The sequence below is a fragment of the Sinohyriopsis cumingii genome, chromosome 16 (assembly GCF_028554795.1).
Source record: "Sinohyriopsis cumingii isolate HCF-2022 chromosome 16, ASM2855479v2, whole genome shotgun sequence".
Lineage (NCBI taxonomy): Eukaryota > Metazoa > Mollusca > Bivalvia > Unionida > Unionidae > Sinohyriopsis > Sinohyriopsis cumingii.
In genome coordinates this window covers 53,012,397-53,138,287 of record NC_142976.1, presented here as the reverse complement: position 1 = coordinate 53,138,287, position 125,891 = coordinate 53,012,397, and the positions used below count along the sequence as shown (strand labels likewise).

Sequence of the window (125,891 nt, the reverse complement as noted above, 5' to 3'; positions counted from 1 at the left end):
GGTATATCAACGCAACTATCAGCTGACGGTTCACTTAATTCCATGTCAAATGCAATTTAAGGGGTAATACAGTGTCTGATTCAATAGGGGTGGGAGGCTTGTTTGGCCGTGTAAGAAGTCATCCGAACTTCACACACTTTTTAGAGTCCCTTTACTTTATTTTCATTTATTTATGAGTATAAAAACGACTGGTAACGTGCACAAAACAAACAGTGTACACGAACAGTAAGTACATCGCGCCTTAATCGGTTTCACTCCTCTTAACTTTTTGTTTCACAAGCCAAAGGCTAAGAATACTGCACAACGTAACCGACCAAGTCACGTGTTGAATTTTTTTTACTAATCCCATCCTAATAAACACACATAGATTAGAAGATCCAGATAATTCCTTAAGTTATGAATTAAGGAATTAGAGAGGATCTATGTTATAAAACCAATTAATGCTAGCGTAAAGTCTCGTGAATACTGTACATTATGACGTCAGATCCTAGATATTTGCTAATTACTCTGTTGAGAAATATCTTCCCAGCACAGACTCTCCATCGTCAACAATTAATCACTAATATCGAATAAGCTTTCAACGGAGACCACAATACAAATATTAGATATTTTAGGTATATTAGACTATTTCACTAATGACTACTATTGACTGAAACTTTAGTTTGCTGTTTCTCAACGTATATTGGTACTTGAATGTAGGCAGACAACAAAGCACATGCCTTATTTTCGGCCAGCAATTTGCTCACGATGAGAAAATGTATTTTAATGTTTATCAATTAGTGAGATACACATGGTCTAAATAATTTCCTGACCAACATCCTAAAATATCACGATTTACTTTTACTCTGGTTTCTGGTTTGTTTTTAAGGGCGCGTAAAAAATAGTGCAGAAAAAAATAATATACATTTTACATTGAGTGACTTATTAATTGTGTAATATATATATATATATATATACTACTTGATGATTGTATAATAATTGGGTTTGTAAAGCTTAATTCCGTCCTAATACAAGTATTCCTAAATTATAACTGAATTTATGATGCATATATGAGATGAAATTATTATTTAAAGTTTAAATGAATGCCTAAATAATGTGTATTTATAATAGACACGTAACTTTAATTTATATATTCTAAAACAAAATAGCATTTCATAAGATTGTAAAATGTATTGGCGATATCTCAGGGAAATAATTGTGGCAATCTTCATATTCCTGTCCTTCAACACAACACTGGCTGCTATGTTGACAAAATATAATGTTAATTTTGAAAATAGCTCACTTTTTACCATCTAGGGTGGTGCCGGGTTTATACTGTCCTGTGGGGAAGGAACAGGCGACGTATTGAAAATGTCAGTTTTAATGCTTGCAACCTAAATATTTCAGCCATAAAGTCCAAACAAAATTATAACCATAATAAGGAATTAAAAGCTCATCGAGAAAAAGCCCTAAGATATATAAGATCTTTTCTAATTAGACAGTATGACCAGTAAGAAAATCCGGGGAAAATCTCTTTCTTTAAAAATCTAACCCTATGCAAAATTACGAAACTGTTGAGAACCACCTTAAACAACTTCTTTAATTCCTTGTTCCTCCTTCTGTCTGCCTCTCCTGATTGGCAACCTGACTTGCCATGACTAAAGGCATTACGAGCATTTATCAATCAACTTAGAAGCAAATCATAACAACAAATATACATCAAACATGATCGTTTATCGCAATGATGATGGATTGAACTTTTGTGAAGAATAAAGAAAGTATGTCTACTTTATGTGTCATCTCTAGGATTATTTCTGGCAGTCATTATTATTTGCCTAGATCGTTTATTGCAATAATGATGGATTGACCCTTTAAAGAATAAAGAAAGTGTGTCTCTTCCGTGCTTATCGGATCATTTTTGGTGGTCATTATGTGCCATCTTATATTTAGGAAGGGATGCAGTTTTACTCACGTCTTCCTATTTCGAGGTTAAATTTTAAAACAAAAGTATTTTCATAGTAATTTTCTAGAGAGATTATACCAAATTACTCTGTCCGAAACGTCTGCTATTCATGCAGTTAGGTGTAATCTTGTGCCCTTATAGTATCCAATGGTTTCAAGAACTATGTGGGATCGTTTGAATGGTAGAGTGCTTTTGGCGGAAATTACTGTCAGATCTTTTTTTGTAACGTCTTCATTTATAGGGGTATTGGGTGGCGCCGCTTGGGTCTTGGATTCGGCCAAAGTGAATATGTGAAAAATCTTGCAGTAGATCTCCTTGTAATTGTCGTTGTTACTTGGGTTCTGCCTCTACCAGTTATACTGCGTATCATTTGCTGAACTCACAATGAAAACAACAACTTAATTTGTAGAATATGTCTATGTAGCAATGCAAACTTAATTTGTAGAATATGTCTATGTAGCAATGTAAACTTAATTTGTAGAATATGTCTATGTAGCAATGTAAACTTGATTTGTAGAATATGTAATAGAAATGAAATATCCAAAGCAAATAAGAATTTGTACAATTCAAACCCGAGTATCGTGGTTCGAAAGCATTATGTTTCTTAATGATTCTACAATGGGATTAAAAGTGCTAGCTAAACACTAGAGTGATTTTTACAGGTTATATTCTAGGCTATAATTTCCGCTAAAAGCAGCTATCAATTTCACTAAGCATTACACCCAACTCTTTTCCAAAAATATTTGAATGCATTTTGAAAAGGAACGGCCCTGAATATTTACGACACAGTCATAAAGCTTCTTATCACATGTCCTTCAACTTACATTGCACCGATATTTAACCTACGTAAACAAACAGTTGATGTTCCCAGCACTTTCATGAGTGAGTTCGAGGCTAGATCTATTAGTGGTAGTTACGAAATATGCAAAACTCAGTTAATTAAGTAATAATGATTGTTATGTAAACCATATATTGGGTCAAGAAAGTGATCACTGACATTTTCAATCGTCACAGAAATAGGAGAGTTTGGAGAATGAAACCATTTTTGTCTCAAGATACATATGCAAACGGCAGCTGATAACATGATAAACACTGTTCTAATCATGATAATGTTGACTGCAACGAGAGGCTACAAGATGGTTTAAAATTTCTCGCTGACTATTGCCAGGAGTTATGAAATGGTATTAAATATTTTATCGCATTGAATAGAGACACCTGTGATGGTTTTACTCTTATCTCTTGTGTTAGAATGACGACATACATTTTGCTGTCATTCCTAGGGTGAAGGAAGTACGTTTAGGTTTCACATGGCATATATCAAACATCAATCCAGGCCATTCAAAAGATCGAGTTGTTCCTTTCTTTTTAGGGCAAAACGTATGGCATGGCCATGTGTCAACATCTGCTATTTTGAATCTAGTCTCAAATAGGACTTCTGACGAATTTAGCTGAGATCATCATATTATGAAAGGTTTTCAAGCTTGTTTACATAAATTATCCCAAGTGTCCGCGAAATATGGTCACCGATACAAAAACAGAAACAAAATAAATTTTTAACCACTTTTAAAAAAAAGCTAACAAGAATTTTTTGACACAAAACTGTACTGAGATATATAAACATAATTTAATTTTACAAGTGTTCATGATGTCTTTCCTCTTAGGTGATTCTGTGTACCCCTGGCAAAGTTATCTGTCTGTGTACCCCTGGCAAAGTTATTTGTCTGTGTACCCCTGGCAAAGTTATCTGACAACACTCGATTTTAACCGATTAACTCAGTCTGTCAAATACATCTCTGATGATGCCCTATTCGAAACCTCTAAATCGGAGTGTCAACGATATCTGAGGGCATCCGATGCGAACCCGTTCAATTAGACTGTCAAATATATCTGTTAACACTCGCTTTGTAACCATCTGATGACACCCTATTCAAAACCTCCAAATCGGTTAGTGAAATAAATATTATGATACCATATTCAACCCATTAAATCCGACTGTGATAGATATCTGATGACATCCGATTCTAAACAAATCAAATTGAATGTAATTTTATTAAAACCTATGTAACAGAAGAGAGCTTATTTGGCAAGCATTTTTGAATTTTGAAACAAAACTCCGTTGGTTAAAAGAGACTTCAGAATATCTCTTAAATTATGTGTATCTCTTAAATTACTGAAAAGGACGGACGGGCCAGAGAAGATAATGATACAGAGTTAGCAAACGGGGACAAGGTATGGTTTGCTGTGTACTACAGTCATCCAGAGCATACAAGAGGAGCAGTCCAATGGTTCGAAGTGTTTTCCAATTCCTATGGTAAAAGTGCTTATTATTGATATTCTTTTAACGTCAATTTTATTAAATGAAATAGTTATTCGATACCTTAAAGAAAGGAGTTCTTCATAATGAACTTCACCACTATTCAAACACAACGTACCACTACATTGTAAGAATATATCGATTAGAGACTGACTATTATCATCGGAATTGTTTGCCATATCCACCAGTTTTGGTAATAGTAAAAGCACTTGTACACAGCAAGGATACGTTTGATGAAATGTGGGTTTTACGAACTGTAACATATATATATATATATATATATATATATATATATATATATATATATATATATATATATATGACAAAGAAAACTTTAAATGTTATTTTTGTACAAGCATATCTCCAGTAGCATATTGCAGGAAGAAAGTGGTGGCTCAAAGCTGAACCGGGAGATGGTGCTGATGCAGCGCTTGTGTTACTCATGCTATCCAGAACAGACCGTAAATTTCAAGGTGAGCGGAGCCGAAGTTAGAGTCGCCCTTTCTGTCAATGAGCTCTGCTTTCGGCCAACGTCGTACAACTTCCTTGTGGTGCGAAAGAAGATCACTCAGCTTCGGAGATTTCATGCATATTATAGTTACAAATATGTTTCGTGCTCTCAGCCAAACTTTGATGGTGAGCGGGAGCTTCTGGGCAAATGGGATTAAGTTAAATGCAGGTGTGTTGGACACGACATTAAACTGCAAGCCGTATGTATTGTCTGGAGATGAAGCGATGTGAGTTTGAAGATCTATGTACGATCCCAACAAAATCTGTTGTTTATATTTGTCAGGGATTGAGGGTTTTGATGCCAACGGACGCCCTGACAAAATTAGATTGACCCTGGATATCAGGAGTATTAATCTGTATCAACAAATCTCCTCCAGTACTTATACATGTATCAATGGATCCCGTTAAAGTTGCGGTAGCCTGCCACTAGAGATTGCTTGTTGAGCATGGAATGGCTTTTGGACGTTGTGTTCAGGCTGGGTGACTGAAAAAGTAGATGGCACATACTTCGGCAGAAGAGATAATAGAATATATTGTTGATTAAGAGGAATCAAATGATTGGTCGAACTTACTGTGTAGAGGTGACTGGATTAATTTGCTGGACTGCTTTCTTTTGTGTCATGTCAGCAGCAGGGAAGTTGTACAGACCAGCGTGAACAGACAAAATAAACCTTCCTACGAGAGCTTTCTCCGTAGAAGCCTCAGATTTCATTTTTACGGCCTTCTACGGAAGCTAATTTTCGTGCATTTCAGACCGGATGCATCGGTTGGTCGCGCCGGTGTGTTAGTAAATATAGCGTCCAGGACAGGAAAAAAGAAATCCAGGGATAGTATTTTTGTGTTAATTTTTTTGTTGCAACGTTGGGCTGCTTTTCCCAATTTTACGTCACATTAAAATAATATACTTGAAAATAATATGAGTCAGAAAACTAGCACAGTTGGAGAGCCTCATTCTGCCAGATTAGCGCGAGAACAATTAGCGGCACTAAAGAAACTTATCCCGGCAAAACAATTATATAAGAAAAATGTCCGAGCACACGAAGACACAGAATACGGAATAGCCGAGGTATCGTCGAAATGGCTAAAGCCAGTTACTGAAACAACCGAGCGAGTCGTATATGGTGAGAAAAAAGATAAGGATATCATGAAAAGTGGAATTTATCCCATGTTGAAAGGTATCGAGGAACAATCACGAGTATTACCGGAACGATTAGCAATACTAGCACAACAACGCGGGCAACAACCTGCAATTGGTTTTAAAATAAGTAAAGAAAAACCTAGAGTAGGAAAACCTAGAGTAGGAAAACCTGGAGTAGGAAAAAAAGCGTTTAATATCGAGGATTTGAGAGAAAATTTCACCGAGGCGGGATGGGAAATAATATCACAGCCGCTCTCTACGCTGTAAAGTAATATAGATCAATTTGGTCAATTTGCGGAAAATTATTTTGATGGTCGAGGAGAATATCTGACTGATGAAGGAAAAAAAGATACGCAAACCGTAAAAATTGGTATAGTATGTTATATAAAGTTTACACTGGAAAACCACAGGCGAGAGAAACGGATCCATATTACAGAAGGTTTTTAACAGCCGCAAGGGGAACATATAATTATAATGTGCAACAAGCGAAAGAAGAAAAGCAACGAGCGAAGGAAGAAAAGCAACAAGCGAAAGAAAGAAGACGACAAGAGAAGGAAGAAAAAGCTAAATCTTCACGGAAGGGAAAAGCAAAATTAAAAGAAGATATTCAACCACAGGAGGAAGATATTCAACCACAAGAAGAAGATATTCAACCACAGGAGTTTGGATTTCGACCACAGGAATTGGAAGAAGATATTCAACCACAGGAATTAGGGGCCAGACCAAAAGAAAGAAGTCAACCTCAGGAAAAAAGGAAAAAACCCAGAAGTAAAAAAGATAAGAGCGACCAAAAACCAATAGTTCAACCAAGCGATTACAAAAGACCTGCGAGCGAGAGAGTTCGATTATTACCTGAGGAAGAAATTGAATCTCGTTTAAGAAAAAAAGTTGATTATAAAAGACCTGCCGATTTTTATTTGAGAGAAGACAATATCGATAAACTCAAAGATAGTGATGAAAGATTATTTGCCGCCGCAAATTATCATCCAGCGAATTTAAGAAAATATATGAACGAAGATCACATTGAATTAGTCACACCAGGAGATTGGCCGGCGTTAATTCATTTTGGTAATTTAAGAAAGCCAATAAATATATACGATCATGAATATTTAAAATTTGTAAAGGAGGTTAGTGACTACAAAAAAATAGTAGGGATAAGAAGTCCATCTCCACAACCTCCTAGCGGGATATCAGGAGATCCTTCCCCCCCCCCCCCCCAGGTACTCCATCATCACAAGATACTAAAATAGGAAGCGGATATACCATTTGCCCTGACAGCGTCGTTAACGATGTATCTCGCCTTGAAATATTAATCGGAGGAAAACGAGCCGGAAATAACTCTCGTGAAATAATCAACGAGGCCTCAGATATTTGTCAGCGATTATTTCGCGGTGGCGTCATCGACTCCTACATTTACAAGGAACTCGTCGATGAACTCATCGATTAAAACAACACAATTGAAATAACATGATTGTTCACAAACATCAGCGCAGACCTAGACAGGTCCGCATAGTTAACTCTCGATTGCCAGTATACAAATATATCCACGGCAATGGATTCGGCGACATCGTTAAAAGTTTCGTCACAAGAGTAGTCCCTAAAATCGGACCTGCAGCTAAGCAAATTGCGTCAAAGGCAATAGGAAAGATCGGCGAGACTGTTATTTCTGGCGTTGGCAATTTGGCCAGTAAAGGCTTCGATGCTGTCAAAAGCAAAATATCAAATTTAATGCGTAAAAAAAAACAGCCTGTCAAATTACCTAGCACCAGCGAAATGCCCCCCCCCCCCCGAAATCAGTAAAGCCATAAACGACGCGGCAAATAAAAAAATAAATGAGCTAGCACAGGAAGTTGCTAACACAAATCTAGCACAGGAAGTCGCGAATACAAGTTTCATATCAGGCAGCGGTCTTCGTTTTAGATGAAATTCTTATTAATAAATGTTCGCACAAGTGTCAAATGAAGTGTTCGACATGGACGAGCCTGTAGGTAGAGACACATCCGTGCGAGATTTTCAGTATTTCTCGTACGACGCAGTTGAACCAAATACACCTAATCGTTTGGAAATTCAAGTTCACGATACAACAAGATATTTTCTTCCATCTGAGGCGTATATCGAAGTTGTTGGGGAAGTTATTAAAACGGATAATACCGCCTATGGAGCAAATTTTAGAGTTGGATTTGTTAACAACGGTATTATGGCATTATTCAAGAACGCTACTTACATGATCGACGGAAGAGAGATTGAGTCAATTACCAATGATGTTGACTTAGGAACGACGATAATAGGCCTAGCTAGATACTCGGATGATTTTACTAGATCAGCTGGCTCTAGTATGATGTTTGCCAAAGATAATTCTGATCGTCCCGATAGTAGGCCGTTTATCATCAGACAACCCAACGATCGCACCGCTCCTAATGCTGCTCCCTTTCCAAATATCGAAGATATGATTATTAGTGCTAATAATGATCATAATATTGGATTTGCCACGCGAAAACTTATGCTAGAAGGAAATCGCAGAAGATTCTCTTGTGCTATTCCGTTATCCCATATATTCGGATTTTGCAGGCATTTCAGGAAAATTATCTACGGAGCGAAACATACCGTAACATTTGTCAGAAAAGGAAATAGCGATGATGCTATCTGGCGAGAAGGTGCTATCAATTACAATACTAACGTGATAGATGCCAATGCCGATCCCGCAAATGCCGGCCAGGTAAAATTACTTAAATTTACTTTGTGGATGCCAGCGATAACTCCATCAATAATCGAGGAAGAAAAATTATTATCGTTCATGAACCAAGGCGGTAAATCTGTCATGTCATGGCTGACAACAACAACAGATTCCATAAATACCGATATTGATGGTGATTTTACCTGGCGTATTGCATCGCAGCAAGGTACCTCTGCACCTAGGCATATCTTTATCGCTTTTTTGCACACAAGAAGGTATCATCAATTATACAGCCACATGATATTTGATAGTATCCACGCAACAAACATATCACTGAGAGTAAATGGCCAACAAGAACCATCAGAGGAAATATCAATTAATTTTGAAAATTATTCGACAGCTCGCGCGTATCATCGCTTGCTAAGTTTCATGGGTCGCGATCAAAATATCGATACCGGATTGCAAATATCGCAGCTGGATTTTAATAAATTTTATCCTATCTATTACTTTTCCCTGGAGCATCTCGATCTGGTAAAACAATCCGTCGTTGATATCCATTTCAAGGCTAGAATTCGCACAGGAAATAATTTATATAAAGCAGTTGCGGTGATTCTCAGCGATAGAACAATGATCTTGGAGGGAATCAGCGGAAGAATGAGAATTATAGACGCTCCTGTCGAGAAAATGTAACTTTGAAGATTTTCTAAATTTAGATTAAACGATTATTAATATGCCATACGAACACGTCAGCGTAACTCTGACCCCGGGTCAGATGAAAAAACTCCAAACAGCAACAGCAAAGCGATGCGGTACGAAATTAACCCTGAAAAATGATCAAATTCAGGGCGGTCCTAACAAACTGTCGCTAACTAAAAATCAACGTGAACGTTTCGCCAAAGCCAAATCAGCGAATTCTGGCGTTCATGTGAATCTTAGTATAGGCGCCATCAGGGATATGGTCAAAACGGGTGGAATTTTCCCTCTGCTAGCCGCTATTCCCGCGTTAATAGCAGGTGCAAAAGCGTTAGGGTTAGGTGCGGTTGGAGCCGCAGGTGCTAAATTAGCGCATAAAGTAATGGGAGGGCGATACGGTAAAAAAAAGGGAAACGGCCTAAGATTGGGACGACCTCCCATGTACGGATCAGGCCTTTATCTAAGACGACCCCCGTACGGATCCGGTCTGAAATTAGCCTACCAGCCTCAAATTTAGATTTATTCAACGAAGCAAAGAATAAAAAAATAAAATTTTTCAGAGGCGTATTTATGCGGGATCAACTATCAGAAAAACCAAACCCCACCGAGACAGGAATAATAAATCTCGATTCAAATACCGGCCCTGGCACACACTGGGTCGCCTACGCGATTAATCCACGCGAAGTTGTTTATTTTGACTCGTATGGACTAGCGCCACCAAACGAATTTATCAATTACGTGTCAAAGTTAAATATTCCAATTTGGTACTCGACACTTCCGACGCAGACGTTAATGGATCCACCGATATGCGGTCCTGAATCAATTGATGTCCTCGACGCAATTTCAAAATCATCCGATCCGTATCACAAGATCGTATTTAAATACGCCGTAGATAAATATCATGGTTGATATTTACGGTAGATTTATCTACAGGAAGAAGGAAGCAGAAGTGACTGACGTCGATCTATCAAAATTCGCAACCAGGGATGATATTAATAATCTTCTGTCGCTGTCAGAAGTGGATCCTGGCGAAGTTGCTGTTTTTCAGAGCCGCGAAGGAAGATTGCAAACCAGCAACGTGAAAATAACTGATATAATCAAGCGAGACGAATATAATGATCATATCGGTCAATTTACTCGCCAATCAGAATTGGTGTTAAAATCTATCTCTGATATTACCGATCTTTTGGCAACATTGCCCCTAAAGGCCAATATCACGGATATGGAAAAAAAAAGACAACGAACTATCAGCAATGTTGCTCCTAAAGGCTGATAAGACATTACACGACGATCTTCAGGATAGAGTGACAAAAAGACTTAACAGGCTAAATAACGATCTTAAAAAACTCGACGATACCTTAACTAAATTTAGTAAAAAAATCGAGGAAGATATAAAAACATCCAGCGATACTTCCTCCGCCGCAAACGAACTAGCAAAGAAAAAAGTCGATCAAGCATCGCATGACGATCTTAGCTATAAAGTAAGAAAAATCAACGAGGATATTACCAAAATAAATACTGTAATGAGTCAGAAAAGCGATCAAGCATCGCACGACGATCTCAGCGAGAAAACAAAAAAAATCAACGATGATATTATCAAAATTAACGATGAAATTTCCAAGATATACCAAATCACAAATGAAAAAGTCGATAAGACATTACACGGCGATCTCAGCGAAAGTGAGAAAAATCAACGAGGATATTGCTAAAATCAACGATGAAATTTCCAAGACGCGTGATTTGGCGCCTCAAAAGGTTGATGTATCGTCGTATGACGGAGAAATTCGAGATTTAAATGCGAAACTTCTCGACGCAACTACAAAAATTAGCGATATTAACACAAAAATATCGTCAGCGAATCTTCCAAAATTGGCGCGTTTTCACGTGCCAGATCAGGTGGTAACAAAAAATCTTCCTTGCCATATACCATTTGTGTTTAGGACACAGAATTTTATTTGGACACCCGTGTATGATGATTTTATTTTTGAAGTGCCAATTACTGGTATATATCGAATATATGTAATCTCCGAGATAAAATTCAATATAATAATAGAACGTGGCGATAAAATCCATGAATTTTACCCTGGATTTTTTATTATTTCGCTAAGTGAAGATAGCGACAAAATATTCATTCTGAAACCACCAGATAGATCCGTCACAGGACCAGTGAATTATTTTGTAATTTTCGAATTTTTATCGACATTGCATAATATTGGTCAATTCGAACCAACTGCAGTTGTTGAGATAGGTAATGTCCAACCGGTTGGATAATTGTTGAGATAATTAACTAATAAATGACCGCATCGGATTACCGTTACAATCAGGCGCGTTCATGGCAGGATTCGCTAAAAAACTCCTCGACGAGTATCAGGGAAAAATAAAGAAATACCAGCGCAGATTAATTGCCATCGATGTTGCCGTATACGCGGTAAGTGCAATAATTGCCGGTGCAGGTATAATCTTATCCGCGGTAACAACAATCGCGCCAATCGTAGCAACGATAATAATCTCATCGACAACGACAATTGCCGGTGTTCTCAATATCATCGCGAAAAAAATATCCTCGTGCACGAATGAGAAATTGTCTCTATACACGAGTAAACTATCCCAGGTCAACGAGGCGTATTCGAAATTATCGTCGTTGCTTTCTGAGAGTCTCAACGACGGCGTTATATCCGATCTAGAATTTTCTGTGATGGTAAATATCTACTCCGAGATTGAACAAATGAATATCAATAATGTCCGAACTAACTCAAATCGTGACAAACACGACACCGCCGATAACAACGCTGATATCGGCAAGCTCAACCAGGCCAGAATTTAGCATTGATTTTCTGACGCCAATTAGCGTCAAGGAAATTGCATTAACACAGTTGCGTGTCTATAATAGCTGGCCCAATATTAGATCGAAATCATTTGGTAGATTATCATCGAATAATTCGCTTGTTTTTGCCAATAAAAACCGCCCCGATGGAACTCCCGATTGGATCGTCGTTGGCATACCAACAGGCAGTTACGAAACTGAGCAACTAGATAAGGAACTTACCAGTAGAATATCAAATATAACCGGCGATGCTAATCCAGGAATAAAAATATCCTCGCACGATCCAACGTTGTCGTCGATAATCGAAGTAAAATCGCCATATGTCGTCGATATTTACCAGTCATCGATTAGGACAGTTCTAGGTTGGCCCGAAATCGCACCTCTGGCAAAACCAGAAAAACCAGATTTTATTATTCCAGGTTGGCACGAGGAAGCTCCTCCAGAACTACCGGAGCCAAAAAAATCAGATTTTACCACCGACGAAGGATGGTACGGAGATATCAAACACAAGCCTCTGATCCACAATGCCATCAATCTCATGAATAACCACAAATTTAACTTGGTAATGTTCGCTTTTACTTTTAGAGACGAAAGAATTCTCTCGTGGTTGCCTATTCCTAAAATTCCCCCCGGTGTGAAAATCTTCGACGCTACCAATATTAACAGGACAATATTCCCCATAGACGGTATCTTGGTAAGAAAAACCCTCGACGAATTTATTCAAGAACATAAATTACAATTAAATTTATTGCGGGAATCCTTTCATGAATGCATCTTAAATAAATCAGGTTCATGTAGAGAAATTATCGAACGCGTGAAGATTTTAAATCAACTCGCGAATGATGTTGAATATTATCATGGTATGTTCATTCGGGCGATAATCGACGATATATCAATTGCCGATTATGTTCTTCCTATTAGCAAATTCGAGTTGATCAAAAATTCAGGAGAAAAACAAAAATTCATGAGAGTATTTGGATTAACCGAGGAAACGCTACCAAATTTCAAATTTCCTGATTATGATGTTGATGAAATGAGAAAATCCGTCACTGATACCATCGATGATTTATTTCCGAAATTACATGCCGCGTGGACTAAAAAAATACAATCAGAATCGATTCTCAAACATAATAATGATCCTGCCGGGCAAGGGCGGCATATCTCGCCGGGTATCGTCAATATAACGGAGGTCATCGCGATTTATCTTCACGCGGATGTCGTTGAAGGTAGCTACAACGTGGATTCGTCTGTGTCAGAGCAGGCACAGCAGGGATTTATCTTATATTCGTTTTCACCTAGCGCATCTCCGGGTTTTTTGATAATAAAAGAGCCAGTAAATCCGTTTTATCTGCGATGTCACAATCGATTATTGTCGAAGATAAATTTCAAACTGACGGACCAGAATGGAAATTTACTTGATATACGCGGAGAAACGCTGAGTATCAACTTGCTGGTAAGATCGTGAAAATAGAATCGGAGATTCTAAAGATTTTTGAATCTATCCGCAAAGAAAAATGGCCAAAAAAATAATAAAACCCAAGGAAATTTTCAAAATTAGTAGATTTTTTTAATTTTGATGGGGTAAATACCCGTCAAATTGTGCAATTTATATAATTTCGTGAATCTGCTGGGGTAAATACCCGTCAAATTGCGCAATTTATATAATTTTGTAAATTTGATGGGGTAAATACCCGTCAAAATTAAGAAAATTGTGCAATTTCAGTAAATAAATTATTTCGGTAAATAATAAAAAAAAATAATAAAAATTAGAATCGGAGATTCTTGAAATTAAGAAATTTGTGTAATTTAGTAAATTTGATGGGGTAAATACCCGTTAAATTGTGCAATTTATATAATTTCGTGAATCTGCTGGGGTAAATACCCGTTAAATTGTGCAATTTATATAATTTCGTGAATCTGCTGGGGTAAATGGTAGTCAGAAATAAGAAAATTATACAATTTCAATAAAATAATAAAAAAATAATAATAAAATTTGTTTTTTTTTGTGATAAAATCTTCAGAATCTTCAAGAATCAGGAAATCGAAGATTCCTTGACTCTAGAATCTTCGATTCTGCTTTCATCAACCAGCTTTTTCAACTGCCTGACACGCGAGCTGGTAATTTTTCTTGACTCATACTCGTCTGATAAACTCGATCTAACTTTTTCTACCAGCGTCGATAATTTAACGAAATCCTCGATTTGATCATCGCTGACGGTCGCAAGTGATTGATACATCGCAATCTGGATTTTCTTTATAAACTTATATTCTGACGGTAGCGTGTATCTGTATTCGAGCTTCCCTTGAACAATCGTCTCAAATTCGGACCGGATTTTACCTGTGTCCAAATCTGAGGATAAATTTATGTTTTTGTTTTTCAGATCCTCGATGGCTTCGATGATGTTGTTTATATTATCCTCGTTCATTATATAAATTTGTAATATTCAATTAATTTTCAAAAATCTTCGATTTCACTTTCTGAATCTGAAATTATCGGAATATAGTAAAACTCAATCCACTCGCCAAATAGATATGAGAATGTTGCATTTTGAATTTTTTCTGCCGCTCGCCACACCGAGACTATATTAATACCGAAGTATCTTGCAGCGGCCCTCATCGATGTAAATGCAAGTTCCTCGCTTGTTTCTTTATTTATTGATTTAACCGCCTTAGCTATTCGCGGTCCGCCGGTATTGCCGGATCTGCAATTTTCACTCTGAGTTACCGCTCGAAGATTAAATAATTTATTATTAGCTTTATTTCCATCGATATGATCGATAACGAGACCGATTTCTATTGGTCCGTTGAAAACCTCGAATACAAATCTGTGATTACAATAGCTTGTACATCTTCGTTTTTTGTTTTTGTTGATGGTAAATCTGAGATATCCAAATCTATCAACTTTACCAACACGATTCTTTGTTTTAATATGCCTGACGATACCATCCGATGATGCCTCGTATCCCATGATCGTAGGATGAGATTTAAACTCGCATGTCATTGTTGTTTCTGGAGTTGCTGATTTTGGATTCATATATAATAATTATATGTCTAAATCGTTATTTGCCTTGAATCGATTAATATAATCTTCTTCACATGTTATAACCGACGAGGATCTTTTTTCATAATACCGACGCAATTCTCGATACTTTTTTCCTCCGCAGGCTAAACACAATCGAGTTTTTCCTCGCGTGCCAACTTGACAAATTAAGCAACGTTGTGGTCCCTTACTGCCACGTCGAATCGCATGTGTGTGAGCGCCGCAATAATCGCCTCTACAAGATTTATCACAGAATTTTGTTGAACCGATTAGTATCCATTTGCAATGCATTATTATAATTTAAACATTTGTCTAAAATATAATCATGGATGCATTTGATCTTGATGAGGCAGAATATATTATACCTGAAGTTGATCGGGCCAAGAGAGAATATTTCGACGATGGAGCGATTCACACTTGGTCGACTTGGAAAACGAATTCTGTCGATGCCACGATGAATCTGGAGCGAGCCAAGAAAATAATCGAGCACATAAAAACCGAGCATAAGGAAGAGCGATTTATCTTTGGAATAAAATTTATTGCACAAATGCCCGACGATACCTGGATTATTCGCGATAAACGAGATCCAGTGCGTGGCGGCAAGAAAAATGTTATTCTCGATAAAAACTCTAAGCATGGATTGTTACTGGGGATCGACGGTCCCTATTACGCTAGGGCATATCCATCTAGCGCAGTTGTTTATGGAATTTATCGGCTAAATAACAGCCCGGATGTGAAAAATCTACCTGCGATGAAAGAATCGCCGATGATAAACTGCGTGGCCGAGCGCGTAATCGAACATATGAAAAACGCTCGACGTGGATCTGGTTTGACCCAGTTGAGGCTGAATAAAATTAGCGCATGGGCAAAGACTGTCGCTGATGGTGCATCTGTGGACGATGTAGCTGCGTTGAGCAAGAAACTTAAGTTTCCAATTACCGTGAAAACGTTATCGGGAGAAATATTATATTCATCGCCGTATAGATCTCGAGGAGCGCCAATCGAGATTGTCGATCACAACTCCCACGCATGGTCGCAGTCGGTAATGATATTTCCACGAGATCGTGTGGTTAAATTTTATCCTGTAGATGCCGCGAAGGACAATTCCGATGCCATGTTCAGATTTATCAGAAAATTAAGCGCATCTGATCCAATATCGATATGGTTGTTTTCGAGTGAAGAAAAATACGATCAGTTTATTTTGCCATGCGGTGATATTTACCGGGATGAGATGTTACACGAGTCGATGAAAAAACTTGCGGTAAAATATTCATCGAATCCCGATCAGTTACTAACGAATTGCTTTACAGTTCCGTCTGTGGCCGCTCACGCCGCTAGAGAGAAAAATTCGTGGAAGCCTACGAGAAACGAATATCTTGCTGATATTCAACTTAGTTGTATCGAATACGGCCATGGCGGATTGTGGAATACCAAATATTATTTCGAAGATATGATTTCCGTTGACATGAGCGCGTGTTATCCTGGAAGTTTTCTTGGATATGGCGATTGTGCAGATTATTTTGCTAAATTCGGCCATCCTACCAGCGAGATGACAAGGGTAGCAATTAATGGACCGTTGCCTGATTTTGCCGTGACCGGATTCGCTTGTGTAACGTCATTCGAGTTTGCTGAAAATTTGCATAAAATTTGCTATATTTGGTTTGGTAGGCATTTCTCTCAGCGTCGCTGGGTCCCTACGGTGTTGTTGAGATATATGCTAGATTCATCGATGTTAGTATCGTTGACAGTGAGCGAGGCGATTATATCCTACAGAAAACAAACTAATGTGTGGTTGCCGACGGACTGTGACAACGCAAAAGATATAGGAAGAAAAATAATTGGTAAATTTACTCAAGGTGGATCCGTTGATCATAAACACCGGCACGCTAGATTATTTATCAACGACGCCGAGATGGATTTTATAATCGCCGATACGGTATCACGAGGAATATTCTGCAACAGAGAGAATATTATCATTGACAGAGCGAAGTTAGGTACCGTGATTAGCTAGCTTGACGGAGAATCGGCGCAATATACACATTTGCGGTCGTCGATGCTCGCTTATGTAAGTATAAATTTACTCTCGATGATAAATAAATTTTCTGATATCGCGGTAAGAGTCGCGACGGATTCATTTTATATCGATAAAAAATACCAGTGCAGGCTGGAAAATTTAATCACCGATGGTAGTTCATGGGGAACCTGGAGCATAAAAAACGAAGATATTCTAGATTATTGCGAAGATGCCGATGTTGAAGATTGTGATAAATTTCATCGAGATAAATTTGAAGATTTTTCCAAAGCCGCATCTGCATTTGACCCAATTTCACGCAGTAAATTCGTTTACCTAAATGGACCTGGCGGTAGCGGTAAAACAACGCGAGCAATAAACTTATTTGCAAATTCTGACATGATTGTGTTGACTCCGACTCACAGATTAGCGCGAGAAATAAAGCAGCGCGGAGTTGGTTCTTGCACATATCACAGTTATTTCAAGTACAGCGGTGGATCATGGGATTCGGCTCGCATGGGAAATAAATATATCAATAAGATTATAATATTTGATGAGATTTGCACAATGAATTTGGATATATTAAAATCGATCTTGGCTTGGCTGGAAGGGAAAAATACCGCCGTGATAATGTGCGGAGATCACGGCCAACCTGATCCTATCGATGGTGAATCGCCTCACGAATGGCTCAGAAACTTCGTTGATTATTATGAAGAAATCGACGCCGATTATAGATCGACTGATATTTTACTGACCGAATTTAAGAAATTGATTCGACTACAACCGAATAAGATTCAGTGTGACGTAATGAGAAGAATAATCGACGAGACTCCGATGAGCGATTTTCTAAATTTGTGGCGTCCCGATCATCTAATCGTTGCTAGTAGAAAAATTATTCGTGATATTATTCAGGAAATGTTATTCAAGCTGCATTGTGAGAAATTTCCAACACTGCAGGTACCGTTATGCTATAGGCCAGCTAATACTAGGCGACAAAATATTAATATTATTTTGCCATGCGGAGAGGAAAAGATTTTGGTCCTAAATGATATTATCTTTGTTGATATTAATCTTGTTAATGACGCGATAAATGCAGAAAAATCGCCATGGAAACTAGGATACGCAACAACGATACACTCGTCGCAGGGATTGACCGTAGATGGTCAAGTTTGGATCGTCGATGACAGAATATCTTGGTCAAATTTGGTATATTTAGCCGTGTCGAGAGTAAGAAAATTATCCCAACTAGGACGAATTCGAGCAAATTACATCAGTGATGCTGGCGGTAGTTGAGTATCTTCGGGTACTATTTGTAACTCTTCCTTGGTAAATCCGCGTTGTGGCGCTAACGAATCTAGAATATAAATCTCTGGTCTTCCTGACGATCTTGTTACGGCAGATATTTTATGTGTTGTAACGCTCCAGGTTGGGTCGGTTGCTCTTTTTCTGCTTCCCTCGGCCTCACCTTCTTTATACAAATATCTGACCGTGACACTACCTAGTACAGGTTGAATTGTGGAATCTCGCTTCAAAGGTATATTCGATTTTGTAATTGCAATTGCAGGTTTCATTGCTATTGTTCGAGTTACTTCGTTATTTAACGCGTTAATCACATGAGGCAATCTTGATACCCAATCGTGAGATCGATTATTCTGAATAAATTCACGCGCGTACTGGTATCCGAATAATCGTTCTGCAAGCGTTTTATTGAATCTTTCGACGATAGCTTGATTGTGATGAACACCTACAATACCGCGACGGATTTTGACATTATTCTTTTTCATCAATGAAGTAACCGCGCCAAGAAATTCTCGACCTGGATCAACCTGGAGAAGATTCGGCCATGTTAACGGGGATCGTGAATAAATTTCGTTAAATGCCTTGGCAATTTCTGTTGCTGTTTTATTCGATAATGGCTCGGCTTCTTTATACCTGTTGGCGATATCAACGACTGTCAAAACGTATTTGTATGTGACGCCGTCAACGGTATCGTGAGGAAGAAACATAAGATCCGCCTGATGAACTTCATTAGGGACACTGACAGTGAAACTTGCATATGGTATTTTCTTAGGCGGAGGAAGATATATTTGCCAAATTGCCTGTTTCGATAACCACGATTCAGCGACGGATTGTTTTACCTTAGCGGCTTTAGCGAGTTTGGCTATAGCTGATTTTCCTCGCCAGAATCCCCGCGGAGAATAATATATCTGCTCCATTATTATTTACCAGCGCCGAGTACTAATTTACCTTTCATTGCGCCTTTTATCAACCAGGATGCCAATTTCTCTTTGAAATTTTTATTAGGAATCGCGTCTAGTGCGTGAATTAGCTTGATATCAGCGAGATGTCTCTGTTGCAAATCCCCGCTGCGATATGCGAGATCGTGGTAGTAACAAGCGCTATCGATGGCGTTTACTGGATCTTCATTTTGTTTTGATTGGTTATTATCGTCGAGTCTGATATCGAGCCTCGTTCCGGGTCCACAGTAATTGTACCCTGGTAGATGCTTCTCTCCGGGATATTTCGCCCAGGGCAGCCCAGGTAGATTTTTCATGGAGGCGGCAATGTCTCCTCCGGTTCTAGTTTTTTTTTTACGAATCTAAACTTGCGTGTCTTGCAAACTTTGCATTCTCCTGCAATTGCGTTTCTGTTATTGCGTGTAACGATTTCGGTTGGATTTAACGTAGCTGTGTGCGTGCGGCACTTAACACAATATAGATCCATATATTTTAGTAACATGAATGTAATTGATTTTTCAGCCACGAAGCGACGCGAGCAGGTAAAACATAACGCGATATTACCGAATTCGATTAGAATGATAATAATTGGTCCATCTGGATCTGGCAAGACACAATTGTTACTGAATTTGATCATGCGATGGCTAAAATGGGATAAATTGTATTTGGTTGCACCATCCGTTGATGATCAACGCTGTTATCAAGTGTTAAAGGAATTTAGTGACAATACCGACGAAGGCACAATCGAATTTATCACAGACATCAATGAAGCTCCATCCGTGGAGAATTTGGACGGCGATGTTAATAATCTTGTTGTTTTCGACGATGTTATGCTGGACAAGCAGACCAACCCGGCTAGGATATTCTCGCGTGGCAGACACAAGAACACCGATGTTATTTACGTGACACAGAGATATACGCAGATTCCAAAGGTGATTAGGGACAATTGCAATATTTTATCGGTGTTCAATGGCGTAGACACGCACACGTTGAGAAATATCCATCAGACCTGGTGCAACGGCGACATGGATATAAATAAATTTAAAAATTTGTTCAGCCGCGCTCAGGCAACGCCGCACGGTTTCATCACGATAAATCTTCATGATCCACGCAGTCGGTATCGCGTCGGTCTCGATCAAATTTATTCATGAAAAAGCAGCCCCACGTTGCAACAAAAAAAATTAACACAAAAACTTATTCCCTGATTTTTATTTTTCCTGTCTCGGATGCTATGTTTATTTGACACACCTGTATACACACCCGATGCACCTAGTCTGAAATGCACGAAAATTAGCTTCCGTAGAAGGCCGTAAAAATGAAATCTGAGGCTTCTACGGAGAAAGTTCTCGTAGGAAGGTTTATTTTGTCTGTTCACGCTGGTCTGTACAACTTCCCTGCTGCTTCATGTCTGTTTTAACGGGAACCACTGTTGCCGGGGCCGGTAGTGACCAACATTCATGCCACTGTTGCTGACGTTGAGTGAAAACACCATTGGAAAGAGTGGGCCAATAACAAGATTAAAGTACTGCAGAAGAGGGACGGTAGAAGACTGGTTCATAATGTCAAAGAACAAATGTACACCACCTCCAACTACTGTCTCTTCAGTCGACCTTCCGGACATGTTTGCAAATTTCTTCCGTGACAAAGTACAAACCATTAGAGATAAGCTTGACACCACAATTTCAATTGATTCGTCGTCCCCATACAGTTGGGATACAGAATTTAAGCGGCAACCATTAGCAGTATTTGAACCTGTCTCTATGGATTTTGTACGTACAATCCTGATAAAGAGTGTACCAAAGTCATGTGAACTTGATTATATTCCAACAGCACTGCTACTTGCGTGCTTATATCCAGTATTGCCTTCACTAACTGATGTTATTAATACCTCTCTTTCATCCGGGGAATACCCATCATGTTTCAAAACTGCAATTGTAAAGCCTCTGCTGAAGAAACCAACACTAGACCATAACGATTTAAAGAAATACCGCCAGTTTACTCTCCTATTCATATAAAAAAGTTGTTCTATCCCAGTTTGTATCTCATCTGAATTCAAACAGTCTTTTTATCAATGTACAATCTGCATATCGCCCTTGCCATAGTACTGAAACTACTCTTCTAAAAGTAGTTAATGACATTCTCTCTGCTTTGGATAGCGGTAAGATTACAGTCCTCACCCTTCTTGATTTGTCTGCAGCATTTGACACAATATACCATACTATATTACTTCACCGTCTCCAGCATGTATTTGGCATTCATGATACAGCTTTACTGTGGTTCAAGTCCTACTTGATCAACAGGACACAAATTGCATCTGCAAATGGAATACACTCCAGCCCAGTTGATCTATGTTGTGGTGTTGCACAGGGGTCTGTTCTTGGACCTGTTCTCTTCATTCGGTACACTCAGTCGGTCTTAAGTGTCATAGATCATCATCCAGTGTCTCACCAATTGTACGCTGATGACATCCAAATATAAAAATCTAGCCACCCAACTGAAGTTGATGCTACAATCCAAGGTGTAGAGAGGTGCATTTCTGATCTGAAATCATGAATGACATGTAACAATGTGCAGATGAATGGTGATAAAACTAAGGCCATTCTGATCACAACACAAAGACTTTCTCATTCACATCCTTTACCTCAAACAATAAATATCAGCAACACCAACATTAAATTCACAATCAGTACAAAACCTAGGTGTTACTCTGGACAGTACTCTCACATTGCACCAACATGTCATGAACATATGCAAGGCTGCATATCTTGAGCTGAGACGCATCAGCTCAATTCGCTAATATCTTTCAGTTGATGCCACTAAAACACTTGTGTGTTCATTAGTACTTTCAAGACTGGACTATTGTAACTCAATTCTGTCTGGTTCATCTCAATATCTACTCCAGAAACTTCAAAAAATTCAAAACACAGCTGCTTGGATCATACTTAGGGTACCACGATCAGAGCACACCTCCCCCTGCTCTGTACCCGACACTGGTTATCCATTCGATCCAGAATCAAACACAAAATTTGTTCTCTGTGCTACGTTTCACTGACGGACTCCAGTCCAACATACCTATCTGACCTCACCCATGTCTACACACCAGCAAGATACTTACTCTCCTCTTCTGCGAATCGTATGCTCATTATTCCCACTATGAAAACAAAGTTATATGGACAACATTCTTTTGCATACCAGGGCCCAGCAACATGGAATGAATTGTCCACTGAACTTAGACACAAAGACACAGTGATCCCATTCAAGAGTGTTCTTAAAACTCACTTATTTCGACTGCAAGAACAAACTTAAAGAGCTAATACTGTTTCCTACCTTAAATATTTTCAGCATGGTTTTTATGTTTTCTAATTTCATGATATTTCTTTGTTGTAATCATATCATTATATATGTTTTTTTTATGTTTTAGGTGTTGTCTGATGTTGTAAAGCGCATAGAGCTTCTAAAGATTAGGCGCTATGCAAAGTCCTTATTATTATTATTATTATTATTATTACTATTATTATTATTATTATTATTATTATTATTATTATTATTCCTGTTACAGTTGCAGGGAATCTAGGTCTGAACTGGCAAATAACAATATGTTTAACACTATAACGGCGAGGCAAAACTAAGACTGACAAGCAATATATTTGTACAACTAAAAATATACGCATTAGCTGAAAGAGTCATGTTACCTCATACTCGGACTGACCCTGTTGGTTTTCTTTACGGCGACCAACTAGACCACTGCACACCTCATCATAAATATTCTTGCACAATCGCAACTAGGTTTTGTTTAACACTAATGCTTGCTTATCTCAGACAACTAACATGACTGCTGAATTAAGCTAATCGATAGGTAAAGGAATACATTACTGCATAATGGGGTAATAAAATGGTGGTAGAATGTCTTAGCAATGGACTTTCTAGCAGTACCTAATATATCAGAACGCTGATACTCAATTCACTCTGGAATGAACTCAGTGTTGTACTCTTTCAAAGCGCTGGACTGTGTCAGGATGAGTTGAATCGGTTTGCGGGTTTTGTTAAGACTTTGTTTTTGTCATGATTTTTATGTTGTTTTTTTTTCAACCTTAGGTCAATTGACCTTACGCCAGAAGGTAGATCGCTCCGCCTACCGAACACGTGACTTGACAACCGCTTAACCTCCGACAAACATTCTGTGAAAATGGCGGGCCTGATAATATTAAAAGATATACCAAACGATATTGGTGAGCAGTATTTGCCATATGAAACAACATTGAGACAGAGACAGAAAGCGAGAGCATTTATCCATCGCTTGCACTTCTCTAAGTTACGGTATGCGGAGAACTCGCCCAATGGAGAACTCGCCCCCACGTATCTGGAGAAGTCGCCCCAGAGTGGTTGGAGAAGTCGCCCCAATTGGTTGGAGAAGTCATCCCAAAACTTCTCACCCAAATAACCTTTTTATAACATAATTAAGTCATCTTTTACGTGATTCATATTTATATTTTTTTTATATATACGCGATCACAAATGAGATATTTACTAAATTAAGGCAATATCATAGTAATATTTATAAGGACGAAATTAAGTCTGTATATAATCTAATGAATGACGACAGTATATTGATTAAAAAGGATGATAAGTTAAACACTATTAGTATTGTGAATCAAGACGATTATGTTAAAGAAGTTGAACGTCAATTAGAAATTAAATAAAATATTTCAACGTGCATTAATGAGATCGCTAAAAATAATAATTCCGTATGTGAGGAATTTGATACTTTCCCTCTTAACATACGTACACCTCAAAAATAATAAAATAATAATTCCGTATATTAGGAATTTGATACTTTCCCTCTTAACATACGCACACCTCAATTCACTATTCAGTTACGTCTTGGTTTCGGGAAGGGAATAAATTTAACTCCTCCATTTTGACGATCTGGATAACAACTATCAGAATTGCAAAGCCCCCATTGCATTGTGAATCGAAAAATTGCCGAACCGTTGCGAAATTTGTAAATATATACAATAGCCGAGTCGGTATCGACAGAAGCAGCTTGTCGGAGGAAAATGGCGGACGTAAACAGTGCCTGGAGGTGTGTATAATAGCGCTCGCTGATTGGTCAAACGAGCAGAATGATTGATAACTGGTGATAGGTCAATTTTGCCAGTGTATTTGATGGTAATCAGTTTGTAGATCTGGTCGTAAATTACATTTTGCTCATGTATGCTGAGACTGGATTGAGAAAAAGTAGACAACGTTTGTCTTTTTTATCTGTATCCTCTCTTTTTCATACCATGGCATGAGTTGCTTCTTGTACACATAAGGATGACTTTACTGTTATTGGTTTTGAGAGAGAGAGAGAGAGAGAGAGAGAGAGAGAGAGAGAATGTTGGGTAAGAAGATAATATGTAATTATATCGGTATTAGTATGCAGATCAAAGTCATTTCTTTCTACCGTCTTGGATTTTTTGATATTATCGTTTTGCTAAAACTAACTGTGAAATGACTAAATATGATATATCTTTATATATTATCCGTTATGTTTTCTTTTTTTAAAGTTGTTAAATGATTTAAATCGCATGATTTTCATCTCAGTGTATAATTTATCCGTTATTTGTCCTTTTTTAAAGTTCTTAAATGATTTAAATCACATGCTTTTCAACTCAATGTATAACTTATTCAACTCTTTTTAGATTTCATATGAAATGAGCACGTTTACTCTTTATTGCAAGTCTTGTCAAAGAATGTTCCTTTGAGTGAACAATCCTAGGCGTGACGCAGTCATCTTGATATAGCTGAACTCTAAGGAAGAAAATTCACGAACTTGGAAAGAGAACTAAACACTTGCTGCATATATCGTCTAAGTATCATGAAGCTCAATTCCTAATATAAGATAAGCACAGCTGTGTTTACATCGGTTCATCTTCCAAAGTTTGCAATTCTTCATATTTAAATTTGTTGAAACTTTAACTTAAGTTTGCACAAAATAGTTACTGTTGTGCTGACGTGCCGTAAAACGCTACTACATGCACACACACTTTAGTCGGTCACTGTGTCTTGCATTTAGTTTTATATCCTTACCAAAGTCATACATTTTCCTTTCAACATGTATACCTGAATGTCACACTTTAGTCGGTCACTGTGTCTTGCATTTAGTTTTATATCCTTACCAAAGTCATACATTTTCCTTTCAACATGTATACCTGAATGTCACACTTTAGTCGGTCACTGTGTCTTGCATTTAGTTTTATATCCTTACCAAAGTCATACATTTTCCTTTCAACATGTATACCTGAATGTCACAGAGATTTTTCTCAGTGAATTATAGGTGCTTTATATTGTAAATGCGCTATTTCTTATATATATATATATATATATATATATATATATATATATATATATATATATATATATATATATATATATATATATATATATATATATATATATGTATATATATAAGTTTATAAATCGTAATACGTTGTGAATATTTAATGAGGTGCACAGTAAACATTTCCAAACCTACATTAAACTAATTGTATTTCTTTCTCTTAGTTGAAAAACTAATCGAGAATGTGAGGGCACTTGTTCACCCCGGAATGACACAAGAAAAATGCGTTGCAGATAGTCAGAAACTCCTGGAATCTAGCTATCGCCTGCCATCATGGTTACTCCGGTTAAGTGGTGCCAGTCAAACTGATGGATCGACAGATCTGATATAGCTTCACCTAGTCATTAGCATAATAACGTATGTAACAAAGTCTTCATTATAACAAACGGTTCCACTATAATTGAATCAGTATTTATTGAAAATTGAACGAATACTGGATGAGTGATGACTATTTATGTGGTGTAAAAATGTCACGAAGGTGTTAGAGATGTTCCAACAAGCCAGTCGACATGATCTCATCTGAACTGCCACTGTAAATACTAACCAATCACTCCTATACAGCGATAGCAGTGGTCATCGGGAAGATGTGATATAGCTCCTCCTACTCATTAGCATAATAACGTATGTAACAAAGTCTTTATTGTGGCAAACTGTTCCACTGTAAGGAAATCAGTATTTATTGAAAATTGAACGAATACTGGATGAGTGATATTTTTTATTATTATGTAAATAACAAAGACACCCGTATGACCACGGGTGCCTTTTATATGTCATAAAAGACCTGTTTACACAGCAAAGATACCCGCCTCGAAATAGGAAAACTACTAAATAGAAAGAATAACTATATATAATTAAGAATTAAAATTGACAATAATTTCTCTCCCATGAAACGCACCACACACAGATCTTAGCTAAACTAAGTAACAAAACATAAATATTCTCTACCCCCTCTCCTCCTCCCACTTTCTCTCAATTAACCTGCTAACTAACTATTCTAAACATACCATTCTAACAGCTCTGAACCAAACTATGACAGCCACCTCACTATGAAATTTCTCGATCCCAAAACCTAATGTTATAAGTTGGTCCGAACACCCAAGGCCATCAGGGCCAGCCACAAAAGAAAGCACAATTAGGTTATGTAAGGCTCCAACAACTTTAGCTCATATAAGGTGGTCTAAGCCCAGGACCATCAGGCCTAGTCACACAAGGTGGTCAAGCCCAGGACCATCAGGGCTAGTCACACAAGGTGGTCTAAGCCCAGGACCATCAGGGCCAGTCACACAAGGTGGTCTAAGCACAGGAAAATCAGGGCCAGTTACACAAGGTGACAAACCAGAAATTTGAATAGCTATAATCCAAGGTATCACCTCTTAACTAACAGCTACAAAACAGCACAGAGTTTTTCCAAGAAATTTCAGACATTCTCAGGAAATTTTCGGCAATTCTATATTCAAAATTCGCGCAAGACACACAATTGTAGGTGAACGCCGGCTACCTGCCCTACATCCGCCCATGCCTCGGCCGGACACCAATTAATCAGTGTGCATAAATATTATACCAAATTTAAAACCTCTAACACGAAATACACGAGTGTGTTCTGGTACTACTACCATTCTGGTAGAGGCGGATTGAAACATGAGTGTGTGTTGGGTCTATTCCCACTCATGACAGCCTATCATTCAGGTAACATGGAATGCCTTGTTTCGCTACCTGACGGATAAATTTACTAATTAACAACACTATCTGCGTGTATTAAAGCCTGGGGGATGTGGCTTTGACTATTTCCCCCAGGAGTAATTAACAGCCTGCTGACCATTGTTAGTTCCAGTCCGTCCAGGTTCATCAATTGTTATACAAGAACATATTGTGATGATGATTAAGCTGACATATATAATTTGGGCTTCTTGTTGTGGTTGGGGTTTGCGAGCAAATTTTGAAAATACCGAATGTCATGACAGTTGCGTTAAGGATAAAAACGTGCTGAATGCTGAATGTCGGTGTGCAAATTAAACTGCAAGAACAGAAACAAGTGAAAGTATTTGTGTTGGCCTCAACTGCAAACGGAGATTTTATTGTTTATTATCTTATATGTTGCCATTCCCGTGACAAAGTGACAAAAAGAACAAACAAAATGCTTTACACATGCTATTCCATGCATAATAATACTATCCGAATCTTTATTTGTATTTAGTCGATTGACCATTGGAATTACTCACATGTACATTGACCATTAGGAAGTACACACACAGACACAGACACATACATACGCAGACACACATACAGAAACACACATGTATGTGTATATATATATATATATATATATATATATATATATATATATATATATATATATATATATATATATATATATATATATATATGTGTGCCTGAAGAAGCATACATTAAATGCGAAACTTTTCGGCGTTTGTATTGGCTTTTTATCCATATATATATATATATATATATATATATATATATATATATATATATATATATATATATGACACATGTTGTCAGTTACCATATAGTGGGCACAAATCGTCTATTGCTTGCCATATGGTATAACGGTACCAATTGTACAATCCCAGGTGGGCGGAGACCGCTCCGGTGGCCTAGTGGTTAGAGCGCACGCCTCGGATGCGGGAGGTCGTGGGTTCGATTACCGGCCGAGTCATAACAAAGACTTACCAAAATGGTACTAACAGCTGCCTCGCTTGGCGCTCAGCATTAAGAGGTCAGTGTTAGAAATGGTCTGCCTGGTGTCAGGATAATGCGACTGGGTGGGACATCATGCTACATGTCTACGGCATGATGCCCAAGTGCTAGATATCATTATAAACCGTCACACTACAGACATCGTAGCGATATGACTGAAAAACTGTTAAAGCTACGTTAAAAATCCAAATCACACACACACACACACACACACACACACACACACACACACACACCCGCACACACCCACCCAGCAGGTGGGTGGACGTTAAGATGTAGGAACATTGTATCCAGAAATAAACAAGAACACTAGCTGTGATTGGTGCATTATGTAAGAGTTGTAGTTTCTGTTAGACTTTAAAAAATGAGCCTCTTGGCAACATGTGAGATTACATTTTGTATTTTTTATGATTTTATTTAAATGTGGAACACATCACTGAAAATATGTCTGGCGTGACTAGATAACTCTTACCTCTGTCTAGTTCCAGCAGAGTTATCTCTCTTAAATGGAATGTAATACCTGGTTCTGTCTTTGTCAAATGAACGTTGTTCTCTATGAAAGTGTGTGACATGCATGATGAGGAAGATCGAAAGTATATTTATTTCACAAAACATTAGCACTGAGGTCTATGGAAAAACAGTTGGTACCGTGATACTATATACACAGCACAAATTTTCTACTGACATATGCACGGCACGAATTGTCTATCGGCATGAATACATGTATTATACATTTTCCTAATACATATACCCTGAAATGTTAACATCTCTGATTATTTGAACAATCGTTTCTTTTCCTTTGATATTACTGATACTCAACACATGTGACTGTCAACGCTGAGTTTGAGATAGGTTAACATTATAGTTATCTCTATTGCCAGTGTGTTTGTTCTTTGTGTAATAAATGAAACACGCTTATCAGTTGCATATTGCCAACATTTCTTCATCCTTGCAAGCTTGAATAACCATACCTCCAAAGAGTGGTGATGTGTGCAGTGGCAGACACACTCTCTATGATGGAGTTATTTCACTCCTTGAAAGCTTTCATTTCCACTGGACCCATTTCCACAGGACCCATTTCCTGGCAAACGCTGCTACGAGCTAACGGTAACCACAAGAACGTATGCGAAGGAAGAAATGCAACTCAGAATGACTAATACGTCGGTTGTGCTAAAATAGCAATAACAGTAAAGACTAACATGAACGTCCCATTTTGGGAGGCAGCCTCGTTTTAAGACCAGATTTTTAGTGTTTGGCTCAAATATTAAATATTAAATATTAAATAAAATTGTATGTACTTGAGAAAAGGGTGTCAGTGTTTGAAACACTAAAACAGGGTGCATGCCATGTACTCTCTATTGCAAAAGATGAGTGCAACTTTCAGTCCGAAAAAATTAAAACACCAGACATATACATTTAGATATATCATATACATAGACACAAGTTTTTTTCAATGCATAATTGTACACAATATGTTACGCTGAACCTGCTATATACTTAAGCTTAATCCCAGGTTAATTTAATTATATCAGCAGCCATAATAAATATTCAAAACACCGCTACATACGTATCCCCATCCGCAACCGAAACCTATTGCGGATAAAGTGGATCCCTTGCTATCTCAATATACATTCAAAAACAAATTAGGTACAACTAAAAATAAAACTGGACTTGTATATTTGAAATGTAATCACATGACATACAGAAAATGGTACATACCAGTTCCGGTTACGAAGTCCGTTCATGCTCACATCGTCTTCTCAACAGTGTTCTCGTTCATAGTTGACCACCACCCTCCTCCAGCAAAGCAAAACAACAAAAACAACGAAAGACAAACGGTTCGTTTGACAGCGGCTCAGATAGGTATTGCCAGCTTTATGAGGGCTCAAACTGTCATTTTGTATTCGAGTTTCTGCATAAGTCCTTCACTGCAAAACAATTAAGAACTATTTATATTACAGGGAATACAACTTTATTGCGTGAAGCTGAGAGTTTTGGACCCGATACGTATGCATTGACGCTGATGGCGAAAAATGTTTAATGATGTTTGTATTTCTTTCCAATGCATTTTCATGTAATTTTCTTTCCAATGAGCTTCCACGTCATTTTCTTTACAATGCATTTGCACGTGTTTTTTTTTTTTTTTTTTTTTTTTTTTTAAACAATGAATTTCCACGACATTTGTTTACCAATGCATTTCCACGATATTTTATTTCTAGTGCATTTCCAAGTCTTTTTCTTAACAATGCATTTCCACGTCATTTTTATTTACCAATATGTGACGAAGTATATGGTTGTGATGGGGTGCTCCCAATATTTTTTTTCATTTATTATAGAAGTCCCACCCAGGCTCTATTTTGTTGGAAGATATTTAGTGAAAGATAGATGTAAAGCTCCGAACCCCCACCCAGTCAGAAATATTGACGGTTAGATAGCTAAATATACGAAAAAGGTTGAAATTCAACACCTTAATAACAAATCAATAATCAAATGACTTTAATTGTCAATTATACTCCTTCTGCACAACCCTTTAATAGACCTATTGCATCACTTGATTGGCAATGAGAGACTGATTTCCACCTGTCCTTTTATTTCTACTCATCTGTTGTATCCTTTTTATCTCCTATCTCTCCCACTTCCTTCTCTTCTTCTTCCCCGACCTTTCTCCAAATTTCTTCTCCTCCTCGACTTTCTGTAGACTCCTTCTCCTTTACCTCTACTTTCTCTCCCATGACTACACTTCGTCAACTTCGACTGTCTCGGCTACAGTCTCAATCCCGTCTCCAACTCGTGAAGACTAGGGACCCAATGGAGCCGAAAGTTCTCTGTCCCCTAAAAAGCTTCATTTTCGAAACTTTGTCTTTCCTTGTCTTTCCTTAGACTCTACCTTTAAGTTCTACTGCAAGATTAAGTGTGTCATCTTTCTCGGAGTAAACCCTATCAATCTGCAATCCTTCCAGGCCAGTGAGTCTCAAACTGTGTGCCGCGAAAGATCTGCAGGTGTGCCGTGGGAGTTTTGAAAAATATTTAAAATTGCTACCGTTTTGAAACCTTGAACATATCAAAAAATTAAATGGTAAATCAATGTCGCAAAAGTTAAAAAAGTAACATATATAAAAACGCAATCTCTGTCAGTCTGTCAATCATTGGTTCCTTTCGTAACGCGAGACTTGTGCGAAATCTCATCCCCGAAATTCTGGACACACTGAGAGACCTACAATCGGCACTGCAGCATTACTTTCCATCACATGCAAGCGATGAATATGGATGGGTGATCAATCCATTCGGAAACAACGAAACTACAAATCTTACAACCGAAGAAGAAGAACAGCTCATTGACTTAAAAAACGATACATTTTTCAGTAAACATTTCCCGGAAAGATCCTGGATGAGTTTTGGATCTCAATAAAAAATTCATATCCTGCAATCAGTTTAAAAGCAAAGTAATTCTGCCATTTGTGTCTTCTTGGTTTAATGAATTTGGATTTTCAGCATTGACTGAAATCAAATCTAAAGAGAGAGAGAGAGAGAGAGAGAGAGAGAGAGAGAGAGACTTCTTAAAATCGACGATGACATGCGCGCTTGTTTGTCGACTTTGGAGCCTCGCGTCAATCTGTTTTGCTCTCGAAAGCAGGCACATCCTTCACATTAAATTTAATATTAAATATATATGTAAAAATAAATAAGTTCTTCACCACAAAAATTGTTAAATATTTTTCAGGTGTGCGGTGAAAATTTAGATATTTTTGGTGCTCCGCAAGACAAAAACGTTTGAGAAACACTGTTCCAGGCGAATACTATCTTACTGTTTATGATTTCGTAAGATATCACTCGGGTCTGAATTGTAATCACGTCCTCTATCTCACTTTTGATGGGATATCTCTGTAGACCAATCCAATGCAACTTAGCGGACAATGTCCCTCTCGCTGTCTGTCAACGTAGGGACGGTTAAGAACAAGCCCGTTCACCCCGTGGGCTTTCGTTTTGATCACTGAATTAACCTTTAACGTATAGGCGTGAAGACGATAAGCCTTTGTTAAGCGACGCGACCGGTCGCCTGTCGACTCAAGTTTCCGGTCTCTGGCTGGTCGTGGTAACCTTGCGTAAGACTTTAACACTAACTCCGCGGCAACCGTTAGAGATCAAACACAAGGTCGCGGTAATATTCCCAAGACAGATAGATTATTGCTTATACACGGCTTTATAGCTGGGGCTTAACAAACGTGACACCAATGATATTCCACGTCAATTTCTTTCCAATGCATTTACATATCATGCTCTTCAGCTATGAAAGACTTCTTATAAAGACGTCTGTAGACATAAAATATTTAAAGTTTTTAATTTCGAATATTTATTTTCTACCAGTGTCCATCCGGAAACGATATTTCATGTATTCAAAATGATTAAAAGAAGTCTTTGCAAATGTTCTAGTCACAACTAATTACAAAACAGAACGGTTTTCGCCGCACGTGATGTGATGTTATATAACCGCACACAGTAGGTATGCATACACAATTATTATATTTCATTTTATCACTATATCTATGTATCTCTGTATCTATTTGTGTATCTATTTCCGTATCTATATCTATCTATCTATCTATCTGTCCGTCCGTCCGTCTGTCCATCTATCCATATCTATCTACCTATCTATCTATCTATCTACCTACCTATCTATCTATCTATCTGCCTGCCTGTCTGTCTGTCTGTATGTATGTCTGTCTATCCATCCATCCATTATATCTATCTATCTATCTGTCTGTCTATCCATCTATCCATATCTATCTATCTATCTATCTATCTATCTATCTATCTATCTATCTATCTCTGAATTTGTGTATTATGTGTGGATACACATATCTTTATATCTGTCTCTGTCTCTGCATCCATGTATCTCAGTATCTGTCTCCATGTAGGCATGCATCTACGTATATCTGTATTTATGTTTCTGTTTTAAATGTAATTACGTATGCATATCTGTATTTATGTTTCTGTTTTAAATGTAATTACGTATGCATATCTGCATGTTTTGATCTATTTATATATGTATCAATATATTTACTAATCCAGGCGGTTTAAAATATAAATATTTGTGATCCGGCAGGTATTCAGTGAAGAGACAAAGTTATCGATGTTTTCATTTACCCGGCTAGACCTTCAAGGTAGATAAAAACATGCGGTTACAGCTGTGTTTGATGCTTGTAAGTACTAGAGTTTGACGTTTTCTTTATCTACCTTGAGAGGAGATAATAACAGAGGACATTTGGATAGATTCGCAAATATTTGTTACTTAATAACCTTGATGACCTTGCTGTGTCCAATGGCCAGATTATCCAGATATGCTATGACACATTCCAGTGATGAGCGTGCTGGTTAGTAACCCATATTACCTAAATGTGTAATTTAAACGATGGCAACAGCAAAGACTTTTATTGAAACAATAGGTTGTTCAAAAATGTTTTGTGATGTATAATAATTTTAGCTGATTCGAAGCACTAGTACTGGCTCAAGGTCTCCCCTCACCCTCACCCCGATAATTTAAAACTCGTGGAACTCTCTGAATCAGTGTTTATTCATACCAGCCTCACCCGTCCAAACACTGAGAGTAATTCAGAGTCCGTGCGGAGAATTAAACCGACCTGGCGGTGTGTATGAGGAGCCTTTGAGCCTCAATTCTTACTTGGTATCTAGCATTATATCAGAACTGGTCAAGCAGATGTCATATTAAGAAGAGAGATGCCTACGTTAGGACGATGTCCATAGACTGCTAATATAATTTTACGTGAAGATTCATGCTTTCATTCTATACATACATTTAAATCAGATAGAATTCTTTCATCTTACCTAATGTATTATTTCATAATTTTCAAGGTTGATATCTGTTTTCGATTATCATCTGTTTTCGATAGCCTATAATAAATATAAAAGCGACATTATGAGAGATATGATTGCTTCAAGTAAAGAAATTGCATTTGATAACTCCTGTCCTAGTATTTTTAATACCTTCGAGATATATATGGTGACCTATTGAAAGTTGTCTTAAATTACTGTCATACGTGATTTGAAACACACGCACCAGATCAAAGTACATCTTGCAGCATAAGGGTGTGTGTTTATGCAGTAAGGACCCTATTGAGTGTCAACGCTATTTTGCTGGTTACATTTGGAACAAAATGTCATTGTTTTCCTCTCTAGTCCTTAATTATTGTGATGAATCTGTCAGATTACGCAAATCCCCTATATCCAACGGCAACCGTCATGACATATAATATAAACCTGAACATGTTTTCAAGCTAGTAAATCATTGTACAACCTAACGTTTCGACACTTACATCGGGGTGCACTATTGAGACACATAAAAAACAAAAACAAAAGCAAAGAAGCCCTTCCATAAACCATCTAAAAAGAAAAGCAAAATAAAAAAATTAAAAAAAATAAAAAGAAAAAAACAACGAAACAAAACAACAAAACAAACAACATTATTTTCCATCGTATGTATTTCTACTGGTCACATATGTTGTCATTTGAATGCGTATCTTTCAAGGAAATATAAGGTAATTGAGACAAATATACACGTGTTCTTAAAGCTCGCACGTAAACAAAGATATTGATAGGTAATCGCGTACGTACTAGTTTACAGTCAGCGCCACCGTCAATAAATAATAACAATAATACTGTTTAAAAGTTTAAGTGTCACATAAATCGTGCAATTCTCTTGACTGGGAAGCAAGAATTGTAGGTTACATTTTAAACGATGAAACTTCAAATATGGTCAATAGTTTTAATGTTGTCCGGACTTCTTTGTCAGACTTTCTGTCGGTACGTTCTAATCACAGAGGACTTGCGTGAGCTTCACAATGAAATTCGGAAACTTCAACTCGAATTGGAATTTATATATATGGACGGTTACCTTTTCAATGATGTAATTGACTCTCCAGCAGTGAAAAAAGCGCAGAACCAATTACGTCATTTGGTAGACAATCTGAGAGCTGGTCAAACAGGCTACAATGTCAGTGACACTTGTCTTAACCACACAGAAATGTTGACTCAAGCTTTGTTAAGACGAGAGCAATGGTCCATTCGATGTAAGCACATTTACCATTCAATGTAAGCTATTTACCATTTAATGTAAGCTATTTACCATTCAATGTCAGCTATTTACCATTCAATGTAAGCCCATTTACCATTTAATGTTAGCAAATTTACCTTTTAATGTAAGCACATTTACCATTCAATGTAAGCTATTTACCATTTAATGTAAGCTATTTACCATTCAATGTCAGCTATTTACCATTCAATGTAAGCCCATTTACCATTTAATGTTAGCAAATTTACCTTTTGATGTAAGCACATTTACCATTCAATGTAAGCTATTTACCATTCAATATCAGTTATTTACCATTCAATGTAAGCCCATTTGCCATTTAATGTAAGCTATTTACCATTCAATGTAAGCCCATTTACCATTTAATGTTAGCAAATTTACCTTTCGATGTAAGCACATTTACCATTCAATGGGGGTGCGGGGGTGGGGGTGGGGTGGGGGGCGGGGCCGAGTGGTCTAAAGCGCTCACCGTTACGGATCACTGCCATCTCACCTCTGTCTGCGTGGATTTTCCGGGTTCTTCCTCCACCATTTATACTGGACGGCACGTATAGCCTATTATGCGCTGAAAAATGGCATTATTTGCTGTGCGAGTCGGCAACTGACAGTTTATACAACGATAAACGCAGAAAAAACAACGTTAAACTCTTAATTCTATGTAAGAACATTTACCAATCAATGCAAGTACATTTACCATTCAATGTAAGCACATTACCATTCAATGTAAGCGCATTTACCATTCGATGTTGGCACGTATACCATTCAATTAAGAGTTTAACGTGGTTTAAACTGTCAATTGTCTAATCACACAGCAAATAACGCCCGAAGGCAGACACATAGTAAGGGCGTTATGTAAGATGTGTGAGACGGCAACTGTTAGTTTATACCACGATAACCTCAGAAAAAAAACAAAGTTAAACTCTTATAATTGAAATGCCAATTATTCGTTATGTTATTTTGTTTGCATCATTAAAAAACAGAAATCTTAATTGAGCGTAGTAATATATGTTCTTTTTTTTTTTTTTTTGGGGGGGTCTGTTAAGTAGCTATTTATAGCACTTGGGACTGTCCTGCTTGATCCGACAATTCATTAACCTTTCAGCAAGGGATTCAGAAATATATACCATGGATAAACAAAGGTGCCTTCCTCGTTACCAGACTCCTCCCTGACCAAACCTTCCTCCTCGCCACCCCTGTACATGTCATTAATAAACGTGCATAGCACATATTAAATACATGAAGGGAGAGGCACTGTTTCCTCTCTTCATGAACAATTAATTAGCCCTCCACATAGGAATAAAAACCTAGGTATCCCGATGTAACGTCATAGTGGCGACATCAAATTTGTGACATCAGTGTAGAAACCAAACAGACATACACACAAAAGGACAGATGCAAATAGAGGCAGATGCTGATACAGAATGCTCTTGGCCTAAGAAGTTATGAGTTTCACAACATCAATATAATTGAATTTGTTGAAATTTGTTAAGAGTTTAATGTTGTTTTTCCCCGAGTTTATCGTGGTAATAACTGTCAGTTGCCGAATCACGCAGCAAACAACGCCCGAAGGGCAATTGAGTCTGATCACATGATTGTGTTCTGACCAATGGAAATCTTCCCTTCATTTAACAACTGATGCAACTGCAATTATTTTTTATTGTTTACACACTTTTCTAAGTACAGTGTAATAATAATTATAATACAGCAATGTAATATCACTTTAAAAATGAAAAATTGTATGACACATGCATGCATTTACTACTTTAATATTTTGTACTGGTATGTAAGTATTTGTTATGCATTTTCTTAATTTGTCTATAATTATTCATTTGAAATTGCCATATAATAAAAACCAGGAGTTGTACATGATGTTTTGTAAATTATTATTCTAGCCTGGATAGTTGAGATGGGGCACTTAACTTGAAAAAAATGCATTTCCTTAACTTGTTTGCACTTACTTTATTTTAGTTAGAAGTAAACTGGAAGGTGCAGTTATTGAAATGACAGTTGGATTGTATAATGAAACCTGTCATGGAGTTCATTGTATTATATGATAGTGCTTGCAGGGGATTTGAGTAGATTCAGTACTAACATTTACTTGACTTGTACTGCTTGGGTTTGTAGGGGTAATTTGAACAATTTCTTGATTAGTACCGCTTGAATTTGTTGGGGGTCATTTGAACATTTACATTTGTATGAGATGGTACAGCAAACGAGTCTTGAGCAGACAACGATACATCTGAACATACAGTGAAATGAATGTTACTCATTTGTTGTGTTGTGTGCTGGGCCTTGAGTAAGGTTTCAATGACAGCTCATTGGAGTGGTCATATAGAGAGATAATGTACCTGGCAGGAAGGTTGGCATCTGTCATTGCATTCAAAGCTGTGGCATGAAGAGAGTGAGCAGTATATCTTGCAGATATATGGGCATTTTTGCATATGTAAGGCACAACATAGCTAAACTGTCTCTGTCCAACACATCTTGTGTGTACCATATTTGACACAGTTGGGGATTTTCAAAAGCATTTTTATCCGTGTGACAAAGCAGTGATTCAGCTTTTGGATTAATGCATATGAGGTAGTATTTTACTGACCTGACTGGGCAGTTTTGACCACCAGTTGCATACATTCTCTTGTCAGAATTTTCCTCCTTAGCATTGAAGTCTCCCTGATGATTTGTTTGCATAGTTTGATGGGTCAGAATGACATATTCAGCCCCTGTTTCATCAAACCTGATTTCAAGACTAGTAGGTGTTAATTGCCTGTGGAATTCTAATCCACGTGTAACATCGGACGGAGAGGTATAACCAAACCCTGTATCGGAGTATGATTTAGATGGTCTTAAATCATGTACTGACTGATTGCATACATGTATGAGTGTGATAGTATGATCTTGAATCAGGTACTGATTAATTGCATACATGTCTGAGTGTGATAGGATGGTCTTGAATCAGGTACTGATTGATTGCATACATGTCGGAGTGTGATATGATGATCTTGAATCAGGTACTGATTGATTGCATACATGTATGAGTGTGATAGTATGATCTTGAATCAGGTACTGATTGATTGCATACATGTCTGAGTGTGATAGGATGGTCTTGAATCAGGTACTGATTGATCGCATACATGTCTGAGTGTGATAGGATGGTCTTGAATCAGGTACTGATTGATTGCATACATGTCTGAGTGTGATAGGATGGTCTTGAATCAGGTACTGATTGATTGCATGCATGTCTGAGTGTGATAGGATGATCTTGAATCAGGTACTGATTGATCGCATACATGTCTGAGTGTGATAGGATGATCTTGAATCATGTACTGATTGATTGCATACATGTCTGAGTGTGATAGGATGGTCTTGAATCATGTACCGATTGATTGCATACATGTCTGAGTGTGATAGGATGATCTTGAATCATGTACCGATTGATTGCATCCATGTCTGAGTGTGATAGGATGATCTTGAATCATGTACCGATTGATTGCATGCATGTCTGAGTGTGATAGGATGGTCTTGAATCATGTATCGATTGATTGCATGCATGTCTGAGTGTGATAGGATGATCTTGAATCAGGTACTGATTGATTGCATACACGTATGAGTGTGATAGGATGGTCTTGAATCAGGTACTGATTGATTGCATACATGTCTGAGTGTGATAGGATGGTCTTGAATCAGGTACTGATTGATTGCATACATGTCTGAGTGTGATAGGATGATCTTGAATCAGATACTGATTGATCGCATACATGTCTGAGTCTGATAGGATGATCTTGAATCATGTACTGATTGATCGTATACATGTCTGAGTGTGATAGGATGATCTTGAATCATGTACTGATTGATCGCATACATGTCTGACTGAGGAGTAATAGGTTTGTGTCGATCTTGACAAGCCATTCTTTGTGTTCAACTTTAATTTTCCATTTAACATGTCATTTGCTTTTTTAAACTCAGGGTCTTAAGTAATATTGATTGAACGACCACATTCAACCTTGATGTAGCGATCAGTAGCAGCCCCGACATTTTTTAAAAGTGTTTTTATGGTATTCCTCAGCTTGGGCTTCAGGGAGCATCGTCTTTCATGTTGCGGTGACCCTGAGGGCTGCTTGCGGTGACCTTGGGGGTTGCTTCGGCATAAAATATGGCTAACATTTTGGACCAAATGTGCAGACTCAGCTGAATTCAGATCTACCTCTGTATTCTTCTCTTTACACCATTCTGAAATTCATGTCTCTCAGTTTGTTTGTATCTAATTTGTAACATTTGAAATATTTAGATTCATGCATATCTCCTTTCCATAATTTGTATTTACTAGTATATAATAGATTTGTAGTATGTAACAGATTTTGTAGTATATAAAAGATTTGTAGCATATAACAGATTTGTAGTATGTAACATATTTGTAGTACATAACAGATTTGTAGTATATAACAGATTTGTAGTATATAACAGATTTGTAGCATATAACATATTACTGGTATATAACAGATTACTAGTATATAACAGATTTGTATATAACAGATTTGTTACATTTTGAGGCTGTCACAAGTATTAATTGAAAGATAAACTACATTTTATTCACTGCAAAGCAAGTTAAGTCTCATTTTTATAAAAATGGCAAAAATGGTTTAAAATTAAAAAAAATTTCTTTTTGCATACAAATAAACAACATATTGCCTTTTTATAATATATGATTTAAGAAAATAATAAATAAGAGCAAATTAAGTATCAAGCAATATTACTTAAGCCTACACTGATGAACAGTCCAATATACTAGTCATTATTATTATTATTGTTAATTTAGTATGATTATTGAATTAATGAATAAATCTCCCTGCGAAAGTGTTGTAGCCCCAATGAGTGTGTTTCTTGATAGATTTTGAATACCGCTGTTCAGATATGTTTAAGAGATCTTCCTCATTAAGTGATTTGAAGCGTTTTGGTTTGTGGTCATCATTATGATCAAATGGGAACTGGACTAGGGTTGGTTAATTCAAACTAAATGAGAAATTAGTTTGTGATTCTTCTTCCACTTCAAAAAGCGCGTCAAACATGGATGGGTAAAAGTTTTCAATATCTTCCTGCATATAATCTATCTGATAAGAGTAGTGAAGGGGGATACTATACGTACAATGGGAATTAGCATTACATTACATCTGATAAGGCAAAGCTACCGATTTCAGTTTCAGCGTTGGATAGCTTTAATACAGTATATCAGTGACCTTGACCTAGCAAATTCAAACATTTTTATCCATATTTTTCACAAATTTCGACAAAGAAAGAATGATTTTATTTATAAAAGATGAGAAATATCGGTTGCTTTAGTCTTTCAGATTACATTTATTCGATTATTTTTTTAACAAAATTGTAAGAATGTTCTTTTCCTTTAATGCTTAGTTCCAGTCTGCCTTCACTGGCAGTGTTTATCTTATACTGTACATGTGACTTTATTTATAGAAGTGGGTATTATTAGAAAAGTAGTTATCCTTACAGTTCATAAACACAGTTCATTTTGATCACGTGGTAACATTCTGACCAATGGAAATGTTACTTTCCTTTACCAGCTACTGGCATTGCAATTATTGTAAGCAAATTTACCATTCAATGTAAGCACATTTATCATTCACTGAAAATATTTGCAAGTCGACGTTAACAGATTTAAGACCTTTGAAAGTAACTTAATCTCCAGGCTTACGAAAGACAAGAAGCTCGGAGACAATACTACTGTATATGAGCTTTACTGGAGAATCATAATGAAACCACAAGTGATGGTTTATGAATTAAATATCAATCAGTATCTATTTAGGTTCTGATGAAAATTGTGTCCTAGTCGAGTTTTTCATTTCCTTCAATATGTTATATATATATATATATATATATATATATATATATATATATATATATATATATATATATATATATATATATATATATATATATATAAAAATATATATATATATATATATATATATATATATATATATATATATATATATATATACACACACACACACACACACACACACACATACATATACCACTTACTTTAATACAAACAATGTCGATGAAGAATGATGGTAAATGTTAAGTCAAACCGACCAAAGAGAGAGAGAGAGAGAGAGAGAGAGAGAGAGAGAGAGAGAGAGAGAGAGAGAGAGAGTTATGATCAGAAGTAATGTTAACTAAAGCAGAATAATGACTTAGATCAACTTTAAATAAATTAAAGTATTTTAATTACCTCTTGTTGGTTCGTCGTTTCGTTTACATTCTATTCCAGGCTAATTTCCTTTCACCTGTGTGACGTATCAATGCATTGATGAGCGTTCAGTATTCAAGATGTATGTTGTCTGTAGGTCTAGTACTCACCTTTCTTCATTAAAACGATCTCTCGTGTATAAATCATAAGTGTAACTTATATTGATTTAATCAATTTGAATAAAATAGAAACTCAAAAATGAAAACAATAAACTTATCAATATGAAAAGGTGATTGTGAATAGGCAGGGATGTGAGTTCATTCACTCAGTCAATACACAGTTGCCTCTCGTCAATCTAACATTCACCCAGTCAATACACATTTGCCTCTCGTCAATCTAACATTCACCCAGTCAATACATAGTTGCCTCTCGTCAATCTAACTTCGTTCAAATGGCAAATATATGTATTTGTATATGATATAAATAAATAAAATATATGTACAGTATGCACGGTGAAAATCTATGTATCTCGTGGTATATCATTGATACAGCGTACATTATATATATATATATATATATATATATATATATATATATATATATATATATATATATATATATATATATATATATATATATATATATATATATATATATATATATATATATATAAGCAGCAGAGGAGGCGAACAGACCAATAGTCCAAAAACGTCCAAATGTCGAAAATAAGCCTTCCTACAAATGATCGAAAAATAAAAAAAGCGTCGACAGATTTAAAAAAGCGTCGACACTTTACTGAGAGAGTCTCAATGGAATTTGTCTAATTAATATTACTCCATTGTCGTTGGTGATTTTTTCTAGTTTATTATGCACGCGCTTTACTTAATTACGTCTTCATGAGGTCATGCCTCCTCTTCTGCTATGTTAATTTATCCAAATATTTTATCAAGTCCAATACGATATCTTGTTCTTGGATCGTGCAAATTTATTGTTATAAACCCATGTGGAGTAGCTTGCGCTCGTGAAAAGAAATTTCTGAATTTAATTATATCCATGTCACCGCTGCACCAGGTTTGATGAATATTTCGCAACGTGTGTGTATCAACTCCATTAAACACAACTAAAATATTACAGTTATCTCTGATCACTTTTGGTATTTGTGTGTATCGTTGAGTAACATAAACAACATCGGTGTTTTTATGTCTACCTCGAGAAGAAATCCTAGCTGGATTTGATTGTTTGTCCAGCATCACATCATCGTATACAACTAAATTATTAATAAATCCGTCTATGGAATCAACTGATGGTGCTTCATCAATATCGGTTATAAACTCGATAACATCGTTATCAGTGTTTTCATTAAAATCCTTAAGCACATTATAACATCGTTGATCATCAACTGACGGGGCTACCAAATATAATTTATCCCACTTTAACCATCTCATTATAAGACTGAGTAACAACTGTGTCTTTCCACTTCCAGATGGTCCTATTATTATCATTCTAATTGAATTTGGTAACGCAGGATGGTGCTTGACAGGTTCCCGTTTTCTTGTCGCTGAGAAATCAATTATATCCATGCTGTATAAAATATCCATGGATTTATATTGTGTGAAGTGCAGGATGCGTACCCCGACGGATACACTAACAACTATTACCACAAAAAATAACAGATCAGCGGTTAGGGGTAAGTGTACGCGGTGTGGTACAAAGAAATTTAAATTTATCTCTACTGACAAGTCAGTGCAGTCAGGTGAAAAGTCAAAGTCAAAATCAAGTAAAAAAAGCAACGCGGAGGTGATATTGCAGCAAAATTAACAAAATTACCGGGAACTCCGTGGGCTAAATACAGTGGAGAAAAACACCTACCAGGATATAATTATTGCGGTCCTGGTACTCGACTCGATATCAGGCTTGATAATCACGATCAACCAAAACCAGGCGAGGAACCAATAAACGCTATTGATAAAGCATGTCATGCTCATGATGTTGCGTATAAAAGTAAAGATCTACAACGTAGGCATATTGCATATGTGAAATTAATCCATGCGCTAAATTCCATAAAAAATAAAAATATCAAAGAATCACTAGCTATTTGGTTAGTAAGATCCGCGATGAAAGGTAAATTAGCGCTAGGGGCTGGTAATATATAAAATGGAATCGATTTATTATTCCCCAATTGGATACTGGAAAGGTAAAGCAGCAATTAGTAAACTTGCTGATGCAGCAGCGGTTAAACATTCTACTGCTAAAGCGTGGTTATCCAAACAGGCAATATGGCAAATTTACCTACCGCCACCGAAACAAATTCAGTACGCGCATTTCAATGTTAGAGGTCCTAATGAAGTTCATCAAGCTGATAGTCTGTTTTTACCACATGATACTGTGCGTAGAAAAACGTACAAATACGCGCTGATAGTTGTTGATGTTGCAAGTAGATATAAGGAAGCAGAACCGTTGTCAACAAAGACAGCTGCTGAAGTAGCTGATGCTTTTAAACGAATTTATCAACGAGGACCATTACGATGGCCACAGCTGCTACAGGTTGATCCTGGCAAGGAATTTCTTGGTCCAGTATCATCGTTAATGAAACAACATAATACCAAAATACGACGAGGACGTACTGAGATTCATCGTATCAGGCAATTGTTGAACGATTTAATCGAACACTTGCTGAGCGGTTATTTGGATATCAATACGCGAAAGAATTTATTCAGGATACGAGATCTCGTGAATGGGTTGCAAGATTACCAAGTGTGATAGCCGCGTTAAATAATGAAGTAACTCGAACGACCAACATGAAACCTATTAATGCAATTACAAGCGTGCATATATCCGTACAATGACGTGATCTTTCAGCACAGCCAGTATTAGTTAATATCACTGTAAGGTATTTATATGAGCCCGGCGAACTCGAAGGTGGTAAAAAAAGAGCGACTGATCCTATTTGGAGTATTACCACACATAAGATATCCACCGTAACTAGATCCTCAGGTAGACCCGCAATCTACAGACTAGATTCAACTGCTCCTCAACGTGGATTTATACGTGAACAATTACAAGTAATTCCTAAGGACACACAATTACCACCCAAATCACTTAACTAGCGCCACGACGTCGGTTACATTGAAGACAGGTCAACATGATATTTTCTCGTGTATGACCAAGATTGTTATTTTTTCTATCTACGGTAAATTATCTTGGATCATTTTTCAGGTACCGCCATAACATTATGCAATTACAACTTGCACAATGATTATTCTGTTGTTGTTTCAGCGTAATGACAACGTCAGTGTCTAGATCTCGATTATTTTTTTTATCACACTGTTTATAACCTGCTATTTTTTTTCTTATTATATCACTTTGACATTCGTCAAGGCCTTGACGATCGAGGTCATCATTGATTGACGAGTCCATGACGATTAGTCTCAATTGAGATATTTTTCTAGCTCGAGACACTGCAAGATAAACTAGGTTCGACCATTCGATGTGATCATCAACGATCCAAACAACTGTATCAGTAATAGTTAATCCCTGAGATGAATGAATTGTCATTGCGTATCCAAGAGTCCACGGGGATTTATCAGCACGTAGAGCATCTTCAACAACATCAACATCAACTGCGACAATATCATTTAACACAAGATTCTGTTTCCTTGACTCTGTCAAGTGTCCTGGTATATCAAGGTGAATATTCTGCCGTCGCGTATCTGCTGGTTGATAACATAACGGAACTGGCAACGTTGGAAACTTTTCTCGTTGTAACTGAAACAACTCCCCTTGAAGTGTATCACGAACTATCTTTCTACTTGCAACTATCAAATCGTTTGGTCTCCACGCGCGCAAAAAGTCTTTCATGGGTGTTTCTGAAATTGTCTCGCGCATTACTTCACATTGAATTTTATTCGGTTGTAGTCTGATTAATTTTTTTAATTCTTTCAACGTTGCATCAAGTGCTCTATAATCATCAGATACTTCTTCGAAGTGGTCAACGAAACTTTTTAGCCAATCATGTGGAGATGGTCCAGCTACGGGTGGTGGTTGACCGTGATCGCCGCACATTATCACAGCAGTATTTCTTGTTAATAACCAATCAAGAAACATTTTTAATGTTTCTAGTGGTACAGTGCATATTTCATCCCATATTATGATCCTTGGAATGTATTTCTCGAAAGAAGCTGTGATAAGTACACTGCACTTCTCGTTGTTTCATTTCTCGCGCGAGTCTATGTGTTGGTGTTAGCACAATCGTACCTGAATTTTGAAATAGTTCGATAGCTCGAGTGGTTTTACAAGAACCGCCAGGTCCGTTTAGATAAACCGTTTTGTGTCTAGTTATTGGATCGTATATCGATGGTAACAACGAAGTTGTCGACGATTGATATTTTTTACAGTAAATATCTTTAACCGCAACATCAGCGGATTCGGAATAATCGAGCATATATTCCTTTTTTATTCTCCACGAACCCCACGATGCACAAGTGCCTATGTTTAATCTTTCTAACAATATTGAATACTTTTTACTTATATAAAACGAATCAGTAGCAACTCAGTAGAAACCTTATTTATCATCGATAATAGATTTATTGAAACGTACGTGAGCATCGATGATCTTAAATGAGTATACTGCGGTGACTCACCGTCCATGTAGCTCACAATTGTACCTAATTTAGTTCCATTTGACAAGAAAGCTATTTCTCGACTTATAAAAGTGTTTTTCTTCGTTATATCAGCAATTATAAAATCTAACTCAGCATCGTCCATGATCAATCTTGTACAATGTCGTCTGTGATCATATGCTGCTCCTTGGGTAAACTTGCCGATTATTTTTCTACCAAGATCTTTTGAATCAGTTTCATCAGAATGTAGTAACCAAACTTTGGTTTGTTTCCGGTATGATATAATTGCTTCACTTACAATCAACCGTGTTAGCATCGCACAATCATGCATATATCGTAATAATACTATTGGTGCTCACATTTTTCTGAAAAATATTTTCCAAACCAAACATAACAAATTGGATGGAGCTCTTTAGATATTTTGAATGACTCAATACAAGCAAATCCAGTTAGGTCAAAATCCGGTAATGGTCCATTTATCGATACTCGTGTCATCTCGTGCGTCGGATGACCGAATCGCTCAAAGTACACAGAACAATCTCCGTATCCAAGAAAACTTCTGGGATAACACGCGACCATATCAACTGAAATAACATCTTTATGATCATATTTAGTATTCCATAATCCGCCGTGTCCATATTCGATACAACTCGATATTATGTCATTGAGAAAATCACACCGAGTTGGCTTCCACGAATTTTTCTTTCTAGCAAAATGAGCCGCAACTGACGGAACAGTAAAACAGTTGCTCAATATTTCGTCAGTGTCATTAGAATATTGCAGTGCAAGATTTTTCATTTTCTCGTGAACAAGATCTGTTCGATAAATAACGCCATTTGGTCTTACAAACTGATCAAATTTATTCTTTTCTTTCATATCTGATTCGTCGTTAGAACTCTGAAATAACCATTCTGACACAGGATCGTTGTTACTTATCTCGTTAATGAAATCAAACATACCTCCATCAGAATTATCTCCGGGATAACATTTAACAGTTCGATCTCGTGGAAACACTGTTACTGCATTAGTCCACGCGTGTGCGTTATGATCAATAATTGTAATTGAGGCTCCTTTTGATTTATATTTTGATTCATACAAAATCTCCCCTGTTATCATCGCTACGGTTATTGGAAATTTTAATATTTTTCCTAACCCAGCTACATCTTAGATAGACGCACCGGTATCTTTAACCATTTCTCCCCACGTGTTTATTATTTTACGTCTTTTATCCGTTAGACCGTTTCCACGGGCCGCGTTTGTAAAATGTTCTGTTACTCGCTCGGCTGCACAGTTTATTTTTGAAAATTTCATCGGCGACAGTTTATCAACGTTGGGTTTTTCATTTAACACATAAATTCCATAAATAACGGCGGTCACAGGATATGCTCGTTCATAATACGGTTTGTCAATACCGGTCAATAGACCTGGTTTGGAATCTTTACTTAGTACGACAGTTATTTATCACCGTGGACAGGATCATATTTGTCACGGATAATCCAATCATCTGTTTCTGTCAACACGACAAATTTTATTCTGAAAAGATACTTTCCATTATCAAGGTATTTAATGATAGTTGTCGCTCGTTTGTCATTCATCGTAGCGTTAATGATATCTTTGTTACGTATAATCCTGAGCGTTGACCAGACATGAGATGCACGATCTGCGTGAAATTCTTTCTTGGCGTCGTGAATTTTATTAATCAAACCTTTGTTCTTCGGATCAACCAGATCTTTCATCGGTGGGCCAGGAGACATTCTGTCGAGATTAAATTTATCTGCGCTCTAGGGCTTGATTTGGGATAATCTATCGAATTCGTTCATATTATATTTCAGACAAGTATATAAATTAAAATATTATGTATACAATATCTCAATGCAGATGGCTCATGGTGGGTTCATTGCCTCGTTGTAATGAATCCTGTAAAAAGGAATTCTGTGGACAACACATGCAGTGCGTTCACCGTGTAAGCTTAGGACCAATACCATGTCTGCGATGTGGGGCTGGAGTACGAGGAAAAACACAATTGTGTGCATGTTGTGGTGGTAAACGATACAGAGAGCTTAAAGGATATTATGCCAAAAAAATTATGTCAGTGACGGAGCTATAAAATCCGTGGAGGATTATCTAAGTTTTCAGACAAATTATGATTTAAATAAATGATATTATTGTATAATGGAGCAAAATAAATTTATTCCACATCCTATAATAACAAACTACGAATCAGATATTGATGGTATGATCAGAAATTGTCAGAAAAAAGTACCAGTTGGCTATATTAATAATCATGGTTATCTAATGTTTACTGTTTGGAAGAAAACTTATCTCTGTCATCGTTTCACATACGAGTGTCACAATGGGTTGATCAAAGACGGTCTTGTGATCGATCACATTAACGGCGTGAAAACCGACAATAGTTTATCCAATCTTCGAGCTGTTACACAGAGCGAGAATAATGCACGTGGTAATGCTGGAAGATGTAAAACAATTGTAAGGAGGGCGGTAAAGTCTATAAATACAGAAACCGGTGAAGAAATTATATTTCAATCAATGAACGCGGCTTCGAAATACTTTGATATCTGCATGCCTTCAGTACAATTTGTCGCGGAAAATATATATAAATCTACCTTTTCCAAGAAATATAAGCAGAAAATCACCTTCCAATATTGTTAATGAGATAAACTATCATCATTATCAGGTAATTCCCTTAAATTTATCATCATTATCAAGTAATTACCTTAAACTTATCATCATTGTCAAGTAATTACCTTAAATTTATCATCGTTATCAAGCAATTACCTTAAATTTATCATCATTATCAAGTAATTACCTTAAATTATGTTTATTAACCATTTATTATTTTGAGTCGCAGCATGTCCCCCTTATACTACTGATTTTTCGATTATGTTAAAGGGAGATTACTTTTGTAATATATAGCTTTCTTTGTAAATGTCTGATTTTTATGGTCGTAATTAGTCTACGTCGTAATTAATTAATACCAAAGAATGATATTTGTGGTTTCTAACTTACAAAATAGAAGAGTAAACTTCTTTTACATCGTACAATATAGCAGAGTTATTTTTAGATCTGTTACGAGAAATCGAGGCACGCTGTTTTAATGCAAGATCTTTACAATCTGTTATTATCCAAAAATATTTAAACATATCTGCAGGTAAAAACGTTTAATGGTGCCGTGGTAGTATGTAAACACGCCGTTAGTGCAAGATATTTGCAATCTTTTACGGGAAATCAAGGCGGAAACACGCTGCTCATTTACACGTTCAGAAACCGCTGTTTTAATACAGAAATTTACAATATATTCAGAAACCACTGTTTTAATACAGAAATATTTACAAACCGCTGTTTTAATGTATAAATATTTACAAACCGCTGTTTTAATGTAGAAATATTTAAACCGATTTGTAGCTATATAATAACTTCTGAAACATATATTGTTATATGATTTGATAGCTCACTTGGTAACGCATCTGGCCGTGATGCTCACGGTCCCAGGATCGAATCCCATGACTGACAACCGTCGGTGGTTACGCATATTAGCGATTTTTATAATTGATTGGTGCACCGGCAGCCCTCTCTACGCATAACAGAACCCTTCCAACCACGTCACTGGTGGTTGATACATGTTTTGTGTCACCCACAGGCTGATTCTTGGGGGTGTTCAGTTATGCGTAGAAAATGGCCCATACATGTTTGTGCCATCCATTCATTCATTGTATATACTCATTCATTGCATAAATACTACATGTTGTGCTGTCCTTAAGAAATTAAGATTTCATTCATTGTATATATTCCATATATCTCTGAACTTGCTAAAAGACTCGAATAGAGGTTCATAGAGTATTGTCATTCATCATAGAGACATCCTCATAAACTCACTAGAACACTCGACTAGGGATTTGAGGATATATTTTTTTCTTTTAAATATATATATACTAAATAATGAACCATGAAAATATCAATGATGTAATTGCTGCTATCAAAAAATTAGAAAAAATCAGTAATAATATATCTGATGAACTGAATCCTGGAAAGATTATTTTTGATTTTGAAATCTTACAAGAACGTAAAAACGATGGTGGTTTTACACTGTCGTCTGAAGTTTATAAAACGAATTCAGGCGGCAATGTTCCGGTCACTAGCTGCAGTAAAAGATGATCAGGTCAAAGAATTTGTTCCTCTCTCTGCCGCGGTAGAAAAAATTAGATTAGAATTATCCCACGGGTACGAGGCAAAAAAACCAATTAGTGCTCGTATAAAACAATTGAGAAAAATTATGTTGGCGAGTAACCTTGTTGGTGAAACGACCGAACACGTGTAATATTTTATTTATTCTGAAATATTTTATTTTTTCTGCAATATTATATATTCTGAAATATTTTATTTTTTCTGAAATATTATATATTCTGAAATATTATATATTCTGAGATTATATTTATTCTGAAATATTATATATTCTGAGATTGTATTTATTTTGAGATTATATATTCATTCTGAAATATTTTATTTTTTCTGAAATTGATGGGCTAGTTGGTACTCAGAATCATGCAAACCAATCAATTTCGTAATTTTGATGGGCTAGTTGGTACTTAGAACTATGTAACATGATCAAATTTTCAGAAAAAAATAAATATAATCTCAGAATAAATATAATCTCAGAATAAATATAATATTTCTTTTCTGAATGAATTGTTTCAGATTATAATAACTATTTACAAAACCGATCGATTTGTATAATTTACCCCATCAGAATCAGCAATCTGATTAATTTACACGATTTTAAATACCAATCACCATATCAGACACACAATCTGATTATTTTGTATAATTTTAAGTACCAATCACCATATCAGTAATAAAAAATATTTTATTTATTTTGAAATATTTTATTTATTTTGAAATATTTTATTATTTTGAAATATTTTATTTATTTTGAAATATTTTATTTATTTTGAAATATTATTTTTTAAGTTGATCGAATTTAATACAGGAGTGTGCATAATTTAGAATCTGATCTCTGTTACAAATGATCGCGACAATATGTTCTCGACGGAGCTCATCTAACTGTTCTTGTGTTAATAAGAAATCCTCGTTTCCGTATTCATCAATAACTAAATTAACGTTAAATTGCTCTGTGTTTGGAGGTTGTAAAAACGCTGTCCTGATGGTGTTTTCAAGTACTTCTTTGTCATGTATAAAAACCCTCACGTGCTGGTACATTATATAATATTTACTGGATCTTTAAGATTTCACATATAGATTTATTACAAGCTCTTCTCCACGTAGGTCAATTAATCGTCCTATGTGGTCTGTGAGTTTAAAATTTATTCGTGACAAATACTGATTATGTCTGCGTAGATAAACAGGATTAGTTGGTACTTGCACGATCAAATCCCCAAGGGGTAAACGTGTATAGGATGTATCCTTGTTGAGCCTGATTTGATTTTCCAAGATTTATTTGATAGCTGCCATCGATTACGTCACAAGCTAGATTAACCGCTATTGTCGATGTTATATTAACGATTCCCGGAGATATATGCCTGCCGCTGCCGTATGGATCGTTATTATATCTAAGAACAGTTGCTGGTGGGGCTTTTTTTCTCTCCATGCATCGATTATTTTAGGAACGTTTTCGTTGATAATTCTGTCTATTTTATCCTTTTTATATTTTGGTACTATAAATTCGAGATTACCCGGTCCTTCATACTCTTTATCTGATATTGTATAATGATTAAGAAATGGTCTTCTAGGACGGGGGAAGGAAACAGCATGTTTAAGTGCTGCTTCAGCAAAAATATCATTAATATAATTGAGATCTGATCCTACTTGATTTAGATGCTGTATTGACTCAATAATTTGTTGTTTTATATCCTCGGAATAATGTTGTAATAAGGACAAAAACAGATTTTGTATTTTGTCAATTGATTGTTGGATCTCAGAATTAATGGGATTAGAATACAATCTAAAAACATTCATATAGGTTATATCATCACCGAAATTATAAACCCGATACGCATCACCGGCTCTATTCCATGGAAATTTCTCTCTCTATTCTGGAGTTATTATAAACCTGGCTTCGTCCGTGAGAAATTCACCTAACTTCGGTTCTGATGGTCCTTCATACACTGGCGCAATATCAGGCCAACCTAGAACGGATCTTATCGTGGACTGATAAATATCTACGGCATAATCAGGAGAATGTATCTCAACCGCAGAAGACAGTGTTGGTTCATGAACGTTAATCGATATTTTTGATTCTTTTCCTGTTATTGATTTTATTCTACGCGCAAATTCATCATTGATTTGTTCGATCTCATAACTACCAGTTGGTATTCCAACAACGTTCCAGTCAGGTGTTCCATCTGGTTTGTTTTTATTAGCAAATACAAGCGAATTATTTGCTGGTGTACCATTAAATGATTTCGATCTGATATTTGGCCAGCTATGGTATACTCGTAATTGCGTTAGTGCAATGTCATTCGCGCGAATTGCAGTTGGAAAATTGATGTTAAATTCAGGATTAATCGAGCTTACCGAGATCATCGTGGTCTTGTGCGGGGTTGTGTTCGTCACGATCTGCTGAAGTAATTCCGTCATTATTAATATTCGTACCTTCAACAGCGCTGTTATATGTTTTAATCATTTCTGAAAACTCAAAATCAGATATAATTCCATCATTGAGACTCGCTGATAACATCGAAGATAACCTCGTTATGCGACCGTCGCTGTGTGTAATTGTATCATGTAATCGGATAATTTTTCATTCGTGCAAGTACATATTTTTTTTTGCAATGATATTAAGCACACCTGCAATCGTTGTTGCTGCTGAAATACAAATAGTCACAGCTACTGGTGCCATCATTATCATTGCTGATAATATCACACCGGTTTCAGCAACAACAGCGGATACTGAATAAACGATTACGTCGACGATAACTAATCGTCGTCGATATTTCTTTACTTTTACTGTATATTGTTCGACTCGATCTTTCAACGCTGCCTGCCATTCACGCGCTTGATTATACCTATAATGTTGCGATGCAGCATCGATATAGGTACTCATTATATTTTATGCAGTAACCAACTGAGGTGTTTCAGCTACAAATTCCAAACACCACCAGAAAGATGTTGCGGTTAATTTCTTATAAGCTGCTTCCAGAATAAATATTTCTTCGTTTCCGCTATTTAATATAACAGATACAACCCCGGAAAACTTATCAGTTGAATGACGCCATGGATACGTTGTAAATATTTCAAATTTTGCAGCACTGAACACAGACAACCTGTACGCGCCAGTGACTGTTGCGGTATATTTGATGGTTTTATTTTGCTGCGAGCATGTTGCGAATCCCGATGATACCGTGTATACGATGTTGGTAATATGCCCGGCAGTTATTCCGGCTGGGATTTTAATGAGACTGGTTTTATTAACGATCTCAGGAATCCCCGCTACGATGTTTTGCTGCGTTTGTTTGATCGTGTCGATGTTCGTCCTGATATCAGCCAGATTTATGTCAATGGCGTGCGGAGTGCCGAAGAATTTATCTATGGATTCATCGGTTTTTAAAAATTTCTTCGAAATCTTCCAAAAGCGCCCTCGTGAACGTCATACTCGGCCCGCAACGTGGATAATTTACCATCTACGGTGCCATAGTTGACGTCAACGTATTTTGTTTTTGTTGCGGCATCTTCGTCGGATGTTGGATCTCTTAAAACTACTATTTTGTTTCCGTTCATGCTGAGTTCTCCCGTCATTGTGTTACCGGTATTTTTCACGCGATTAGCAACACTTGCTGTGATTTCATCTCTGATGGTTATAAACGATACACTTGAATCCCTGATTCTACCGCCGTTAGTAAACACAGGTATATTATCCGTAACTGCACCAAGTACTCGTCGAACTATATCATTCCATTTGATATTGCTCGTTTTTAGTTTACCATGTCGATCCTGAAAAATAACAACCTCAACTCCAGCCAGGTTCATAATATCAGCGAGGTCATCTTTAGTCGCGTACTTCGACAGATAAATGTCATCGGACTTTTTCTTAACGCGTGAAGAAGATCTTCCGTAAATATCAACCATTATATAAGATACTTCGGATCTAAGATCTGTTTAAAACGCTTTACGCGCAACGAAGCGGTTGCTTGTATAATTATGCACTATTTTATGTGGCGGTTTGGATGATTTTGATATAGCGTTAAGTACATTAATTACTTCACGGCCGCATATTAGCGGATCTGTCATTGTTTGTGTGGCTAGCGTTGAATACCAAACTCTTGAACCAGAGGTTCTTGCGTGAAGTGGCGCTACATACTTGATAAATTCGACAGGTGGAGCTAACCCGTATGAATCAAAATAAACGATTCCACGTGGATCAACCGCGTATGATACCCAATGAGTACCTGGTCCTGAATTCGAGTCGAGATTAATAATACCTGTTTCAACACTGTTTGGTTGTTTCGGTAATTGATCTCGCATAAAAACACCTCTGAAGTTTTTTTATTTTTAATCGTTTAGCAGCATCAAGGAAATCAAAATTTGATACTGGAGCATCTAACGTGGAAGCCTCAGACATTTTCTCCAACGAGATCCTGGCAATCTTAGGCAGCGTCCCTTTTTTATATCCATTTCCTGTTGCTTTCTTTAGAGCCATTTCATCAGCTGTTCCAACAGCACCTAACGCGGCTGCTTTTGCTACGGCTGGAGCAGCAGCGGCTATTAATGCTGAAATAGCCGCGAGAAGTGGAAAAATACCACCCGTTTTAACCGAGTCCTTAATCGCACCCGCAGAGAGATTAAATTTGAAGCCTGTTTTTGATTGTTTAGCGTCGTTGAAATGTTTAAGCTGGCGTTCTGATAATGATAGTTTATTTTGACCACCCGTGATCTAATCTCGCTTTAGTGATATTTTCATTCCGCATTTTTTTGTTGAATTTGAATGAAGGTTTTTAATCTGACCAGGAGTCAGACTGACACTAACGTGATGATATGGCATTTTATGATAATACTCGCCATTTTCCAAATGGTGATTAAAGATTTTCCACTGGTGCATCAACGACCCTCATTCGACCACTACCACCTTCAAGTAACATGGCTTTATCGCTGTGTATAACCGCGATTGCTCTATAATCAACACCACCTGTATTTAATTCTGCTTTAAGATGAATATCAACGACAGATTGTTTTGATAGATCAAGATGCTCCAGTGAAAAATAATAAATCGGATACAAGGTTCTGAAATCATGTTGTGATATTTGCAACCCGATATCTACATTTTGATCATGTCCCATGAATGACATCAAACGATGATATATACGTCCTAAATGATTTTGTGCATAATTTAGTTGTATATTCTCTGTTGGTTCTTGTTGTCCGTTTATCCGTAAGGAAATATTTGTGTTACCTAGTTGGTCAAATATCATATTAGAGTGAACTTGACTATTTCAACGATCATGGTTCTGAAACGCAATAAAAATATGCCGTGGTGCAGAAACACCTTGTTGTGATGCTATATGCCATGAAAACTGACCGTTAACGTCAGTTTGCATACTATCCGTGCTGTTGTTAACCATGACAACAAGGATTTAGCACCTGTGTCCATGAAAGAATCAATTTTTGTTCTTCTGCGATCGTTGCAGTTATTACCGGCATCCACAGTGAAAGTTTCGATAATACTACTTTACCAGCATCACCAAGAGGTCTCCACAGAGCACCGTTATCATCATTCTTTCTTACAAGAACAACCGTATGTCTAGCTCCAAAAATAACCTTTTTAACATTCCTGTAAAATCCAAAAATATGCGATAGTGGAATTGTACATGAAAAACTTCTATTGGCTCCTAGCAACATATTTCTACGCGCTGCAAATCCTAAGTTGAAATTTCCATTAGAACTATGAACTACTGGCCACACATCAGCGTAATTGTTATTGGCAAAATTTCTTGGTCGTCTTATATTATACTGATCGCTTTCAGGGTTATTAGAATTATCTTTCGCAAACATCATTGTGTGACCTGTTGATCTTGTATAATCATCAGAATATCTCGCTAATCCTATTATTGTTGTAGCAACGTCGACATCATTCTCAAATCGATTCAATATTTTTTCCATCAATCATATACGTGGCGCTACTAAATAATGCCATGATCCCGTTGTTGACAAAACCAATTTTTACTGGATCTAAGTAATTAGTATTATCCGTTTTTACAATTGAACCTTCTACCTCAATAAAAGCCTAAGCGGGTAGAAAATATCTACTTGTGTCATGAACTTGTAGTTCAATTCTTCCTCCACGTTGATCTGGTTTTCGTGCGTCATAAGAATAAAACTGATAATCACGTACCGATTCATCTTTAAGGACAGGTGCTTCCATGTTGATTGCTGTGTCGGATACCGCTTGAACATTTTATTGTAATTATTGTCGTCTAACACGTTGATTACTGCGTTCGTAAAGTTCCACCTCGTGAAGTTCCACTTCCTGATATCAAGCTTGAGATATAATTTCCCGATTCACCGAGTCCCCGATCTGCTAACGCTGCTAGTTTTTGATTTGCAGCTTGATTTATTATTTTACTGACATCCGCGGGCATAATATCAGTACTTGGCAATTTTACTGGTTGTCGTTTTCGTTTTATTAATCGTGCTAGTCTATCTTTGATCGCCGAGAACGCCTTACCAGCAACATTGACAATTGCACCAGGAGTTTTTTCACGAACAATATCAATAGCTTTCATCGATAATTGTTTTGCAATAGGCGCTGCTTTTGGGGCTAACCTTGTAAATAATCCCTGAATAACATCACCAAGTCCATCTCCGTAAATAACTCTGTAGATTGGTAATCGTGAGTTTACCGCTCTGACCGATACGGATTTACGATGATTATTGTGTACGATCATGTTATCTTATTTACCATTTATCTAATCGCGGTGACTAATCATGAACGAGCTCATCAATAAGTTCTCGGTAAACGCCAATATCCACGATGCCGCCGCGAAATAATCGCTGACAAATATCAGCTGCTTCATTGGTTATTTCTGGTGAGTTATTTCCGGCACGTTTCCCCCCATGAGAACTTCTAACCGTGACACGTCATTGAGGATATTATTAGGACAAACAAAATTATTTTCTCCTGATGCAGTCAGAAAACCACTTCCTCCAGCGCCAGGAGGATCATCATCATCCTCCCCTTCCAACATCCGTTCTCTTTCTTCTGTTGTTTTCTTAAATAGTTTTAAGGGTGATTTTTTTCTCTTTACTTTTTCAAGTAGCTTCTCAGACCTCTCAAGTTCCGACATCAACCTTTGCTGCGGTGAAGGTTCTTCTTGCAGAGGTGGAGGAAGTTGATATGAAGGTTCCTGCTGGGAGAGTTGTTCCAGTCTCTCTCTATAAAGTCTTTTTACTTCTTTATAAAGACTTTTATATTCTGGACCTCTAGCCTGTTTTTTGTTGTAATATACGCGATATATCCATTTAATAAAATTATCATCACTTACCTTTTAAAATACTAGATTTATTAAATATACCAGATACTATTTCCTCGGGTAATTTTTCTCTTTCAGTATTTCTAATATCTTCAACAACCCCTTCATTAAATTTTGCAATCAATTCTACGTTTTCTTCTACTGGTTTGAGTTCAGATGCAAGTTTTTTTTTCTCACGTCGGCGACTTCAGTACAAAGTTTTCCAATACCTTCAAGGATTTCTTCATCGACAGGTGGAGGTTGAGCTGCAGCTATGTCAGTTGGAAGATCTCGTAAAATCCTTTTTGTTTTTTTAGTTCTCGCTGCTATTTTTTCAGTCTGCGCTGCAGTTTGTTCTAATACTGGAAAAATACCCTTTTTCCTCTTCTCATCATCCTTAATATCTCCCCATATAATTTTTTCAACAGCCGCTGAAGCTTTTTCAGTAGCTGTAGTGACGGGTTTAAATAGTTTTTTAGTGTCCTCTTCGTACTCAACTTGTGATTGTTGCTGCGCTTGTAGGTTTTTTTTCTAAATGAGTCTCTAACAGGAAGAAATTTTTTGATTGCTTCTAATCGTTCTCGTGCTATTCTTGCAGTATAAGATTCCGGATGTACCATTTTATTATAACATAATGATTTAATTAATATAGCAGCAGAGGGGACATGACCTCATGAAGACGTAATTAAGTAAAGCGCGTGCATAATAAACTAGAAAAAAATCACCAACGACAATAAAGTAATATTAATTAGACAAATTCGATTGAGACTCTCTCAGTAAAGTGTCGACGCTTTTAAAATCTGTCGACGCTTTTTTAAGTTTTCGATCATTTGTAGGAAGGCTTATTTTCGACATTTGGACGTTTATCGACTTTTGGTCTGTTCGCCTCCTCTGCTGCTATATATATGTGTGTATGTGTGTGTGTGTGTGTTGGTTTTATATACAGCATATGATGGTGGCTGTATTATATAGAGTATTAAGGGACGAGTGTCCTAATATATACAGTAAAGAGCTTCAAATTAGCATTGTTTCTACTTGTCTTATAGTTTAGCATAACCCTTATAACCGTTTGGCCTCTTTCTTATTTCAGTCATCGATGCAGCTGGAAAACTTGGAAGTGGAGTATTGGATGGAAACTTAAACTGGCCCGGATCATACGATGAGTGTATAAATACGCAGGCGGTGGTCTATGCGAATCGAGCGAATAAATCATGGCCTAGTTACCCTTTTTGGGGAAAGTACTGTATGGTAGGGATACAAATTCCATCCCCTAATATTCCCCAGGTTTGTATACCACATGTTGCTTTGAAAATCTTTGATTAAGATAACTTGATACGATGATGGGATTTATCATCATAATTACCATTACCGACATCATCAGCAACAATAACATCACACCACTACCACGAATAATAATAATATAATAATAATAATAATAATAATAATAACAATAATAATAATAATAATAATAATAATTACAATGACAATAACAATAACAACAACAACAATAATAATAATAATAATAATAATAATAATAATAATAACAACAACAATAATAATACTACTAATACTAATACTAATACTAATAATAATAATGAAAGCAATAGTAAAAGGAAACTTAAAATTTACAAACGTCATCCTCGTCCTAATCAATGTAAGTTTAAATATTGTCATATACTTACGTACATTACTGATGACATCATTTAGAGAAGCCAACACACCGTTTCAAAATTTGCTTTAATACAGAAAACATTTATTTGAATTATTATTTGCAAATCCAGATGAATATTTGTTAACATATACATACACAAAATAAATTTATTTTGTTCCGTACGTCGACATTTACCAACATTAAAAAGTATTCTTTCCTTCTATAGCTATTTGGCGGACCTCCCACTTTATCGCTAGGTATTTGTGTGCCAGAATCCTGTAACAATAATGATGCAGAAGCTTTAGTTCGAGAAGGTAACCATACCCACGTATTCTCATGTTTGTACCTACTGATACAATTTATTTTGGACACCAGTTAGCGTGTTTTTGTTTTAATGATGCGTATTTCTAGTGGTCTTTAGAAATATGGTGCTCCAATTTTTTTAAAACCACGAAGTGACTGCGTTTCTAAGTGAAGGGGACTAATACAGAGGGATGTTTCAACAATAGAATATTGAAGACATTTCATGGAGTCCATGACCATAACCGTGGTATAGAATAAACGGCGGTAAAGGATTAACCACGATATGAAAGCGAAGTAAATTGAGGGGCTTTAAAGTGATGGATTTCTGTATTATCGATATTCTACTTAACATATACAGTTACTAGATGCAGTGGCTTATCCATGCAAGCTAGATATAATTATAAATATTGTTCAGACTTTTATTTCATAAGATATACACTAAACGTTAAAGTACCATACGAGAAATTCTTCCTACTAATTACATATTTTTTTGGATAAATTATTGAGATCAGTATGTTTTGAGTGGGGTCGATTTTTGCGAAATACATTGGACGAAGTAGCTTTTATTTTATATAGGAAGAAAAGGTTGTATATAACACATATAACTGATTTTGGAGTAAGTGTTTGAGACTAAAATATATTAAACAAATTAATTGACATACGTAAAGTTAATCGTGATTACTGCAAGAAATTTGTCAGTGAAATTCTGTTAGAGTTTCGGAAAATTTACAGACAGTCTGTCTTTGCCTCTCTCTCTCTCTCTTTATATATATATATATATATATATATATATATATATATATATATATATATATATATATATATATATATATATATATATATATGTATACCGCCTCGGATGCGAGAGATAGTGGGTTCGATCCTCGTCCGAGTTGTACCAAAGACTTACAAAAATGGTACTAACCGCTGCCTCGCTTGGCACTTAGCATTAAGAGGTTAGTGTTAGGACTGGTCGGCCTGGTCTCACCATAACGGCGATTGGGTGGGACATCATGCTACATGTCTGCGGCATGATGCCCCATTGCTAGACATCACTATAAACTGCTTCATTGCAGACATAGTAGCGATATGACTGAAAATTGTTAAAGTTACGTTAAAAATCCAAATCACATCGCGCGCACACACACACACACACACACACACACACACACACACATATATATATATATATATATATATATATATATATATATATATATATATATATATATATATATATATATATATATATATATATATACCCAAATTTGTATTTGTATGTATAACGCTTGCCAAACAAGAGGTTGTGATTTAGAAACCCGCTGCGGCATCCATAATTTTCGTTCTTTTACACATTTTAACTTCAAACTTTCTTTTAAACTGCTCATCCTAATTGTTAAGTTCTTTTATAGTTTTTAATTTTTATGTTGAAACTTTCTTTGATCACTAACAGCTGCCAAGCAAGAGGTCGCGAGCTCCGAAACTCGTGGCATCCCGTTTGTTTAATTTTTTAAATATACTTTTTGATTTTTATGGTGAGACCTTCTTTTGATTTCGCTCTTCCCAAGTCTTTACATTGGTCTTTTTTACTTTTCATTTTTTATAAAAACTTTATTTTATGACTCCTGTCTGCCAAAAACGAGGTCGAGAGTTCGCAACTCGCGGCATCACAATTTAAAATTTTTTTATTTTAATTTTTATCTTGAAACTATCTTCTATGACATCCGTCTTATGACGGACAATTAACACACACACACACACACACACACACACACACACACATATATATATATATATATATATATATATATATATATATGTGTGTGTGTGTGTGTGTGTGTGTGTGTGTTGCGGTGTTCATTTTAATTGTGTTTTTCAAATCATGTTCACCAATCTTGTCAAAATTATCAGGTACGCAGAAATACGAAGAGTAAAGGAAACCTCAAATTTTTGTGAATCTAACCTTTCTGAGAGCGAGGATATAGAGGATCAATATTTGTGAAATCCGAACATGAGCTCAGATTTTGTGTACAGACAGTTTAATGACTGAAGCATAGACCAGAATTTTGTGTTCAGTTTCATACATGTGAGGCTTGACCCATTATTTTGTGCTCAGACGCATTTTGTTTTCATTTTCATGACTATGAGTCCATGCTCAGTATGTTATACTTCGTGTCATGTCTCGGAGGCATAACCAAGTATTTTCAAACCTTTGGACCAAAACTCTCATGCTCAAGAACATAGTCCCATAGTTTATACTGACAGCGTCATGGTGGGGTTTTTAATCTAGCCCCATAGTTTATACTGACAGCGTCATGGTGGGATTTTTAACATAGCCCCATAGTTTATACTGGCAGCGACATGGTGGGAGTTTTTAAACATAGCCCCATAGTTTATACTGACAGCGTCATGGTGGGGTTTTTAACAATGCCCCATAGTTTATACTGACAGCGTCATGGTTGGATTTTTAACATAGCCCCATAGTTTATACTGACAGCGTCATGTTGGAATTTTTAACATAGCCCCATAGTTTATACTGACAGCGTTATGTTGGGATTTTTAACATAGCCCCATAATTTATACTGACAGCGTCATGGTGGGATTTTTAACATAGCCCCATAGTTTATACTGACAGCGTCATGGTGGGATTTTTAACATAGCCCCATAGTTTATACTGACAGCGTTATGTTGGGATTTTTTTACATAGCCCCATAGTTTATACTGACAGCGTCATGGTGGGATTTTTAACATAGCCCAATAGTTTATACTGACAGCGTCATGATGGGATTTTTAACATAGCCCCATAGTTTATACTGATAGCGTCATGGTGGGATTTTTAACATAGCCCAATAGTTTATACTGACAGTGTCATGGTGGGATTTTAAACTTGGGCTTCTTGCCCAAAAGGTTTCGATATTCGGAGTAGGTCAGGAATGTAACAAAAATCTAGTCTTGATTTTGATGCTTGGGATTTTGTTTCAAACAATCTTAACTGACATTACGTTTTGAAAATTAGTTTATGATTGGCTGATTTTGGAAACTCAATTTGAAATTGAAGTTAAGAGTTTTATGATATAAATTATTCATTAAGTGAAGTAAACAAAATGATTAATAATCGACACACTTTACATTTATCTTCAGCTTTTACCTTTCTACCGGAAAACCTAACGAAAGAGATACACCCCGTTATCGACTGTCACGAGCGAGACCCTGAGTTTGACGGTAGAGCGATAGCTGTGACGTAAGTGAAATGTCCTTAATCTGAAGCTGACTATTTTTAAATATCTCATTAGAAAGTCACCTTCTAGTATTCCAGTTTTTAGATACGTAAGGCTTGCATCTAGTTGTGATCTTGAAAACTTAAAATCTAAGATAAATAAAACAGTTAATGTGTAATAATATCAATATATCCTAATTATGTATTATGCATTCATAACTTTGATAATGATGATATAACGTATTGATTATATATATATATATATATATATATATATATATATATATATATATATATATATATATATATATATGCTTGTGTGTGTGTGTGATTTGGATTTTTAACGTAGCTTTAACAATTTTTCAGTCATATCGCTACGATGTCTGCAGAGTGACAGTTTATAGCGATGTCTAGCACTAGGGCATCATGCCGCAGACATGTAGCATGATGTCCCACCCAGTCACATTATCCTGACACCAGGCCGACCAGTCCTAACACTAACCTCGGATGAGCAAACACGAACTAGGGGAGAGAATTCGAGCTAGGTGAAAGAAACTTGGCTCGGATGATCACCCCTATAGATAACACTAGGAAATATAAATACCCCATCTAAAATTTAAAATAAGTAATTTTTATTGAAAATTCTTTTTATAAAAATAAAACAAGAAACATACCTGGGGGATACACTTACACATAAAACACTTTCCACATTTTGTTTTGAAATGGGGGGAGGGGCATCTGTCTGGTGCCTTAAAAAGAGTAATGATGAGCGCCAAGCGAAGCAGCTGTTAGTACCATTTGTATAAGTCTTTTGTATGACTCGGCCGGGGATCGAATTACTATTGTTATTTTTATTCACATTTATTAAATGAATATAAGACACACTTGTGATTTAATGATGAAATATGGTTTTTATGAAGAAAGTAGTGCACTACAAACACGGTTAGCTTTTTGTACACTGAACATGAAATCTCAGGCATTCACGTTCTGGCATATGGAAATTTGCGTGGAGTAGAAACTAAACGAAATGACGAACCAGCAAGAGTTAATTAAAATATTTTAATTTATTTACAGTTGATCAATGCAATTATTCTGCTTAATTAACATTTCTAAAGACTATTAAATCCTCTCTCTCTCTGTTCTTTTGGACGGTTTGGCTCAACTTTACCATCATTCATATGTCTAGAGACAACCTTGTATGACACAACCGAAAATCCCCAACGCTCGTATTTTCATGGATTTTGAATCCTGCTTTGTAGATATGATGTGAGAGTCCATGTTTCACAAGCATACCAAAAAAAAAAAAAAAAAAGAATTAATATGACAATAGTGCTTTATTTTGGAACCAAGAGCAATTTTGGTGTCCCTCCATACTGGTCTCAACCTTATTATTCTTGTTGTTGTCAGGGCAATCCAGCAAAGTAATTCTAGTTTGGAGCCCTTATCTGTGATAATTGATCCCAAGTACTTGAAGCTTGTCACTATTTCTAGCTTGTGTTCACTGATCATTGTATCTGCACTGATGCCAAATGGTGTTTTTTTGTCATCAGTTTTGTGTTTCGGACGCTTATCTCCATACTTCATACTATGGAGGTGTGTCGAGGTGCGCAACTAGGTTAGCCAGTTTTTTTTTCATCAATGTCATCTGCGAATCGAAGGGTGGTGATTGTTCTTCCTCCTATGTTGACTGTGCCATCGTAGTCTTGAAAGGCGATATCCATGATCCTTTTCAAGAAATTTTTGAAGAGTGTAGTTGACAGTGTACATCCATGTCCGACTCCAACAGTTGTTCGGAACGGAACCAATCTCATCAGCTGCCATTGATAAAGACAGCACTCGTGGGTTTGTCAGTAAGGTGCTAAAGAACCCGCACCAGGTTTGAGGTGATTTTTTACTTCCTCATCGTTTCCCATAATACCGCATTCCGTCCCCATATATATATATATATATATATATATATATATATATATATATATATATGGATACAGTATAGTTCAATTATTTTCAGCGTTGTTGCATCTCTAATCGGGATCATAATTGTTGTGGGCACGGCATATGATGTAGTCACAAGGTTTATTGCAACAGATTCAAAACTTCCTAAGATGACAGTTGCCAACAGTTCTGAGTCTATCAAAGTAGTCAATCAAAGAAATGGTGGCGTGCATGAAAATGGGAATGTGAGTGACTCAGCCCCTCTCTTAGCGGAGAGCAAGATCACAGACTACGAAGCATTTGAAAGAAACAAGAGTGCTGAGAAAAGTAGTGATCCTAGTAAGTAAAGGGTCTTTACATCAATCAATACAATTTTTGCAAAGTAGTTACAGCATTTTTTTTAAAAATTAAGCATTGGCAACATCGAATCCAACCTCTCCATATTTCTCCCATTCCATTCTCTGATGAATTGCGGTGTCGCACTTGAACATGTCTTTCTATAATTGGAGATTAACACAATTATCATCGCATAGCAAAGATATTTTACGGACTGGATTTTCAACCAGTGTTGTTAAGTATATTCTGTCATTGTTTTCTTTGCTAATATAACAAAGGTTGTATTGCTAATAAATAAATGTTAAATCTACAATCAGAGTTTTTAAAACCGTGTATAATTATCCTCAACGTTTGTAATGTTCTTTCATTTGTAGGAGGTATCACAAAAATAATTATTCAGTATTTTGTCACTGAATGAATTAGGATAAACATAAAGTATCCGCAAATCTCAAAGCCTAGTAATAAAGGGGTAGATACTCATCACGATTTCATCAACGGTTTTCTCTTGCAATTCATGAGTTGATATTGGACCCGTTCTAACAGCAGTTTGGTTATCCTAATAGATGTGTATTTTATATAATGCTTGAATATTTATGTCATTGTTCTCAGGGACGCGAAACACTAGCCCAGATATAAAACAATTATCTCAGTGTAATATCAGAAATGCAACAAACGAACTTTGACAATGAAAAAAGTCAGATAAAGCATCCTTTAGAATACCATATACAATAGCTTTACTGAAATATAAAATTACTTTCATTGTAGTCTCTGCTGAAATCTCCTGAATCCGCTTATGGTCTTATCTTATATAGGTACATTCAGGTTTTGGCAGAGAATACTTATCAGGTGGAATTGCAGAAATTCAGGATAGAAGGAGAAATATATATCTATGTTAATGAAGGGACATTTTAGCTCACACGTTATTTACAGTGAACATATTTTGCTTTCTCAGACTGTATCTAAAGTACTTCTCCTAATCATCAAAACAAATATATTATTTGCTGTTTGACCCAAGACAGAACATTTCTTGACAAAAAATCTCTTGTGCTTTACAGAAATCTTCAAACAGATATTGATGGCTTTCTCACTCTACAGTAATGCTACAAAAATTCTGAGTACCAATGAGGCAGCCGGAAGTTTGAAAGCAGCCAATGGGATCCGCTTTATTAGCATGTCTTGGATTATTCTGGGACACTCTTTTGCTTTTGGAGTGGGACAGGGATGTACGTTTTATACTGTTTCCTCTCCTCTGCAAGTATTCGAATATTGTGTTTATGTTTGTTGTTTTATATTTCAAGGTGTCTTAAAATGAGAAATTCCAAATACTGTTTATAGCTAGAAAATGTCGCGGCTTTGCTTACTAAAATATGGCCGGGAGCTACTCAAGTTAATTCGATGCCAGCTGTTTTGCTTCGTGCAATACTTTTACCATTATCTTCTTTGTTAACCCTCCGTCTGTCAAGGAAAATGCAAAGATAAAAGCAAGTGTTCTCACACATATTTGTCTGCTTCTGGGACAGACTGGATAAACTATCAGAATATATATTTGGGTTTCCTATATTACGCTGCAACCTTTTTATTTTATTTTGTAGGTCAAGGAACTTTATAAAATCTTCTCTGTGTTAGCAGTATTGGTGAATGTCACATTTACTAAATATAATTTTGGTTGGGGTAGCCTCGTCACATTCACTAAATAATATTTTGGTCTGGGTAGCCTAGTGACATTCATTCAATAGTATTTTGGTTGGGATAGCCTCGTGACATTCATTCAATAGTATTTTGGTCGGGTAGCCTAATGACATTCATTCAATAGTATTTTGCTTGGGGTAGCCTAGTGACATTCATTCAATAGCATTTTTTTTTGGGTAGCCTCGTGAAATTCATTCAATAGTATTTTGGTTGGGGTAGCCTAGTGACATTCATTCTATAGTATTTTGCTTGGGGTAGCCTCGTGGCATTCGTTCAATAGTATTTTGTTTGGGTTAGCCTTGTGATATTCATTCAACAGTATTTTGGTTGGGGTAGAATCGTGACATTCATTCAATATTATTTTGGTTGGGGTAGCCTCGTGACATTCATTTAATAATATTTTGTTTGGGTTAGCCTCGTGACATTCATTCAATAGTATTTTGTTTGGGTTAGCCTCGTGACATTCATTCAATAGTAGTTTGGTTCGGGTAGCCTAGTGACATGCATTCAATAGTATTTGGTTGGGGTAGCCTCATGACATTCATTCAATAGTCTTTTGTTTGGGTTAGCCTCGTGACATGCATTCAATAGTATTTTGGTTGGGGTAGCCTCGTGACATTCATTCAATAGTATTTTGGTTGGGATAGCCTCGTGACATGCATTCAATAGTATTTTGGCTGGGCTAGCCTCGTGACATTCATTCAATAGTATTTTGTTTGGGTTAGCCTCGTGACATGCATTCAATAATATTTTGTTTGGGTTAGCCTCGTGACATGCATTCAATATTATTTTGGTTGGGTTAGCCTCGTGACATTCATTCAATAGTATTTTGTTTGGGTTAGCCTCGTGACATGCATTCAATAGTATTTTGTTTGGGTTAGCCTCGTGACATTCATTCAAAAGTATTTTGTTTGGGTTAGCCTCGTGACATGCATTCAATAGTATTTTGTTTGGGTTAGCCTCGTGACATTCATTCAATAATATTTTGGTTGGGTTAGCCTCGTGACATGTATTCAGTAGTATTTTGGTTGGTATAGCCTTGTGATATTCATTCAATAGTATTTTGTTTGGGTTAGCCTCGTGACATGCATTCGATAGTATTTTGGTTGGGATAGCCTCGTGACATTCATTCAATAGTATTTTGGTTGGGATAGCCTAGTGACATTCATTCAATAGTATTTTGGTTGGGATAGCCTAGTGACATGCATTCAATAGTATTTTGGTTGGGATAGCCTCGTCTCTGTCCTGATTAGTATACAATCGGGGCAAATATATTAAGAGGAATGTGTTAATCCTTCATTTTCTCCGTGCACATAATGTATCTTGTTCAATAGCGTCATTCAGGAAACCATACAATCTGCCATGTTATTTTCATAACGTCTTGGAAATGTTTATACAGTTTTGATTATTAGTTTCTCTCTTCCTCATTTCCGTCTTGTTCAGAGGATGATCAGGTAAGTGTTGAAATGACAGAACAACTAAAATGGCTAGGAATGTTTAAGTGTATAAACTTCTGGGTAAAGATCTTCATGCAACTAGACTGCATTCGTTGTAATGTACACACCTTGTTCTTCTTGTATCTGAATGAGTATGCAGATACACCTTCCTTAGCGGACATCTGCACACAAAGATCTCTTGCTAGGAAAAGACAATATTTACGTGTCCCGTTTGTTGATGTTCATATCAGTTTACATCTACAAAAGAAAAACGTATTTTTTGTCGTCTCTTAACCTTTAAAGGCTTCTTTTACTGTACTTCAGTCTTGTTCATATAGCAGAATTTCGATTGGTCTCTCACACATAAATATATACTATTTGTCATAGTTTTTGATTTGTTTTTATTTTAAACTCCATATATACTTATAACATTTATTTCCTAAAGATCGATGGTGAAAATGGTTGTTTTATGTACCTGAATGATAATAGAAACGATGTGAGAGAGCATCGTAATCAAGTAAGGAATCGAAATCGAAAGAAGAAACCATTATCACTTCTCGCCATGCAACCGCTTCAATTTCGTGGATAGCTTTGTTAACAATTAATGAACACTCTGTGGTTCCAATGAATAGTTTAAATAAATAAATCCTGTCAAAAACTGAACACAACTAAAACACTGAATAAACCTAAGATGTTAAGATACGTCTAATATAAGCAACCTTAATATAAAACCCTAATACACAATAGGAAGAACAGGATTAGGGGCAAATGTTCATTTCTAGGACATCCTAAGTTGTCAGTAAGATCAGGTCTATTACTGAAAGGTTAGTAAAGAACATGGCAAAGATCAGCTGCACCAGGAATTCCCAGTGGGAAAGCCAATGTCATTAACTCAGATCCAAGTAAACATGTCTGTCACACAAAACAAGTTACTTACACTCACATTTCGGTGCAGCACCCAAAAATGCCACTCATTTATTGTTATGCATATATTTAATTTTGAAACTTTGAGGTCTTAATGCCATTCAAGTTGTCTTCTCAATAGAAGTGTCCTTTTCTTGCAGCTAACCTAGGATCATTTGTACCAAAGGTGCTTAATCGGTTTACCTTCCAAGCCGTCAACAACGCCAGTGTTTCTGTTGATACTTTCTTTGTGCTCAGGTAGGTAATATAAAATGTGGTTTTGAAAGATACCTTTTGTACTACATATACAATCTGAAATGTGGCCATAAATCTTTAAACATCTTATATAAATTAATAAAACTATATTAACAAAGCACAAAATTAGAAAAGGAAAGTCCCTCACATGTAATAACTATAAATATACTAAATCTTGAGTATCAACTTTTGGGCACTCCAGTCATAAATATGCTTCAAACCCTCGAGACGTTTGTTGGCAAATTTTAATTACATATCATGTTTTTAATCATTGTCGGTCATGTTTCCTGTAAGATAGCCCAAACTGTTCTTTTAATGGCATATTATAATGTTTCATATTTTCGTATACCTAATAATGAAATAATTATTATGACATCCAGGTACATTTTATGTCATGGATCTGTGAAAATACATTAAAGCTGGAGAAAGGGTCACAAGCTGCTTTCCATTAGTTGATGCTGTCGTGTTGATAGAAGCTACAAAGGGTGCCTATTTCTTGTGCATGAGTTCAAGATCTGATTATGTCTGTTTCCATTTTTTGATAGCACATTACAACATAACATGCTTTACATCCTCAAGTATTAAACATCCTTTGTTGCAGTGGTCTTCTTCTTGCCTTGACCTTGCGTGGTTCGAAGTATTAAACATCCTTTGTTGCAGTGGTCTTCTTCTTGCCTACTTGACCTTGCGCGATTTAAAGTATTAAACATCCTTTGTTGCAGTGGTCTTCTTCTTGCCTACTTGACCTTGCGTGATTTGAAGAAAGCTGGTGATGTGAGAAATTTCCGTTGGGGAATGTTTTACTTCCATCGATTCTGGAGGTAATGAAAATGTTTTTGAGACATACAGTAACCCGTTTTACATACCCATCCTCGTTTCACATACCCAACCTCTTGGCAAATACCCAACCTCTTGGCAAATACCATACCCCATATAATCATAAGCATGACTTATCAATGTTATCTTTTTTCATAATGTCGCTTCAGTAGCTTAGTGGTGGGAGAATTTCGCAATAAGCCACACACACTAGCTTACATTCCTATTAGCTTGTACTTTTTTCTTAAAACAAACAACCATTTATAACAAATTTGATATGCAAACAATTCGCAGGTCACGTAATGAACTGATTCAGTACGTACCCACATGCAGAGTGATAATTCAAGATACAAATCACTGAAATCATCTTCAAACAGGCTGACGCCGCCGTATATGTTACTGCTGATGGTGTACGTTCCAACATTCAAGTACTGGAGTGACGGTCCGTACTGGCCCAAGGATGGACCTGAGCTGGATTATTGTCAGGACACGTGGTGGACAAATTTGCTGTACATTAACAACTTTGTCAATATTGATAAGATGGTACGTCTCATGCAATAAAATAAAGGATATTAATTTGTCCTAAAACTAATCGTTCACTAAAACTTCAAATGGCCTTCAGCTATCACTTATGTTATTGTTATAACTCGTTTAAAACTTAGTAATAATTATGCTCCCTTCTCCGCGACACACACATTCTCACAATATGTGTAAATATCCATGTCGACGATAATATATATATATATATATATATATATATATATATATATATATATATATATATATATATATATATCTGTGTGTGTGTGTGTGTGTGTGTGCGTGTGTGTTAGAAGTTTCAGCAAGTACAGCAATTGCACCTTGGGACGTTCAGTTGTTATGTGAATACCAATAAGTATGAAGAGCAATCACACTCTGGAACGTTCAGTTTTAACGAGAATTCCAATATGGACAGCAATCACACGTTTGGGACTTTGAAGTTCGTGGGAATTCGGGTGTGCATAGAAAGATCTTGAACAAATTATACACGATTTTTGTCTCAATACAAGTTTGTATTAACAAGCCTTGCTGATGTGTTTTTTTGTTGTTTTTTGCGTTTCAAGTGCATGCCATGGAGTTGGTACTTGGCAAATGATATGCAATTCTTCCTTGTGAGTCCGATACTTCTAATAGCACTGTACATGTGAGTAACTTTCTTGTCTTTTGCTATCGTTATCTATGCGATAATTTCTAAACTTATTTTAAGTACTGAAAATATAACTGTAGATATTAACATCAAGACATTTTTCAGTAATTCTTACATAAAGTTGCATATCAAAGTCAATGTGAATGATCTGAGAGGAATCGCAGAGAAACACAAATGCTCTTTGTATTAACAAAGACATCCCATATTGTAATATACTGTTTTTCCAGGTCAAAGGCTTTGGCCTTACTGTCAACCAGGTCAAAGGTGTTGGTATTGCTGTCAACCAGGTCAAAGGATGTGGCCTTACTAAAATACTAATAATATCAGTAGCTGGTAATTTACAAGACAAGCTAAGCTTTCATTAGGTTTCAACTATGGTTCTCCATACCTTCTAATTGGTGTAAATTTGGTTGAGACTCGACCATGCTGCAGGTACCTTACAAATCATTATTGTTTTTTATTTATTGCAGATCACCTAAAATCGGAAGCATAATATCGGGAATAGTTTTAGTCACCACTTGGATGTCCTCAGGGATCATTGCCTCTGTTAATGATGTCAATGCGAATCTCCTAGGTCAGCCCGACACTTTTGGGTATGATTTATCGTTAAGCTGCGACCATTTTGTCTTCGCAAAGGTCGGGTGGGTGGTGGTTCATAACTCTTTTTTTCTCAGCATTCCAGTCGACAATTTGTAAAAAAAAATAAATTGCTCTGATCGATTCACCTTAAGGGGTACAAAACAAAACAGTTCGTCTCAAGGTTGTCCAGCTCCCCCAACCGCCAATGTTTTAAAAACTTGTGATCGGTATATTATTTCCTATTCCTTATTGTATAGAATGTAGGCATTAATGTCACAGAATAGAAACCGAGTGGGTCTTTGGACTAAATGAATAAGACAAACACAATGTGAGAAAGATGGAAATTTATGAAACGAATTAATAAAGAAAAATTTATGATGTAACAATAAAATGATTCTCTCACGCTCTCAACATACGATTGACTCAAATCGCTCTACACAACATTCACACATTGAAAATAAACCAAAATATGAAATCAGTATGAAGTACAGACCCAAGAAACCTCATGGACTGCAAATACGCATCAAACAGTATTATACCAACAAGAGAAATTCACATAATGTCAAATATGAACTCCTATTAAGATTCAAAATAATATTATGAACACAACTAAGATTCAGAATAATCTTATGAAGATAAAAATGCAATTGGAGCAATAATTGAACCAAACGTATGCTTCTAGACCCCTTGTACAGTCGCACGATTCCTTGGGTTGGCCCACACTCTTATCGGCCGCTCGCAGCCGTTATGGATCCACCACATGTACAGTCATACGTATACACACAGACATACGTACACAGACATACGTACATACATACATACATACGTAAATATTAAATACTCCGGAAACTCCAGACAGCTCTAAACAACTTTAGACAGCTTCAGCTTTAGTCAGTCATATTCACAGTCACAATCACAGTGACAGTCACAATCAGCTACAGTAAAACCAAATTGGTCATAATAATAGTTTCTGTAAAATCTCTAGATATATGCTGATACATTAAACTCTAATAGTGACTTGTAATTCAAAGTTCAAATCTGCGTTGCAATAAATGCATTATTACGCGATAAGACATTAGAAACAGAATAAGCTTCGCATATCAAATGAAATGTAAATTTAACACTTACCCCTATGGCTGGAGAACAGTGGAGAGCGTACACTCCTTGACGTGATCCAAAACGACCAGTGTCGGTTTAGAAATCGATCTTACTTAAGTCCATAGGAGAGTGAGCAAAAGTCAGGGTAAAATACCCGTGCATATCATGTTGTTAATGTCCCTTCGTCGCAAGTAATTTCTGGCGAGGTAAATACAGTCGCTTGCCTGGAAAAACACTTATTCACCCTAGATAATGCATGTACAACGAGAAATAGTCAGATAGTTCTAACGCAAAACCAAGTTATTTTTTTGCCTTATTATGTGACAATTAACACAATAAAAGTAGCTTTTAAACAATTTTATGTGAATCATAACAGTACATATATATATATATATATATATATATATATATATATATATATATATATATATATATATATATATTAACAGTATGAGTGATAACAGTATGCATGCTCACTATATAAATGGTCAATGTAATATTGATAAGTCTATGAATTATAAAATTATAACTGTATGAGTTGTAACTGTATGAATCATAACAGTATGAATGGAAACAGTGTAAATGCTAACTGTATGAATAGAAACATGGATATACATATATCGACTTAATTGTGGATGACGTGATGGGATATAAATGTATCGACTAAATTGTGGATGACTTGATGGGATATATAATCTTCCTGTTATTTTCAACCAGAGAAAACCATATACAGGCGAAGGAGTAATATTGATGTCATGTCACTAAATTAATTTTGATTCAGAGAAGTAATATTTTCAGTGGCACTTACTTTATCAGTAAAAACATTCAAACAGCCTTGAAATATAGCTTCGTATTCGTGGTAAGACTATATTTTGTCGTGCTTTTGAAACACGTTTTCCTAAAATAATTTTTTTGCGTTTTCAACTACTTGAAAATGTAAATCGAGTCATTGAAAACGGTCGATGCAACGATTTGCAATTTCTTCTCTAGGAAATATATATAAGAAAGAAGATGAACTTTATTTTATACTTACAGCTTCCGGCAGTTGTACGTAAAGCCCTACTGCCGTATTGGACCCTACATCATAGGTATTCTAACTGGCTTCATTTTGTACAAGACCAACTGTAACTTCAAAGTAAACAGAGTACGTATGGTGACTCATCAAAACTGTATTGCTGTAATTTTAAAGTGGGGAATAAAACGTTTAATGAAACTAAGTCTGATAAATTTCATAAATTTTATTTTTGTGCAGTTGGTATCCATGGTAAGCGATAGCTTTACGTTTTAGTCTGCTCTCAAAACTTACAAATGATCGCGACATTTATGACCGGACAATATTCTAAAGGGAGGCATATACTGCCGCCATGTTTTTTTTGTGTCCATTTGTCAGTAAGTTTGTTGATGGCGTATAACTCAGTTTCTATTAATTAATTCTGGAAAGTCTTACTGTACTGAAAACATAAACATCATATAATAAAGCAGATATAGAGAGAGTTTGATAACCACATTGTTCATCAGTAACTGAGTCCTTTGTAGCCCTAGTGTTATGATGTTTGCTCTTAGTCACGAATTTATTTCTTGCTTTTGCCATGGGTTCAAAGTCAGTTTGCTACTGGCATCAATGTGAAAAGAGTGGAGTTAACTCGAAATTGTACGTTATAGCGTACACACTATGCCTGCTTGACTTTAAACGTGGAATGAACTCTTATCTTACAATATGTTCTTACAGATGGGAAATCTCTTTGGGTAATTTGTATAAAAATGTCCAGGAATATCGTATCCAGCTTTTTCTTAACGAAATGTGCAGATATATTAGAGCAAACATACAACGCACAATTTGGCAGACACATTACTGCTACCAGCTAAGTCTTAATGTCGTTTCTTTATTGTAAGAATGCACTATTAAACATAATAATGTAACGGTCATGCTTGTCCGTCTGTTAGCGATCTTGTTCCTACAAGAACCAATGGATCATATCGATTAAGCAAAATCCAAAACGTGCCGATACTTGTGATGGCTTTCTTTTCTAGTTGTAAAATTTTGTGATCCAACAAATTAGAGTAAACATATAACGCACACTAAGGCATACACATTACCAGCTATGGTCTTAATATCGAGTTTGTTATAAGAAGGCAATATTAAACATCTGTTTACTATCTTGTTTCTGCGTAATAATTTGTGTTTTACTTCGTACATATTCAATAAACTTAGCTATCGTACGCACTAAAGGAACCAAACGACCTTATCGAATTCAAAATAGTGCCAATACTTGTGGCAACTTTCGTCTCTTGTTTTAAAATTGTGTGATCCAACAAATTATATATTTTTGTTAGGTACTCAACCTGATCGGATGGCTACTTGCTTCAGTTGTAGCGTTGTCTGTGCTATATGGCTTGTTTAATCCAAATAACGAACACACGCTGAGCACTGGGGTTTCCGCCCTTTACATCTCTGTGGCTAAAACGGCATGGAGTGTCGCTGTTGCATGGGTTATCCTCGCATGCGCAACTGGAAATGGAGGTAATGCCGATGTGGACGTGCTTTTAAAAGGATATGCCTGTCATTTGCTTACCTGACATTAAATTTATTGCCTCGTCTTAAATGGACATACTATATAGATAAATTGGATTGTCAGTATGTTGTAGAGCTATTTCAACAGAAACATTTAAAGGGTATTTCACCCAAACTGTATCATCATTTTGAATAGTGCATGTCTTTACTTGCTGGCTAAAATGTAATATCAGGCATTTAAAAATGAACTGTTTGATATGACTCTTAATTTTTATTAAACATTAATTAATCATTGTTTGTACACCATTTTGGTGAAACAAAAGAAAAATTAAAGCTATATAAAATAAACACTGCTTGCTCAATCACACTCCTTTTCTTGCAGGGTTTGTTGACATTTTTCTTTCCTGGGACATATTTATACCACTCGGAAGGCTGACATACTGCGCCTACCTCGTCCATCCTCTTGCTATGTATTTCTATTACCTGAATCGCCGGTCTACACTAGTATTTAACGATATTGAAATGGTAAGTGCTACTTGTACGAAATCGAAGCGATAACTTGTTTTCTTTTTCTTCGTTTTCATTTCGTAATTCTATAACACTGGTTGTGGATTAGAACTTTGTCTGCCACATGATTACCACGGAAGACCAAAGTGGTCGGGATAACCAACAATTAAAGGAATACATACTGTCAAACAACATTAACACCGTATATTAACAAGAAAGTAAATGGCTAATCCTTATATGGAGAAGGTAAATCTCTCGAATGCAAAGGCTATAAAGCATTTTGTATGAACGCATTGGGCACACGGAACACCTTGGTGAAAAATCATTCAGTTGCATCTGGTATCCTACTGAGTATCTTGTCATATTATTGGAGTATTGAGTACAGTTTGACATGTTAAAGGCTTGTCGTATTATTGGAGTATTGAGTACAGTTTGACACGTTAAAGGCTCGTCGTATTATTGAAGTATTGAGTTCAGTTTGACATGTTAAAGGTCTGTCGTATTATTGGAGTATTGAGTACAGTTTGACATGTTAAAGGCCTGTCGTATTATTGGAGTACTGAGTACAGTTTGACATGTTAAAGGCTCGTCGTATTATTGGAGTACTGAGTACAGTTTGACATGTTAAAGGCCTGATGAGTCAGTTTATTCTTTAAAGCCTGAGAAGATTCACTAAAATCAGCTTTTCTGTGTCTGAGAGAAGATTTGGTGGCTTAGAAACAGTGCGTGTGGCAGGGGGTGGATGGAGGTGGGTGGGTGGGCAGCGGTAGGCAATCTACAGCGGACAGATCAAAATCCATTACAACGTCTCGCACAGCGATATTGAGATAAAGTATTGTAATAAATTTGGAGAATGCGCATTTGGTTATAGCGCCCCGTTTTAAGGAATTCTTAGATTTGTGTGCTTACTTGTCTGATTATTGGAACTCGGTGTAATGGAAATATTCCTTGGCCCAAAATAATTAGCTAATTAGTAGGAGCAAACGTCGTGGAGTGAGTTTCCGTGGTTGACTTTCAGTGAATTCAGGTCGAAACCGCATTAGTTTCGTTGGAATAATATAGTTCCTATTAAAACCTAATTGTGTACATTAGTGGTGTGACTGCAGTTGCAGTATTTATGGTAGGAGACCGGTAAATTACACAAAGGAATAAACAAGATGGGATTCGGCAGATACCGTTTATTTCACCTTGGTGGCAAATGTGTCGCAGTTTTACTGGCGAAATGTGGCCGGAAACCATGAATAGACTGGCCTTGGGTGGTGCAGTAACAATAGTTCCCTGTGTTAGAGGATAGTTGTATAGTTTCAACGGCGTGAACTGCTGGCGGTACTGAAACCTAATGAAGAGAAACCATACAGATGTGCGGTTGATATATATTTGGCAGGTTGTGAGATCTGTGGTCTTGCATTGATTAGATTAAAATTTACGTATAGAATGGAATATCGGGCTTTCTAATTTACAAATGAAGCTGTATCGAAGTCTTTGGAAATTTGGGGTAAACGTATGACATCTAGCGGTAATCGCGCCACGGTTTGACACCGCTCGGTTTAATTTTGCTTCTCCCTGTATCCTAGGTTAATGGTTCATAATAGCTCAAAGGACAAGTACGATACTATTAACGAAACATCGAAGGCTTTCAAGCATGAACTGACTTATATAGTGTGGAAGTGACAAACTGTACTCTATTTCCATAGTAGTCAGTAACATGTATGGAAATGTTACCCGACAAAATAATCTCTTCAGCTTCCAGTGAACCCTATCAGACCCAGACTGCTTTAAGACCATTATATTCCAGAGATTTTCCCCAAAAGAGCAAACAAATATTTATAAAATATAAATGATTTAGCAAACCATGCAACCTGATTTTTGGACGGGGAAAGCAATATATTGTCTGGTGTCACTGATAGACAGAATGGATGTTGTTGTTGTTGTTGTGGGATTTAACGCCATTTTCAAGCACACGATAGACTATACATGGTGGTCAGTATTAATGATGGAGGAAGAACCCGGAAGAAAGTACTTTCTTTATTGTATGTTCACATTGTCTGTTACTACAGTACATTATAAAACACATTTTGTATCAATGCAAAACAATGAAAATATTAAATATTTACGATGCCACTGATCAATGCAAACATGTTACAACATAATATATATCCAACGTACTAGCATTGTATACTTGAATATGAATCTCAATCAGTATATTTGACGAAACAATAGTTTGTACAGTATACATAACAGCCTTTGCATAATAAATACGTAAGTAGTGAAAACATAATAGAATATATTGAATTCGAATGAATATAATAGAATCCTCAATAACAAATCCAATTCTAGATAAAACCTTTAAACCGTACCTCTCACATGTAAAACACTTTTCCCGATATTATTCAAAACGTTAAACGAAATAGGAAATTTTAATACATTAACCTGACCTGTTAAATGTCCAGGTTTTAGTGACTGCCCAAGTTTTTCTTTACATTTCATTGCTGTATACACACCCATGGTCAGATATCACGAAGTGTACGAGCTTCTCGTGGGAACTATTACGCCACTATCACGGCCATATTGCTAAGATAGGATTATAGTCTACAATCAGCGTCGGATAACACGCTTGTTGTTGTTGTAGGGTTTAACGCCATTTTCAGCACACGATAGGCTATACATGGCGGCCAGTATTAATGGTGGAGGAAGAACCCGGGAAATCCCAAGAAAGAACCACCGACCCACGAGAAGCTACTGGCAAGCTTCTCACATACCAACATTGGCCTAATCTGAGACTCGAACCCACGCAGACAGAGGTGAGATGGCAGTGATCCGTAATGGAGAGCGCTTTAGATTACTAGGCCACTCAGGGCCCCACGCTAACACGCTTTTTCCACAGTCGACTTCAGAAAATACGTTTATTTCTTCGTTATTATCTTGAAAATCTAATCTTATTTAATGGATACATAAAATAAATGAATAATATTTTTGTCAGATTGTGACATATGAAGAAACGACAGAAATAAATTTATGTATAAAAATATAAATTACAACATAAAATGATTATAAAATATAGAATTCTAGATTTACCGTTCTTACTTTATATCCACCATTATATTTTGTACGATCTCCAGAAGGTACAAGTTACAATGTTATTGCTGCACACTACAGCATGTATGCCGCATAAATAACTTGAGAGATTCATTTGTCAGTTACACAAAGTTACACCCGCTGTTAACCTTTGACCTAGAATATATTACAGTTGCAGCTTAACATCTACGTTAAATTCAGTATACTGGTGTGTATGTGTGTGATTTGGATTTTTAAAGTAGTTTTAACAATTTTTCAGTCATATCATGACGATGTCTGCAGTGTGGCAGTATGAAGTATGCTTTAACCACTTAGGCCACAGACGCGATGTGTAAGCAAATCAGTCAGTTAGGAAATTTCCAAAAAGAGTTTCTGAAACTCGAAATATAAGGACATGCAACACAAATATGACTAATAAAGTCTCCATGAATGTTTCCACACCGAATGAACATATCAACTTGTTTTAGGAACAGCAGCCTCCAGTCTAACAATACAAGTGGGTATCTTTACGTCTAATATTAGCCGAATTCGATACATAGGCAGGCCATGCATTGGAAAGAACTTGTCTGTGGCATTAGACATTACAACTTTCCGAAGACTTTTTTCGAAACCAACAATTGCGATCGATAATTTCAGTTCAGCTTAGCGTTTGTGGTATGTCAGGAGGCTGCATGTAGTCGTCTAGGTACTGACGTCTGTACAGGAAGACATAAACCTTAATAAAGTGGACATACGTTAGTTTATCGCCGTTTCATGTTAATCAAGTCTCCATGCAAAACTTACAAGAATGTTACTTAACTCTATACATGTACCTATGGAAAAGGAGTTGTTGCACTTACAGACAGTGGTCGAACTTTTTTAATCATTAAATAGCTTGAAAAATATCTTTGCAGTCCTACCTGTTTGTGGGTCACCTGGTATTCGCATATGCTGCAGCCTTCATCCTGTCCTTGGCTTTTGAATCTCCGATGATGGCGTTGGAGAAGGTCCTTTTTAAACGAGAAAGGAGGAACTAGTTACGCTTGATCTTTGTCGGAAGATGTATACATCCATTGTTTTAACATTTTGGTTGAAGAGTACGAAGTCCATATGATTGGGCTAATATTTCTCCAACCTAATTTCCGAACGACCATGAAATGATTACTGCATAGCTCCTTCCCCAGAAAAGAAATACCAAGAAAACACACACACACACACACACACACACACACACACACACACTGCCGACATTTGGACCAATAGCGTTATTTGTGACGATCTTTAGTTTATTTTGAACTGTTATTGATGGCAGATGTTGGAGGTTTGATGAAAGATACGATTAATTTTGCGATGAGATGTATATTAATGTATCTATAGACTTTTTCGATATCCAAATTATCTCCTTTTTATCAAAACTCTCTTTGGGTATGGAGGATTCGCTTGAAGCATATCTGGAAGGTATTGCCTCTGACATTCACCGATTGCAACCCAGACGAAAGTCAAGGAAATTATAGTTCTCGCCACCGCAAACCTTCCAATTAAACTCACTAAGCTAATGCGCGATAAGATATTTAACGGACAATTGTTTGGCACAATGGATATAATCATACATCAAAGGGTATGAATATAACCTGTGCAGAAACTTGTAAATGATATTAAAAAATGGGGAAGAAGATAATTTGGAAACAAAATAATAGTGCAAGACAATTCTTTGGCTGATAATCATCAAAAACAACATTAAAAGGAAGAAAAAAAAATGAATTAAAATTAAAATGAATGTTGAAAGTAGCGTTCTATTTAATTAAGTCAATTGTGAATCTTCATTCATAATCATGTTCTCTATTATGCATAACGCTTGGAACATGCATCTGATGAAATTCTTTTGATAACATTCCTCAACTAAACAAATCATTTTAAATAAAATAAATACTTTCTATTGCGTACATTTTTTTTCTATCGAGCTAATGCTTTTAACTAATTAGAAAAACGGCAATGAACATTGTTTTTGAGTGATCATTTCCATTTGCATACGGCGATTGCATGCTTTCTTAAAAGCGTACGTTTCATACAAATATTAGCGTCAGTTCTGAAAATATATTCTACTTTCTATTGTGCAATTTGAACAGATATATATGATGATTATGAACTTCTTTTTATTTTTTTCTTCAATGAATCAATTAAAAAACAAAAATAATTTTCGTAACTTATTTCATATATTTTGGATTCCATTTTGTCATTGCGTGTTTGCATATTGTTTGATACTACTTTTGGTTTAGTAGTATTTTACGTATTGGTCTATTTTCGACAAGTTTTAAGTATGAGATTAAATTCTTCTATATTTAGATTTCATTCCATTGCACATTTGAGACCATTAAAGTATTACCCCTTTTACTATCACAGTCTCTATAAGGATGACACTTTCATTGTGATAATTATTAATAATAAATTGCTTATATTTTACTGTTGTTGTGGTTCTTGTTCAAATGTTAGTGTGGTAGACTAGACGCAGTTTAATTATCAATAAAAGTACCAATATTATTTCTTAATATAATATTATTTTGTGTATCCTTTTTGGCACTTTTTATTATTTTGTTTTTATTTGCAAAAACAGTTTTTTTAGAGGAAAATACTTTCGGTAACCTTAACGTAGATTTCGGCCTATGGTAGCAGTGGTGTTAGACCGCTCCTGTGGCCTAGTGGTTAGAGCGTCCGCCTCGGATGCGGGAGGTCATGGGTTCGATCATCTGCCGAGTCATACCAAAGACTTAAAAAAATGGTACTAACAGATGCCTCGCTTGGCGCTCAACATTAATAGGTTAGTTTAGGAATGGTCAGCCTGGTGTAAAGATAATGTGACTGGGTGGGACATCATGCTACATGTCAGGATAATGTGACTGGGTGGGACACCATGCAACATGTCTGCGGCATGATGCCTCAGTGCTGGACCTCACAATAAACTGTCACACTACAGACATCGTAGTGATATGACTGAATTGTAAAAAAAGCTATGTTAAAAATCCAAATCACACACACACACACACACACACACACCAGCGACGTTATCAGGAATATAAGGTAAGAGAGCCCACTATAATTTTTAAATTTAGTTGAATGTTAATTTAATTAATTTCATTATTTTTTGTAAACAAGTGATAGATCAAGAATACATTTTAAATCAAAGCCATCAGTTTCCTTATCAAAATTCTGCAAATTTAGCAGAAATGAGAATTTTTTGCATTAACGTGAGTAGTAGGGAATTGCTGCCGTAGCGCTCCGGGATTGTAAAATGATGTCAAACAAAGGTCACACAATCCGCTCACTCATTCCGATCTTTTAGACGGAATAAGGTTAAACAAAAGTCACGCCAGGTTAATTATTGACGAAGTAAGCGGCCATTTTGATGGATTGACAGATGGATGGATTTCACGAGAGAAGCAAAAATACTATAGGTCTACTGCCGTTGTATAGATAAATGAATCCGAGATATTTTATGCCGCCATATCAATTAAGTTTATTCGTAGGTGAAGGTGTGTTACTACAGAGATGTGTGTTATGAGAAATATATCAATACTCTGTATGAAATAGTATTATTGTCAGAAGACACGACACTAGCGTAAATTGACATGCTTAGTTGCAATGTTAAAGATAGTGTCGAAGCATGACACTGTAGATTAACAAGATGGCCGCTATCGCTTAACCGGCTTGAAGCAGCTGTTCCGCTTTTTAGTGCCGTTTTCATGATATTTGTGCTTGTTGCCTGTTTTCATCTTCGTTATTGTGTTCATTATGTATTGGCTGTTAAATTCGTATGTGTGTTTTCATCTCCTTATTTTGGAAACAAGAACAATTAGACTTTTTTCTCAGCTGTCTTGCTCCACTGTTTTTGAACAAACCGCCATCACGTGATACTTGCCAGTCAACCCGTTTATGCTATGATGGACCCTCATTAATTGCTTTAAATGTTCACTCCTTGGCTCTCCACGCTACATTGTGCTCTAGACTAAACGAACTGGGACTACATTCATCATTACCTAAATGTAAACAGAAGCGAAAAAAGAAACGTTGCTTCAAAGCTGGCCGGCGTAGAACAGGAAGAAGAATCCCAGTTACCTTCCTTATTTCGGCCAAACAATTATAAAAAAATTTCGACCGTTAATTTAGATAACCTAATTCAAGTCCCATGAATTCGTCAACCTTTGTGTCAACTATCCAAGAAATACCTCTATGCATTGCATTATTCAATGCCCAGTCAGTAGGACCACCGGAAAAGTGCACAGAAATAGTTAATTTTATCAACGACCAAAATGTTGACATATTTTTCCTGACAGAAACATGGCTATAAACATCAGGCGATGAACCCAAGTGTGCGGATCTAACACTCACTGGTTACTCCATCAAGTCGTTTCCCCGTAATTCTCGCGGAGGTGGAATTGCTGTCATCACAAAGAAATGATAAAACGTCTTAACTACACCACAACATTCAATTTCGACCACACATCTTTTGAACTAGTCCAAACCACACTCAGACTGGAGCAAAGGTCAGTCCATTTCTTCTGCCTATACCGCCCTCCTTCTAGTAGAAAAAACAAGCTAGCTGACTCTCTCTTTTTGGAGCAGTTTCCGAATCTCCTGGACTATGGAAATTCGATAGGTGGCAACCTGATTATTCTGAGAGATTTCAACTTTCACTTTGACTGTCCCGGAAACTCAAATACATCAACACTCATAGATTCCATTAATGTTTTCAACCTCAAACAGTCAGTTAATCAACCCACCCATAAACATGGTCACATTTTAGACTGGATTCTTCATAGACCTGATGATAACATTCTACGGTCCTCTCTGGTATCCCATGACCTTGCATCAGATCACCTCTGCATTATATGCCATTTTGACACATCAGTCCCTAACCCTCTACCTTTATCTGCTACTAAGAGAAACCACCGTATGATAACTAGAACCAAACTAATGCACGACATCCAAGCTAACCTAACAACTTGCTTACCCCTAACCGGAGAACAACTCGATCACTGTCTGCGTTCATTGCTTGACAAACACGCACCAGCTACCAAGTGCAGAATATCAATTCAAATGTGTTCTTCATGGTATAGCAGTGTTAGGGACCAGCTTCGCACTGCTAAAAGAGACCGGCGTAAAGCAGAGAGGCTCTGGCTTTCCACCAGACTCACTATTCATAAGCAAATCTATGAAGTCGCTAAGAAGAATGTCACAAATATAGTCCATGCCGCGAAATCAGCCCACTACACTACTAAGATCACGGAAAGTTCCAGCTGCAAAGAGCTCTTCGAGATTCACCAGTTTGTAGAAACATTGGTTCTGCTAGATACTGGTCTAAATGTATCATGATTCAGTGAATGAAGTTTCGTGATCTGTGACTAGGTCTAAAAAGTAAAAATATAAACTACTTGGAGAGTTCCCCGTGTACAGTATCATATCATTATTTACTATGGAGCAAATTACACTGACGATAAGACATGGCGATAATTTTGATTTACACAATATCATGCCATGAATTATCAGTCAATTTGCACGATAGCAATAGTCGTCTGTATCTTAGTGATTTACAACTGCAAAAATTCAAATTCCCAAATTAGGAAAAATGCATTTTCTATCCAGATGATTCAAAGCACCATAACAAATTGTTTTATAATATACAAAAGCATGCAAATATATAATTTGTATGTATATTTGATTTAATTATATCTGATTTAATAAATATTTATTTCAATGTAATTGTTTGTCAGTTTTAATTCCTTTTATTTTTCATTACATGATATTGTAATGTAAATTTATTCACTAGAGATGATACCTTTTTAGAAAATAGTTTGACCTTGACTGTTAGTTTTTAAACACCAGGCGTTGATCTAAATCCTGACCTTGTTTCAAAATTCGTAACATCCACGTAAACAAGTTCTGTGATTGATTGTTGTCGAAGTCATGATGGGACTTTGTCTTTAAGATGTAAACAATTTTTTTTACATTTTTTTATTTCTTAGAATCTACAATGATTGGTTTTCGACAGGGTCACACTGGGTAGACGTGATCCTTAACAAGTACTTATTTTCTATAAACTTTGAGAAGATGATCACGTGACCCCTTGTTTACGTTTTACAAGACCATATAATCTCTGTTTTGGAGAATTATTCTCAGTTGCAGCTGGGCCTTTTCTTACACTAGAAGTTGTATGTTGTGCTGTTTGGAATTATTTCAAATTACGTGGATTCAAAACGATTCCTTTTGTCATTTTTCTGGAAAATACGTGTGCTCATGTAAAATTGTTGAACAAGGACAGGTTTTTGTTTTTAATAAAATATTATTCAGCTATAAGAAACCGGAGTGATAATTCTTGTTTTTACACTACAGATTGCAGCATACGTCGTCGTCTTCCATCTTGGATTCTTCGTCGGGATTCGAACGTGAAATCAGTAGAACACTTTGTTATTAGGACTACTAAAATTGTATTCTTGGATTATGCCTGGATTATTTTTGGATTTTATTCTATAGAACCTTAAGTTCATATTGTTTATTTTTACACAATTTTTCCGGGGAAATAAATTAATGTATTTGTTTCAAGCTTGCTGTTTTCACTCTTTCTTGTGTTACTGTTTATTCGATCTCAAACACGTGGCATAAGATAACGCAATAAGACTATTATTTTGTCCGTTATGCACAGGTGCCAACTAATTCTTGACCAATATATTATAAAACAATCTAGGTTTAAAATCGATAAATCATTTTTAATGAATTCTTATTATCTGTATTTCGCCATTTGTGATTTAAAATCGATAAACCATTTTTAACGATTTATTTGTATCTGTTTTGAGCCATTTGTTGTCAAAAAACTGAAAGGATTTTTTTACAAGTTCACATTTCAGCTCTTTGGATGCTAGATCTTCCTTCAGAAATACAAGGTCTTCAGCAAAACAGCCATGTGTTGAGCTTGCCTCTATAACACCGTTACACATGAAACCATTACTTTCCAAATATGTTCTTAATGCAATAGCATTTCCAGTTCCCCTGTCATTCCTGTTTAAGCACTCGGCTGTCAGGCTCTTAATATGAAGGCCATTGAAGGGAATCGTCTGCAAAACTAGAAGTTCGTTTCCTTCCACGTCCAGTCCGAAGTAGTCGATGGTACTGCGATTCATCGCCAACATAATAGAATAAAGCGGAAAGCGTGGCACATCGTGGTACGGTTTATTGTCAAATTTATGTTCCTGGACCCATAGTTTGTCTTCTTTTCTTTCTATAATTCTGCTCATATCGCTCGCACTGTTCAACTTCAGCTAAAATAAAAGCAAAACAATTAACAAAACGAAAAGTAAATTCCTACAAATTCAGCTCCATCAAGCCAACTTTAATAATATGTCAACCATAATCTTCAGGTTTAAAAAAAAACAACTTATTAGTACCTAACTTACAGGTTGAACCCAAATATAGATGCCAATAAATGGTACCTCTATAATATGAAAAGCTTCACCAAATTCGGTCGTAACTCTTTGCAGTCTGGTTATACATTTTAACAATTCCATGCATGGTATGGAACTAATAATGCTGTTTGGTTATATATTTTAACAGGTACATGCATGTTATTGAACTAATAATGCAGTCTGGTTATATATTTTAACAATTCCATGCGTGTTATTGAACTTCTAATACATTCTGGTTATATAGTTTAACAAGTCCACGCATTCTAGTAAACTTCTAATGCAGTCTGATTATATAGTTTAACAAGTCCACGCATTCTAGTAAACTTCTAATGCAGTCTGATTATATAGTTTAACAAGTCCACGCATTCTAGTAAACTTCTAATGCAGTCTGGTTATGTAGATTAACAAGTCCACGCATTCTAGTAAACTTCTAATGCAGTCTGGTTATATAGTTTAACAAGTCCACGCATTCTAGTAAACTTCTAATGCAGTCTGGTCATATAGATTAACAAGTCCACGCATTCTAGTAAACTTCTAATGCAGTCTGGTCATATAGATTAACAAGTCCACGCATTCTAGTAAACTTCTAATGCAGTCTGGTCATATAGATTAACAAGTCCACTCATTCTAGTAAACTTCTAATGCAGTCTGGTCATATAGATTAACAAGTCCACGCATTCTAGTAAACTTCTAATGCAGTCTGGTTATATAGATTAACAAGTCCACGCAATTTAGTAAACTTTAAATGCAGTCTGATTATATACTTTTTACAGGTCCGTGTATGGCATTGAAACAAGAAATATGAACTCACACTTTTCCCATTAGTGTTTGTTCTTTGGTATTTTTCTGTCTTGTATTGTCCCTCTAGATGATCCTTGCTTTGTGGAAGAGTGGTAGCCTGTATTCCTTCTCCAGTAAACAAACTGTCTTTCAAAGAATCTTTTTCACTTTTGTTACGTTATACTGTACGTGTATATGCATCACTCACCTATGATTATGTATACCTACCTAATTACCCACCCACCCACATACCACCCACATACTTACATAAATATACACACACGCAAGCACGCACGCATGCATGCATGCATGCATGAATACATACATACATACATACATACATACACATTCAGACACATACAAATATATATACAGAGAGAGAGAGAGAGAGAGAGAGAGAGAGAGAGAGAGATTTTCCTATATTTAGATAAACGCTTTTACCATAACTGGAAACGGATGTGTACTGAGGCAGGCACGTATGTGGAATGCTTTCTGATTCAGTCTCTTCAGTTGTTGGAAGTTTTCAGGATTTGGTTCTATAAGGAGACCAGACCAGCCACGTGATTTTTCGAAGAAAAGCGACGTGGAAGCATATTCACCCAACCATGCTCCAGCTTCGACAAAGAATCCATTTTCCTTGGAATAAAAAAACCCTTATATATGCAAAGCCTTTAAAAACCCGAAAAAATCCACATTTTAAAAATGAGTCTATACGTAAGTAAAAAAGTAGAAAGAGAGAAAGCGAGTGACTATGCACAATAAAGATTCGTTAGTATGCATCCCTTTAACGAAATAAATTCAAACGAAACATTGTTTCTTCTGGACAATAATGAAGGTGTGTGAGACAATGAGCCGAACAATTATAAAGATATGATGTCTCACCGGCTTCGCTCGTGCATAGCTTAAAAGCTGATTTAACAGGAAACGTAGGTTGTTGCAATCATAATTTACTTGTTAATCTAAGTGACAAAGGTGAAAGAACACAACTAGTTTTATTACTACTCAAAATGTAATGTGATGTATTTACATGAATTTCAAGGTAATGTGCTAAACTAATTCTAATTAAAGTGTACAATTAACCTCAATGTGCTTGAAAACTCTGGTTTGCTTATGTTTTACACCTATTTTGACTGATAACATTAACATAGAAACTTTTCACAAACAAGTGTCTGAATCGACGCCCACTGTCCAGTCAAGCTTATAAAGTGTTTGAGTCGACTCCCATTGTCCAATCAAACTATAAAGTATTCTGAGTTGACCCAAATCGTCCAATCAAATCTATAATGTGTTTGAGTCGTCCGCCATTGCCCAGTGAAAGTTATATTGTTCGGTGTATTTGCGCATTCACAATGAAACTCATGTGTCACGATATTAAGCTGTCCAAGGAGCAGATAAGATCAATAATCTCGAAACAAATTATTGCTTCTTTATTTTAGATCAGGCATTTCGTTTTATAACTGCTGTTTAGCACGATTACATTAATCCTCCGATCTCCTCTTCTCATTTAGTACGACAGCATAGGGAACGCAAAGGTTAATGGTGTGATTGATACAAATTAATTCTTATCGTGTACACTGAAGTCATCACATCTTGTTTGCCGGATACACCATTATCTCTCTATAGTAAACTTTGCTCTCGTTTGAGGCTAATAAATACATTGCAATATTGTTGGCACACTCTTCTCTTTATATCTGCGTGCGGTGTACACAATTCTACTATTAAAATCAATCTTTTGTAATTGAAGTTGCGAAAGCCGATCAAATAAAGAGGGACTCAAGACATAACCCCCCTCACCCCCGCTCTCAAATACTTGTGTGTCGCAAACGAAATCTATTAAAGAGGTTATTCTGGCGCCCTCTAACGGAAATATTATGGCAAAAAGGACATCATAAATAACGGTACATGTTAGCATAAAAGCTTGGGTTAATGACTTACATTACCCGCGCGACACCCGATGGTCAGGATATGAAAGGCACAGTTCTAGGGCCTATTTCAGTATCCGTCATAAAGAACATCGGCCCAGTGAAATCTCCTAATTATTAGAGTCCCTACGATCTCAAAAATATTTTACAGAAGAATATTTCACTCATCAACATACATATTTTTTCAATGACAGGAATACAAGTTCTTTAAACCGTGAGCATTATGACTGATTTGTAAATACTCTGTTTGAAATTATCTTAGACAGTCATTGTTCTGATTCATTTTTCTGCAACGACCCCGAAGCAGCGAAAGATAATTTTAATTAATCTAGTGTAACAAAACGCATATCAGCATACAACTTTCTTTCATTTATTTTACTTTTATCCTCACGCGACCAAAGCTGTAATCTTACAGCCAGTGTTTTTGTTTAAAGACGTAACTTACCTTGGAATTCAGGAATCTGTCGATATAACCGGACTGACCGCAGGAGTAATCCAGTTTGCCTGGGTTTTGAAGAGCATACGATTTTTCTGCAGGTGGCTCGATGTAGTATTTTCTGATCAAATCAATCAGCCTGGGGTCTGTCATAGATGCCTTCTCTCTGATCAGGATATTCAGTTTACCTGTCACATTTAGATCCATGTATTCATTCCATTTGGACGCAGGTATAGAATCGAGCGACGAGTTGGACTGGAACCAGAGGATAGGGACCAGTTTTTGGAAAAAGTTGAACCCACTTTCCTGATCTTTTTTGCTTAGTGAGTTAAATTTTGTGGCTGATTCGTTTCGATATATGATAAAAAAGTATACGGAACAAATTCCAATTCCAACAACAGATAGCATAACAAAAATCCGCCGGAGTTTCAATGAAAAATATTTATACATGTTTTGGGGCTCCATAGATCTCTCCAACTCTGAAACGAAACAGTATTTTCTAGTAGATATGGCTGAAAATCATTGATATATTGATTTAAGTCAGTTAAATATTTATAGCATCAAAGAGGTGACGATCTGAAGATACTTTCTTATGTAACCATATGATTGATTGATTGATTGATTGATATTAAGAAGAATACGGTCAATAGTATATAAATTACAGCAACAAATGGAAATGACTTCAATTAAAGTTGAAAAATAGCATACATCTACAAATGACCAAACAAATTAATGCATGTACAGTGAGTCTTGAGAAGTAAGAAAATTGGAAAAAAAATGTATACATAACATTGGGATTAAGTAAACATAGCTGGCACGATTGCAAGGGAGCGTTGAAGATTTCTTGCTAGAGCGAAATGAAAATACAATATCAGAAAATTAATTAATTGATTGGCGTTATTAAATTATAATTAGTTAGCAACACTACGGAAATAGCAGCACTCTCATTAGTATAAGTGGCAACACATTATAATTAATACAAAATTAATTATCAAATGCTGTCATGATTACCATTCATAAAATATTAGGCTACTGGGCTGGTTATCCAATGCGATGATATGAGTACTACCAATGATAAACCAGACAAAATATATTGTGTAAGTAAACTTATTATAAGATTACTGATAAGCCGTTAACTAAGAATGCGTTGATCATTAGCATCGATACAGGTATAAGTTTGCTTTATATATGCTCCCCTTGGAGTTAAAATGAGATTGAAACATATCAGTTGTTCTTTGCGTAAGAGAATTAACAAATCTTGGTCACCAAATCAATATAGGACATAGATTGTAAACGCATGTAAGTATGCACTCTAAATTTTTAAAAAAATATGAGACGAACCATATTCAATGGCTTGTGTGAGAAACCATATTCAATCGTTTGTTTGAGAAACTAAATGTGGATATAAATGACCAGCAACCGAAGTACAAACTGAATGACAACGAATGCAGGCAGCTTCGTCCATAGACGGAAAACGTTTAGTCAAAATATTGCCATTGAGCAGACATAACTCTAGCGATTCTGGGAACTTCCCCCTACTTCCCATATTACAAACAGAATCAATCTGCCATCAAACGACAAGTTCTGATATCGACTAAGGAAAATATCTCGATAAATCCCACATTTCAATGCATTTTCATATAACAAACGGAACTGGAATTCAATTCTACTTCTCCAGTCAGATTTATTACAATCGACATTGATGAATGGACAGTTCTATAATTGCTTTTAGATTAAATTTATCCGACAGTATATCCGTCCTTTAATATATCCAGTTTTTTACAATTGTTATCTTGGAATACGACAGCTAAAGAGACGGGGTAAAAGTCTTTTTTTTTTTGCAAAATAAACTTTCTACAGCCTACCAAGCTACTCAATGAAAATTAGTGTATTTTTATCAATGTAAGCTTTAATGGGAAAATACTCAATAGGTTTAACGCAACATCCGTTTTCGTCTATGTCTAGATATACATTGTATATGTTTATCGTAAACTCGTTGACCTCTCGCTATTTAAGGTATATTCTGATGGCTTGACTTAAATCAAATCTCAGACTCAGAACCATGCAATGTGCGGGGCAATGTAATGATTTCACACAAACTCTTGGCTATGCGAGGATAAAATACATTCCTATTTAATCCAATATCAGTAAAACGGATTGACGTACTTATAAGCTTCAAATCAGCCTCTTTAAGTTTGGTGTATATTCTGCTATAGTTTGACACAGTATACCAAAATGTTTACATGATTCCGTTTCTTTTACACTCTCTAAACCCAAGAGCCTGTGATTTATTATGTATTCAGATGAACCTTCGTTGAATACCTTTTGGACAGTTTCCTTTGAATTTTATCTAAATCCCCACTTTACGGAGTGCTCATTACATTTAATCACCAACTGGCTCAATCGTGACTTCGAATGATTTGGAAGAAGAATATCGCAGGCAAAGGTCATAAGAAAAATACAAAACCTAGCTTACATAATTATAAAACGGTTCGTTTATAGTCATAACATGTAAAGCAGCGGAGATAAAAGCCCACCTTGGCGTGCTCCTTTCAAAATCGGACATCTTCCTGAAATTCTTGTTGAAAGAATAATTCTTCGAAAGATATCTGACTAAACTTTGACATTCACTGTCATTTAGAATTAATTCAAGTGTGATATACCTTGCAAATGAACGCATCAGGCCATGCGTTGTCAAAAGCTTTCTCTGTACCAAGAAAAACTGTATACAAACTGTTTTGAGTTTCGTTAGCGTAGCAACTTACTTTATGGACTAAATGGGGTGGGGCTGGTCGTGTTACAGACCAGATTCTTCTAAAATTACCCTTGTAGAGAATTAATTAGGAACAGAGACAACTTTAGATTATTACTTATCCTAATTAATAGAGTCTTTTAAATAACTTGTAGGAGGGTTATTGCTGACAAGCTGAGCGTGTACATGTGAAGCTTACCAGCATCTGTATCTTGACCAAAATAAAACTGTAACTTATTGCCAGTCTTGTAATCAGCGGGCTGTAATCGGATCCGGCTTAGATATTCAAAAGCCGGATTGGTAAATTACCGAGACCAGCAGCAGAGGGGCTGAACAGACCTTTGTCTGATAAGCGTCGAAACGTCGAAAATAAGCCTTCCTACGAATAAAAAGCGTCGAAAAGCGTCGACAATTTACTGAGAAAATTTCCAATGGTGATTTTTCCACACGCGCTTTACATAATTACGCCTTAATTGAGGTCATCAGCCCCTCTGCTGCTATAATTAAATCTTTATGTTATAATAAAATGGTACATCCGGAATCTCATACTGCAAGGATAGCTCGAGAACGATTAGAAGCAATCAAAACATTTCTTCCTGTTAGAGATTCATTTAGAAAAAATCTACAAGCGCAGCAAGAAGCACAAATTGAGTACGAAGAAGACACTAAAAAACTGTTTAAGCCCGTTACTGCAGCTACTGAGAAAGTTACAACAGTCATCAAGGAAGATCTTCTTCCGGTATCAAAACAAACAGCAGAACAAACCGAAAAAATAGCAGCGAGAACTAAAAAAACAAAAAGGATTTTACGAGATCTTCCAACTGATATAGCTGCAGCTCAACCTCCACCTGTCGGTGAAGAAATACTTGAAAATATTGGAAAACTTCGTACTGAAGTCGCCGACGTGAGAAAAGAACTTGCATCTGAACCCAAACCAGTAGAAGTAAACGCAGAATTGATTGCAAGATTTAAAAAAGGGGTTGTTGAAGATATTATAAATCCTGAAAGAGAAAAATTACCCGAGGAAATATTATCTGGTATATTTAATAAATCTAGAATTTTAAAACCCAGTCATGAAAAAGTAACTGATGATAATCTTATTAAATGGATATATCGCGTATATTACAACAAAAAAACAGGCTAGAGGTCCAGAATACGAAAGTCTTAGTAGAGAAGTAAAAAGACTTTATAAAGAGAGGCTAGAACAAGAACAACTCTTTCAGTATCAACTTCCTCCACATCTGCAACAAATAGAACAACAACAGTCTTCTTCGCCGAAACTTAAAGAGAAGTATCTTAAAAGAGCAAGAAGATCCTCATCTAAAGACACAGAGACAACAGAAGAAGGAGCTACTGGCAGTGGTCTGGTAAATAATCTTGTTTGTCCTGATAATATCATCAATGATGTATCGCGGTTAGAAGTTCTCATAGGGGGAAAACGTGCCGAGAATAATTCACCAGAAATAACCAATGAAGCAGCTGATATATGTCGGCAATTATTTCAAGGTGGTATCATGGATATCGTCGTTTACCGAGAGCTTATTGATGAGCTCGTTGATGATTAGTCACCGCGATTAGATAAATGGTAAATAAAATAAGATGATCATACACAATAATCATCGTAAATCCGTATCGGTCAGAGCGGTAAACTCACGATTACCAATCTATAGGGTTATTTACGGAGATGGACTTGGTGATGTTATTCAGGGATTATTTACAAGGTTAGCCCCAAAAGCAGCGCCTATTGCAAAACAATTATCGATGAAAGCTATTGATATTGTCCGTGAAAAAGCTCCTGGTGCAATTGTCAATGTTGCTGGGAAGGCGTTCTCGGCGATCAAAGATAGACTAGCACGATTAATAAGACGAAAACAACAACCACCAGTAAAACTGGCAAGTACTGAAATTATGCTCGCAGACGTAAGTAAAATAATAAATCAAGCTGCAAATAAAAAACTAGCAGCGTTAGCAGATCGGGGATTCGGTGAATCGGGAAATAATATTTCAAGTTTAATATCAGGAAGTGGAACTTCCCGAGGTGGAATTTTCCGAACGCGGTAATCAACGTGTTAGACGAAAATAATTATAATAAAATGTTCAAGCGCGTATCCGACACAGCATTTGACATGTCCTTAAAGATGAATCAATACGTGATTATCAGTTTTATTCTTATGACGCACGTACACCAGATCAACGTGGAGGAAGAATTGAACTACAAGTTCATGACACAAGTAGATATTTTCTACCCGCCGAGGCTTTTATTGAGGTAGAAGGTACAATTGTAAGAAGGGATGATACCAATTACGGAGGTCAGTAAAAGTTGGTTTTGTCAACAACGGGATCATGGCATTATTTAGTAGCGCCACGTATATGATTGATGGAAAAAATATTGAATCGATTGAGAATGATGTCGACGTTGCCACAACAATAATAGCGTTGGCAAGATATTCTGATGATTATACAAGATCAGCAGGTCCTACAATGATGTTTGTGAAAGATAATTCTAATAACCCTGAAAGTGATCCGTATAATATGAGACGACCAAGAAATTTTGCCAATAACGCGGATGCCGATGTGTGGCCAGTGGTTCATGGTTCTAGTGAAAATTTCAACTTGGGATTTGCAGCGCGTAGAAATATGTTGCTAGAAGACAATATAAGATTTTCATGTACAATTCCACTATCGCATATTTTTGGATTTTGTAGGAATGTTAAAAAGGTTATTTTTGGAGCTAGACACACGGTTGTTCTTGTAAGAAAGGGTGATGATAACGATGCTCTGTGGAGACCTGTTGGTGATGCTGGTAAAGTAATATTGTCTAAACTTTCACTGTGGATGCCGGTAATGACTCCAACGATCGCAGTAGAACAAAAATTAATTTCTTTCATGGACACAGGTGGTAAATCCTTGTTGTCATGGTTAACAACAAACACAGATAGTATGCAAACTGACGTTAACCGTCAGTTTGCATGGCATATAGCATCACAACAAGGTGTTTCTGCACCACGACATATTTTTATTGCGTTTCTAAACCATGATCGTTTAGGTAATCAAGTTCACTCTCATATGATATTTGATAAACTAGGTCTTACAAATATTTCCTTGCGGATAAACGGACAACAAGAACCAACAGAGAATATACAACTAAATTATGCACAAAATCATATAGGACGTGCATATCATCGTTTGATGTCATTCATGGGACATGATCAAAATGTAGATACTGGGTTGCAAATATCACAACATGATTTCAGGACGTTGTATCCGATTTATTATTTTTCACTGGAGCATCTTGATCTATCAAAACAATCTGTCGTTGATATACATCTTAAAGCAGCATTAGATACAGGTAATGCTAATTACAGAGCAATGGCGGTCATACTCAGCGATAAAGCCATGTTACTTGAAGGTGGTAGTGGTCGAATGAGGGTCGTTGATGCACCAGTGGAAAATCTTTAATTATTATTCGGAGCGTGGTAAGTATTTATCATAAAATGCCATATCATCACGTTAGTGTCAGTCTGACTCCTGGTCAGATTAAAAACCTTCAATCAAATTCAGCAAAAAACTGCGGAATGAAAATGTCACTAAAGCGAGATCAGATCACGGATGGTCAAAATAAACTATCATTATCAGAACGCCAGCTTAAACATTTCAATGGCGCTAAACAGTCAAAAACAGGCGTCAAACTCAATCTCTCTGCGGCTGCAATTATAGACTCTGTTAAAACAGGTGGTATTTTTCCACTTCTTGCGGCTATACCAGCATTAATAGCTGCTGCCGCGCCAGCCGTAGCAAAAGCAGCCGCGTTAGGTGCTGTTGGAACAGCTGCTGGAATGGCTCTAAAGAAAGCAACAGGAAATGGATATAAAAAAGGGACGCGGCTTAAGATTGCCAGGATCTCGTTGGGGAAGAGGTCTGAGGCTTCCACGTTAGACGCTCAATCATCAAATTTTGATTTACTTGATGCTGCTAAACGATTAAAAGTAAAAGCCTTTAGAGGTGTTTTCATGCGAGATCAATTCCCAAAACAACCAAACAAACTCGAAACAGGTATTATTAATCTCGATGAACGTTCTGGACCTGGTACTCATTGGGCATCATACGCGGTTGATCCATGTGGAATCGTTTATTTTGATTCATACGGGTTAGCTCCACCTGTTGAATTTATCAAGTATGTTGCACCACTTCACGCAAGAACCTCTGGTTCAAGAGTTTGGTATTCAACGTTACCCACACAAACAATGACAGATCCGCCAATATGCGGCCGTGAAGTAATTAATGTACTTAACGCTATATCAAAATCATCCAAACCACCACATAAAGTCGTGCATGATTATACAAGCAACCGCTTCGTTGCGCGTAAAGCGTTTTAAACAGCAGATATTATATAATGGTTGATATTTACGGAAGATCTTCCCGCGTTAAGAGAAAATCCGGCGATGTTGATTTGTCAAAGTACGCGACTAAGGATGACCTCGCTGATATTATGAACCTGGCTGGAGTTGACCCAGATGAGGTTGTTATTTTTCAAGATCGATATGGTAAACTAAAAACGAGCAACATCAGATGGCATGATATAGTTCGACGAGTACTTGGTACAGTTACAGATAATATTCCTGTGTTTACTAACGGTGGTAGAATCAAAGATTCAAGTATATCGTTTACAACAATTAGAGATGAAATTACAAAAAATGTTGCTAATCGCGTGAAAAACACCGGTGACACAATGACGGGTGAACTCAGCATGAACGGAAAAAAATAGTAGTTTTAAGAGATGCAACATCCGACGAAGACGCAGCAACAAAAAAATACGTTGACACCGTTGACGGTAAATTATCCACGTTGCGAGCCGAGTATGACGTTCACGTAGGCGCTTTTGGAAGATTTCGAAGAAATTTAAAAAAACCGATGATGCCATAGATAAATTCTTCGGCACTCCGCACGCCATTGACATCAAACTCGTTGATATCAAAACTAACTTAGACACGATTAAACAAACACAGCAAGACATCGTAGCGGGGATTCCTGAGTTCGTTAATAAAATCAGTCTGATTAAAATCTCAGACGGAATAACTCCCGGGCAGATTAAAAACATCGTATACACGGTATCATCGGGATTCGCAACATGGTCGCAGCAAAATAAAACCATTAGATATACCGCAACAGTCACTGGCGTGTACAGGCTGTCTGTGTTCAGTGCTGCAAAATTTGAAATATTTACAACGTATCCATGGCGCCATTCAACTGATAAGTTTTCCGGGGTTGTGTGTGTTATATTAAATAACGGAACCGAGGAAATGTTTATTCTGGAAGCAGCTGATAAGAAATTAACAGCAACATCTTTCTGGTGGTGTTTGGAATTTGTAGCTGAAACACCTCAATTGGTTACTGCATAACATATAATGAGCACCTCAATAGACGTTCAAAGATTTAGATACACTCAAGCGCGTGAATGGCAAACGAACTTAAAAGATCGAGTTGAACAATATACAATAAAAATAAAAAAGTATCAACGACGATTAGTTATCATCGACGTTGTTGTTTATTCAGTATCCGCTGTTGTTGCTGGAGCTGGAATAATATTATCCGCGGTAACAATAATGGCACCAGTAGCTGTGACTATTTGTGTTTGTGCAGCAACAACGATTGCAGGTGTACTTAATATAATTCCAAAAAAAAATAATATGTAGTTGCACGAATGAAAAATTATCCGATTACAAGATAAAATTACACATAGCAACTGTCGCATACACGAGGTTATCCTCGTTGTTATCAACGAGTCTCAGTGATGGAATTATATCTGATTTTGAGTTTTCGGAGATGATTAGCGTATACAACTGCGTTGGTATTAAAGGTACGAGTATCAATAATGACGGAATTACTCCAACAGATCGTGACAAACACAACCCCGCACAAGACAACGATGATCTCGGTAAGCTCGATTAATCCTGAATTTAATATCAATTTTCCAACTGCAATTCGCGCTAATGAAATTGCACTAGCGCAATTACGGGTATATTACAGCTGACCAAATATCAGATCAAAATCATTTCATGGTACACCAGCAAATAATTTGCTTGTATTTGCTAATAAAAACAAACCCGATGGTACTCCTGACTGGATAGATGTTGGAATACCCACTGGTAGTTATGAGATCGAACAAATAAATGAGGAATTTCAACGTAGAATAAAATCAATAACCGGAAAAGAAGCAAAAATGTCGATTAATATTCATAAACCGACGCTGTCCTCGACGGTAGAGATACATTCTCCTAATTATGCCGTTGATATTTATCAGTCCACGATAAGATCCATACTAGGTTAGCCTGACGTTCCCCCTGTGTATGAAGGACCATCAGAACCAAAATTAATTGAATTTCTCACGGACGAAGCCAGGTTTATAACAACTCCAGAATACCGAAATTTGTATCCATGGACTGGTATGGATAATTATTTTGAGGGATGGTAAAAGACATCCTATGGTACCGTTTTCTATCACTGATTTTGATACAAAAACTTCAACTGAGATTATTTATGAAAGAGATTTCAGATTACGTGCTAACAGAATTAGAACTGAATAGACAACTACATTAACAACACTAGCACAGTTGTTTAAAAACCATATCCTGGAGTATCCTAAAGACGATCTAAGACATCAGATCATTGCAACGGTACAACATTTAAATCAAATTGTATTAGATCTTAAATATTTTAATCAGACCATTATTGAAGTAATAAATGCTAATACTTATGCAGATACAGGAAACAAAGTATCAAACAAATATACATTGATCATTATAAAATAACTGAAGCAGAATTATTAAAATTTACACTACCAGGATTTGAAACCGGCGAATTGATAAGATCACTCAACGATATTATCAACAAAAACTTTCTTGACATACTCGATGCATGGAGGAAACTAGCACCACCAGCAACTGTTCTTAGATATAATAATGATCCACTCGGCGGCGGCAGACACGTATCACCGGGAATCGTTAATATAACATCGACAATCGCGGTTAATCTAGTTTGTGACGTAATCGAAGGCAGTTATCAAATAGATCTTGGAAAATCAAATCAGGCTCAACAAGGATATATTTTATATACATTTACACCACAAGTTCCCCCTGGAAGTTTAATCGTGCAAGTACCAACCAATCCTGTTTATCTACGCACACATAATCAGTATTTGTCACGAATAAATTTCAAACTCACAGACCACCTTAATCGCTTAATTGACCTACGTGGAGAAGAGCTTGTAATAAATCTATATGTGAAATCTTAATTAATCCAATAAATATTATATAATGTACCAGCACGTGAGGGTTTTTATACATGACAAAGAAGCACTTGAAAACGCCATCAGAACAGCTTTTTCACAAAACACAGAGCAATTTAACGTTAATTTAGTTATTGATGAATACGGAAGCGAGGATTTCTTATTAACACAAGAACAGTTAGATGAACTCCGTCGAGAACATATTGTCGCGATCATTTGTGACATAGATCAGATTCTAAATTATGTACACTCCTGTATTAAAGTCGATCAACTTAAAAAAATAATATTTCAGAATAAATAAATAAAAATATTGGTGCAAAATAAATCTGATGAGGTAATTGTGTTGGAAAATTCATCTTTTTTGAAATAGTTTTTTTTTTTTCTGAAAATTTGATCATTTCACATAAATCTGAGTGTCAACTAACACATCAAATTCAGAATAAATAATAATAATTCAGAAATAAATAATAAATCTGAATATCAACTAACACATCAAATTCAGAATAAATAATAATAATTCAGAAATAAATAATAATTCAGAATAAATCTGAGTACCAACTAACCCATCAGAGTTATAAATTGGATCATTTTACATAAATCTGAGTACCAACTAACCCATCAAATTCAGAAATAAATAATAATTCAGAAATAAATATAATAATTCAGAATAAATAATAATAATTCAGAAATAAATAATAATTCAGAATAAATCTGTGTACCGACTAACCCATCAAAATTGCAAAATTGATTGATTTGCATAAATCTGAGTACCAACTAACCCATCAGAGTTATAAATTTGATTGATTTGCATAAATCTGAGTACCAACTAATCCATCAGAATTATAAATTTGATTGATTTGCATAAATCTGAGTACCAACTAACCCATCAAAATTGCAAAATTGATTGATTTGCATAAATCTGAGTACCAACTAACCCATCAAATTCAGAAATAAATATAATAATTCAGAAATAAATATAATAATTCAGAATAAATAATAAATCTAAGTACCAACTAACCCATCAAAATTGCAAACTTGATTGATTTGCATAAATCTGAGTACCGACTAACCCATCAAAATTGCAAAATAAATATAATAATTCAGAATAAATATAATCTCAGAAATAAATAATAATTTCAGAAATAAATATAATCTCAGAAAAAAATAATTTCAGAAATAAATATAATCTCAGAAAAAATATAATCTCAGAATAAATATAATCTCAGAATAAATATAATCTCAGAATAAATATTTCTGATCAAAGATCTACAATTATTTCTTTGGATCGTTTCACCAGCATACTCGCTAGCATAATTTTTCTTAATAGTCTTATGCGAGTACTAATTGTTTTCTTTTCCTCGTACTCGTGGGATAACAGCGATCTAATTCTTTTCTACTGCGACAGAAAGAGGAACGAATTCCTTCACCTGATTATCTTATACCAGCTAGTGATTGAAACATGAATCCGCTTTATGAACTTATATTTTCATTCTTAAGCTCTTCTAACGTTTCAAAATCAGATATTATTTTTTCAGGATTTAGTTTATCAGATATATTAATTCCGTTTTCTTCTAGTTTTTTGATAATGTCTTTGATATTTTCATGGTTCATTATGTAATATATAAATCTTTAAAATAAACTTTTTTATCCCTATCGAGTATTTAGCGAGTTCGTCGGGATGTTTCAAGGACGGCACAACATATACAATGAAATGGATATTTACAATGAATGACGAGCCCCTATCGAGTGTATTAGCGAGCTCAGATTATGCATGGGACGGCACAACATATGAAATGAAATGGGTATGTACAATGAATGAGGGACATTACAAACATATAATGAATGAAGGACAATACAAACATATACGCTCAGAAAAACCCCACCCACAATAATCAAGCCCGTGGGTGATACGAAAATATGTATCAACCACCGGTTGATATGGTGGTTGAGTTTTGCTGAGCGGGGGGGATTTGGCGGAGCCCCCAATTATTATAAAAATCGCAATTATGCGCAAACCACCGACATGTTGTCAGCCATGGGGATTCGATCCTGGACCGCGAGCGTCACAGGCCAATACGATACCGATTGAGCTATCAAATCTTATTAAAAACATATGTTTCGGAAGTTAATATATAGCTAATAATCATCGAAAAGGAACTAATTTCGAATACATTTACTCAAAATACAATTCTGAATTCAAGAAATACGTTTATATAATATATTCTCACCAAACAAAGCTGAATTAAGGAATTTCCTATTTATTATACCACGCCATCTATGATAGAACATCCGGTGCAGATCATCTAATTGCTAGATTTTTCCATCCTTCCTATAACATAACTGCTAGATTTTTTCATCCTTCCCATGACTATTACGAGATTTTCCATCCTTCCTATGACTATTACGAGATTTTCCATCCTCTCTATAACTGTTCAATGGAGAAATATATATTACGATATTTCCCACTCGTAAATCTGTATCATAGTCAAGGGAGTATTTAGTTGTTAATATTACTCGATAAAAAAATAACCACACATACGCACACAAATACATAATCACACATACGTACACAATCTCGTACTATATTTCTGCACTGAACAAGGAAAATGCAACTGATTTTTAATTCCAAACACTATATACACGTATTTCTGTAATCGAGTAAATACATGCAGGATCCCTGTACTGTACTGTAGATCTAAAATTAACCCGCCACGATCGATACAGACTAGACGCTGGATTCTGCAGTCAGTAAGCTGGAATATACATGTCGGTTTTCTGTAGGTTAGATAAAATATACATGCGATTATTTATGGAATCTATGTGATAAAAGAAAAACCTAGCGTTGATAAACTAGCGCCGATGAAATTTTCAAAAATAAATTGTGTGGCTGAACGAGTAACAGAACATTTTACAGTTTCGACTCGTGGAAACGGTCTAACGGATAAAAGACGTAAAATAATAAACACGTGGGGAGAAATGGTTAAAGATACCGGTGCGTCTATCAAAGATGTCGCTGAGTTAGGAAAAAAATTAAAATTTCCAATAACCGTAGCGACGATAACAGGAGAGATTTTGTATGAATCAAAATATAGATCAAAAGGAGCTTCGATTGAAATTATTGATCATAACGCACACGCGTGGACTAACGCAGTAACAATATTTCCACAAGATCGAACTGTTAGATGTTATCCCGGAGATATGTTTGATTTCATTAACGAAATAAGTAAAAACGATACTGTGTCAGTATGGTTATTTCAGTCTTGCGTGGAAGAAAATAATCAATTTGATCAGTTTGTGAGACCAAATGGCGTTATTTGTCGAACAAATCCTCTTCACGAGAAAATGAAAAATCTTGCACTGCAATATACTATGACACTGACGAATTATTGAGCAACTGTTTTACTGTTCCGTCAGTTGCGGCTCATTTTGCTAGAAAGAAAAATTCCTGGAAACCAACTCGCTTTGATTTTCTCAATGACATAGTATCCAGCTGTGTCGAATATGGAACGGCGGATTGTGGAATACTAAATACGATCACAGAGATGTTATTTCAGTTGATATGGTTGCGTGTTATCCTGGAAGTTTTCTTGGATACGGAGATTGTTCTGTGTATTTTGAGCGATTCGGTCATCCGACGCACGAAATGACGCGAGTATCGATAAATGGACCATTACCGGATTTTGACCTAACTGGATTTGCTCGTATCGAGTCATTCGAAATGTCTAAAGGACTTCATCCAATTTGTTATGTTTGGTTTGGAAAACATTTTTCAGAAAAAATGTGGACACCAATAGTACTATTACGGTATATGCTTGATTGTGCGATATTAACACGGTTGATTGTAAGTGAAGCAATTATATCATATCGAAAACAAACCGAGGTTTGGTTACCACATTCGGACGAAACCGATTCGAAGGATCTTGGTAGAAAAATGATTGGCAAATTTACACAAGGAGGAGCATATGATCACAGACGACATTGTACAAGATTGATCATGGACGACGCTGAGTTAGATTTTATAATCGCTGATACAACGAACAAGAACACGTTTATAAGTCGAGAAACAGTTTTCTTGTCAAAAGGAAATAAACTAGGTACAATTGTGAGCTACATGGACGGTGAGTCACCTCAGTATACTCATTTAAGATCATCGATGCTCGCGTATGTTTCAATAAATCTATTATCGATGATAAATAAGGTTTCTACGCATGCCGTCAGAGTTGCTACTGATTCGTTTTATATAAGTAAAAAACATTCAACACTGTTAGAAAAATTAAACATAGGCACTTATGCATCGTGGGGTTCGTGGAGAATAAAAAATGAATATATGCTCGATTATTCAGAATCCGCTGATGTTGCGGTTAAAGATATTTACTGTAAAAAATATCAAACGTTGACAACTTCGTTGTTACCATCGGTATACGATCCAATAACTAGACACAAAACGGTTTATCTAAATGGACCTGGCGGTTCTGCTAAAACCACTCGAGCTATCGAACTATTTCAGAATTCAGATATGATTGTGATAACACCTACACACAGACTCGCGCGAGAAATGAAACAACGCGGTGTTAATTCCTGTACTTATCACAGCTTTTACGATGGAAGGATGATACATGGACATCTCTAAGGATGGGCGAGAAATACATTCCAAGGATCATAATATGGGATGAAATATGCACTGTACCGCTAGAAACATTAAAAACATTTCTTGATTGGTTGTTAACAAGAAATACTGCTGTGATAATGTGCGGCGATCACGGTCAACCACCACCCGTAGCTGGACCATCTCCACATGATTGGCTGAAAAATTTCGCTGATTACTATGAAGAAGTATCTAATGATCATAGAGCACTTGATGCAACGTTGAAGGAATTTAAAAGATTAATCAGACTACAACCGAATAAAATACAGTGTGAAGTAATGCGCGAGATAATTTCAGAAAAACCCATGAAAGACTTTCTGCAAACGTGGCGACCAAACGATTTGATAGTTGCAAGTAGAAAGATAGTTCGTGATACACTTCAGCGGGAGTTGTTTCAGTTACAACGAGAAAAGTTTCCAACGTTGTCAGTTCCGTTATGTTATCGACCAGCAGATACGCGACGGCAAAATATCGACGTTGATATACCAAGAGAGTCAAAGAGGAAACAGAATCTTGTGTTGAATGATATTGTTGCAGTTGATGTTGATGTTGTTGAAGATGCTCTACGTGCTGATAAATCCCCGTGGACGCTTGGATACGCGATGACGATTCATTCATCTCAGGGATTAACTATTACTGATAGAGATGTTTGGATCGTTGATGATCGTATCGAATGGTCGAACTTGGTTTATCTCGCAGTGTCTCGAGTTAGAAAAATATCTCAGCTGAGACGAATCGTCATGGACTCGTCAGTGATTAGTGATGGTGATGTTGACGGTGATATAATAAGAAAAAAATTATCTGGTTATAAACAGTGTGATAAAAAAAACAAACACGACTTTGATCTTGATGTTGATTTTATTAATGCGCTGAAACAACAACAGAATAATCATTGTGCAAGTTGTAATTGTATAATGTTATGGCGGTATCTGAAAAATGATCCAAGACAATTTACCGTAGATAGAAAAAATAACAATCTTGGTCATACACGAGAAAATGTCATGTTGACCTGTCTTGAATGTAATCGACGTCGCGGCGCTAGTTAAGTGATTTGGGTGGTAATTGAGTGTTACCGGGAATTGTCTGTAATTGTTCATGTACAAATCCACGTTGAGGAGCAGTTGAATCCAGTCTGTAGATTGCGGGTCTACCTGAGGATCTTGTCACGGTGGATATCTTATGTGTGGTAACACTCCAAATAGGATCAGTTGCTCTTTTTTTACCGCCTTCAAGTTCACCGGGCTCGTATAAATACCTAACAGTGATATTACCTAATAATGGTTGTGCTGAAAAATCACGTTGTTGTGTAGGTATGTGCGCGCTTGTAATTGCATTAATAGGTTTCATGTTGATTGTTCGAGTAATCTCATTATTTAATGCAGCTATCACACTTGGTAATCTTGCCACCCATTCACAAGATCTCGTATCCTGAATAAATTCCTTCGCGTATTGATATCCAAATAACCGCTCAGCAAGTGTTCGATTAAATCGTTCAACAATTGCCTGATCACGATGAATTGCAGTATGTCCTCGTCGTATTTTGGTATTATGTTGTTTCATCAGCGATGATACTGGACCAAGAAATTCCTTGCCAGGATCAACTTGTAACAGCTGTGGCCATCGTAGACCACCTCGTTGATAAATTCGTTTAAAAGCATTGGCTACCTCAGTTGCTGTTTTAGTCGTTAACGGTTCTGCATCTTTGTATCTACTTGCAACATCAACAACAGTTAGCGCGTATTTGCACGTTTTTCTACGGACAGTACCAGGTGGTAAAAACAGAATATCAGCTTGATGAACTTCATTAGGAACACTGACACTAAAATGAGCAAATCAAATTTGCTTATGACGTGGTAGATAAATTTGCCATATTGCCTGTTTGGATAACCACGCTTTAGCAGTAGAATGTTTAACCGCTGCTGCATCAGCGAGTTTACTAATTGCTGCTTTACCCTTCCAGTATCCAATTGGTGAATAATAAATCGATTCCATTTATATATTACCAGCCCCTAGTGCTAATTTACCTTTCATCGCGGATTTTACTAACCAATTAGCTAATTTTTCTTTGATATTTTTATTTTTTTTATAGCATTTAACGCATGAATTAATTTCACATCTGCAATATGCCTATGTTGTAGATCATTGCTTTTATATGCGACATCATGCTCATGATAAGCTCGATCAATAGCGTTTATTGGTTCCTCGCCTGGTTTTGGTTGATCCTGATCATCAAGCCTGATATCAAGTCGAGTACCAGGACCGCAATAATTATATCCTGGTAGATGTTTTTCTCCTGCGTATTTAGCCCACGGAGTACCTGGAAACTTTGACATCAAATTAGCAATATCACCACCGCTCTTATTAGGTAAAAACGAAAATTTCTTTTTACCGCACACAGAACATTTTCCACCATACGCTATTTTTTATATTTTTTGTTATAACCTTAGCTAAATCAGTGGTTGGAGTTTTAACTTTACAGCGTAAACAATATAAATCCATAGATATTTTATACAGCATGGATATAATTGATTTCTCAGCGACAAGAAAACAAGAACCTGTCAAGCACCATCCTGCGTTACCAAATTCCATCAGAATGATAATAATAGGACCATCTGGAAGTGGAAAGACACAGTTGTTACTCAGTCTTATAATGAGATGGTTAAAATGGGATAAATTGTATTTGGTAGCCCCGTCAGTTGATGATCAACGATGTTATAATGTACTTAAGGATTTTAATGAAAACGCGGATAACGATGTTATCGAGTTTATAACCGATATTGATGAAGCACCATCAGTTGATTCCATAGACGGACTTATTAATAATTTAGTTGTACACGACGATGTGATGCTGGACAAACGATCAAACCCAGCTAGGATTTTTTCCCGTGGTAGACATAAAAGTACCGATGTTATTTATGTTACTCAACGATACACACAAATAACAGAGATAACTGTAATATTTTAGTTGTGTTTAATGGAGTTGATACACATACGTTGCGAAATATTCATCAAACCTGGTGCAGCGGTGACATGGATATAATTAAATTCAGAAATTTCTTTTCACGAGCGCAAGTTACTCCGCACGGATTTATAACAATAAATTTGCACGATCCTAGAACAAGATATCGTATTGGACTTAATAAAATATTTGGATAAATTAATAGCAGCAGAGGGGCTGATGACCTCAATTAAGGCGTAATTATGTAAAGCGCGTGTAGAAAAAATCACCATTGGAAATTTTCTTAGTAAAGTGTCGACGCTTTTCGACGCTTTTTATTCGTAGGAAGGGTTATTTTCGACGTTTCGACGCTTTTGAGACAAAGGTCTGTTCAGCCCCTCTGCTGCTAGACCTAAACATGGATGGACCACAAGAATACAGGTCCATGTAATCCTCTCGATAATCAGCTTGATTTCTTTTTGTCTTGACTCGAACCCATGAAATAGTTTCCACTTGTTGATCCAACGTTTGTATGTACGCCTAAACCACACGGATATGGGACATCGAGTGGCCGAGTGGTCTAAAGCGCTATCCGTTACGGATCACTGCCAACTCACCTCTGTCTGCGTAGGATCGAGTCTCGGATTCGGCCAATGTGGGTATGTGAGAAAGCTTGCCAGTAGCTTCTCGAGGGTCGGTGGTTCTTTCCTGGGTTTTCCCAGGTTCTTCCTACACCATTAATACTGGCTGCCATGTATAGGCTTTCGCGTGCTGAAAAATGGCGTTAACCCCTACAACAACAACAACAACCACACGGATACATAGCTCTTACAGATGTACAGATAACATTTAGATATATAACTATGCGAAGCAGACATTGATCAGAGCGTGTGTTGATCGATATTTTGTTGTAAAATCTCAACGAGATTGGAATTTTGTGTGAATGTTAGATATATTAATTTTAGGTGAATGTTAGGTATAGTAATTATTGTGGAATTACCTGTGGAGATAAATTATCGAAATTCAGACAGCCGAGATAATTTTTCCTGAATTAACTTTGGCGAGTCGAGTTGAAAAATTGCCGCCAAAATGTTCATTAAAATTTAAACTTTCCAGATGGCGGTGTTAAAAAAGTTTTCCCAAGATCACAGCCAATCTTTCAAAAGAATATTGTACAGTAATTTCATTGGCTTATTTGGACCAATCAGAATCATATAAAGGGACATGTTCACATGTTATAATATAAAAAATATGATTTTGCGCTTACTATAGGCAAATTGTATCGACTATGTGATAACATTAATTTATTCAACTGTACGTTTTTCACATTCGTAGAGCATTATCTGAACTATTATCTTGTCAGGCAATATAGACCTTTTAAATGTTAATGTCATTGACTGGGATAAAATTAACATACAAAAAGCAAATGGTAATATATTAAATGGGAAATCGGTTTCAATAACAGAACAAGATATCGCACAAAATACATCACATATAGATATATCACATAATTGATATTTAAATAGCATCTAAAAATCATAAGACGTCAGAGTATGTTAAATAATGATGACACTCCGCGTTACTAACATAGAAACATAAGACGTCAGAGTATGTTAAATAATGATGACACTCCGCGTTACTAACATAGAAACATGTAATGTGTTATTATATAATCTCCCCATAATACTCCTACGCCTACTCAGATACCCTTAGGGTTAACTTTTTATTTCTAGTGTTTGTAAATATTTGGAAATAAATAATTGGTTCTTATGAGATTAGAACTTACGGTATTAAAGCAACAATAAACGGAAGATTAGTTTTATTTTTGCTTGCTTGAAATGTTATTATTTCTAACAAAGTATTGCGCATTGTACGGTCTATCATGGTCGAAGCAATTAGAATATCATGCAAGTATTCTATAATGAAGAACTAAAATTTACTACTACTACTACTACTACTACTACTACTACTACTACTACTAGTAATGATAATAATACTATTTTGCAGTCCTAATATTGAAATGTTCTAATGGTTTCAAGTTTGAGTCCCGACGAAGAATTCAAGATGGAAGGCGATGACTCATGCTGTAACCTGTACTGTAGAAAGATAATAATTTATCTTTCGGTCTTGGAGATCCAAACATAATTTTCAATAAATGTCCTTGTTCAAGAATTCCGCATGAACACAATAATATTTCCAGAGAAACTAATTAATCTTTTAGAGTCCACATAATTTGGAGAAAAAGTAATTATTAACTCAAAAATTCAAAAGTTTATTTCTGATCACAACAGAAGAAAACAACTTGACATCAAGTGTTTAAAAGCCCTGGACTCTCAGATGTCTCTCTCTCTCTAAACGTCACTATTAATACTAAGTATTTCACAATATTGGAATGCCTAATTGCGAAATATATTGCGAAATAAAGGATCACGTGATGATGTTTACATTTAAAAGTCACATAGCTCCTGTACGTCCTTGATAAGAACCAAAACATATTACTCCTAGAAAAAAGCTGTTTATTTGACCCTCAATTATTTAACCCTCAATCAAGGCCAGGAACTAAGTCAAAAATAGAAACAAATGTTTCTATTATTAGATATCTAAATTAAATTTCAGGTCAAACTGAATTTTCTGGAAAATACCAAATTCCTAGGAAACAAAATTACATTATATTGACATGTAAAGGAAACAGAAAGACTCTGAACCCCTAAAACAGTCAAAACAAATCAAATGCAACTTAAGTCAAATATAAATTAAATCAAATATATGTAACACATACAACAATAAAGCGTTACATACCTATTCAAAGTAATTTGGTAGATCTTGCCTCCAAACTAGATCAGCTGCATAATGCGTTGCGATGCTACACTTCAACTTATATCCTTCCTTTGATTGTACAATGGACCCAAATATTACGTTCATGTGGCACATACTGCACTCTCCATCATCCGTGTAATCAATGTCATTGATCAGTACTCACCAAAATATCACATAGGGATGTAAAACTGACAGTGCTGGAATAGGCCCTTTGGAGGCCCTTAGGCCCTTAGGCAGTCGAAATATTGCCCCCCCCCCCCCCCTTGCAAACTATCTCCTAATAAGTTTTATCAATATTACTTTGATCCGTTGTCGCAGGGCCCCTAGGCCGGTGCCTACTCTGCCTATTTGGTAATCCGGCACTGAAGACTGAGAGCAAAAAATATCCTTAGTGTCAAAACTGGGGGTTAGACTGAGTAATAAACAGTCAGGCTTTTACTTGAAATCGCTGGCGTATCAACACTGGGGTTCAAATAAAAATTTTGGGTGTCTCTGAAGGGCAAATGAGGGTAAAGGGAAACGTTAGTTCTGACAACCAGCAATGAAAATTTTGCTCTGGGCAGACTTCAATGAATAACACTATGAATTACATCATCCTAGAAGGAAGCGTCATAATGAATTATTTAAACAGTTACTTCCGTCTAATGGAGTCATCCAAGACTAAAGAAAATCTTGACATTGTCTGCTCGACCTACATAGAATTTTCCATAAGGCTGTAAATTTATTCACTTCTGTATTTCAAAATATTCGGAGATTGGGAGCAGTTTCACGATCATATTTTAGGAAAAACACCGTCCAGCAGACACATTTTAGGAATGAATTGTTTCCTAAAAGTATCTCAATAAATATTTTATAGGTAAGAACGCTCAAAAAATTCTTCCTACGTTTGTCGAAATGACTAAATAAAATAAACCTGGAACGTATTCATTATTTGTAACTTTCATGTAAACTATTTCTATATGTACGATATGTGAAATTCACGATTGTTAAACGTTTAAATAATAACAAAGAAGGTGGATGATGTGAAAAAGAAACAAACTGTTATTATTACATGATACCTGGCCGTTTTTAGGAGGAAATGTGTGTGAGAACTGGATTTGTAACGTAGCTTTAACAAAACAATCATATCGCTACGATGTATGGAACATGGCATTTTATAGTGATGCCGCAGACATGTAGTATGATGTCCAACCCAGTCACATTATCCTGACACCAGGCCAACCAGTCCTAACACTAAGCTGTTAATGTTGAACTCCTAGCGAGACTGCTGTAAATACCATTTTTATAAGTCTTTGGTATAACTCGGCCAGGGTTCGAACACACAACCTCCCGCATCCGAGGAAAACTCTATAACCACTAGGCGACCGGAACAGTCTTAGGAGGAAATCATGTGACAGTATCATTGCAGCAATGCAGGAGAATAGTGGGTATTTTATCTTTCCTTTTTCTTCTCCAGCTCCTTCTCATTTTGTCTCCTTCTCCTTTGTGCTTGTAATCAATTTATCGAATGTCAGACACATTGTTAATCGTGTTGGACATTTATACCTCCAAGTCTATGCGTGGTCGTGCTTTCAAGGTAAAGGGTTTTCCTGTTGGCTTACATTTACATTAAGAATATTAATATTTTCTGGTCTAGTGCCCTGGTTGAACTACGATTATTTGTCGCCCAGAGAACAAGATTTACAGTTTGCACATTGATCAATGTATGTCTACGTCCATCCGTATATTCAGTTGAGTATTGTAGGTGTTTCACCGGTGCGTGATGCTATTCAGTTGTGTATTGTAGGTGTTTCACCGTGTAACCTATGTGTGTTGCTATTCGGTTGAGTATTGTAGGTGTAACCGGTGTGTGTGCGATTTTGATTTTGATTTTTAACTTAGCTTTAACAATTTTTCAGTCTTATCACTACGATATCTGCAGTGTGGCAGTTTTTAGTGACATCTATCACTGGGGCATCATGTCGCAGACATGTAGCGTGATGTCCCACCCAGTCACACTATCCTGACACCAGACCTACCAGTCCTAAATGCTCGTTCATTTTCTTCCTTCACCAAAAGATTAAAAGCCTTTATATACGAGTTTTTCATCTATTTGTTGGACATGTATATAAAGATTAGTGCAATACAAGACAGATACACCAACACCCACATACCTACATAACTACCTACCTACCTACCCACATACCTACCTACCTACCTACCTACATAACTACATACATATTTGTTGTTGTTGTTGTTGTTGTAGGGTTTAACGCCATTTTGCAGCACACGATAGACTATACATGGCGGCCAGTATTAATGGTGGAAGAAAAACCCGGGAAATCCCCGGAAAGAACCACCGACCCTCGAGAAGCTACTGGCAAGCTTTCTCACATAGCCACATTGGCAGAATCCGAGACTCGAACCTACGCAGACAGAGGTGAGATTGCAGTGATCCGTAACGGAGAGCGCTTTAGACCACTCGGCCACTCGGGGCCTCCATACCTACCTACCTACCTAGCTACATTCATCCATCCATCCATCCATCCATCATTCCAATCATGCACGCACGCACGCACACACACACACATACATACATACATACATACATACATACATACATAAATACATACATGCATGCATGCATACATACATACATACATGCATACTTAACATACATACATACTTACGTGCATGCATGCATACATACATACTTACGTGCATGCATGCATGCACACATTTATGCATTCATATATGCACATATACATACACATGCATAGACATGTATACATTTGACCAACACGAACGTTCTCTTTAGGATCAAACACAAGCATAATACAAGTCCAAATTAAACTGCAAGGTCATGCGAAATGTCTTACCCATTAGGGGTTTTGTCCACCTATTAAAGCCACTTTTCCTAACTCAGAATATACAAAGGCGAGAATATAATTTTTTTTATAGATCTTTTGGTACAAAGTTTTATACTTCAAATTGTAAGTAGAATCACTATGAAAATGATGTCATCAGAAAGGTCAAATTTGTACCTTTTACCAGTCTTTGTTTTGACATACAAACTGCTATTGTAATACCAGAAAGATTCAGTTTTTGAACGGGTGGTCAATCGATTTAAATAACCCATATTTTACCGAGTGACATCGTCCAATATTCTTACATTATATTTGCTCTTAAAATCTCTTTTCTTCATCGCGATATTGAATTTTGATTCTGTATTCCAAATTTTCACAATTACAGACTTTGGGGCGGAACTTTTTCCAGAGGTGCGATGTATAGCAAGAATATTCCATTAATCTACTATTTGGCCGTTTAAATTTTTCACCGACTCTGCAAACATTGCTCTGACATTTTCATTCTGTGTTTCAGTGAAGGTGAACGTTTTGATGTTATTTTTCCTTGAGTATTGTTTATTATGGCATGTGGCCTTCAAGGCTTCCTTAGAGCGATCATCATTATTTTTAATTTCTTCCTTTAGCTTCTCACTTTCTTTCCTCGAGTCTCCAAATTCTTGTTTCTACTAGTTATTTTCAAAGTTCAATAATTAAATTATATTCTTCCAACTCTTATGTTTTGTTCACAAAGTTTATTTAAACTTCTTTCATTAGATCGAAGGATACCTGCCTCTACATTGGTCACTAATGAATGAATGGCAGTTTGTATTTCGAGAAGGTCCCCCTGGATTATGACAACACTACTCGCGTCCTCACTGTCCAAGTACCCAGACCGTGAGCTTGTAGCTGACCTAGTTGTCGTTGTTGTTGTTTTAGGGTTTAACGCCATTTTTCAGCACAAGATAGGCTATACATGATGGCCAGTATAACTGGTGGAGGAAGAACCCTGGAAAACCCAGGGAAGAACCACCGACCCACGAGAAGCTACTGGCAGGCTTTCCCACGTACCCACTCGGCCACTCAACTGCTCGGCCACTCGGGGCCCCTGTAGCTGACCTAGTACATGGCTAGCTGTTTTCTTTCTAGTACCCTGAAAACTAGTGGTCAGGGTAGACTGAACAGTTTTCTTTGCTTTGTGCTTTCTGCCACAATAATCTTGACAGGTTAAAAGAGTTCGGCACATTTTAATGCAGGGACCTCTCTGACAGTGTAATTTGTAATGTAGTTTGTGTAATTGGATCAGTATGTGGGTTTCTCAGTAAGGAGCAAACTGGCACAAAGTAGACACACGAGCTCATTTTTAGATTTCTAAAATCGTCGAATTTTACAAAAGACGCATAATCCACAGACACACTGAAACTATATATTGAAAGATAAAGGATTCACATAACCATTAGTCTGCAAATGAATCACTAAATCACACGGCTATCTGTATAATATCACCAACATCTGAGAGAGAATTTCCTATCTGCCTACCCTGGTGGTCAACTCTGCTATAACGAAATATAGAAAATCTATTTCTGTTATTTATCGATGACAAAATGATTGACATACTTACAATAACATCGCTCAATCTGTAAGCTTAAGCATTACTTTTCTATTTTATCCCTTACATTTGCAAATTTCCTATACAGATAGCTAAAGCCTAGCATATAATAGAAAGCCTTTTCCACGTTTCCAGCAAATTTCAGTTTATGGTGTTAGTGTCATTATCCAAGTTGTAAATGGAGGTAACGTATTGTCGGTGTGTGTTAGGGTTAGGGCTAGGGTACTGTGGGTGTGGGTTAGGGTTAGGGTTAGGGTACTGGGCGTGTGGGTTAGGGTTAGGGTACTGTGGGTGTGAGTTAGGATTAGGGTAGTGTGGGTGTATGCAGTTGAAATAAGCTCAGGCTTTTATATTTATCAAGAATCGGAGAAAATAATAAAATTAAATAAAACCCGCATCGGACACTTCAGAAGTCATCATATATATACTTGCATCTTATTTAGCAAATGACTTCATGTCCGCATCAGACCGCATCAGACCATCATAGCCTTCTGTCAGGGGGACTCGACTGAAATGATTTTATCTCACCCATGCGTCAAATACATCTTGCTGATTTGCTAACCTTTTTTTTCCCTGATCTCAGTCTGGTTGTCTCAGGCTGGTTGTCTCAGGCTGATTACACTGGTCAACAGTGAAATCATTACTGACTTGAAAAGGCCCTAATCTGTAGTATTTTGGTGTGCCGAACACGAATATAACCGTGAAAAATTTGTATTGGCTCTCGTTTTGAAGATATTCATATACCTCATTTTCTATGTTTCACTGTGTAAATTTCTCCAGTAGGACTGCAGCAACATCCGGAATAATGATGTAACATTGCATAATACCATCATGCTCACATCATCCACAGTTGATTGCATCATTTTCTGATGCAATGCAATACTAATGCCATGTGGCTGCTGAAGTAAGTTGACGTCAGCAGTGTACTATACATGTGTAGGCCTATTATACTAATGCCAGGCGGCTGCTGAAGCTGACGTAAGCAGTGTACTATATAAAGCCCAATCAGATAGGTTCAGCATTTAAAATATTTTAGACGTTGTGCGAGACAGTTCAAGCTACTGTTACATAAAACTTATTATTTTATCCATTTACGTACAATAAAGAACAGTAATGCCTCGAAAGTGTGTTAATACCGCGGACAATTTTTGCTATATTTGTGGGGAAGTGACATTTGCCAACCAGAAGAAAAGTATCAATTCTCAAGTGAAGAAGGCATATCATCTTTACTTCGGATGCAAGGTTGGTGACCAAGACAAGCCTTGGGCTCCGCATATATGCTGTGCTACATGTACAACACAGCTTTCACAGTGGTTGAATTGCAAAAGGTCATCAATGCCATTTGCAGTCCCAATGGTGTGGAGAGAGCCAAGCAACCACCTAAATGACTGTTACTTCTGCTTGGTTCCTCCTCTTTCCGGCGGAATAATGAAGCGAAAGAAGTCGAGAATAGTCTACCCAAACATTCCGTCTGCATTGAGACCAGTTCCACATGGTGAGGGACTTCCTATTCCAGAACCTCCAGCAGAATATTCTCTTGATTCATCTGACGAAGACAAAGGTGAGTCGACCTGTTCTTCTCCTGGTCCATCAGCATGCAGTGATCCAGATTTTCACTGTGGTGCATCATCAACCCCACACAGAATAACACAGGAAGAACTAAATGACCTGATTCGTGATTTGGACTTATCAAAGAACAAGGCAGAATTGCTAGGATCAAGACTCCAACAATGGAATCTTCTAGAAGAAGATGTCACAATTACTGCATATCGAAAGCGCCACCAGCAATTGGAGCCTTTCTTCAGAAAGGAAAGTAATCTGATATTCTGTTCCGATATTGAGGGCCTCATGAATGCTTTAAAAATCACTCATGACCCACAAGAATGGAGACTATTTGTGGACTCTTCGAAACTGAGTCTCAAGGCTGTGCTTTTGCACAATGGAAACATTCTTCCATCTATTCCAGTAGCGTATGCTGTCCACATGAAAGAGACATACGATAACTTAAGGCAGCTACTGAATTCCATTGAGTATAACAAGTACAGCTGGCACCTCTGTGGTGATTTGAAGGTAGTTGCCCTTTTAATGGGACTGCAGCAAGGATATACAAAATACATGTGTTTCTTATGCGAGTGGGATAGCCGAGCAAGGGAAATGCACTACATGAGGAAGGAATGGACTCACAGGCAGAATGTAGCCATTGGAGAGAAGAATATCCAACACCCAGCTCTGGTTGAGGCTCAGAAAATCTTGCTACCACCCCTTCACATCAAACTAGGTTTGATGAAGAACTTCGTGAAAGCCATTGACCGGACTTTGCCAGCATTCCGATACCTGCATGAAAAATTCCCTCGACTCAGCGAAGCAAAGATTAAAGAGGGAGTTTTTGTGGGTCCTCAGATTCGAGAGCTTTTCAAAGATGACCGGTTCAACAACTTGCTGGAAGGTGACGCGAAACAAGCATGGAATGCTTTTCGCCTAGTTTCTACAAACTTCCTCGGAAATGTTAGGGCAGAAAACTATAAGGAACTAGTAGAAGACATGTTGATGAAGTATAAGAAACTTGGCTGCAATATGTCTCTAAAGATTCACTTCCTTCATTCCCATTTGGATTTCTTTCCTAGCAACTGTGGTATTGTTAGTGATGAACACGGCGAACGTTTTCATCAAGATATCGCAACAATGGAACAAAGATACCAGGGAAAATGGTCCACTACAATGCTGGCTGACTACTGCTGGACACTCCTCAGAGATGCTCCCGAACAGCTGTACAAGAGACAGGCGAAGAAATCTAAGATGTAGTCAATGACTTGATTTTTTATAGGTAGGCTATTACAGTTGACCTTTTACTATTGGAATGCATTTCGTTATGTAAACATTAATTTCTTGCAGATTACAAAAAAACTAGAGCCAATTTTGCAATTTGACTGTCATATTCGTGTTCAGCACATAAAAATTGATAAGAATTGACTAATTTTATTTCAGTAACATGACTTTTGTAAAAATTTGTTGTCCAGTGTTATCTGTCATAGTGTCCACGAGGTAGCAACTACTTTTTAAGTCAAGAAAAAAAATCCATGTCAAACATTCCCGATCCGCTACAGTTGAATGAAACCTAATAATGCAATTGCAAGTGAAAATTAAAGCACCTACACAGAGTGGTTCATTCCGTATACACACTATTCCACAATAATATCTCTTAGTATTGTATTATTACGCTAGCAGTTGCAACACATTCGATGTTGCTAGGACAGAAAATATACATTTCCAAGAAAATGCATGAAGGATTAATTTTCTCACATGATTATCAACTGGGTACCCTGCTTGAGGGGTCTTTAATGCATGGTGGCAATTGTAAAACCAATATCAATAAGAACACATGTACGCTACTTACAGTTTCACCTTTTACAAAGAAAATATGAATTGTATATGATAGTAGCACAGTTCCTTAATTCTCCATTTATAGTGCAACATATATAAATATCGTACTACAGTCATTATGTATGTATGTATGTATGTATGTATGTATGTATGTATGTATGTATGTATGTATGCATGTATGTATGTATGTATTTATGCATGCATGTGTGTGTATGTATGTATGTATTATGTATGTGTGTATGTATGTATGTATGTATGTATGTATGTATGTATGTATGTATGTATGTATGTATGTATGTATGTATGCATGTGTATGTATGTATGTGTATGCATGCATGCATGCATGTATGTATGTATGTGTGTGTATGTATGTATGTATGTATGTATGTACGTACGTACGTACGTATGACTGACTGACTGACTGACTTTCTTTATTTCCGCTTCAGATAATTTTTCGTTAATACAGAAAAGATAGGAACATTAATGGACTTACAGTACACTATATATATATATATATATATATATATATATATATATATATATATATATATATATATATATATATACAGATACATACATATGCACACATATATACATATGTATACATGCACACATATACACACATATATACATATATACACACATACACATATATATATACACACACATGCATATAAGTAGTTAAGTGGGATACTATACGTACAATGGGAATTAGCATTACGGAGACCCCTGGGACAATATACGTACAATGGAAATTTAACATGGCGAAAAATCGTGGGTCAATATACGTACAAGGGGATTTAACATGGAGAAAAATCGTGGGACAATATACGTACAATGGAAATTTAACATGGAGAAAAACGCTGGGCCACTTTAGGGACAATGGGAATTTAACATAGAGTTTGGGTCTGTCTAGGGACAAGGGAAATTAACATGGGGAATAGAGTTTGGGCTTTTGGGATTTTTTTTTTTTTTTTAAAGTTTTTTTAAATTTAAATTTAAAAAAAGGGATAGGCAATGGAAAGGCTATCTCTTTTCGAGAAATATGGCTGGCCCTGAAAAGGGCCTTTGGGTTTATGTTAATGTATTCATTAACATAAATGGTACCGCATTGGTCTTCTTCTTGTCCTTAGGCTACGTCTCACTGTTGGTCCGTAAATCAGCACTCTTTTCAGGCATCCTTGTCTTTCTACGTAGATCCTACGTATCCACAGGCTGGTGTTTGTCCTGTGGACAACGGCCCACTTGGATCGGACATACATGGGTATGTCCGTCCGGAACATCATGGAAGACACAAGCGTAGAAGATTGCACATCGGTCCACATCTTGAAGCGACGAGAACAGGTGAATCAATGCACTGAACTGCGCTTATTTATAGGTAGAGGCAGGATTGAAACGGATTGAGTTCATTCACCAATCCAAACACGCGTTACAAAATTCAGTCAGCCCGCATCCAATCCGAAGAGAGTAGTCTGTGACGTCAGTTGGTCTATATAGATTCGCTAGCGCTTGTGTGCAGTCAATCTATGCGACAGTGATTCAACATGACGGAAACTCAGAAAACGATCCATTGGGGTGCACCAGCAGGGGAGACTGCCCAAGGGAACCCGGACTTACTTTCAGAAGAGGTACATTTGGGATTTTGTGGATTTTCTTACCTCGCAAGAATTTGTTCCGGAACCTTCGTTACCTTCTTCATTACCGCAAGTGGAGAATTTTAGACAGAGACAGAAAGAAGAATTGGAGAAATTTATTCAACGACAAAAGGAAGCGGAACAAGCTTTTCTCCTACAGCAACAGCAACAGCAACAAGAAGAGGTAAGAAAAAAAACAACAGCAACAACAGCAAGAAGAAGTAGCAGCAAAAAAACAAGAGGGTGAAAATCAAACGGCTACGGTACTGTTGGAAATTTTTGCGGAGTTAAGAAGTCTGAAACAAATGTATCAGACTTCTTTATCACGACCGAAGAGAATACGACCTTCCCGAGCTAAGCACGCCAACCCTGTGACTAAGCCTGTCGTACCACCCTTAGTGATTTCAACCCAATCATCAGAAGTAGGCCTTGGCCGTGGCAAAGGCTTAAGGCAGTTAAAGTTGATTGGTTAAACTCACTCCTACACCATAAAGAAAAAAGGCCCTTTTCAGGGCCACCCACATTTCTCGAAAAGAAATACAATTTCAATTTGCCAATAACTCAAAAATAAACCCACCCATTTTACCCTTATAGTACGTATCTGTGTATGAGTTCGTGAGTGTAGCTTCTTATTTTAAAATCAAAACTCAAAGACACTTACCTTATATCATTCATGTATTCTTTTATCCATTTTTTTACAATCCAATTCACAATTCACCACAGAACACTTTAAAAAGTTCGTACACGTCTTCTTTTTCATTATTTAGTCTCTCTGTTTTTTGAATTTCTTCACCGTTTTTTCCTCATTTTCTTCCCTTCTTCTTTTCTTCTCCTGTTTCTTTGCCTCTTTTAAATAGAATTGTCTTCTTTCTTCCTCTTCTTCCTCTGAAGAATCCCTCTCTTCTTCCAAAGAATCCCTCTCTTCTTTTGAAGAATCCTTCTTTTCTTCTGACTCCTCTTGTTTCTTTTTTGGGCAATCTGGAGACCAATGTCCTTTTTCTTTACAATAATAACAGGTATCTTGACTTTTGTCTTTTTTATCCCCTGTTTTTGTTCTTTTTTGACGGTCTGGACACTCTGAAGACCAATGCCCTTTCTTCTGACAGATATAGCAAGTATCTTGACTTTTATCTCGAAAGGAAGGAGAGTAGTCTGTCGGCTGGTCTAAAGAGAATTTTCTAATGACCCCTCGCAAAGCTCTGGCGAAACGTTCCATCTGGGTAGTCTCTTCCATCGTTGTGCTCAGCTTGAGAGTGAAATGAATAGTGAAAGGACAAGACACACACCCTTTTTATATATGCTGGTTTGCCAAGACTATAAATTAGTCTATGGTGTTTAAACTTGAGTCATTTGACGTTTTGCACTCAAGATGAAACGATCCCATTCATTCGAGAAAAAAGAAGAAGAAGAAAGTAAGAGGCAGAAACGTGATCTATCGCCTCGTACCAGGGCTGAAATCTTGGCACAGATTCATGCCAGTGATTTTGAAGAGGACATGAGTGAACCAGAATTTGAAACCTCTAAACCAAGTTCGTCACCCTTAGTCAACCCTGAAAAATACTATTTCATTCGAGAGACGGAAAAGCGCTCCTCTAGAAAATTTAGAACCACGGCTTACACCTACACGGTGAAGTTTAAAGATTTCAAGGCCGACGTACCCTTGGAGAAAGCAGAAGGGTTCATCACCGAGATGTGGGATTCTTTGCTCACCGCACTCAAGCGACAATGTCAACCCAAAGAAGACGATCGCTTGACACTATCCATAGATCACGACGGTTTGAAATCCCCTGTTTGGATCGAGTTTAGCAGACCTGCAGAACTAACCCCTTCCAAAATCATGGACAAGATTCAACACGTACAACAATCTAATGACCAGTTTGACATCACCGATGGTAGAGCCACACTGAAAATGGCCCACGTCTCTCTTCCTCAAGGGACAGGACGCAAAAAGATGTTATTGGTGAACGAGCTTCGCAGCATTAAGCGTAGTCTTGTCCAAATTCACAATCCTCATGACCAGATGTGTTTAGCCCGTGCCATCGTGGTGGGACGAACCTATGCTAACAAGAACGACACAACAGAATGGAAAAGAACCTGGAACACTATTCAACGATCCGATCGAGCCAAACAACGAAACGAAGCAGAACTCCTGTTGCAACAAGCTGGCCTGTCCAAAGACACACCCTGTGGCATTCCTGAGATGCAAAAATTGCAAGATGCCCTAGCTCCACGCTACACCTTGAAAGTGCACCCTCAAGAAATGCGCGGGTCTCTGTTGTTTCGAGGCCAGGATTTTAAGGACGGAAAATACATTCATGTTTATCATCACGATGACCATTTCCATACCATTACCAGTATCACCGGATTCCTGGGATACGGTTATTATTGTGAGAAATGTGATTATGGTTATAACAATCGAGAGCAACACAAGCATTGTGGATTGAAATGCCCAGGATGTTTGGCCTCTCCACCCTGTCTGAGGTAAGAACGAGTGCCTTGTTCGACTTGCCTGCGTACGTTTGTCAGCCCTGCCTGTTACCAGCAACATTTGAAAACACAAGGTTCACAGAAGAAATGTGCTTGTCAACTCCTGAGATTGTGCCCTACGTGTGGACAAGGCATACTTACCAACAATGCCAAGGCACACGTATGTCGAGGAAAGAAAAAATGTCACATTTGTCACCACATCGTGGACTTGGAACACGAATGTTACGTGCAAAAATACCAACCCCCACCAGAGAAAGAGGACGGTCACAAGAAGAAAGGCAATTTCATCTTTTTCGATTTCGAATGCATGCAAGAGACTGGCATTCACATCCCTAATTTCTGCGTGGCTCATCGAGCGTGCGAGAAGTGCATTCAAGAACCTATCTTCAGTCATTGCCTTCACTGCAGCAAGATTCCTGGAGGACGTGAAAAAATCTTTCGGGGACCAAACACGTTAGCCGATTTTGCCCAATGGGTCTTAGACCCCATCGACAAGACGTGGAGCCAAGAGGACATCGAACGTTACGGAGATTGTCATCGTCATGACACGGTGATGGCTCACAATTTCTCCTCATACGATGGACAGTTTCTTTTCAGGTACTATACGGAACATGGCACCGAACGTCCTAAAGTGATTTTGAACGGAGCCAAAATCATTTTCATGCAAGTGGGACAAGTACAGTTTAAAGATTCGATGAGTTACTTGGCCATGCCTTTGAGCCGAATGCCTAAAACGTTTGGAATGACAGAAATGGCTAAAGGGTACTTTCCACACTTTTTCAATACGGAAGCCATTCAACATGCTGTTCTACCCCATTTGCCTGAGGCTCACTATTACGACCCCGACACCATGCGTACCGAACAACGAGAAGCTTTCTACGCTTGGCACCAAGCTCACGCCTCGGACCCTTTCGACTTTCAGGAAGAAATGTTAAAGTATTGTCGTTCCGACGTGGACATTTTACGGCGTTGCTGTGGAAAATTTCGAGAACTGTTCATGGAACACGGAGGGGTCGATCCTTTGAAAGAAGCTTGCACCATTGCCAAAGCGTGTTCCTTAGTGTACCGCCAACGATTCATGCCTGAAAACACCGCGGCTGTCATCAGTCCTCAAACGACCCACTATGTCAAGCGTCAATACTCGGTCAAGGCCCTACGTTGGTTACATTACTTGTGCGACAAGGAAGACAAATGGATTCAGCATGCCCGCAACGGAGGAGGCGAAAAGACCATCGGAACGTATTCGGTAGATGGCTGGGACTTAGAAAACCCCAAGATCGTGTACGAGTTTAACGGTTGCTTATTTCACAGATGTCCCGTCTGTTACCCTGACCGTGACACTAAAAATCAGTTTTTGCAACGAACCATGGAAGACTTGTACCAGGACACTTGTCAGCGACGCCTAAAGTTAGAACAGCAAGGATACCAAGTGGTGGAAATGTGGGAACACGAGTACGATCACCGTTTGAAAACCGATCCCGAGTTTAAACGCCTCGTGGAAAGTTACCAGTTCATGGACCCGTTGAACCCGAGGGATAGTTTGTACGGAGGAAGGACCAATGCCACCTGTTTGCTGTACCAAGCCGACGAAGAGAAAGGAGAAGAAATCAAATACTTGGACGTGTGTTCGCTGTATCCCTACGTGTGCAAATATTGTCGCTTTCCTGTAGGGCACCCGCAATTGTTCACGGAACACATCGACCTGAAAAACATTCGACAATACGAAGGCTTGATCAAGTGTAAAGTTTTGCCTCCCACGAACCTATACCATCCCGTCTTACCTCACCATTGTCAAGGCAAACTGATGTTTCCATTGTGCCGTACTTGTGCCGAAACGTGCAACCAGGACCAACCTTGCCATCACAGCCAGGAAGAACGTGCCTTGACGGGAACCTGGGTCAGCGTGGAATTGTTCAAAGCTCTGGACATGGGATACCAGCTGTTAGAAGTGTACGAAATTTGCCACTTTCCCAAGACACAACAGTACCACAAGGGTGACCCTACTCAGAAAGGCATTTTCGCCGACTACGTGGATGCCTTTTTGAAACTGAAACAAGAAGCCAGCGGCTATCCTTCCTGGTGTCACACTCCCGAAGACCAAATACAATTCAAAGAGAAATACTACGCACAAGAAGGCATCTCTTTAGACCACATCGAAAAAAAACGAAGGCAGGCGATCGTTTGCCAAAGTGATGTTAAATTGCTTGTGGGGTAAAATGGCACAACGACCGTGTTTACCCAAGACGGAATATTTGCCAGAACCTTCCCGCTACTTCCAGATGATTCACGACAAAACGAAATACATGAAACACGTGGACGTCGTTCGAGAGGATTTGATCTTGGTCAATTACAAAGAAGATCTGGACTTTGTACAAGACGACCCTTTTGGAAATGTCATCATTGCGGCTTACGTGACAGCTCATGCTCGCTTAAAATTGTACGAAGCTTTAGAACTGTTAGAAGAACGCGTCCTGTACTTTGACACGGACAGTTGCATTTACATCCATCACCCGATTCAACAGCACCCTGACATCGAAGGAGACCGTTTAGGAGCCTGGACAGACGAGCATCCCGACGACAAGATTCTAAGTTTCGTCAGTGGTGGTCCCAAAAATTACGGCTACGAATACCGGGACAAACAAGGAGAAGTGCACACGACGTGCAAAGTGAAAGGACTGACTCTGAATCATCGTACCAGTCGAGTGGTCAACTTTGGGGTATTGAAAGAAGCCTTGCAATCGGGAGAGGATGGAAACTTTAAAGTGACCACCTATCAACCGAACAAGATTGTACGTTTACCCACTCACCACATCGTCAGTCGACCCTTGGAAAAAGTCTATCAAATTGTATACCAGAAGCGAGTGCGACTTCCCAATCACTTCACCTTACCGTACGGTCACGTCGGTATTGGTCTGTATATGAAAAGGAACCCTAGGCAAGATCGATAGTTCATTGTTCATTGAAGTAACTTACCATGTCGTTGACGAAGAAGAAACCAGATTGGTTAGGAGTCAAATGTTGGACATCACCGAGACCAGGGTTTTGAGGCTTGGACACAAGAGGTGGGTCAGTATGCACGAGAGTTATTCAAGGAAAAAAGTTACTTTTCAACCTGTGTTAGTGACGGTGCCAGAAGAACCCGTCACCCAGAACAGGACTGTCGTGGACAGGCCTGAAAGACCCTTTCGGGAGGACACTTGTGTGACCTTACCCCTACTATAGAACTGGTTAGAACTTTACCCAAAACATGTTGTACAGACACTTGTGTTTATTCCACGTTCATGGTTATCATGTGCCTTTTATTCTTGTACTTAAGCCTTTGGCTTTTATGCATTTTTGTCTTTCGTATTCGTGTTTGAAACATTCAATAAACGTGTTCTGAAAAAGTATATAAACTCTTGTCTTGTTTGTTTTTCGTGTCACAAGTGACATTTCTCACACCATGGCTACCTCTGCTGTCTCTGCTCCCTCTTCCTCTACTGTCAAAGTCATCGACGAATACTTAGATCGTGCCAGTTGGGAAGCTTTGTATCTTCGCCATCCCTTTAACATGCTCATTGCTGGACCTA

At 36.9% G+C, this 125,891-nt stretch overlaps 2 protein-coding genes across 5 annotated transcripts; one reads left to right on the top strand and one right to left on the bottom strand.

Annotated features, from left to right (window-relative positions):
* Nucleotides 1–35,126: 35,126 nt before the first annotated feature.
* LOC149780417 (nose resistant to fluoxetine protein 6-like) lies at nt 35,127–85,859 on the top strand. Of its 4 annotated transcripts, none has more exons than XM_089937342.1 (15): nt 35,129–35,568; nt 58,980–59,173; nt 59,767–59,854; nt 62,985–63,084; nt 65,069–65,331; nt 66,384–66,551; nt 69,518–69,614; nt 70,334–70,432; nt 70,805–70,970; nt 71,531–71,610; nt 72,084–72,206; nt 74,326–74,434; nt 75,625–75,811; nt 76,185–76,327; nt 85,748–85,859. In XM_089937342.1, exons 1-15 carry the CDS (start codon nt 35,238–35,240, stop codon nt 85,802–85,804), a joined length of 2,205 nt encoding a protein of 734 aa, XP_089793468.1. In that variant the 5' UTR covers nt 35,129–35,237; the 3' UTR covers nt 85,805–85,859. The 4 variants fall into 4 exon arrangements, with proteins under 4 accessions (XP_089793469.1, XP_089793468.1, XP_089793467.1 ...); XM_089937341.1 differs by lacking the exon at nt 85,748–85,859 and adding an exon at nt 80,278–81,823 and having other exon boundaries at nt 35,131–35,568; XM_089937344.1 differs by lacking the exon at nt 85,748–85,859 and adding an exon at nt 80,278–81,823 and having other exon boundaries at nt 35,133–35,590.
* Nucleotides 85,860–86,160: 301 nt separating this feature from the next.
* LOC149780416 (protein Star-like) lies at nt 86,161–90,159 on the bottom strand. The gene is made up of 3 exons (XM_089936204.1): nt 89,962–90,159; nt 88,036–88,230; nt 86,161–86,670 (listed from the first exon to the last, which is right to left on the bottom strand). Exons 1-3 carry the CDS (start codon nt 90,157–90,159, stop codon nt 86,161–86,163), a joined length of 903 nt encoding a protein of 300 aa, XP_089792330.1.
* Nucleotides 90,160–125,891: the final 35,732 nt, after the last annotated feature.

Excerpts from the sequence above, each read along its gene's own strand:
- LOC149780417 (XM_089937341.1), top strand. The coding sequence starts at position 35,238 with ATGAAACTTCAAATATGGTCAATAGTTTTAATGTTGTCCGGACTTCTT. Across the intron at positions 35,569-58,979 it reads AGAGCAATGGTCCATTCGAT|TCATCGATGCAGCTGGAAAA; the intron begins GTAAGCACATTT and ends TTCTTATTTCAG. Across the intron at positions 70,433-70,804 it reads TACTTCCATCGATTCTGGAG|GCTGACGCCGCCGTATATGT; the intron begins GTAATGAAAATG and ends ATCTTCAAACAG.
- LOC149780416 (XM_089936204.1), bottom strand. The coding sequence starts at position 90,159 with ATGGATCTAAATGTGACAGGTAAACTGAATATCCTGATCAGAGAGAAG. Across the intron at positions 88,231-89,961 it reads ACAGATTCCTGAATTCCAAG|GAAAATGGATTCTTTGTCGA; the intron begins GTAAGTTACGTC and ends TTTTATTCCAAG. Across the intron at positions 86,671-88,035 it reads CACATCCGTTTCCAGTTATG|CTGAAGTTGAACAGTGCGAG; the intron begins GTAAAAGCGTTT and ends CTTTTATTTTAG.